Raw genomic sequence first — 144,179 nt, 5'->3', positions numbered from 1 at the left:
CGGTGTCTGCAGCTGTCCATGTACACATTTGTTCAGGAGTATAATGGAGCACTCAGTCGCTAACTTTGTCGGTCTGCTGTTTGCTGCTGGGCAGGGCAGGGGGTGTTTTAGAGCTTTTTTCGCTACAAACAGTTGCCTGTTCAAACCAAAATGAGGTTGATGACATTGGTAAGAGTGAACCAAAAGGGCAATACCACCCTACAGAGGCAGTATATTTAGACATATCCAACTGTTTGGAACATACTGAGCATGCATGTGAAGCAGTGGGATGTATTACTCTTCAGGAGAGGCGGAAACGTTGATACATTTTGTCGCCAGTTAAAACTGGTCACCATTGAAATCCATGATGACCTCCATGAGTCCACTCTCCACAAAGGACAGAAGTACAAACATTTCACATCCATCCCTCGAGTCTATAATGAGTGAGATTTTGATTAGAAGAAAAGAAGAAAAATTTTGGATGGATTCAATTAAAAAGACAACAGACCTTTCTCAAAAAAGAAAAGATGAATTCATATTCAATAAAACACTAACCTGACATGCTAGATGAAACTGTTTGGAAAAGGGCAGGCACTTTCAAAAAAACATTTGGCAGTTGATTGGATGAACCATCTGTCTATTACGTCTAGGGCTAACTTCAACCTATCAGATCAAACTCTGATAACTGATGCTGTCACAGTATCTATGCTAACTTCTTCAGAAGCCGCCATTGTTTGTTCAAGATGAGTTGAGTTGAGTTGTTTCCATGGACACTTCTGGCTGTTGTCACACCTAAAACCATACCCATAGCTGCCAGTAGACCCACCTAGGATGCTGATTCGCTGCACCACTTTTGGTGCGGACACAAGCGGATAACTTGAGGATGGATTCTCTCGTGATTGTGTGATCTCACAAATCCAGTTAGCTCACAAGGTAACATTTAAAGTACTTCATAGACAGTTGGGTAGTTTAATCAGTAATATATGATATTTTGTAAGGTTATCATATGTTTTTAGCGATGCTTTTTATGAGTTTGTGTCTGTGAATATTCTCAGTCATCCAGGTCATGGTATTTGTATCAAGGTTTGAAGTAGGCAACAGGACTTGATAGAGTTCTTTCGCCTCTCATCCAAGAGGCTTCTTCAGTTCTAACTGACTGGTTTGGGAGTTCAGGTATTAAACCTAATGGGGTCGTTTTTATGAGCTCAGAAAAACAGACCTGTTCTGCTTTGTGACAAATTGCATCTTCCAGATAAGATTTTTTTTTTCTCACTAGTTTATTTAGAAGTAATAAAACTTCCTCAACCCAAAATGAAACGCAGTAGTAATGACAGTAATAAGATAGAAGGTTTTCCTGGAAAGGAAGGGTGTGAAAAATTGTGATAGTATACAGTTCCATAAAATGGAAACACTCAAGTAATGTACAAGTACCTCAAATTCGTACTTAAAACAGTACTTCAGTTACATTCTACAACTGGGGTTTTTGTAAAACCAGTCCGTTAAATCAAAACAGAGACATTTTATGAGACATATATTAAGTATTTTAATCTATTATAGTGAAATGTTAAGGCATACATACAAATGTTTCCTTTACAAAAGTTCACAGCAACATCAAAATGGGTCAACCAGCTGAAGCAAGGCACCTTAACGGAACCTTTTGTATTTTGACATTGGTTATAACTTAAAAGTAGAGTACATCTTTGGCACCAGAAAACAAAACAAATAAAGAATATAAATGAAAAAAAAAAACTACAAAATATATTAACTTCTCTCACTTCAAATAGCCATTCATGTAAACACATTCCAAAAAAAGAGAAGGGCATTAATAACTCAAATGGGAACAATGCATTGACCAGCAAATACACTGTGACGGGACATATGATGTAAAAACTTGAGGGGGAATATCAATGTGGGAATTTCACATGGTGTTTGTGGGACTTCAAGCAGGACTCCTGTTGATAACGCAGAGATATTGAGGCCCCCAATAAATGAATTGCAGTACTAACAATTCAGAAGTGGAGAATATATTAGCCTCTTCACAAATCCATTGAATTTTAGCCGTATTCCCCACAGTAGAGCAAATCTTGTGGCACATTCCAGTTAAATACAAAAGTCTACATTCAGCAGTGTTCAGTGATCCTACACTCTGCAGGGAGAAATAAATAGAAGATTCCATGTTAAGGATAAAGTCCACTCAGAAATGTGAGATACTTGAGCAATGGGAAAAACACGGCTGAATATAACACATTGATGGGGACAACAAATAGAGTAGCAAATGCAGGCCAATTATAGTTGACCGTTTCTCTGCTCGCAGTAGAAACCAGCTACCACGGCTCAGAAGAAATAACCAGCCCCAGAAAAGGAATCATGTGGAGAATGCGTGCCATTTTAACAAGGGCGAGGGGTCAGACTTTAGATAGCCTTTTTCTTTAACGGGAGCATTCCCTCAGCGAGGGAATGTGAGAAGATTAGCTCCAGTGTGTCAGCGGAGGGGAGCAAAATGCTGGCAGTCGCCATCTGAGGCCCCCTGAACATTAACCCGGGATCTGGAAAATTAGACCCCCGTCAAACCCCGTCAATCCTCGCGGGCTTTTTTAAGAGAGAAGTGAGCAGACGTTCTGCAGGCTCCGCATTCAAAGGAAGTTTCCAAATCCTCTGCTGAGCTGTGAGCAGCCCTCCGAATGTATTTTAAAGAGAGGAGCAACTGCCAGTTCAGGCTTGAGTGGTTCTGTTAGACAGAATAATCCACAGAGGATGCTTATACTGAGTCATTTTATAAATATTCCCATTATTTTCAGAGAGGATGCTAATAGGCTCACTACTGCAAATTCAAAAATACACCAAACAAAACACAGATGTGTTGCGCACTTAATCCAGATAAGTGAGTACAATTGGATATAATTTAAGTGGAGCAGAGCAAGACGAGTGATCCTCGTTCGTCTCACCTCTCAGACATCACAATATGAGCAGCATTTACAAATATAAATACAATACATAACTAAAAAACAAGTTACATGCACAACACATGTATATGCACAATCAGCAGCCCAGTCCCTGTCGTGACACAAAATACTGTCCAGGTACCTTGAACAATTCTTACTCTTGAAGCAAATGTCAGTTGTTCAGTAGAAGGAAAGCTCAGCTCTCCGCTCCACACTGGGCTACATTTTGGACTCTGGACGCCCATTTAGATTCAGACGGTCAGCTTCTCTTCACTTGTGGTCAGACGTTGAGGAGGGCCTTTAACACCTCAGCCAAAAGTCTCTGTCATCATCGGCTGTCTCTGTTCAGTCAAACCAGCACTCAAATGAGGATTTCAACCACCTCTGCATCTGAGCTGTTGATGCTCTTGAATGTCTTGAGTGGAGCTTTTGGCTCCTCCAATGTGTCTACAGTGAAGATAAAATTAGCAGATTAGAAAAACAACTTTGGTATGCTGAAGTCAGTACAACTGCAATGTCTGGCTCGAAGCAAAGCTCAACATGATTTTGTTTAATTTTACCAGCAAAATTCTGACTTATTACTATCAACAGTAAGCTTTTGTCAAGTAGAATAAAGTTTAAATAAACACAATAGTAAAGCACTGTAAAAAATAAACTGAAATAAACTACAACAGTTTTGAAAACCTGCAATCACTTGATGAGATAATTTACTTTATTTTTTTTTTTTTTTTTTTTAAACTTGAATCTTGGGTTTTTAGAAACAAAAAAGTATATATTTCAAAAATTGCTGAGAAAACTCTTTAAAGTGAATAACTCAGACTGTCTCTGAATCTTTTTTTAAACATTGTTAATCTTATTTGGCTTATTGTATTCTGAGTTTTAAGTCAAATTCAAACTAACATGATCTTTTGCTGAGCTGATTTATTTTTCTTCTTTAAAAAAAACTTTTAGAAACAAAACGTTCTGTGTTTTAGAAATTGTTAGAGCTAGATGCTTGAAAATTATTACCTGTTATTCAATTAATGAGTTTTCCCAATCATTTTTTGAAATGCAGAATCATTTGTTTCCGAAACTCAAAGATTTGTGTTCTTCTAAAGAAGAAAAGTAAATTATCTCAACAAAAGATTATATGTTGGCATTTTTTGTTTGTTTGTTTGCTTGTTTCAAAACTGAGGAGTTTGAGTTAAACTAAAACATTTAGTTTAGTTATTTTCTCGTTTTTTTTTTTTTTTTACAGTGCAGTTTGTGTGATTTGAAATGCTTAACAAAACAATAAACCCACCGGTGGTAGCTGCTGAGGTTGCCTCAGATGTTTTAAGCGTGCTTGGCTCTGCTGCGAGCTCAGGCTCCTGCGGGGCCTCGTCGCTTTGGGTGCTGCAGTCTCGACTCGGGCCTTTGGGGACCACGCGGGGTCGTGGTTGCTGCGCGGCAGCACCTGTCTGGTCATCTGAGAGGCTCTTCCCTACAAATGCAGACAAAGAGAGGAGGCTGCTTAATTGCCCGCTTACATCCACATTTACACACTCCTGAACATCTGCCCTGCTGAGTTCTTCCCATGACTATTCTGGATGGGGCTATTCTGGAGTGAGAGATGATATGCATTCCAGTTTAAAAACATGTTGTCTATTTGAGGTACACCAAAGGGTTGTCTCCTACTGACTGCTTTTTTTTTAGGAAGTGTACATTCTGTCTGGCGACGCTGACCAGTCTGCCAGTTGTCGCTCAATAGCATGTGTCATTAAAGATTCAGAATTCCTCTGTGTTACATGAAGTGTCGGGGCAAACATCTTGTACTCACCTTTACACTCTGTGCTGCTGCTCACGGTGTTGATAGAGGGGACAGACCTCGCCAGGCGAAGCCCCTGTTTCTCCAGCTTGCCCTGCTCCCACCTGGAGCGCTGCTGGAGGACTTTGATCACAGCATCCTTCTCCAGGAGCTGAGCATGAAGTGCACGGATCCTTAACATAGAAGATGGAACACACCATTAGATCTCAAACCCCCAGGAAGCAGGATGAACTAGTATCTAACAAAGACATGGAAAGATGTTTACCTGTTCTCCATCTCCTGATGTCTATGACTTGCCAAAGGCAGGTCTTCATTGAAACTGTTGTTTGGTGAATGTCGAGGTGAATGATTGATGATGGTTGTGTCCCTGCAGAGAAAATAGAAGCTTGTTAAAAACCATCCCTACATTTCAATAAACTTGCCATTATTTGATGTTTGTATCTTTGCTATAACTCTCCATGCTTCATCGTACCTCTGCGCTGCTGCGGTGGCAGCTGCATCCATTGCAAACTGCCTCATGGTGCTCTCCTCCAGGTACTTTTGTTCCCACTTGGTGATGTCTGCCTCTAGGGCCAGAATACGCTCCTCTTTTTCCCTCAACTGCTGCTGCAATGTCGAGGAGCTCAGTTCTGAGGCTGTGGGGTCGACTGCCTGGCTCTGAGACTGAGATAACAGATCAACAGGCGTTAACATTTAGGCTTCCACTGAAACAACCACATTTTAATGAAGAGTTTGACATTTTGGGAAATACATTTAGTGGCTGTCTTGGCGAGAGTCAGATGAGAAGATCGATACCATGCTCATATTGGTACGCTAAACATGAAGCTACACAGCAGCAGCCATTTAGCTTAGCTTAGCATAAAGACTGCAAGTAGGGGGAAACTGCTAGCCTTGCTCTGTACCCCCCGCCCAGAAAAGTACGGATTCAAGATTTAACATGTAAATTAGTGACCTTCAGATGTGCCAATAGATTATTTTTTTTAATGTACAGAGAAAACCAGGCTAGCTTTGTCCCACAGTTTCCAGCCTTTATGCTAAGCTAAGCTAATAAACACCCAGCTTATGTTAATTCTTGACAAGAAAGCAAACACAAATCTATGCAATGACTTCTTCCCCCCGTTGTGCCCTAAGGCTCCTATTTGTACACTAAACATGAAGTTACATAGCAGCAGCCTGTTACCTTAGCTTAGCATAAAGACTGAAAGTAGGGGGAAACTGCTAGCTTGGCTCTGTCTACAGATGGACTGTATGGATTCAACCAACAATATTACATTTAGGTTCATTTTTTCACCTTCAGAGAAAACCAGGCTACCTGTTTCCCCGTGCTTTAATCATTTATGCTAAGTTAAGCTAATTAACACCAAGCTCTAGCTTCCTATTTAGTGTTCCAACCTTCTCATCTAACTCTTGACAAGTAAGCAAACACAAGTCTATGTAACAATTTCTTCCTCACCTGTTGTGCCCTGAGGCTTTTCAGCTCCTGCTCCAGCCGCGTGCGCAGCCGCAGCTCGAGCGTCTCCCTCTTCTCGCACGCCGCCTGCAGCTGAGCCAGTGCGCTCTGCAGCCGCTCCACCTTCTCCACGTAGGCCCTCTTCCTCTGCAGCTCTTCCTCCAGCTGCCGGTTGCGGGCCTGCGTGGAGGTCAGAGCCTGCTCGAGCATCTCCCGTCTCCGCTGGCACTCCTCCCCGGAGACGCGCAGGTGCTGTATCTGCCTCTCCAGTTGTTCACGTTCCCGCTGCTGCTCCTCATCTAAGGTACAGAAAAGGTGAAAAAAAGAGGTGAATGGTGGTAAGTTTCTCGTTAACAGCTTGCAAACAAAACTTCTGATGTGCAGAATAAATAAATTTGAGCTGATTCAAATTAAAGATGTAAGTTAATAGTTTTGTAAAACTAACTGATCATGAAAAATATGAAGTTCTGATTCATCAAATAATGACCAATTCTAATTGCCCCAGGACAAGAGGTCAAATGAATGCTAAAGAGGGGTATACTGTACATCATGACTATTCAGTAGCCACTGATGGGGTCAGTCAAGTGTCTGCGTAGGAGCAGGCAGTTACATTTTAAATGGAATGTGACCCAACAAGAGACGTTTACACACTGCCATCCAGGCATGTGCTTCAACGTCAGACCAGTTGACAAGTCCTCTAAACTAAATCAGTTACAACAATTTGCTGTGCCATGAACTTCCAAATTAAAATAAAATATTCCTCATTTACTGATTAAAAGCTGCACCATGATTCAGTGGAAACTTTCGGAAAGGAAAGCCAGTTTATCTGCTGTGCCACTTTAAAAAAGGGGGTTGATTACACAACACGAGTGCATGCCTGTGGAGGGAATGCAGACTTCCTCTTATCCACTTACGCACACAGGCATAGCTTTGTGCTGGGAAAAGCTCTGGAATGCTTCTAAGGACGTGAAGTAAACAAGCAGCTCAAAATATAATTCAAGTGGTCCTTGTAATAAAAAAAAAAAAGAAAAAACTACACATCCCCCTATTGTGATTCAAATGTGGTTTTGCTCCTGTGGCTCCAAGATAACTGTTCTCAGGAAAATGGACAACATTTCTGATCTTGTGCCTGAAGACAATCACGTGGCTCTTTGTAATAAACAGAAATATGCAATCATTCATCCACTCCAGCAGGGTAATGCAAAACAGGCTGATTATGTAACTACAGCTGATTCAGAAGATTTTTGAGAAACAAATCTAATCCTCAGATATGTCTGTGAGGGGTTAGTCGAGTTTACTCTGCAGCAGATCCCCGCACAGGGAGAAATATTCACAACTGGCCTGAAGGTGGTTAGACCATGAGGTAAAGAAATGCCCAAACAAGGAGAGGGAGCGAGCCAGAGGTCATGTTGAGTCGGGCCTGGACGCCCTGCAGTCCCAGACTTATTAGTTCCCCTTGAGGAGGGAAGTCAGCGGTGATGCAAAACTGAGCAGGAGGGGAGCGAGGGATGGGGGGAGGGAGGCATTCCTATTGCTGGAACAGCCTGAAATACCTAAAAAAAAATTCCTGGAATCCAGGCCACATTTACTACAGTGATGAAAATTGGCTGGCGTCTAAGTGCTAAGAGTAACTCTTAACATTAGAGATAGGGACATTTGTGTCGTGACACGCAGGGCCACAGCTTTTATGACTGAGGGAGGAAACCGATCCCTGCTCAACTATGTTCCTGCCATTGTTAAGTGCTCCATAGGCCAGTGTGATCTGTCAAATCAGATAAAAAAAAAAAAAACACCCTCAAACCTCCCTCCTCTTTTCTGACATTAAGAATGCTATTAGATGACAGGTCCTCTAATAAAACACTTACTTTGCTCCAGCAGTTTAACAAAGATATGCTGCCTCTGGTCGGTACACTCGGCTGCTCGCTGCTTGGTGGCTGTGTCAAGTTGGTCTATAGAGAGGATAACAGGAAACACACAACAGTTACACACACTGGTTTACACTTAACTGCACAATATGTAAATTCTCCCGCTAGATGTCTCTCTAATAATAACACAATAATAAAAGATGTAGTTTGATGACTTTGTGAAGTGGCGTGTGATGATGGGAGTTGTTGTCATCACCATAGCTGATGAAAATCAATGTATATTAATGTTTTATTCATGTTCGCTAACTTCCTTCCTCACTCTGATGTATCCAAGGTATTCCATGTTTTCACAGAGGGTATAGTAACTAGCAACTAGCTAGCAACAGCTAGAAGGAAATGCACTGTTAGCTTTAATAAATTAAGCATTTTCCTGTGCTTGAACACTGTTGGAAACATCAGGGATAACGAAAAAAATGTATAAAATATGTCTAGCCATTTCATGCTTTATACATAAGAAGGTTACATATTATAGCTTTAAATGAGCACATACCTCTCAGGTCTCTGTTAAAGTCGTGCATCCTCTTAATCTCAGCCTCGAGTTTATTCCTCATTGTTTTCTCCAGAGTTTCCCGCTTGGCCGAGCCTTTCATCAGAGTCTCATAAGCTTCAGATATCCTCTGAATCTCCAACTCCAGCTGGGAAGAAAATGTGAGAAGATGCTCAGTCTCCATTCACAGTCCATACTGTAGGTAATGTTTCAGTTGTTTAATATCAATGAGGCTAATTAGTCATCCCTACTGCCTGCAGGCAAATGGCTTTTTAACAACTGAAAAGCGGGAATCAACATTCCTGAGTGAACACTTGTGGGTCCCAGGTGTCGAGGCATTGATCTCTTTTTGTGGAAATATGCCAACATGTTTTGAAAGACAAAGAGGGGAGGATGTGTGGGACATTCCAGAGGCGGGAATGAGGAGAAAACTCTCGACACCTAACTTAATAGCAAACAAACCATGAAATAAATATGATAAAAACTCTAGCAGATTTGTCTACGAAAAAAGGTTTTCACAGAGTGGGGCCCAAACAGTTTGAAATGATTCAAATGTTATTAGATGTGTATATATGTATGTATAGTTAGAAGCTAATAAATCCCTTTGAAATGACATTTTTATGTATTTTGTTTAGTCTGAAGTTATGTAAAACAGCAATATTAGGCTCCCTTGGCTCAGGTTTTGAGTGTTTATGAGACCCAAAAACAGGATCAGGGAAATCTGAAATCTGGGGGTGGGGGGGCTTTTCACACACACACACACACACACACACACAGTCTCAGACTTGGTGAGATTAGTCTATGTCAGTCCATCACGCAGCCAACAAATCACTGAGCTCTGTCTCCTCTGCATATCCCGTAACTGCCAGACAGCTCATCACCCTGACATGTACTGGCACAAAACCATTGTATTTACGATTTCCACACCCTCTAGACTATTCACGGCACTGCCCTCTTCTCTCACCTTCTGCAGCCTGGCTGCCTTCTCGGCGCAGACCTCCAGCTCCTTCCTGAGCCGCTCGTTCTCCCGCATCAGCACGTCAGTCTGAGCCGCGTTGTTGCCGGAGGCTGAGGTGATGCTACTATGAGCCACCTGGGACTGAGCAGACACATACCTGCCGAGGAAAGACATGAGTGATTCATTACTACGCTGCTGAAAACCACAATGTGTCAGAATGACTGAATGAAAGCTTGTCTGAAGCTGTTAAATCTGGCCACAGTTGAGCTATTAAATCATCACTCCACAATGTCCTCCGTCTGTCTTTATTACCTGTGATGCTGTGAGTAGAAGGGTGGAGGTGGGTCTCTGCAGTACTGTCCATGCTCCTGTGAGTGGCTGATCATATATCCGGGAAGTCTGGCACAGATAGGATAGTCCGGTGGTGGCCCACGCTGGTCTACACACTGCTGGGGCCCTTGCTGGTCAGGGGCCACAGTGTTTGTGACATTGTTATTATTATACAGCTGTGGATAGCTGTGTGAAGAGCTCATAGCCAGGCTGTGTCTGGGTCCGTTCCTCTCCAGAGAGAGCTGCAGGAGCCTCTCACTGAGGGAGCGAGCGTGCTCCCTCTTCATATCCCACTGTCCCTCACTGCGACCCCCCATTAAGTCCACGCCGGGCCCTTCCTGCTCCACTTGCCCCTGGTGGGAGTTCAGGTACTGTGAGTGGACCTTGGCCTCCTCATACGTGGGCAGCTCCTCTCCGTGGAGTTGGTACAGATGGCACACCTGCTGGCTCTCGGAGTGCAGGCCGTCGCCCTGGTGCTCCTGGCCCTGGGGCTCCTGACGTTTCGACATCTGGATGTACTGGGGCTCGTCCTGGGTCAGGCTCTCCAGAGAGGAGCGAGGGCTGCCCGAGCCCCCGCCGCTGCCTCCACGCAGGGCCTGCTGCTGGATGGCGAGAAGCGTGCGAGTGTCTGTCAGATTCCCGTAGCGGAGCTGCTCCTGGATGAGACGGTGCAGGACCGTTCCAGATGAGTCTTCAGCGGTTCTCATTTCATTCAGTGGGAAATGAGCAGCAAAACAAAAACAGCCTCAAGGTGGCGGTTTGGGCACTTCACTAATCACAAATCTGAAAGAGAAACAGTAATCTTAATCAGACTCAGACTCACAACATATGTTTCAGGTTATTTAATGTGTTTTCATGCTTCCTCACCCCTAAAAAATATCATATTGTGGTTGCGATATGATTCACAATTAATGGGAATGATCCTTTTTGCATCACAATTTTTATTTTCACTGGAACAAAATTTTATGATCTTAGACTGTGGGGGCACTGTGACTCAGGTCTTACTCTAATGAGGCTGACATTTGTTGAGGTCTGTACCAAACAAATATGTTTTCTTCAGGACATCTCTGAAGCACCACAGCACTTCATTATAATGTGGATTTATCACACATTTTACCTTTGTCAGAAAATTGCAGCTTTGGATATTGCACTTGGCCATATTGCAATTTAGATAATATTTTTGATTAATTGCACAGCCCCACTTGTTATCATCACACTCATTCAATGATCAATGGTAGTATTTCACAAGCACAAGCACAAGCCAACACTGAGAATTCCTCATTTACAAATTCTTCTGTTGCACAATGACTTTTGCTGTGAGCTGTTGCTGGAAATACCCCTGTCAGTGATGTCAGTGCAGATCCAGTTTTATCGCCCACACACTCTAAAGCATAACTTTCCCCAGACAGACGGGCAGGCAGGCAGAAGTGTGATACTCAACAGTTGCTATAAACATCACAGACTTCCCACACAACAACAAATACACTGATTTCCCACAATATGACAGAAACTACAATGATGTGTAGCCCCCAAAATAGTGCTGCAACAATCAGTGGATTGCAACCTACTAAATTAATCTGCAACTATTTTGACCATCAATTAATTGTTTTTACATTATTTTTAAAATAAGTGCAAATTTCAGCTTCTGCGAATATGCTCTGGTTTTTGTACCCCTCTACGACAAATCTGAATATTTTTAGCATTTGAAGACATCAACTTTGGCTGTGGGAAACATATTTCAGCATTTTTCAACATTGTCTGGACCAAACAACTTATCGATTAATTGAGGAAATGATCGTCAGAGTCATCAATAATGAAAATAATCCTCAATTGCAGCCCTAACCCAAAACATGGTTCTGCACGAAACATATTGAAATGTACTAACTTAACTAAAACGCCTGTTCTCTAAGAGCTCTCTATGGGAATTACAATGATAAAATCCCAATGAGATGCTTTTAATCGACCAGAAACTCGACTTAATTCATTCTGATTGATTAAATTCCGACTTGCATCCTGTCCAGTAAAGGTGATCCTCTTCCCTAGATAAAAATATATACACACATATATAAATAATCTTTTCTATGTGGACATCAGGTTAAAACAAAAGCATGAAACTGACATTGACACTGAAAATCCACTTCACATTAATACTGCGCCATGCGCAAAATCCGTGCCAATGAGACTTGTAGTTATTAGGCATCCAAACACAATCCCGCTGAGAGATAAACTCGGAGAAAACAACACGGAAAACTTACCTAGTTAATTATAGTCTCATCACACACGGAGCAGTTCACGGTGGTGTAATCTCAACAGAATCCTGCGCTCAATTCAACACGAGTTTCCCGAGTTTCTCCCTCCTGTTTTCCTCCATGTAACGTTGGGTTTAGTGTGTGTGCGCCGACGGGCAGCAGCAGACTGAGCGGAGCGGAGCTGCGCGCTGCACCAATAAATAACTGAGGGCCGATTGTTCACTGAGGCTGGAATGACTGGAATGTAAAGGCTCCAAGTCCCTGTGGGATCAAAAGCAGAGCACAGGGGAGGAGGAGAGAGGAGGAGAGAGGAGGAGAGAGGAGGAGGAGGAGGAGCAGGAGGAGAGAGGGTGAGGGGTGTGAGGGGGTGAGGTGGGGGTGTGAGCAAAAATTGGATTCAGAGCAGCAGCACCATCTCAGCTGGCTGCTTGTGTCATGTAAAGGAGCTTGTTGTTGTTTTTGTTGTGCTGCGGTTTGAGGAATTTTAAGACCCTTCTGCTCCAACAGTCACAGGAGATTTAAGTCCTTACAGTTGTAGGAGAGACACAGCAGTGTTACTGTGAGACTGCAGGAGATAAAAAGGATCTTACATTACAACTTCACTGTCACAAAATCTTTAAGCCTTACTCTGGGAATGAAGTATCAAGACTTTTAAAGATTGCTGTGTTAAACTTATATGAGATAATATAATACAGTAATATAAAGAGCCTATCTGAGTCATTATTTTTGATAAAGTTTATTATTTTGAGACACTAATTCCTTATTTTGACATACTAAGTCATTATATTGAGATACTAAATTATTCTTTTGAGACATTAAGTTATTATTTGACATACTAAGTCATTATTTTGAGATACAGAAAGTTTCTCATTATTTTGAGACAAATTCACTATTTTTATATACTAAGTCATTATTTCAGGATACTGACTAACAATTATGAGATTCTAAGTTAATATTTTGAGAAAGTCATTATTTTGAGTAACTAAGTGTTCATTTTGACATACTAAGTCATTATATTGAGATGTTAAGTTATTATTTGGCATAGTAAGTCATTATTTTGAGAAATTAATTCATTATGTTGACACAATGGTATTATTTCAGCAATTTTTTCTACAAAAAAGTTTCTCACATCTGAGAGGCTTAAAACAAAGAATGTTTCACACTTTTGCTTGATAAATTGCCCTAAATTATTACTTGATTTTTAGAATTGTTGGTGATTCAACTTACCAAATAATCAACTTATAATCAGAACTAAAAATAATGAAATATTGACTTGAAAATTACCAGCTTTCCATGCTAGACAGAAACTACAGACTTAATAAGAGATCTTCCTATAACTAGTACAGTGAAGCAGCAATGAAAAAAGTGCTGTCATATAATTGAGACATGGATTAATCATTATTTTCTTGAGCAGCCTTTTGTTTGCATGTGCCTGGTAAATATTTAAGCCGTGGCCCGTGCCAGTTAATTGCAGAGTGTGTGTCTGTGTGTGTGGACAGGACACAGAGGGAGAGGGGTGGGTGCGAGGCACGCTGCCTGCCAGCTGTCTGTGGACCGAAATCCCCTTCCCCTCCTTTAATAAGAGCTCTGAGAGATGCATTGTTCTCCCCCAAAAAGCAGACATGACGGGGGCAGCCCTGCCATCTGCTGTTCTCCCCTCCACCACTAGCACCAGATATACGCTTCATTCACACACACACACACACACACACACACACACACACACACACACACACATATACACGCATGTAGATGGAGAGTCTGGGATCAGCTGGCAGTGGGGGTTGGGTTGTAGTATTGGATAGTATTGTCACTGAGTGCAGCTTTTTTGCATGAAAAGGATCATCCTAATGTGGTGGTGGAGGTTGTCGGGTGTAAACAAGTCTGCTCTTGTTAAAGCGGCGGTGCAGTCAATCAGCAGACAAACCGCAGGTTACTTTATCTCACTCACAGACAAACGTCCACCTGCTGATTTGCATGGCAGTTGAAGTTCAGCAGTTGCAAAAGAATGTCATTCACCTCAACAACTGATAAGAATCAGCAGGTTCTGCCATTTCTTTATTCTTCTGTGGCGACGGGATAAGCAAGAGGTTTATAACACGTCAGAGCTGTGATGCACTAAAGGATTAATTTGACATTTAGGAAAACATGCTCAACCACTTCCTTGCTGAAAGTTTAATGAGGAGCACAGTCTCACCTCACATCTGTCTGTCAAATATGAAAGCTACAGGCAGCAGCCAGCTAGCTTAACACAAAGAAACCCTCCTATAAAGCGCAGTAATTACACTCTGTTTCTTGTTAGTTTAATATATATAAAAACCACAAGCTGTGGTTTTACAGGTTATGTTATCCTTTGGCTGGGAACAGTCACTTTCTGGAGTCTTGTCATTGCCATGAGGTTGCCGGGCAACCAGCAAAGACCCCCAAAATCACTGCTCCAAACCAAGAGATAATTTCATGCACAAACCTCCATGAAAAAAACAATCTACTGTTTTTACACTGAGGCCAACCCAGTGTTCTGATGACCTGTTATCCAGAAACCCCAATAGTCCGAAAATTGCCTCATTCGACCAAAAACCCATTTGTCCCGCAGCCCTGAAGACAGACGGCCCTTGGCCCACTGCTCCGAATTCACAGGCAAAACTGAACTGATATAACTAATATAATTATTTTAATCTTTTTCCACACCAAAGGTATGTTTGGTGCCTCAACCTAACCAAACTGTGACCGTTTCACAACACTAATCACATGTTTATTATTGTTCTGACATCAAGGTCACCCGTCTATGACAACAAAAGGTCACCTGACTATTGTTACCATGACGACAAAGGTCACCTTATGTTTCCATGTCAAAATACACTAAGATATTAAGGGCAAATACTCCTGGGTCAGTATATTTTTGGAACAAAGGGCCCTTGGAGCAGTGGGCTTTTGTTTTGGGAATAACTGGCTGTTGACTTTCTGTCCAGTGGGACATTTTTTGGACTACTGGGGATTTGGAATGGGCTGTCAGAGAAATGGGCAATCCCAAGTCTTTGTACAGATTAAACAAACAAGATATAACATTTTAATAACTTAAATCTTTGGACAAAGCCATGCTAGCTAACTCCCTGTACTTCCAGTCTTTATGCTAAGCTAAGCTAACAGATATGACAGTGGTATCAATCTTCTTATCTAACGCTTGGCAAGATAGCATACATGTATTTCCCACAGTACTGCATGACAGGGAAGAATATTGCTTTTTTTTCCATCAAATACCCTTCGGTTTTAAATTGTTTTCCAGGTCAGAAAAGCATTCCAATAGTGCTGTCTCCAGATTGACCATCTATTTCTATCTTTAAGTTTTAAGAGCTTTGCTTGACTGCTAATTCCAACTTGTTAGAGACATTATTACACACTTGATACTGAAACAGGAACCTGTTCCTATTTAAATCGGACTAGATTTTGAGGCTAAGCTTACAATTACTACATGACTCACCTGTCATTTGTTACAGTGTAAAGCTATGCTGTTAAAACATCTGTATTTATGTGGAAGTCGTCAACAGGTAAGATAGTTAGTCGGATGATTATTAGCGTCATTAGCGTTATTACGTCACTTGAATACGTCAAGTGTCATGTTAATGGGATACTGTTTCTGAAACTCTGAAACACTTTTTCTGTCTCTTTGCACATAGACAGCAAAGCCTGCACACACACACACACACAAAATGAATCAGTGCTAAACTTGCTGGTACAAGTTGACATCTTATTTAAGATTCCGATCAACCACACCATGTTTTACAGTCACACCTGAAAGAGTGACTATGTTTCCATTCCCTGGAAATTATATTTCATTTAGTAAGAACCAGCATGACATTATTCCATTGTGGCTGCGCCAACCAAAATTGTTATGTAAATGCTATTATATTTCATGCTCTTCTGTCAAGACGTCATTGTAAATAAGAGTTGAATTGCATGTATGAAGACTTGAGAGTGAATCAGACCGTAACATCACACAACACAAAAAGAGTCACTTGCAAATACAATCCCTTAAGCTAGCAAACTAAGCAAGCACCGCTATCAGACCAACTATGATTCAGCTGTATCTCTGTGTATATTTGTTCATGTTTTTTAGGCCATTAAAAATATGCCACAATAGTAAGGTTTATTACTTGAAATTGGTCCTGGTCTTGAGAACGTTCTCAAGATCACTTTTTGAAGATCTCAGCCTTAGATCGAGGGAGGTTTTATTTCAAGACCGGTCAAGACAAACCTTACAAGGCAGATGGATTCATGGGATCATGTGGGAATCCATCTTGCCAGGCTACAAGTTAATCGTTTGTGTCCGCACCAAAAGTGGTGCAGCCAATAAGTGTCCTAGGAGGGACTACTCACAGCTACGGGTGTGTTTTTAGGTGTGACGACAGCGAGAAGCGTAAGATTAGCGTAGATAGTGCGATAGCATCAGTTACCTGGCGAGTATTTCTTTACTGAAAGAAGAAAAAAGAATGACACTGTAGGCTTTTCTCCATGGAAAAGATGTTTTCACTCTTCTCCCAACCAGCTTTGTCAAGAGTTTGATTTACCAATTGGCTTCGCTGGTAGTAACCTGACACACCGGATGGTTAGTTACACAGAACTGAAGGATTCCCGCATGAGCTTGTGAATCAATATGCCTAATAAGGTAATGCTCATACTATGTCATATGGTTCGTTGATCTGATTGGTTGAAGTTAGCCTGTGTAAGACATGATAGACAGATGGTTCATGCAATCACCTGCCAAGTGTTTTTTGAAAGTGCCTGCCCTTTCCCAAACTGTTTCTACAGACTATTTCCTAGATGGTTCTGTCTGGTGTGTCAGATTAGATCGAGACCACAACTGCAGGTACATCACTAAACGTCTTGCTTCAAATACAACCAATAACACGATTCATTTTAAATTGGAAATATTTGTTACAGTTGCCAGCTGTCACCTCCCCACCCTGCTTCACACACACTTCACAAAGTGAATGCAGGAGAGAAAAGTGTGTTTGTCTGTGGTAAGAGGTCAACCCAGTCTTCTTTAATAAAATTTGGCTGCCTAAACCCCCGAAGAATTCATCTGCAAAACAGCACCCAAAAGAAAACACACAGCAGTGTGTAAATCCTGCAATTCTGACACAGTTGGGACAACATCAAATTTATATTGGCCGTTACAATGAAAGCATAAATAAAGCTAAGATAATTGTAAGCGATACTAGCAAAGCTGGCTGGCTAAGATATGTTTCTGCTTCTTATAAACTATAATGAAACAGACCGCATATATAAGTTATATCAATGTTAGATAATGTCAGAGCTGACATACCTATCACTGTACTGTTCCCTCACTTCGGTGAGAGAGGTAGAGATGTGACAGCACTTAGTTTGGATGGTTTACAACACTGCAAATTAGTTGTTAGCAGTTCTTGTTTGCAGTGTTCTCCCAGATGTACAGAAAACTACAATGAAACTACTTTGATAGTGAAGACATTGTAAAAAACAGGTTAATTTTCAGGTTTCTGGAGTTAAAAAGAGTGTTGTTTTTCTGTGATTTCTAAGTGACTTTATTGACATTTGACACTGAGTCTAAAAACAAGTATATAATGTCCTCTCTCACTTGATCTGGCTGAGTTGTGACTCAGAGAAAGAGTAGGCTATGATTTTTGTCACAAATTGTGACATGAGCGGTGTGTCACATTCACAGAACCAGGACTAGCTACTTTCCCTTCCAAGTATTTAAAAGCTAAGCTAAGCTAATCGGTTAAAAAGTACAGGGTCTGTCTTGTTATGTCTTTTATGTTTCTTTTCATCATGCATCTTTTTATATTGCATCTTTTACATTGTTTTAGACTTTGACATATTTGTCGTTTGTCATCCTCTTATGTGTTTTTCATCATTTTCTTCTCATTACATCTTTTTCTTGTCACATTCTTTTTTACTGTTTTACATTGTTGGTCTTATTACATCTTTTTCGTCTTGTTGCCTTTTTTATCTTGTCATGTCTGTTGTGTGTGATATGCACTGATGGATACATTAAGGTGTTTTCTACTGTCCCACCCATTTAGTTTCAGATCATTCTTAATGTTGGGAAGATGGCAAACAGTGATGCAGAAATAAAAAAATATCAATAATTCACCTCAAATGCTTTAACACTAAAGAAACAAGCCTGTTTTGAAAATGTAAGGAGTAGAAAGTACAGATATTTGTGTCAAAATGTAGAGAAAACTAAAATGTTGTTAGAAAAATAAATACTCAAGAAAAGTATGGATACCTGAAGAATTATGTGCAGTAACAAAGTATATGTACTTAGTTACAGTACTTCCCACCTCTGGGAGGCAGATATGTGTTTTTAGCAGTTAGTCAATAAAGTACACGCTCTTCCCTGAGAAGAAAGTCAAAAAAGTCAAGACTCAAGCACCACATTTCAGCTTCAGCAAACAGACATCCTGTAAGACTTTCAGTCTTTTTTTTTCCCTCGGAATTCGAAACACATTGACCATCAGGAGTGACATTTAAGATCAGCCATTCAAACCTGTTAATGGTGAGGCCTGGGCTCACTGGGTTAACACAATACAGACTGTGATCTGGGAGCGGCAGCCTTGTTATGTGAGGTGGGACAAGCTAGGCGCTTCAGCAGCTCCTTTTGTTTTCCTGCAAAGGAGGAAATGGCCGCATTCCTCACATTACCATGTCCATGGGGTCTGACCGAGCCTCCAGTCTGCTGTTTTACTGGGGACGACAGGAGGGCAACCAGCAGCCACTGACATTTTTATTGTAAGGGGGGGGGGGGGGGTTCTCTAGTGAATAATACTGCTATCCTAAATCATAAGCACAACTTTTCTTGACTTGTGGCAATAAAGTGAGTTACATACGCAGAGGCTGTGTGTTGATGTGTGATTTTCTTTTGCTGATGTTATTAAAATGTCAATAAAGAACATGTTTCTGCAGGTCATAACATTTAAAAAGTCAATACACAGATCAAAATGTCACCCTAACATTGTGAGTAATTTCTAAAATGTCTTTCCTTGAAGCAGCAGACAGACATGCTTTGTTTGCTTCCCGTCACCGACTAAAACTTCTCAACAAACGTCAGCAGCCATATTTGGGGGCTGTCTGTGAAACAACTGGAGGTGAACAACATTGATACAAGTCTGACTTGTTGCAGGTCGACCAAGAAACGGTCCCTCGCACCTGGTGACACAAGAAATTCCTCACTTAACCATAAAAGTAAACAAATCACACTGGGCCAGAGGAACTCCAAACAGGACTACCCCTGTGGGTGATGCTATTTACAGATAAGACAAGGACACATATTTTCATGATTGCCTCGTGGGCTTATCACTCCAGCGGTTCTGCTGTGCTCCACTTTGGCTCAGTTCAGCTCAATATAACTGGATTTGATTAACCAGGTTTCAAGCTACAGCACAAAGACAAATAGGCAGTAATTTATTCACCCGTTTGCTGTATATAGTTTTCTTGGTTATGTTTTTTGTTTTGCGAGTACTAAAGGGAACTACCATATTTTATTGTACAACCTTTTGTTGTAAAGTGATTTATAAAGAAAATTAACCTTGTAAAAAATTAAAAGTAGGCTACATGCAAAAGAAAACAATACAGATTTATAAATTATCATCAAACTAAGGTCCAGCCTCTCACTGAACAGATATCCACTCATTCTTGAGGATAATGGGGTGGCACTTGGGGTGGTCATTGCCCCTCTTTAGAAACGCCCCTGCTGCTAGTACAATAGTGAAATATAATATCTTTTTGCAAATATGGACATAGAACAGCAAATGACATTTGGGATGGTGGTATTAGCAACAACTGCATTTTAAATCCCCCCTATTTAGCACTGTTAGCAATTTATAATGAATTTATAAATGGCTTATTAATAATGGTTTTCAACAAACTATACAGAAGACGTAAGACCATTTGACAGCCCATGCATTTGTATTTAGCATGTTGAGAACCAGGGTTGCTCCTGCTACTTCCCAGCAAAAATCCTGCAAAGTAATGATCTATGGTATTTATTCTCTGTATGTATTTTTTTCATGTTTTACAAAGGGTTTAACCAGAGACAGGCCATACAACAATGTAATCAAATAATATCAACTGATATGATATGATTCTCAGTCAAGGTATCGTCAGGGAAAAATCTGTCTAGATGTAGAAAAACAGACATTGTGGTATAACAAGCTGCCAGCCTACAGTTAGGAGGTAGTTTCTAGCTACCAACAGCTAACATTAGCTTAGCCTTGGGGACTGACAGTTAGTGGAGGCTAACTGCTTCTCCACACCTGCCTCTGCACCAACGCGTCCTGCAGCAGTCTGACCTCTGAATGCACAGATAAGACACTGGCAAACAGCTGTTACTGGCTTCAGTAACTGTAAGGTAATTACTGAATTTTGAATTGCAATCCCTTATCCTGCCCATTATTGAAAGAAGTAATCACATTACTAAGTAACAAATTACTTTTAAACAGTAGTTAAGTAGTTGAAGTTAAAGTTGTGGGAGTCAATGATTTGTACATGTGTATAAACAGTTAATAAATGTTTTATAACATATTGTAAGTGTTTGTTCATGTGTTTAATCATACATAATGATATCAAGTAATCAGACGTGGGAAGTAACTAAGTACAAATACTTTGTTATTGTACTTAGGTGGAGTTTTCAAGTATCTGTACTTTATTCAATATTTATTTCTCAGACAACTTTGTGTCATTTTGCGCTGCCTTCCTAACATCAAGACAAATTTCAACCTAACTGTATGGGACAGTAACATGTAGAAAATACATTTCCTTGATGTGTCCACCAGTGCATATCGCATACAATGTAATGAGGCAAAAATACATAACACAACAAAAGATGCAACAAAAAGAAATAAAAGAAACAATTAGATATAAAAGAGATAACAAGACAAGAAGACATATAAAACAACAAGATGAAAAAGATGTAACAAGACAAAAATGATGCAACAAAAGATGTAAAAGACATAATAAGCTGTGGCAAGACGTAAAAGTAGTAACAAGACAAAAAATGACACAACAAGACGTAAAATATCTAAAAGATGTAACAAGACAAAAATCATAAAACAAGACATAAAAGACAAAAAAACAATATTAAAATCGATGATATCACAGCAGAGAGTGAGACTCTGGTGAAGAAAAAGTAAGGAGTTGGCTTTGCTCAGATACAGTCGGTAGAAATGTCCTTCGCTACTTTTTATTTTATACTTTGAGTTCATTTCAGAGCCTGTACATCTTCATTTTTACTTCAGTAAAGAAGCGGAATCAGTACTTCTGCTTTTACCAGCTCTGCTAATAATAACCTCAGCAAAAAACGCCCTCATACTGTGTTCGCTCACAGCGACATTAGTGTGTTACAAATCATTCATTCAGTATTAACCTCCTGCTCATAAATGTTAAATAAAGCATGTTAAAATGAAGTGTACCACTGCATGTAAATCCAGCCCTGAAATGTTTGCTGCTGACCAGAGGTGGCTGGCCATTTGTCTTACCCAGAGGTCAGAGAGCAGCTGCTGTGGTGATAGTCATCTCTGCAGCTACACCAACATCCTGCTGCCTCATTTGCCTAAATAAATCTGTTCTAGCCAGAAACCAGTATTAATTAAGATGCTCTCCTGACGACCGCACCAACATACAACATACATGTAACCACGTGTCCTCGAGGTCACTTTAGTGGTTAATGTTGAAAAGACACTGAAACAAGATAATTTATGAACACACTCACTCACCTTAGAGTAAATGCGTCTATAAATATATAAAATTACACAGAAGTACCCAAAGGAAAGGAAAAGTTCAAAATAAAATCCTGTCTTTGTCTAGTCCTAGATACAACTGAGCTCAATTTAAGACCAATATGAGACAAAGAAAAGACGATTGTACAAACGATTGTGAGAAACAACATTTTCCTCTGGGTCTTCTGTAATCTCTGAAAATTAACTAATTCTGATAACCAGGTGTTCAAAACTTCAGAAAGACGATTACGACTGCCTGTTAAATTACTCCTTGTCATTGTGAACTCATTGAATATTTTACAGTAGCCAAATTGTCTTGACAGCCACCTTCAAAGACAGGTAAGGATTGTCTCTTGCTTTAACACAGTGGCAGCTTTCGAGTGCATTCCATCCACACACTGAACAAAGACTCACTCTGTTGAGGGGGTTTGAGCCAAATCATACGAGAAAATATTAAATATAACTCACGTTCACATTTACTCAGATCATTTTTAATTTTTTTCTTGTGACGTTTTTGGTTTGTGGAGCAAATTTAAACACAAAGGAAGGCGCCGACTGGGAAAACTGGATGTGTTACACAATGATACTGTGGGATTTGAGGATAATTTATAATTGAGAATTCTGTTGTAATAACACATTACAAGCCACAATAAGTTACGCAAGCCTTCTACATCCAAAAATCTTCATGTGATAAGGCTCATCACTGCTGTGTAAATACTCTGAACAGCTGATGCCCAAACATTCCTTTTTGTCACTGTTGCAGAAACCGTTGGTGTTAAGCTCAATTTAGCCGTTTCAGGAAAACAAGCAAACTTGTGTTTGGCTCACAACACAGATCTTGTGTCAACAGATAACACGAGCATTCTTCTGAATGCTTGAGCTGTCTGTTTGAATGCTGCCTAATGTTTATTGAAAAAATAACTTATCTCAGAGGAGGTTTGAGCAACAAGAAGGGGCATAAACAAAGTTAAAACCAATGAAGCATTTTACCCAACACAGCAAGCCTGGGAGCCATCATTATAGGTTTGTTCGTGAATATTTTGAAGAGCCTAACTGATAAGTTGCTCAACCGATATTATCAGCCTGATATTTTCCTATCACAGCTTTTTCAGTATCAACATATAGTTGTTTTTGAAACACTAGAACAACCAAGGTGGTCCTTTTGACTGCTTTCAAATTAATATGTGCAATAACTTTGTTGAATTAAAAAATTAATTGTCTAGTACCTAGACAATGCAGAAATTGCTGCTGTTATATTGTGTGTTCTCATGACATTAAAATAGAAATAATTAATTAATTAGACTCAATTAAAAATAAAGTAGGGGAGACCAGGGACGGTTTTAACACTTTTTGTCTCAGCATCTACAGTATAACTCACCTGATTTTTTGTATTCAAGCTCTCAAATTTTGAAACAAAGTACACACAGCAGTGTTTCCAGCTTTTTTGGTTTTATTTTTCTACTCGTTTCCAGCCTTTTCCCAGAGGCTTTGATTGTTTTTGTGATGGTTCTAGGTGGAAATGTATTATTATTAATGTTAAAATAAAAAAGTTTATAATCTTATAAAATAAATTTAACTGTTTCTTGCCCTGAATAATTCTAGATTAATCTAAGATCATTAGGGTTTAATTCAGGTTTAATATCTAATATCATATAATTGCTCTCTTTTTGTTGCTGTTATAGTTATTTATAAATATTAAAAATACTGGTGAAAATTAAGTGTTTCAGCACAGATATCATTTTGGACAAAAAACTGTAAAATATCCTGCCTCCATTATATATCTTTGTGTGTTCATGTATATATTCTATATTCTGTGTATTATAGTATATCTAAAGAGTATCAGCCAGTCTATCAATATCAGACTTTTCTTACTCCCTGTTATTGGTATTGACCCCAAAAATCAAGTATCATTGCCACTGATGATGAAGACTAACTTTCAAAATAAAAGAGGTGAGCGCAGTTTAAAATGTGCATTTTGTTAAAGTTTAAATGACTCCTTTACTTTTTAATGCAAAGGACAGCTTTTAGTGGAATACCATGCGTCCTCAGGCTAAAGGGCAGATGTTTAGTGGAAACAAAGCACAGCCCAGACTATCTCCTGCCCTCCAGCTCAGAGGCAGATGCACCTGTCAGCCCCCCACCATATGGGCTCTTGTGACAAGAATGCGGTGTATGCAAAACAGAGAGCAGAGCAGGCGTACAGTCAACAGCTCAAAAATACAAAGAAAGAGACTTCAGATATGTAGTTACATTCTGTAGGAAAGAAATCGACCACCTGCTTTCAGAACTGAGAGGACCTATTCAAGTGTAATCCTCCCATTTCTCTTGTTCACATTCTTAAAGCCTTTATGTTGAGAGCAGGTGGAAAAGCCATTTACTGTCACATCAGCTGCAGCTCACTTACAGCTGTGAACAAATGCACAGACTGTTTAACAGGCCGGCTGTTGTTGCTCATCTAAAAAACTCTTCATTTTAATCCACGCCATCATTTGTGGATCCAAAGTGACAGTCACAACAAGTCTGGACAATGAATCTCAGGTTACACGTGCGCTTGGAAGCGCTTGCGCATATAAGCTCGGCTGCCCCCTCCCCATCCAGGGTGCAGTCCCAGTGGAAGCAGATGGCTGGGTAAAGCCATTGCTTCCAGGCCAGATAAATATGTCTCCCAGGGCAGTGCTGAGTGCAGAGCCCCCCAATCTGCCCATCAGCCACTGAGCAGAGATGGATGCCTCTGTTGCTTGAAGCCTAGAAACGGCCGTACGTCAGAGAAAGAGCAGGTGGTGGACCTCTGCTACAGAGGCCAAATATCTCCCCAACCTGCTACTGCAGGCAAGGGTTAATTACTGGTAGAGAAGGGGGGACATTGACAAACGGGACAAAGAATGACCACAATGGAAGATGCATGTATCAGTTCAGAGAACAGTTAATAAACATATTGAAAGGGAACCACATTCAATCAATTTAAGTTTGAATTGGCAAGTGATGTTGCAATAAATGTTAATGTAAAATGCAAATGATAACACTTAATAGTTCAACCTGTATTGTTTTACCAAATAAATTACAAATACATTAATGTAAATAACTGGAGTTTGAAAATTTAGCGTTTGTGTATTTATCAGTTAAAATGTATTAATATTACTGACGTGAATAAAGCTCTAATATTTGGGTTTTCATCAGCGGTAACTAAACACAACTCTCATACAGCTGAAAGTGAACATTAAAAATAAGAAAGATACCAGGATGTAAAAACAGTGACACAGAGAGAAACTAAACATAAAGTAGGGTGTAATCACAGATTGGCCGTGGTACAAGAGATGTCAAGTCAAGCTTGCTTTGGCCCCACTCTGAAATGGAAATGCAAATCAGCACAACACTCGGCACAGCCAAAAGTGCTAAGGGAATCCCCACTGGACTTTAACACCAAGGACTTGTGACTACACTTGGACTTGAGCCTTTTGACTTGAAAATACTTGATACCCTCCAAGCCCAAAGATCAAAAAGTCTGTTATAAAAAGTGTGCCACGAATCAATTTGTTTCCCTTAATTTCCTGAATCAACTAACGTTAACGCTATTCTTTCCCAGCAACTCAACACATAATTCCCCAGATAAACTTTGTTTGTACCGAACCAACAGGATTCAGTCAAGTTGTAGGAGAGAACCATGAAGCACTAACGTAACGTTTCTGAGCGCAGTTGGTAAAAAGGACACCAGAGTGCAAAGTACAGAAACCATGAGGTGGTCAACAAAAATAAAAAATAAACTGCACTATGCAAAACTTTTAGCTTGAAAATTAGAGATGGAGACGCAACAATTTCCAGCTTCATTCAACATTTGAAGTTCACAAAGAACAGTAAATTTTGGCTAATATTAACATAATTAGCAAGCTAATGCTTAGCTAATGTTAGCTTAGAGTTAGGTAACTTTGTAAATCTGTAATGGGTGTGTTTACATACCAAGAGGAAAATTTGGTTTCTCAGAGTCATCTTATGAGAAATAAATGAGATTCTTATTTTGCGATCTCAGCTGTTTCTCCTTAAACACCCCTTTTGGAGAAAAAAGGAGCAAAATGAAAGAAAAGCAGGAGATCTTTTGCTGAGCTCATAGGTGTCTCAGAGGTTTCTCCTTGACACCCGCATGGTCTCACTTATTCAAGACAACTTCTTTTAGATCTCACTGTTATCTCAAGAGCTGATTATTTAAGACAAATTTAAGATCAGTGCAGCGAGACAAAAACAAAGAACATTTTAAGATCTTCAACTGGGCTCAAATTAGTCTCAGGCTGAGACAAGATAAAGGCGATTTCTCAAGAGCCGAATCTAAGAAGTATGGGAAAATGTTCAGTCCCATATTGATCTTAAATTGAACTCATTTATGTCTAGGAGACACAAGGCTAAACAAAAACAAAACCTTATTTTGAACTTTTCCTTGCCTCTGGGTACGCACTAGTATCCTGGTTTTGATCTTATTTGGGATACGCTGTTTACATGGACCACAAGAAACCTGGTTATCCACAACAGCATCCTGGTTTATGATCATCTGAGTGCATTATACCTTGACTTAAACCAGGACATGACGTTTACATGCCCCAAACATAACCAGGATACTCCAAAAACCTGATCATAACCAGGACACTCGTGCATGTAAACACACTCAGTGAGGCTGGAAACACACTGTTACATTATGACTTGTTAAGGACTAAAAACTCAAAGTTTAAGACTTGAGACTTGCAAAACAATGACTTGGTCTCACCTCCGATGACTGCTATTATACATATAATAACATAATAATTGTATTACAGCACAAAATAATCCTTTGCTTTCTAAAAATAAAATAATGTTTGCATGATTATAAACTCTCTACAAAACTTAATTATTATACATGCAAGAAATATTTTTCTGTGCTCAAAATGTCCCATCATATGCTCTGAATTGTGACACAAATATAATTGAGCTTACAGCTAAACCATACATTCATAGATTCATCACTTAATACTAGTGCAGAGACCTGTTTGCTTACTTTTGCACATTGTCTTAAATGTAAGTGTAGTAATGCAATTAATATCTCCAAAGCTGATGAGGCCATTCTAAATCGGGGTTCATCCCCAGAATATTTCACTATTTAGTTTATCCATGTATTTATTTATTGCTGAATGTGAATGTGGTAACACAGGTTTTTGTCTGCCTGACACAGTTTCCTCTGTCTGCCCCCACCTCTGTCCCAAATGTCTGACTTTGTGTTTCTGGCAATTTGCTCCCATTGTGCAGCACTTCCTGATAGGAGGCACTCTGGAAGACTGGGCTCAGTCAACTGCAAAGGAATGTGACATTCCTTTCTAAAATTACGGATGCTTCTTTGGATTTCTGGGGCCGATTTCTGCCATTTTCACTGTGGTGTCTGGAGAAAGTGTTTCCGGACAGACACGCAAGTGAACACAGTGGATGCATTCTAAACTTCATTCATGATTGACTGCGGCAGACTGCTGGACGCCGACAAAGTGTTTATTTTCACTGGTAACACACCAGTGCATATTGTTATTGTTCTTTTGTCCACATTTAACAACATTAAATACGTTGGGGTGGAACTGATTTACCATTAAAAGAATAAATAGATGTCAATAAAACAAGGAAGCACTGCAGTTTTCTATAACAGGATATTATGAATCAAATTTTAAATATGCTGCATTGTATATTATGGCTATATCCAATGCAATAATAAAGCTGCTGAACCTGGAGCAGAGAGTTGCAATAGAATATTCCTCTTCTTTCAATGTGACAAAAAAAGAAAAGTGGTTCTCAACCTTTTTGGCATGTGACTCCATAAAATTAAACACTACCTATCTTTGACTGAGTTGTGACAAAAGAATATTTTTTATTTCTATCTCAGATGAGTGTTTATCAGTCAGAAATCTTTTTAAAAGTAACCCTCTCAACCCTAATCTTTTCTATTTAATTGCCCTCTTATGAGAAAAATCTGTCTTTTAGACTTAGACTTAATAAATCATTAAATGCGAAAAATGGAAATGCTTTTATTTTGTAGCTGAATCCACTGTTAGTCATACCTGTTATTAAGGGCATCTACATGTGGACTTATAAATAAAACGTAACCTGTTGATATTTATTGACCAACACTGTGTCAGCAGCGAGCTTCAGTAAATACAGGTCTGCGTGAACAAACAGAAAGAGGCCACAGGCTAGCTGTGATAACCCTGATCTCCAGATGGTAGACTGGAGTTAAAGGGAAAGAGGAGACAGAGGGGTCAGACATCAGGAATGAGGAAATCCCACCCTGGCCCCAGCAGATAGAGGACAGGAAACTCTTCCATTTACATACAAATTCACCCAGTCAGTAATGCGGCATGTGCAGCTCGGGGTTAGTGTGTTAAAAGCGTGGGAGGAGACCTGCAGACCACTGATAGCGCCGTGTCAGGTGGCCATTACGTGCCTGATGACATCCACAGGCCAAGACTGGGGACAGACAGAGGAGAGGCGATAAAGGGGAACCACTTATGTCAAGTCCAGGAGTCCTATTCATCAAGAGAAGATCTGAACGAGTGAAAAGCTGAATGGACACTATTTTTATTTACAGAAAGTTACAGCTCAGTATCACGGCTGTTTGTGAAATAGTCACAAAATATAATCTATATTACTGTTCACAGGAAGAATTTGTGTCAGAACATCTCTAACACATGGTGATTATATATTTTTTTATCACAGTAAACCTTGACACTGTTAAAGCGCTTCAACCATGTTTATAATGAGACATTTATACCCACAGAGGACACGTCTTCTTCCATGCTGCACCACCATGTTTCTACACACTGTCAAACTGACTGCTCAAACTAGTTATTTGTAGTAAGTAGTGAAAACCTAAAATTTGTTTAGAAATTCTGCGAAGTTAAAAATGTTGAAAGCCAGTACAATTTTCTTTTTGTGTTTATTATGAGGGAAATATATTAATATTTTAATCTATAAAAAACTAGTTTATTTATTACTACACTGAGTTTACTGAACATGAAAAATGGGCTCTTATACTTAAAATTTGTTCAGTTAACTTATTGCAATGACGGGTGACAAATCTGAGTTACATTTACTGAAATATTTGAGTTTAATTAATTTAACAGTAATCAAAGTGGATATGTAGCAGTAACTCCTCTGGTAACTTCCAACTTTTGAGTTTTAGAGCTTTAAAAAAGAAAATTATGGCATCTGATTGAATAAATTTTTTTCAGTAGCCCAGAAAGAACAAACCAAACACTGGCTCTGGATTCGCCTTTTTGTATTTTTTGTGAGGTGCACAGCCATTGTCAGTTCTCTTACATGCTTGGAAGGGGAGGGTGAGCTGAAGTATTTGCAATCTGCACGCTCAGGACTAGATACCACTAAATCCTGCACACTTGTCATTTAAAGACAATAACTTTTGTTTCTTGACTTCTGAGTGGAAACTTTTGTAGGTGTTTGAAAAGACTTGTATAAATAAATGGATAATCCCTTATAACCCTTTGCATATTACTCTGACAGCAGTGTACACACCCTCATTAGATAAATCACATGAAAAAATGGCTCACAGTGAAGGACTTTAAACAGTCACACATCACAACTCAAATCATGTTTATGTAACGAATGGATGCCACACATTCTTGGCCTTTAGTTTGATATTTTAAAGCCCTGTCACTTCCTCTTAATAATTCCCAGTGTCTGACTAAAGCACATTTATCTCTGTGACACTGCAAATCTGTATTTAAAATCCTCCATATACATGAGGCTTTCAGAATTGCTGAATCAACACTGTGAGCAGCCGCGGGAGCCCATTGATTTATGACGTGCGATCACCCTGCAGAGTGATCCCCACAGGTGATGACAATTTTCTCTGTGATCTCCAGCAACACTGACAATTTTACAGCCTGTGTAATTAAACACTTAAACACGCAGAAGCACCAAAGTTGACTCAAGCATGAAAGGAAGGGAAGCTGTTAAGAGTCCATAATGTTTTAGTCTGACCGAGAAGGCATTTCAATTGGCCTTGGAGATTCCAGATAAGGCAGTGGCATTAGAAATATGCAACTGCGAGCCAGGGACCCCCCAATTTGTTAAATGTCTTTACATGTGAGGTTTCAGATGAGGAAAGGTGAAGTAAAAGATGTTACATAAGAAGATTAGTGAGTGGTATAGAAGATTAGGGTACAGTGTGATGATTTCACATGTCTGCATACTTCAGTGGAGACTGGAGGAGGTGAATGATAGATAAAAAATCAATTTGAGTGAAAATCATCATCAACACTGGCTACATTTACATGAACAGTAATTTTCAGAATATGGCAATATTATGAATTTAATACAGATGTGACAGACAAGACAAAAAAGGTGTAAAGTATATAACAAGACGAAAAACTATGTAACAAGATGAAAAATTAATTAAAAGATTTAACAAGACAAAGAAGGCATATCAGGACAAAGAATAATGGAAAAGACGTAACAAGACTAAAAAGATATAACAAGATGAAAAACGACATATAAGGCATAACAAGACATTAAAAACATTAAACATTACATTAAAACATTAACATTAAAAACAACGTAAATGACCGACCGATGAAAAAGATGTATTGAGCCAAAAAAGATCAAACAAGGTGAGATTGCAGGAGGCTGGACTGAAAAAAGGTGGAGTTCATTTAACTAGTATCTGTGCTTCTACTTTAGTACAGAATGTGTGTACTTTTGTGACCTCTGGCACACAAAAGAAAAACTCAAAATTTTTGGTCAAAGGGAGAAACAAACTTTTTTTCTCAACATTACTTGAAACTTTTGATATCAACAGATTTTTGCACAAATATCGCAGCGCTGACCTTGTCAGGGTGGTGATTACAGGAATGAAAGAGGGAGGCTGTGTTTGCACACTCAAACAAAACTGCCAACAGTGGAAACTTTTGAAAAAAATTCTATTTTGATGCAAAAAAGTCTCCATAATTGGAATATGCATGGCTGCTTGCAGGAATATTGGAGGAATATTTATTTACAGTAGCCATTTAAACAGCTCAGTGAGAATGTTGTCTTTTCAGAATAAGGGGAAAAAGAGAGAATATTGTGCACATGTAAGCATTATCTACCGCCAAATCTTTGTCAAGTGACGAGAGCTGCCTGAAAGTAATGAAGCATGAAAATGCTCCCTGTACATGTTTTTACACCATCCACTACACTATCTGATTTCTTGTCACCAAGTTTGGTTTATATGCAAACATTCTTGATGGTGCATGAGACAAATGGACATGATTAGATGGATAAAGACTGACGGAGGAACTTTCACCTTGTGTTTTGTTTAAGACACCCTATCACAATAGTACAACTTTGTCAGTCATCAGTGTTCACTTGAAATGATTGAACACTTCCCTGCATCACAGTAAAATAGCAGCTCTTTGCACCAAAGCCAGGAGGCAGGGCTGTAACTCGCGTTTTGTGGGGCCTATGTAAAATGTTGTTGGGGGGGGGGGGCAAAGTAGGTGGTCCAGATGCATACATTTATCATTTAAATGCACTTAGAAAAACACACCTACTTAAACCTGCTCAAAATGACAACGAATGGGAAACACTCAGGCTCCCCCTACATAAAAAAAAAATCCTGATAACTTACAGGACGTACAGGATCTCCATTAAGTATAGAAGCTTTATATTATACTTTCTGGTGCCTCTGTGTTGTTTTGTGAATTAAACACAGGAATGTAAGAAAGTGCAATATACTGTAATGTTAGTAATGGAAGTGGATATGAGAAATGGTACACTAATGAGCACATGTGCATGTACATGTGCATATGTGCATGCATAATACATAATTTTAATGAGATATGCAGCATTAATCAAGACCCAACTATTCTGTCATCTCTGCAAGATCCACAGTTAAAAGCCTACCAAGAGTTAAAAAAAAAAAAAGTCTAACCTAATATATGACAAAGCCAGAGGTTTATTTCAGGTCTTATTGCAGGTAAGTTTAGTCATGACATTTTTACTGTAACATGGAAAAATTAGGAAATCTTAGAAACTGGAAATGCGGAAAGGCGTCAACTTCCTCTGGCATTTCTCTTGAAAAGATGTACAAATCAAAACATGTTCAGCTGTTTATGTCACTACGCTTGAAAGAATGTAAACTGGCTCTTCCCCCCGCCGATTCATCAGCTTATCCCAGGATGCTTGTGTGGCGTAGATTATAATCAGTTGTACATTGGTTTTTTTTTTTTTTCCTGGAGTTTCTTTTTCAGGCAGAACCATATCAAGCATATCACAGCAACTTTCACAGACTGAATGGCACCCAACATTTTATCTCAAAGGGTCTTTTCATTTGGGATGTGACAGCTGTATAAAAACCTGTAAAGACATAGTTATAGCTGCAGGGAGGGTTCAAAATAACTCATCTCTGCAGCATACTTGCCAATCTGGAAACCATGAAAATAGGAAGGATTTTGAAACCAAAACGGGGATCTTACCCCAGAAAAAAACCTATGAAACTAAATTTCATAGACTTTGTTTCCTGCATTCTGGGGACTTTCAAAGATTGAAAATAACAAAGTAATAGACACATTTTTTGCAAACGGAAACCTGCAGATGACTTATAATTTATGAGCTGGAAAACACAATGATACCACAGCATTTAGCCTTACCTAGTGTAATTTGCATAGTACGTAACAACATTTGCGCTGTCGTCCGAGTGGAAACAGCCGACTTTTAGAGTCCTTTAAGGATCATACATGCTGTACTGTGCCAGACACAGGGTGTGATAATGAAAAGGAAAAAAGGTGTGAAAAGTTGTTATAAACTGTGAGAAATACAGGACTATTGTGACCCTGGGAGGAAACTGGGAGAGGGCAATGAAAAACGGGAGGGTTGGCAAGTACATGCTACAGTCAGAAGTGTTTAGTTCACATTGTTGTATACAGGGATGGCGGGGTTCAAAAAATGTAAAATGTATGCAAAAATGTATCCCAGTACAGTTACTAATTACCTGTTGAAAAATGTAGTCATTAACCCAAGTATCACAATAATAAAGCAATGTAATCTGATTACTATTAATCACTTTTGAATTACCTCAATATTAAATACAGTGAACTTGTTTAGCCTAATATAATGTTTTTAGGGCTGCAACTAACAATTATTTTCATCATTGATTAATCAGTTGATTAATTTCTTAATTAATCGATCAGTTCTTTGGTCCATGAAATGGTGATTAAGGCTCAAGACGACGTCCTCAAATGTCTTGTTTTGTCCACAACTCAGAAATATTCAGTTTACTGTCAGAGAGAAGTAAAGAAACAATGCTTTTTCATGCTTTTTCATTTTCACTTTTTTTTTTATTAAAAAATGACTCAAAACAATTACTCGGTCATTAAAATAGATGCAGATTAATGTTTGTTGTTAGGTTTATTAGTTTGTCCAGTTGTTCCTTCCGTTGTTTTGCACAATTTATTTATTGAATGATTGACTTAAAGACAGAGACAAGAAAAATGTTAAAATTTCCACCCACTGAAGCATAATAGACTATGATAATGAATGAAATTAATTTTACTGTATGTATCTGTAATCTGGTTACATCTTTTTTATCTGTAACTGCAATGGAATAAAGTTACCTTTTTTTGTATTTAGATTATGCAATCCCATTACATGTAATCTGTTACTCCCCAAGCCTGGTTGTTTATATATTTAATAATACGTCACAGCTCACACCTCAATCTTGAAGCACAAAACACGACACAGTGGTCACACTCAGTCAAACCTGTGCATGTCATTGCATAAGACACAGAGAGAGAGAGGAAATGAGGCTAGCCTGGGATGTTTGGGGTTGCAGGGGAAATCTGAAAACTAATTACACGAGACGATCCAAACGGATGCCCTCATTAACCATGAATGAACAAGGAATGCTCTAAATAGTTTTTACATAACCGACACCAACATCCAAGCACACACGCAGATACTGCATAGAAGAATTTCGGCTCTGGCAGCGCAGAATATCAACAAGATGATGCTCCATCACTGACAAAGCTATGGGTTAAATGGGAGTGAGGAGGGGATTTTAACTTTTTGCTCAGAGAGTTCATCCAATCTAATTAAAGGTACAGTCCATGATCATATTATAAACAAAGGGGCTGCCTGAGCACTAAAATTCAAAAAGTACAGTTTAAGTACAGACAGTAAAGTTTATTGTTAAACTGTAAAATATCCTGCCTCCATCATATATCTTTGTCAGTAAGTGTTTGTTAACTGAGGGATCAATGCAAAAAATTGTCTTTGCGTATATTCTATGTACTGTATACTATATTCTGTATGAATAACATTGGTTCATAAATACTCAACTCTGATTGGTCAATGACAGCATCCTAAGGTCTGTTACTTCTGCAAAACAGATCATTGTTATGAAGACTATACCGTTGCTATGGACACAGTTTGGATGATAGGCTCTAGGGGAACAATAAAATCACTGTCAAATCACTGAAATCGTTTAAAAATTAATATTTTGTGTCAAATAATTGATTTTTTGGCAAGTAAACGTAATAACTGGGGTAATGTACAGTGAGCAGGTCATTACTGTGAAATAAACTCCTTCAGGATGATTCAAGACAATTCCGTTTTATGTCAGGGTCTTGCATCATCATGTCATGTTATCCCTTACATAAATGCTGAACTTATAATGCCTTATATCCATGACTTATTCTACTTTATAAAAAGTTTTATGGAGTTTTATTAATGCATAATTAACATGCTTATAATGCACAGTAGACATAACCTTTGTGGAGTCTTACACAAATATATTTTGTACATTTTGGCCTCTATATGCAAATGTAGTTTTAGGTCACTAAAAGACAAGATTTTTGAAAACACCTTTTAAGGTGCAGATTTTCCATAGCTCCGGTTTCTGTGTATCAGTGTGGATGTGTAAAACTGAGCATTTGTAAAATGATGACATCATCATCTCAATTCCCACATTGTTGCTTTGTGTAATGAGCATGTAATGCGCCTGGAACAACAACAACAATGGCAGACTACTGGTTTGTTTGACCGCTGTGTAACCCCTTCACACTGACCAGTTTCTTTTTAACTCAAACCACCACTTATTACCATAAAACACCAGTGGTGAGGATCCTCCTGCACAGAGTTCAACATCTCATCAGTGAGGAGGAGGAGGAGGATAGAGAGAGGTGTGACAGATCCAGGGGGCACTGCAGGCCAGCGGGAACAAGAAAAGGATCATGGGAATTCCAACTCAACTTAAGGCGAGAAAGGACACTGCTAAATCCACAGAGACCACCAGGAGCATAAGTGACTGGATCATCCAGGACAAGAAGTCAGCACTTACCACCAACCATTCAACACTAGACTGCAACAAACAACTCTTTCAGTATCAATAAATCAGCTGACTATTCTCTAGATAAAATGATTAATTGTTTGGTCTATAAAATGTCAGAAAATAGAGAAAATGTCCATGAATTATTACATTTGAATGCCAAAGTAGCATTTTATGATGAATATACAACATCTCTAAACTGTACTGTATCTGTTAAGATCATCAGTTAAGAGCTTGTGGGAACAACAGGACAGGAATTTAAGCATACTCAAAGACAGCTGTGGCTATCAGCTTGTACTGTTGCTAAAAAGATGTCGACTGTCAGGTGGCAAGAAATATCATGACTGTATGATGGGATTTTGTGAGACCCATGGGGAAGGGATGGGTGTTAACGAGCAGTCAAAAGTTCAGAGGTATATTTTGTATAGCTGTACTGTATCCTGAACTGTCATATCAGCAGGACTGTAGTGTGATGAAGTATTAAGGTATGAATTTATTAAGAGAAGGAGGGAAAGTTCTTTACTTTGGTATGTGTTGGTGTGTTGTGTGACCGACAGAATTTAGTGGTTGATGTGAATCTGCAAACCTTTGAAAATATAATAAAAACTACATATTTGGAAGACTGGAAATAGAATATTCTGTCATTTTTGCATAAAAAAGTTATCAATTATCAAAATAGTTGGCAATTATTTATCTGTTAGTCTGCTTATTAGGTAAATTGTAGGTTTCCCACAGTTTACCCACCGTGTTTCTCCTCATTGTTTGAGCTGATCTGAAAACAGATGAGAGGTGGGTAAAACCACTATGTGAACATACCTGCCCTCTTGCATGAATTCACTTTAAGATTGCCTTCTGATTTCTATAAGGTGACAACAAAGCTGAACTGGACCTAAAACTAAGATACAGCCCACCTCTGATGTCCCTTTCTCTGACTCCAGAGAAAGGGACATATATCCACACACACAAACATGTGGATCAATTTGTGTATAAACCTATTATTGTTATTATTATTATTATTATTATTATTATTATTATTATTATTATTATTATCATTATTATTACATGACAGAATGAGTTAGCTTAGCCAGTGCCATAATAATACTTCCACCTAAAAATATATAGTAATAATAATAATATTTGAATCTTTATTTGCATTTTTTGTAATGTGTTCATATATATTTTATTAAAAATAATAATAATAATAATTTATTGGGAAGAAAATAAATAAAAATCACTTCTAATTTTATCAATTAGAATATTTCTATCTGCAGTAGAATGTCTGTTCAGGTCCACTGGCCTGACAGATTCCATGGTTGCTATGTTTGATGTCATTTTAGCATTTTTCATATTTCAAAAATAAATTCACTTTCAGAAGGTCAAGACAGCAGTTTTGTAGTATTTTACTCAATGATTTCTCAAGAAAGTAGATATCCTGCGACAATTTTCAACTGACTTCACTTCACGAACGACTTGGACAGACACTTAATCATGGAAAAAGTAAGAATTCTCTTTTTCTTTTTCTTTTTTCTTTGTCTGAACGGTATTTAGTATTGAGATTGTCAGAAGCCTTTAAATTCATGAATATACTTGAAATGTAAAAACTTTTGAGTGATATTTTGTGGTATTTATGAAGTTTGACCCGGGTTTTAAGGACACCTGTGTCACAGATAATCATAATCATCCCGACACGTAATGATCCCACGTGACCGACAGAGTAATTTAACAAGATTAAAATTTGTAATTTAGGGGAAACGAGGTCAACACCGTTGAAACGAGGTATGTTTGAGACCAGGGGTACTTAATTAAATTCCTCGAGGTTATTTTTCTGGAATATATGGCTAAAAATAATTATATTTTCATGATTAATAATAATAATAAAAAAATATATAATGTACAACTGTACGCCAACCATTTGTAGCCCATGTTTTCTGGTATTTGTCATTAGAACAACTTTGACGAACCAGATGCCTAAATAAATGCGTGACATAAAGTGTAAGGTTTAGCTTTCTTTTAATTGGATTTAATGTTTTTATTTAATTTAGTTTCATGCATAAGTTAAAAGAACTTATGCATGAAACTAATTAAATGACACAAAATACACATTTTAAAAAGCAACAAAAGCGCTGCTATGTGGGAAATTATCTCTGATATATTAACCACAAATAGCCTATGTCAGAATTTTTAAGCCATTTTAGCTATATTGTAGCTATGGCCTATATTATAAGGTCATTTTAATACATTTCTGAAGTACTTGCTCATAGTTATTTCCACAGCAATTGTTTGGTATTACATTTTCTTATAATGCTTTGCATAATACTCCAATACAATGTTTTTGGGGGTTTTTTTGGCTGTGGAAACTGCAGTCTGGGAACTAATCAGCTATTGTCTTAGACTATTTAGATACAGGCATACTCATCTGCAGATATCCGATTTATAGATTATTACTCTTACTGTGGTTTCTCTCCCTGCTTAATAGCCTACAACAGTCCTCAGTGGTATAAAGGCTGGATACCAAAGAATTAAACAGATTTTCCTCAAATTCCCAGACATAATCTACCCGCTAGAGCAGCCACTGGTGGAGAGTAACTGAATGCATTTACTCAAGTACTGTGCTTAAGTAACCTACAACTTTCTGTTTTACAATTCTTATGCTTCATGACATCTCAGAAGGAATGATTTAGCTTTTTATTTAATATAACAGTTTCATATTCTTTCTATTCTGTCTAAATATCATAACTTATGGGGGCCAATCTTAGTTGGGGGCCCAAGGAAGTTGGCTAACAGTAGTCCACTAGCAGTAGGCATACAGCCTCAATAAAAATAAAGTCACTTTTTTTTACAGAAATGTTTAATTCTTCTTCAAGGTCCATGACTACTGTAAGAAGAGGAAGAGGGCCTCCAGACAAGCTCAGGCCCATGGAGACCAGGTAAGCACTTAGATCAACTCTACACTTGCATCATATTCACTGTTTCTCACTATGTTAAAGGTCCAGTGTATTAAGATTTATGTTGATTCATTGATAATAATAATAATAATAATAATAATAATAATAATAATAATAATAATAATAATAATAACTTTATTTGTATAGCACTTTTCATACAAAAAGAATTATAGACATCATACAGTCATAGAAAAGAGAATAAGACAATTTGAGACCTTGATCTTAAGAGTTATATCTGAAAATTCCTGTAGAATGAAAACACATATGGGCTCTTTATATTTGACAAAGTAGTGTCCAGTTGTGTATTTGATGTACATGTTCAACTGTGTGCTGGTGAAGCTAAAACAGACCTTGCTGACTCTCTGCAGGTCCAGGGTGTCATCCCCCAGTCCCACCCTTCCATAATTTTTCCTGGCCTTCCTCCTGCTCCCAACATTCTTAAGGCCCCTGAGTTGATCCCTAGACTTGACCCTCCCTCCTCTAAGCTGAGCCCTAATGCCCAAGAGGACCCTATCCTACCAAGTGACGCACCACTGGAGATCCATGGTTACTTGGTTGAGGAGTACCAGAGGATTTACCACTCTGTGGTGGACGACATGATCAAGTACGTAAATTTAAACTGAAAATTTAAAAAGTCTGACAGTTCATTGGTTAACATGAATATATTGTTACCGTAATCTGACTGTGGTCACGTTTATATTTGTAAATGTAATGTATTTTTTGTGACTTCCCCTCAGATATAAAAGTGCCAAGTCTCGGCCATACAACCTTCAACTGGGGCGAAAGATCAAGCAGCGTCTCTGGGAGACACTGGGTCGTCCAAAGGTAGCCATGGTAGAAAAGTCTGAGGGGATCATGCAGGTCGAAGAGTCGATGGGGACAGAAGTCTACCCACCACTCATAGATGTCGATATCTCTTGTGAACCGCACCCTTAGAAGTGCATTAGAAAGAAAGCAAAACACTGAAACTAAAGAAAATGCAGCATTACTAGTGAACTGGATGAAATAATAGTTCACAATTCATTAACTATAAACATAAAAATTAACTTAAATTTAAAAAAAAGTTAAAACATTCTTCAAACAGAATTTTTTTGTTCCAACAATGACAGTCAAATGACTGCAAAGTAGCCTCAAACTCGATCTGAAAGGTTTTAACAACAGGCTACATCGTAACCTCCACCTCAGAGACAGTAAGGTCAGGAAGAACATCTCCAGCACCATCATCCTTCACCGAAGACTGTAACATCAAGTCTGCAGGGAAACATCTGCAATAACATCAACCTGCACCTCCCAGATAGTAACATCAAGTCTGCAGAAAAATATCTCCAACATCAGCCTGCGCCTCCCAGACTCTAACATCACATCTGCAGAAAAACATCTCCAACATCAGCCTCCGCCTCCCAGACTCTAACAGCAAGTCCGCAGAAAATCATCTCCAACACAGACAGCAACATCAAGTCTGCAGGAAAACATCTGCAACAACATCAGCCTGCACCTCCCAGACAGTGACATCACGTCTGCAGAAAAACATCTTCAGCAAGATCAGCCTCCGCCTCCCAGACTCTAACATCAAGCCTACAGAAAATCATCTCCAACAACATCAGCCTGCGCCTCGCAGACAGTAACATCAAGTCTACTGAAAAGTATCACCAACATCAGCCTCACCCTGACAGACAGTAACATCAAGTCTGCACGAAAACATCTGCAACAACATCAGCCTCCGCCTCCCAGACTCTAACATCAAGCCTACAGAAAATCATCTCCAACAACATCAGCCTGCGCCTCGCAGACAGTAACATCAAGTCTACTGAAAAGTATCACCAACATCAGCCTCACCCTGACAGACAGTAACATCAAGTCTGCAGAAAAACATCTCCAGCAACATCAGCTTCCACAAGATAAAAAAAGAGACTTCCAGAACCAACATCTTGTATCTTCCAGCAGCCAACCACAATCGATGTCTCTGCAGCTCCTGACACCCATTCAGCACCAACTCCAGCATCCACCTGCAGCTTTTTTCTTTCGCAAGACCAGATCTAGATCACTGCCTGTCATTTTCATCCGTGGTCTACAACCAGCTCCAGCCTCTCACTAAAGCCTCTTACCACCAGCTTGGCCAACAGCCTCAGCTTCCACCTGCAGCTATAGCTGTCTTTACAACAGTGAAAAAAGGTAAATGGATGTATATTTTTGCTTTTTTACCTTCTTGTCCTTTAACAATGCAGTAATCTTTAATAATGTGAACAATATGGTGACTTTTTTGTGTACAACTTCACCTTTCTCATCTACAGCCTCCAATAGCCTGCTACATCCATAACCACTGACTACAACCTTTGGCAGCCAGCATCAGCTTCCACAGTCTGCATTATAAGATGTGCATCTTTAAAAAAATGTAAATAGATAATAGACACAATTAATTTTTACTTGACTTAATTGGTCTTACGTACATACAGTTACATTACCTACATGTGACCACAGTGTCTACTTTTTCCTGCTAGCATTAGCCTCACCCCCCCACCTACACACAGTCTCTGACAGCCATCTGTAAGCCTAGCTTGGACAACCAGTACAACTCCAGTTTTCTCAGTATTAGTTTAGTTTCATCCATCTCCCTGCCAGCCAGCAACAACCACAGCCTCCTACCTCCTGCAAGTCATCTGGGATCCTTCCAGCCTTCACTTTCAGCTTCCATCTCCAAACCTCCACCCAGCTAGCTTCCACTGCAGCTACTTCCTGTAACCAGACATTCAGAAACAGCTAAAAGTAGGATATCTTATTATGGTATAATACAGCCTTTTTTACTTGTGATATTTGTTGTCACATAACAATTTCACCACATTGCTGATTTCTAATGCACGAACATCCTTACTGTTCTCAGAACCAGCATCCAGCAGCAGCCTCCACACAGCCCACTTCCACTTGCAGCCTCTGCCTGTAACCAGACATTCAGGGACAGTTGTTTATAACACAGCAAAAAGTAAGATATCTTATTGAAATATAATATTATAATACATTTTTTACTTGTGATACTTGTTGTCATTTTACAGTGGGCTGATTACGTCTAATGCATGCACAACCTTGCTTTTCTCAGAACCAGCAAACCAGCCAAAGACATCATCAGCAAGTCTCTGCCTACAGCCTTCAGCACCAGCCTTTTGTTTGCCTAAAATGTATTTTTAATGTACCTTCACTGTAGTGCACTGTGGTCAACATGTTATTGTAAATATGTTCTGTAAGTATACTGGCTTAAGCTGAACTGACCTGAGTAATGGTTTTTGGATTTTGAGTTTTTATTTTGCGATATAAAGAGACCCTCACTTCATCAGATTTGAAAGATTCAGAACTGTGCCTGTGTACATTTGATCACATATTCAATAGCTGAATCCAGTATACTCAAAGAACCATACAGAAATTTCACCAGGATAAAAACAAATATTTTACTTAATATCATGTTCTTTGGCAAATAGGAGTGTATTTAATAGATAAGCAAACAGGATTTCTTTTTGAAATGGTTAAATGCTGAGTTATAAATGCTCCCAGATGTGTTTGTCAAACATTAACTTCTCAAGGACAGTTAGGCATTCTTAAGATAGACAAAAAAGAAATCCTCTGCACTCAGAGCTGTGTAATGCAGTAGAGCAATGCTTTGAATTTGTTCTACACTGGTTTTCATAAAGTGAAAATACAACAGCTAAGACTTTTGCTTGTTCTCTGACTTGAGCGTCCACACAGTTTTTCCAGTTTTTCTTAATCTGTGTATATAAAAGTAAAGCAAAGCTACAGCAAGAACAGAGAAGTCGGACACATGACACAAGTCAAAAAAAACTTTGGGGACCTTTTAAAACATGATGTCGGTAATGTGATTGGACGTACATTAATGTTAGAGTGACCAAGAGATAGAGACCATAGAGTCAGGAGGAGTCAGAGGGTGTCTTATACGTGACTCAGTATAATCATACAGTGGGATCACTGTACACAGTACACAGAGCTTTTGACCTGTTAATTAGGAAAAATACCTGCACTCCAGTTGCGGAACTATTTGTTTTGGCGGAGCCAAATAAATGAATGAATAAACAAAGAAATCAGAATTTGTTGTCCATTTTTACTGTTACCTAATAAATAGTGTTTGTAAAACTGTTGTATAAAAGCAATAACACTCAAGGTCATGCTGTTATAGTGAATCACAGCTGTGCTGATATTCAGTACGACGACACTCCCTCATGTGATTTTGCTTTACTGTATAGAATATCATATGAGCACTATTTGAACCTGCATTAACTGTTTTTTGACACTTTGGGACAGTGGATACAAATTATGAAGCATAAGTAACATTTCATTGGGGCTGCAACTAACAATTATTTCCATTTTCGACTAACTGGTCAATCATTTTCTTGATTAATTGATTAATTAATCCGTAGTCCTTGTGCTCCACATGTGTGGACCCATTTTTCAAGTAGTATCTGTAAAGATTATTTTCATTATCAAACAATTTGTTGTTCATTCTCTCAGTAATCAATCCGTTGTTTGGTCTATAAAATGCTGATAAATATTGATCAGTGTTTTCCAAAGTCCGAGATGAAATCCCACAGATACCTCACAGATATTCAGTTTAGAGGAGTAAAGAAATCAGAAAATACTGGCATTTAAGAAGCTGAAATCAGAGAAATTTAACTTTCTTTTTTCTTAAAAATTACTCAAACTAATAACCAATTATCAAAATAATTGGCGATTAATTTAATTACTGACTCACTGATTAATCATTGCAGCTCTACATTTCATCAAACATAAAATAAGTTGATATATTGAACTTGTGAGCAAACAGTTCCTCTATACATCCAACAGATATGTAGCAAAATTAACATTCATTTGCAGTCATGTTTCTGACAATCAGGAAAATCTAAGTCCAGCATTCACTAAATCTGAAGCTTGATCTTGATCTGTCTCTTGAGGGAAATATCTGTCTGTATGGGCACAGCAGGTTTTTAGAACTTCTTTGCTTAAAACAGCAAAATTGTAATTTGATACACTGTTATAATAAAAATATTGATTACAGTTTAATTATTAATGCAATACATTTATTGTAGTGAAGTAAATTTTTTATAGAGAACTCACTCAAATATAGCTATACTTTAATTTTGACCCCTATCATCACTAACAACATAGAAGATCAGTGGTGAGGACCCTCCCACACAAAGTAGGACATCTTGTCAGTGAGGAGGAGGAGGGACAGAGGAAGGTGAGGCATGACTAAGGGACACTCAGGGCCAACAGGTACAAAGAGTGGATTATAAAAATCACCAAAAATCCTACAAAATTCAGAGAAAGATCAATGAGTCCATTCACATCTGGCTCCAGAGAACGTCCATGAACAGAGACAGAGGTTACAATGTACAGTTCTACATATAAGCAGATGAAGGTCATGAGATTTGGCTGAAATAGTCAAAAACACAAATTGTGTTGAGTCAAAAAGAGTATTTTTATGTTATGATATTTCTATTTTGTTAAACGCCACAGTATGGACACATACTGTAAGTAGGACATGAGTGTGTATGCACGCACTCATTGTGTGTTAGAGGAATGAGTCTTTTCCTCCTGGCCTCTCTGGCACAGCTCTCTTGGCACGGAGCCCTGAGCTGGCTGATAAGAACGCGCCCCTCTCTGTCTCTGCAGCATTCCAAGTATCCTGGGACGAACGTCCGGAGTCCCACTGCACGAGACGAGTCCGGCCACAACCTGCACCCACTCCCTCCACCCCACCCTCCCCGAGCGTGCTCACTCACACTCAAGAACAATGAGACGTTCCCATCACACAAGGGACATGTCTGGGGCTAGAAGTGGGACATGGACACACGCGAAGCACGACAGGCATGTTGTCTGTGGCCCCGCCATGGAATGTGCAACAAAAAAATGCATGCGGGCTGGTAACAATTCTAGGAAAAGTTTTCTTATCTTGTAAAGGAAGTTTGGCAATTCATAAAAAGACATGTTTATCTCATCCGCCAAGTTCTTCACCGAGGAGAAATATGAATCACATTGAAGAGACATTTCTCATTTACTGAGCCACTAATGAGAACTCTCTTTATACACAGAAACAAACTATGGGCAAAACATTTTAACCACTTGCTGATAAATGGTTTGAATCAATTATCACTCAGAGCATCAGATATTCTTCCCTCCCCATGCTCATCAATCTCCTGGCAGGCTCGGTTTAAGAAATCCCCGCCAACCTGCATTGCCTCTACAGAGATAAGTCAGGCCTCTACACAAACAATCCATCCTCATTCTTTATTCCCATGACAAGTTATGATCCCACAGATAAGGGAAATTCCTCAAACAAATACCTCAGATATCTCCCTTCTTTAAGATGGGTTGATAATATGAAGCAACTTTCCACTTGAGTTTTCACTAAGTTTGCCAAATTTACTGATTGACTTGTTGATTTGGCTTCATGTAACCTTTGAGATGCCTGGTTTGTGACCTAAGGCGTTCAGGACAGTGCTGGATAAGTAAAGACATTCCTGTTTTGTGACAGGAGTGGGGAGGGAAAGTATCTTCCAAACAGAAAACACAGACACAAGCCTCTGAATTACTGCTTGATAGAGTGTCTGACTTGGCAGATTCATTGCTGCTGACCGGACAACAGAGCATTTAAACTGCACCCCCTGCTGGTGGTTTGTGGTACAGCAAGAGGGGCAATGATGCTAATGCTTGAATGAGAAAGTTAAGTTAGTGGAATGGTCTTAATCTTCACTTGGGCCTGTACATTGCAGAATGTGTTCAGTCTGATACTTGAAAGCTGTTTTCATATGTATCTGCTGACATGTATCTGTGCCCACCTGAAAGCTGGGGTAGGCACTTTATTTCTGCAGCAACTGGGCAAGAGTTCAACAATAACCATTAAGCACAATGTAATTAAAACCATCTGAGAGAAAACTAGGCTTCTGCTCCTCTTCTTGGCTCGGTTTTCATAGAGTTTCATTGATTTTTCAGTCAGGCAGCTGATGTCATTTCAACATCGTCTCTTAGGCTGAGTCTGGTCCGTCCACCACTGCCTTTATTTTGCTGAAAATAGCCATTGAAATTTGGAACTTGTTTAGTCCTTCTAATCAGGTCCAAATGTTGACCAAAAATAGACATTTAAATTTGGGCTGTGTTTCGTTCATCTGTCTTTTCACTTTCAACTAAAATCAGATGTAGATGGACATTGTCTTTTCAATGACATGAAAAAGACAAAATCAAATGTTTCTTAGGTAATGGTAAAACTGTTTCTGAATGTCTTTTCAAACCTAAATTTTGCTGGGTGGGAAGTAGTTGCATTTTTGAGAATTTCTGACAAGGTAATTGTGGTTTTCTTTGTGAAGAAATTATATCAGACACAAGTTATTATTCGAGGCAAAGTATTTTACTTCTTCAAACACATCCGAAGGGGGCTTCTCATTTATTAATAATAATTGTCAGTTTTACCAAAAACATCTTATTGCACGGTCAACATACTTTTTTCAAATCTTTCAGTCACATCTCTTGCATTCCTCAGTGGTATTTGCTCTGTAGACTAACTCAGAGATTCTATTGTTGGGGGTGTCCTTGACTTTTTCATGTCAAGTACCCCAACAAAAGATGCACGTTAGACCACGGACCCTCAATCTGAGAGAGTTCTGTCTTAAGGAATTCCCGTTGGAGAATTTGTTTAAATTTTAGGCTTGAAGATCATAAAGGCTTCATAGTCAAAGTGTCAGATCAGGATCATTATAAATTACAAGCAATCAAAACAGCCAATTATTGCCTATTCATTACCTTGTTGTCCCAACTTCCAAAAAAATGTGATAAAAGTTAGTGTATACTATTCCTCCTTTCACTATGGACCCCCATACCACCCACTCAAGGATCTGCGTTCGTCACCGAACTCCAGTTTGAAAACCACTGGACTAACTAAGCAACTTATTGAACTAAATAACCCTAATTCCAACTGAACAAATTCCATCTGCATGAAGAAGACCAAACAGTGAGGCTGAAGGCTTCAAAAGACCCAAGTAAGTGGACTTGATTCTATTCTATAGTTCAACTATTTCTAAATGCCAAGAATGAACCTTCAAGCTCAGGAATTGTCAAGATTTTATATAGTACGGGGCCCAAAACAGGTTTAGGTTTTATGTTAACATTATACATGTTTAGTCTCCTTTTATCATTTTCGTTATGTAGATATATAGAAATATTGGCAACCTTATTCACGTTTGTGTGTGAGTGTTTTTTTTTTTTTTTTTGGTTGTATTTTTCTGTCCATTTTGCTATTCACTTTGGTTACAAGTCACAATGGTCTTGGCTCTGGAAGGAGTTTTCAACAATAACCCTGAAAATGTACTCAGAGTTGGCTTGAAGACTACAATTTTCTTGCAGAAAGCCTCTGTGTCAAACTAATACAAAAACAAGTTGCACTACAGGTAAACATAGGAATAAGTGTTTTGTTTCAGTGCTTAAACAATACTCAATTTTGGCCATTCCTTTTTAATATTACACCTCTTGCAAGTTAGCCAAAGTCATGGAAGAGCAATGCTTAATTGCTGGAATGCCCTTTTAAAAGCATAATATAGTCATTAGAAGCACAAAGTGATCATTTCCCAAAACTAACCAAGAGAATTCCTTTAGAAATAAGATGTCCATTTGTCCTGACAGGGTTGAGAGCCTAATGCAGACAATTCAATTCATTAACTAATCAATAAAGCATTTACTTAATCATCTTGTTGCCTAAAGCATTTTTTTTCTTGTGAATCACTATGTAAATAAGGCAGCCCAAACTCTCCCTGGACTTGAATCAGCCTCACTCCTCCTCCCTCTTACTAGGCCCCTTCAAAGAATCTCCACATATAAAAACCTTTTCACCTCCCTCCAGAGAGAGCCAGAGGAATGCCTGTCTTGCCAAATTCCTCTGTGCTGTTTGTTGGGGCTTACAGTGCTCCTAACACAGGCTACCACATACCAAAGTGAGAAGTCACTGGACTCTAGAGACTCCTGAGCAGAACTTCTGTACTGTTGTTGTGATAGTATGATAGCGAAAACAGAAAAACACATATTTCTTGAGGTTTTTCCACTTTATTTCAGTATGCGGTTCATTAGGAAAGCAGTAAAATATAAGTATTCCCCTCTGGCCTTTCAGTGTTTGTGAGGTTGCGCGCCCCACATGGTTGATATTAACATTCCATCAGCTTTCTAATGATGAGGACAAAGCAGGCCGCAGGGGAAGGTTCATGACAGCATTGGCATGGTGCACACATTCCTGCACTTGACTAGCCAGAGGGCCTCTGCAGGGTGGATGGATGGATGGTGGTGGTGCTGCTGGGGGGTTTGGGAGACTGCTAACTGGGGAAAATGAGGAGAGCTACAGTATAAGCAGGCTTCTCTCCCTCCCTACTGTCTGGGATGTTGGACAGACATGTACATATGTGGAATTTTCTCAGTTATGACAGACGTGCAAGGGAGGACGGACACCTCTTTGGCTCGCAGCAACATTCTTTTCTCTGGACGTAAATGCAAAGCTCTTATTAATGCTGCATTCCAGGCAACTTGAAAAATTAAAATATGCAGCGCCCTACGAGAAAAAGCGCAAAAGAGCCCCACTTAATGTCAGAACTCCGACAAGTAAATCAGGCGGAGGTCAGCAGCCAAAAGTCAGTTATTTGAGGTCACACAAACGACAGACTGCAGGGAAGAATACACCAAGAACGGTCAACTATTTCTTAAGGCCATATCAATCTATTAAAAGCATGATGGAAGCACATTTCATTCCTGGTCTGAGCAAGCATGTCTAGTTATCAAATGAAGTGAGCCAGAAAATACACTACAAAACATCTCTGCCATAAAACTTCAGATACTCAAATACTTTTGTTTTAGTTGTCGACCATCATGGGTCACATTTAAGGTGGTGTGTTTTGGGCCTTTCGCCTCTCCACCTGTTCTTCTTTTTCCACAAACTGACTACAGCTGAAACAATTAGTTGATTGACAAAAATTAAACTACAAGAGCCACTATTTTAATGAATGTTCATCATGCAGAATGTTTACATGTATATGAACATCCTCTACATTCTAGCTCTTGCTAAATGACTTCATGCATTGCTGATTAAGTCCTTGACCACCAGGTTAATGTCTCTGTGTTCTCAAAAAAGGTGAGGTCAGATCAGTCAGCATGAGCCAGTTCTTTAATCTTATCTGTTGAATAATATATTCAAACATGTGGAGCACACAGACGTACATCTTATTTTTAAATTTGTTTCTGTAACGATTATTTTCATTATCGATAAATCTGTTGATCATTCTCTCCATTAATAAATTAGATGTTTAGTCCATAAAATGGTGAAAGATATTGATCAGTGTTTCCCAAAATCCAAGATGACGTCCTCAAATGTTTTGTTTTGTCCCCAATCATATTCAATCTACTGTCAAAGACGAGTAAAGAAATCAGAAAATATTCACATTCACGAAGCTGTAATCAGAGAATCTGGACTTTCTTTTTTTCTTAAAAATGAGTCATCAATTAACTTATTAATTTATTACTTGAATTATTGTTGCAGCTCCAATTCGCTTGATGAGACGGGACAAAAAAAAAAAAGTACGTCCAATAAAAACGCATTCTGCCGCAATGCAGATAGAAAACTGTACACGTTGATGTTGTTCAGTGGAATAAAACGGGGGAACTCAAAGGTCGGTGCTGCCATACTGAACTTAAATGTGCAATATGGATAAAAATAGGAATACACACAAAATGCCCCACAACTGTCATTCTCCACTACGTACAGTCTAATAAAGTACAAGAACACAGTCCTTGGCACCACTGTTCAAGGCACTTTCATTTTTATTCCACCTTGCTCTGTAACTAACCCGTCTGTACTGAAGTCAGGGCTGAGTCGGGCCCTGAGCCACTCAGCAGGTACTTGGACACTGTGTTGTCGTTCTTCTCCACCATTCCCTGGATGTGGGTTTCTAATTTCTGGAGCAGCTCCGTGGACCGTAAGCTCTCTTCCTCCAGGAAACGAGACACCATGCCGTCTGCAGGTGACACTGACAAAGGCTCCTGGCAGCCAAGAAAAAAACACAAATTTAGGATTGTACCAAAATATTAGATTTACCACAAGTGTGGACTTGTTATTTGTGATGAGCCTCACCACTGGAGAAGGAGACGGTGTGAGTTTTTCTTCAGAGCTGAAGCTCTGTCCCTCAGCAGCAGGTTCGTTTGAGCTCGGGGTTGGCACTGAGTTTCTCCTGGTGAATCTCGTGCCACTGGCGGAGGATGAGGAGGAGGATGCTGATGAATGAGGCCTGCTGTTTTGGGCCTGGCTACAGGAGTGCTCTCCGGGGGAATGGGACAGGGTGTGCAGCTGTTTGAAGAGCCTCTGGATCTCGCCTTCAGAGTGAGTGGTGTCCTCCTGCAGCTTAGCTTTTGTTACCCGAACCTCTTCCCTGTTTTTGTGATGTCGGGTGTCATCGCTGCTACAGAGAGAACAAGAAGATGGATAAGGGTCCAGTTTCTTGATCTTATGTGTGTGTTCCTGTGTGTATGCCGGGTACCTGTGCTGAGCAGCCTGTGGTCGGTCAGTCATAGCGTGGCTGAGCATAGCTTGTTCATATTTGTTGGAGACCTCAAGTCGGGTGTGTGTTTCAGCGAGTGCCTGCCTCAGCTGCCGATTCTCTTGTTCCAGGGTGCTCAGAGATGACACATAACTCTCCCTCAGGGAGGCAAGTGAGGAATCCCCCCTCTGAGGAGAACAAAGTGATTCAGTGAGGAAAAAGCAAAAAAGAGCTGAGTCAGATTTAGAAACAAGCACTGAGGCCACATTAAGAAAAGAATGCTGTCCGCTGCGGTCTGTGAAACTGCGTAATGACGACATGACGACCGTGTCAAAGCAGACAAACCTTTGGTGACTGAGACTCCAGCCTCTGTAGCAGACCCCTCAGATGCTGAGTCTCAGTTTGTAGAGTCTCCAGCTGGGCCTGAGTCATCTGAGAAAGTTGGAGAAGAAAAATGTGACTTATTTTACTGAATTCTTGAACAGATACATTGGCTCCAGCATAATTCAGCTTTTTTCAAACCTGGCATCACCAGACAAATTCTCAAATGTGCATCTGCCAGAGCAAATGAAAACATAAGTTTGGCATATTGTTCTGGCTTCCAGACTAGAAAAGTTACTTAAACAATGACGAAACTACTCTAAGGAATTTCATCCTGTGGGAAAATCTCAACTTTAAAATGGTCTCTTACAGGATAACTACACTCCCTTTCAGACATCTCAATACATAAATGTAATGCCAATTTTTAACAGTGTTGTGTCTGAATATGTGCCAAAGTCACCTTTAAATAACAGTTACCATGGTAATGTAAAGGACTGGCCTAGTAACATTTCTGCAGCTCCTCTATTAAATAAATTTAGCAATCAATTAATATTTCCTATGCACACAGAAATAACTTAAGGTTTGGTAACTACCACCAAATCCAATTTGTCTGAACCGGTGGTTACGCTAAAGGAAAGGTTAATTCATTAGAATTTATCCTGTAGAACCATGGGTCGACACAATTGACTCTTCCTAAACTGCTAGCCAGTCTACATAATATGTTAACTAGGTCTAATAGCTAATGGTAGCAAAAATATTTTGCTATCATTACACATATATGTCGTTTGCACAGGTCCCCCAATGACATCATTTAACCATCTTAAAACTGTGGTTCTTTTCAGTGTAGTTGAGCGTTAGCATATCTACGTAGGCTAAAGGAAACGGAAAAGAAGGTTGACTGAGGTTCGACTAGCACGGAGCAAAAAGGGGTGGGATTTAAGATGATAATAATAATATATTGTACTTATATAGTGCTTTTCAGGATTCTCAAAGACGCTTTACAAAACAAAAAAGATAAATAAAAGAACAAATAAGGGATGAGGAAACAAAACTGTCTGTGATTAAAAGCAGTGTTGAAGAAGTGAGTCTTGAGTGATTTTTGGAGAGGGAGGTGGAGTGTCAGATGACTTTGGGGAGTGAGTTCCAGAGGGTGGGAGAAGCAATGGAGAAGGCCCTGTCCCCCCAGGATTTGTGCTTAGCTCGGACTGGGGGGTGACAGGAGGTTAGCGTCAGCGGAGTGGAGTGGACGGATGGGAGTGTGTCGATGAAGGAGCTCAGATGGGTCAACTGCAAAATAGGTTTTAAAATTCGTAATGCAGCCTGTGACAGACCTGCAAACACCCTTCTTCAATCATATCATTATGTTCCATTACATGTTGTTATGTTGTCTGTCCCCTAAATTATTATTAATGTTGTGTACTGCATGCCTGCTCTTCCAAAAGAGTTTGTTGTGATTACTGTGTGCTGATTTCAAAACCTGTAAGGAATAAAAAATTGTCACACTTTTAAAAAAGCTTTCAGCACTTGTCAAAGAACGCTGAAAACTGGACAGTTTGAGTTGACAAAACGCGCATTAAATATTTATTAAATCTCTGATTTTGATAAAAAAAGACCTACACCTGTTTATAATCTTACTTTAACCTCAGTTGCCTTCTGTTCTGCTCGCTCCACCTCACGGCGGAGCTGTTGCTTGATGCTGGATGAAGAGTTGTTCAGTGAGGCGATGGTGACGTCACGTTGGTGTAACTCAGCGGTCAGCTTCGACACCTCCTTCCTCATTCCCTCCACCTCACCGCTGTGAGTCTGCTTGGCCCTTTGAAGCTCTTCTCTGAGCTGAAGAATGAAGCCAGAGAAGTGACAATATCGCTGTTACACAGGTAAACATTACACAACAACAGTATGTACATCAGAAAATTCAGGTTTTCTGACCTTTTTCAGTTCAGCAACAGAGGAATCATATTCTGCTTTAATGCTCCACAGTTCTTCCATCTTGGATTGGTCAGCTCTCTGTCGGCTCACCCTCTCCACTCTGAGCAAGTCAAAAAACATTAATATCATGTTTTAATGTCACAAATTCAGGACTCACAGAAGCACAAATGACAAGTTCTTATGTCCAAAGTGGACATATAAAGAGGTATTTACCTCTCTTTCAAACATGCCAGTTCAGCCTTGAGATGAACCTCACATGCCTGGGCGCAGTGAAGCTTGGTTGCGGTCTTCTCCAGTTCTTGTCTGAGAGTTTCCACACCAACACAACCCTGAGCTGCCAGACAGTCCTCCAGAGAGCTGAGAAAACAACATATTGAGTTTTATTGACTTCCATAAAAGCTCTTTTCACACAACACACAAGTACTGAGCTTACTAAATTACAAATACGCAACAGTGCATCTTGCCTACAGCACCAGTAGAGCGCCCTCCTGTGTACAGTTGCTGTACTGCATCATGAATGAGTAGGGCTGCACAATATGGTCAAATTTAGTTTCATTGCAATTGCAATAAAATTAGTGGGAATGATCAATTTTGCAATACAAAAAAAACAAACAAACATTAATATCATGTTGATATGACACTTGTTGGGGTCTGCACCAAACAAATATGTTTTCTTTCATCTTTCATTTTTAAGTCAGGTCATCTATGCAGCACTACAGCACATTTTTCTTTTTTCAAAAAAAATGCAATTTGGTTCGGCACTTGGCCATATTGCAATTTCAATAATAATGCAATTGGTTGTACAGCCCTAATTTAAAGGTAGAAATGCACCCACCGTATGACCTGATCTTTAGCTTGCAGCACTTGGTTGAGTCTGGCAGCCTCATTACGAAGCCTTTGGCGTTCGAGACTGGCTCTTCGCACATATGTATCCTGGGAGTCCAGCGTGGCGTGGAGTTCCTGCCTTTCCTCTGTAAGGACCTGTAGAACAGCATAATAAAGTTATATTTTAACCTTCTGCACTGGATAACAAAACTGCTGTTTAACATGAGATCACCATTTGCCATTTATTTAAAATTATACTCCTGGAATCTGTTGCTTGTGTACTGGTGCAGATTAACACACTAAGTGGGGCCGGGCAATATCTCAATATTATGTTGATATCAATATATAAGACTAGATATCTTAAATTTTGGATATCATTATGTTGTGATAGTAGTAGTATAGTAATAGTATACCAGTAATAGTAACTGTGTCTTTAGCAGGCTAATTCACTGACACGTGTCTCTGAATTACTGACTTCTGTCTCTTTTTTGTAACATGGGATGGTAGGGAGGGACATAATCATCTTAAAGCGAGGACACACATTACAACAGTTAAGCCAACTATGAATATTATATGGGCGTGATGACTGATAGGACCAAGTTGGACCGAGTCTCTTCCACTCTGTCGGTGTTGACAGTCAGCAGATAAGGTCATATAGTATGTGACATGTAAAGATAAAATACAGAATACATTAAGATAATATTATATAAAGATATAAGGCAAAGATACGATAATCATTTTCCAGCTGTTTTCAGAAATATTATGTTAAACATGTTTGATATTTTTGACTGACATCAGCGATAGATGGAGTCACTTGTGTGTCGCATGACGGCAACATGCACAAACAAAAAGAAGGATGCTCCGCAAAAAAAAGTTCATAGTGTAAGAATGCACTGGAAAGCTGACTTACTCTTTACTTTACATGCAGGTTTGTCTGATCTTTGCAGGTGTCAGCTAACCGTCAACTTTGTCACAAGCTTTAATGTGCCCCTGTCTGTACACGTTCCTGACATTTTGCTAACCTGCTGTTCTCTCTGGTACTGTCCCAGCCACATCTCGAGGGGTCGGAGGCGTTCCAGTTCAAGATCCTGTGAGTGCAAGCTGCCCTGAGCCTTCTCCAGCTGAGTACACAGATGTTGCACCTTTAAGCAGCACTCCCTGTGCTCCTTCTCCTTCCGCAACGATGCCCACTGGGCCTGGAAACCAAATGAAAGAACATGTGTGCAAAAAAGCACCTGCCTCCATTTTGCTTCAGCATTAAACTGTCTGAATGATGTTACTGTGCTGTCATGACATAATAAAAGTTATAAATCTGCTTTTACTTTCACATGTGTGAGCTCATCAGTTAGACTTTTATTTTGGGCCTCCAGTGCTGTCAGTTGTTCTTGGCAGTGGTTGCGCTGCTGATCCCACTCTAAAGAGTGCCGCTGATATTCCTGCAAGGAGAGACAAGGATGACTGCACTACACATAGCCAGCAGATGGCAGTAAAAGTCAATCTATAAGTGGCTAGGGTAATAGTGTGAAAAAACAGGATATAGCAGCAAGTGGACAAAAATTGTTGTACCTCAATCTTTTCACTGAGTCGGTTCACCTCTGAACGGCTGGTCTCTTTAGTATTTGCTCCTCCACTGGTCTCCTTGAGCTGTTTGCGCTGAAGCTTCTGATAACTTCTCTTTAATTTCTCTAACTGCAGAGACAAGTGTTTGTGTGAATGTATTCTCAAATTCAAGTTTTAATCAGAGACTTTGGTAATAGTGTTGTCAAATACACGCACTGGACCACACTGCAGAATGTTCAGCATTACAATTCACAGTAATCAATGCTAATCTTTTGTCGTCTTATGATAATTAATTTGAATAGGATCTAAGACTGTCCAACTATAAAGACCCAAAATAGCGATTAAATCACATCACCCCTGTATGTCATTACTTTGACTTTCTATACATGCTATGCCTGAAGATTCTACATCTAAATTGGAAAATTTTACACAGACTTGTACCATCTTACCCATCAGCTCTAGTCACACCTCATATACCTGTTAGACCCATGCAATATATGCCAGCCTCATGACCACTCCAAAAATAAACAAAACATCAGTAGGTGGTAGAACCTTCTCTTACCAAGACCCTCTTCTTTGGAGTCGTCTTCCTACTCAAATCAGGGAGACTAGCTCAGACAACTCTTTCAAAAGCAAACTCACAACACATCTTTTTGCACCAGTTTTCAACCTCCTTTAGTCTGCCTTTCACACTGAGCTCTGGTGAGTCAACAAATACTATGAGCATGGTTATATATGTGTGTGTACTGTAAGTTAGATAATGTATAAATATCTGTGATGTCCTACTTCAGTGCGTTTTTAATTCTGTTCATTACTGTTCTTACTGTATCTGTCAGATATTGCATATTGTTTATCGTCTACATTTTTGTATGTTTATTTGATGTATTTTTGTATGTTTTTTATCTAATGCATTTTTTCATTTATTGTGCAGTTATTGCTGTTTCATTGTATGTACAGCCCTTTGTGGCATGTTTTGTGATATGACAAACTTTAACTTGACATGACTTGACTGACACTTTCTTAGGTTACACCGGTTTATAAGGATTAAAATCAAATAACACTGCTGATTGCTTTCAGTTATGTCTCACCTCTTCTCTGAGTTTCTGCAGTTGTTGCTCATACTTGGTAACTAACTCTTGTCGACCAGGCTGGGCTTCTTCCAGCTGCTTGCGGAGCAATCCGATCTACAGTCAGGGGTGATGACAGTAATGTTATTGTAAAAATCAATATGTTAACAGTATTTAGTAACATCATGCAGAGTCGTGCAGAGGATGTGGGGACAAACTGTCAAAACTGTGCAGAAAAACAACAAAACAGCACAATAAAACTTTATGAAGGATCTGCTACTGCACCTCCAGGTCTCTTCGTTCAATGAGATTCCTAGAAGCCAACAGCTCCTCTTCCCCACTCTTCAGCGTAAGCTTCATGGCCTGCATTTCATCCTCCCACTCCCTCCTCTGATGACTGATCATAATGTCAATCTGTCTCATCAGCTCCTGCAGCTCTGGCTCACATGATGAAAGGACAGAGCTGGAAAACAGATACAAAATATCAAAGCATGGTGATGTTTGCTGGAACAGTTAAAATACAACATAGCAAATGTCTTCTCTACAAGAGCTCATCATCAATGTTTTCCTGTGATATTAACAAAATAGCTCAAGTTATCTGGCTAGTCAACAGCTTTAGTCAGTTTACCTTATATCAGGATTCTGCAGAGATCCCAGAGAAGCCTCGATGTGGTTGGAAGTCATACTGTCAGTGTTTATCAGGCTTGGTAAATAACATACACCACAGTGGCTCTCTGGACATTTAAACTTCGTCTCAAGTTAACTACCCGCTGAGTTGACTCACCTAGCAACCCCTCAGACAGCATTACCATTAGCAGCTAGCTAACCATAACCAAAGTGAGCTGCAACGGCGCCAGTTAAGCTGCGTGAGTGGGCATGAAATGATTGAAAGGCTACGTTAAAATTAACTTAGTTTGGATTACAGCGAGGCGAAGTTAAGTAAAGCAGAGTATTAAAAGTTTCTAACATGGTTATCAGACGTTAGTAGCTAACGTTAGTTATTTTCAGTGTGGCTAGCTGCTTTTGTTTACATCGTTAACTGAACTATACAGCACAAAAAGTAACTTATTACAATGGATTTCCTGATGTAAGGCGGTAACTCCACCTCCAAACTGTGACCTCAGCACGCTGTACGTCCAGAGTGCTAGCTTAGACAGGGCTTTGTGAGCCGTGTCTAGAAGAGAACCCCAGACATGAGGAGAGAAGATCTCGTGAGAGTAATAATTTTAACCCAAACTACGACCCCTCCCTAACCCTATCTAACTATTTTTAACCACAAACTAGCCTAGATCTTAATCATAGCGTTGTCAAGTGATAAAACGTAATTAGTCTGTACAACATGCACGTTGAAAAAAAACAACACGTACAAATCACGCGAGAGTTCGCAAAACAATGGTTGCCTTCTAGACACGTCCGTCTGTCTGCATCCAGGTAACGTTATGGCTAAAATTCACCTCTTATAACACATCTGTTCTAATAAAAAACTAATTAGAATATAAATCCATACGTACAACGCTTAAGATGCAAGCTGACGCAGGGAAGCTCTTTCTACATGTTGCACACTTGGTAATGAAACTTGTTTCCAAAATCTTTATTTCAATTGTTGGTTGCCAAATGGCGGCACAGGGATTGCAATAAGCGATTTATAAAACAGAAGCATTAGTATATAATCATCAGTAACTTAAATCTACGATATATTTTCCTCTTATCTGTACTGGTGTTGATACATTAAATTCAGAGGTACCACTCCTCGTGAACACGTGGCTCGTTGGTCTAGGGGTATGATTCTCGCTTCGGGTGCGAGAGGTCCCGGGTTCAAATCCCGGACGAGCCCATTCTTTTGCGTTGTGGTGAAGGCTACTATGGAATAGCTAGTGTCAGCTATGTGTAAACATGAAGCTGCAATCGGTTGACAGAAGCGTTTACAGAAATTATATTATAAAATTTTAAAACATGGTCTGGGCTATAATTCGGTCATGTATCAGTCGCGGTGTGGGGCTCTCCCTCTAGCAGCGTGTTGACACGTTGTTGCGTGACTAACTGAATTTTGTTAGAGGCATACATTATACCCTCAGGGCTTTATCCCAATGGTATGGTTAACGTTAGCTACAGGGGAGCTAACCTTACAGCCCTTGAACGGTTGCGTTATCCTAAGAGAAATGTATTAGGGAGCTTTTAGTCGAATTAGAGTCTGGGAAAGACTCATTGCGGCGTCATATATTGTAAACATGAATAAAACAAACAGTGAATAAATAAATAAATGACAATAGGAAGTATCAGCTGGTTATATACTTAAATCCAATGAAAGGTATCGTGTAGCGTGGCTCGTTGGTCTAGGGGTATGATTCTCGCTTTGGGTGCGAGAGGTCCCGGGTTCAAATCCCGGACGAGCCCACGTTTTTCAAACACTTTAGTTTATCTGAAGGAGCTGTGAGCGTAGTAGAATTGTATTTCCGTTCACAGACAGAATGTGTATGTCGATCCATCTACAACTTAACTTCAACCAAAGTTGAAATGTGGTTCATGTTTTGAAAATGTGAACAGCCTATACACTGGGACCGTGTGCTTTCTCTCAGCCCTTCTTCCATGATGTTCCACACCCGTTCTTCCACCTGCCTTCCGTCAAACACTGAACAAAGAGCGTCTCCACCGCTCTGCTTCCCCAGCTGTTGTGTTGTGAGGGGGTTTGGGCCGTGAGAAGAGAGAAAGACGTTTCTGTCCCGCCCCCACAAATACACCAGACACTCCTAACAGGCGGCAGACGAGCTCTCCCTCCCCATTCACTGCAGTGTGCCTGTACTACACAAGAGCAAAGGGACATTACTCTTAGAGAGGCCTGAAGGAGCTCTTTCCTGGAAATAACATTAACAGGCTTCAAGTGTACTGTAAGTAGGCTTTTCGGATATATTTTTTTTTCATCACATATAATGTTAAGTGGTGGATACTTGTGTTACGGTTATGAATTTCAGTGTTATCAATTCCACTTTTCTTGAGAATTTATTGTCAGTACACACAATTGACTATGTGTAAAATTGACATCTGACTGTTATCTATTAAGCCTGAATCACAATATAGTTGAAATTTCATTTGGAGATTTATCTTTAAAAATTAGACTAAGAAAGATTAATAATGTACTTATGCACTAATTTAGCCAATACAGCTTGCTTTTCAAATTTTACTGGTGTGAAAAGGTTTATACTTGTCTCAGCAGCTCATCTAATAACCAAACCAATTTTTATTTAACAGAAAGAAGCACACTGGGTACTTGAGCCCTGCAGCAACCATCTACTTCATCAGTTCCTAGATAGTGAAGTGGTTTTCATCAGGACTTACAGAAAGACTCATTTAATCCTTCAGCAAAACTTGTGACATTCAGCTCGACCATGGTTCTGTGCGAGGACGGCGAGTGCAGCGTCTGCCTCTTGCCCTACTCCCGGATGGACAGGATCCCCCGAGTGCTCCACTGTAGGCACACCTTCTGCGACCTGTGCCTGGAGACCATGTCCCAGGCCCGGAGTGGGCTGCTCACCATTGGCTGCCCTCTGTGTCGTCGGGTGACCTGCATAGGACGCGGCCTGAGCCTGCAGGAGGCTCTGTGGGTCAACAGCAGGCTGTGGGAGCAGATACCGGAGGAGGAGGAGGAGGAGGAGGCCGAGCAGGAGGAGGGTGGACTGAAACGAGAATCCGAGGAGGAGAGGATGGAGACTAAACAACAGACAGAATGGTGGGTTTAACTGTGTAAACAGACTTCTGGTTTGCTGCAATTGTAGGCTCAGTTTTCTCCTTGTTTATGGACATTTTCATGACTATTTACAGAAGCAGACGACAACTACAAACAGAAACTTCCTGACCTTTGACCTCATGTTGTTTCCCATGTCACTTTTCTGTGGCTTCAGTATTGAATAGCTTACTGTATAATACAGCTGTTATGAGGTTAGGCCTATAAATGTTAAAAAACAAACAAAAAAGTTAGAAGAATAGGGGAGACGGGGGACAGTTGTAACAGGGGGTAGTTGTAAAACACTCAATTACTCCAGTCAGAAATAAGCAGGAATGATGACACTTACTCTACACATGCTCATTAGGATTATCTCTCTGCCTGTGAAAGAGAAGCAGAATTATTTCACCTCATCAGTTTTCAACAAAAAATTATTTTTAGTTAGAAAAGTTACTTTTTGGATATAAAGTATTTTTCTCCTGCTGTCCAAAGTTTAGATGCCAGCAAATTTAAATTTAAATCCATTTTATCTCAAGGTTATTGATTAACATGAACAAACTATTTGTTATTGTTGCTAGCTAGCATACAAGATTTTATCATAGCTGCAATCGTGGGCAATTGCGTAACACTGTGTTACAATGATCCACATGACTCAGTGTCAGCACCTTGTTTGTCTGTGTTGATATACTGTTCTGTTAGAAAATTAAGACATTTTACTAAATTTAAAACTGAAATTACTTTTAACTCAATTCAAATAATTAAAACCTAGTTATTACTAGAATAGTTGTCTAGTCCTCTGCAAAAATCAACACAAAAACAAAAATCTTACACTTCAGCAGTAATGTGATTACTTTCATGTGTGCATTTATTTGAGCGACAGTGGATTAATATGGCTTATGTTTCAGTTACAATTGCCCTCAACTACTGTTGCAACTGCCCCAACCAAGGGGCAATTGTAACACTTTGACAGCTTGCATTAACTTTAATGTTATAGTCATGTACTTATTAGTGAAAATGTATCAATTTTATTATTGATTAGTGTTTCTTATATCAAGAGATGACTTGTGTATTTCACTGTGAGGTATGAAGGAAAATGTGACAGACGTTACAATTGCCCCTGGTCTCCCCTATGTCTTTAAAAACCAGTGTTGAATTTGAAGAATTGGAACCTGGATCCAAAAAATTCCAGCCATACCTTCCTGTTCACACATCAACGTTAATCATTGCATTTGTCCACAGAGTTTCTCATTAGCACTTAAGCTCTGCAGTGCCACATTTTGTTGTGGGAGAAAAGTTCTGTCTAACGTGGGAACTTTTATCTTCCAGTGTTTCCTCCAGGTCTGCCAGAACAAAGCTCAAACTGCCTGCGTTCTTCAGAAGGTTCAGTTTGACAAAGCAATACCAAGAAAGAATTGTGCCTGGCAGTAATGTGTGAGTTCTCACTTTGAGATAAATGGCTGTAATAACAAGGAGAAATGCAGTGAAAGTGTGGACTAATGTGTGTCTTTTTTTTTTTTTTTAATTTGAAGGGAAATGAAAGCCTGGCGCAGGCTTTCAACTGAAGACACTATTTAAGGAGACGGATGATGGACGGTGTGGCAGGTGACTGTTCTCTCAGGATATTATAGACGCCACTAGAAGACTCGACTCAACCTTGTCAGGGGAGGGAAAGTTGAGGCCGTTAGGACCAAGAATCCATTTGTGTCCCTGTCAAGACATTGTTTTGTCCTGAGCCAAAGGTGCCCTGGCTGTCTCCCCATTATTTATTCGAGGCTTAATTCCCCCAGCTGGTGCTGTGGGATTTGGTTCAGCTGTCCCAGTGGGACTCACACCCAAAGACCCCCTCGTGACAGATGGTCTCCTGAGGACGTTTCCTTTTGCGTAGCCACTGCTGAACATCCAGCATCACTTTTCTTTTTTTTAATTTATGATAGCTAGGTGACAAAGTATTTAATAAAACTATTTTTTAAAGATTTTTTCTGTATCTGTGTTTTCATTTACTAATCGAATCTGAGTGGCTGTGAGAGATGAAAGAATCATGAGCTCTAAGCGAAGACAAGCTCCTACTTCACTGTGTACATCATTTATGACACATTAAGTATTCAAGTGACTGAAAATAAGTGAAGCCAGGAGATTTTCTGAACAGCATAATGTGAATATTACTTTTTTGTGGGCTTGATGCACAACAAAAACATGCCACAAAAGACTCATCCAACCATGAAAGCAGATTATAAACTCCATTCAATGAGCATCTGGCAAGTTTTCCATGTTTGAAGGTATTAGAGTACTGGATCATTTTATTCCTTTGTGTCACCTTATGTGCACATATCACTTCAGAAATATACCATTCTGACACGAAAAGAGAATTAAATCACTGTTAAGTAGCACAATGTTTGGCGTCTCAGTAATATTAAGGTCATTGTTATCAGTCTGTTTGAATGAAGCAAGAGATCCGTTACTTGTCAGGCTGGTTTGGTGGCCAACTGGTTCTAACAGGCCGTAACAACTGTAATACACTCAGTCATATTTTGATAGATGTGTCAGTTTGTGTTCCCACGGCGAAGTATTATCACAGTGACTGACATCATCTCCTCAATGATGCTAAACACGGAGCTGCATCCAAGTTCTAAATGAGCTGGCGATCAGCAGTGTTTGGCCGTCACAGCTGCAGTCTGGACTTTCAGCAGGATGGCAGCAGCCCTGCAGAGAACAAGACAAACACGACGGGATTGTGAAAGTGGCAGACGACCAGTTTCAGTTTCGCAATGTATTTACTGGCTCCCAGTGCGGCCCTGATAGTGTTGATCACCGGGATTAAGGCGGAACTGAACAGGAAGTGACTCCCGGTACAGGCTGGCTGTGGTGGAAATAGTACAGAATTATTTATAAATACAAAAACATTATCAGAGAAATTAATTGAAAGTAAAAGTATTCTATTACAATGCAGCACAATGGCTCCTGTATTATCGCTGTCATGTTTTGGACATAAAATAGTAATCTGCAAAGTAACTAGTCACTACTGCTGCCAGATAAATGGAGTGCAGTAAAAATGAAGAAGAAATTCTTCAACATTTTAACCTATGTAGTGAGTACTTAGTTACATTTTACCACTGCAGTCTGGCCTGGTCAGACTGACTAATGAGACAGTTAGAAGATCAGGTGCCACAACATACAAAACATACTTTGCGAGAGGAATTCCTGTGGGAAGTCCTTGCAACAAAAACATGGCGTAAGACCATTTCCACATTGCTGCCCGGTACACTGAGCAATAGTACATTCCTGTTTAAGTACGCGTATTCCAGTCAGTGAGTGTTTTGGGTGCTCAGAATAAACCCATGTAAAATGCCGATGTATTTTTGCAACGTCGAAATGAGAAAAACAGGAATCTAGGTCCAAGGTGGACAGAACGGGACAGAACTTTAATACAGCGCCAAACACAAAACTGGATTAAAGACTGAGGAAGGCAGGCATCTGCTCAGAAAAGTTAGCCAGCTCACTTTGTGAGAGTTATTCTGTAGTAAGCTGATTAAAATGTGTTGGTAAGGATCTTACAGAAACAACTTATCTTTTGCATTTACATGATAATGGTAAATGTTAAAGCATACTATAACAGTAACAAGCAGAGAAGAGTCACACAAGTTAAGAATGGTTATAAAGTCAGCAGACTGACTCAGTCTTTGGTAACACAGTAATATAATGTTAGCTAACATCAGCTAACATTAGCCTCTATAAGCTACTGTTCATCTACTGGCACCACAGGACGCCACAGGTCTTTTCTACCTGTGGACATCAAACTGTATAATTTAAATAAATATTATTTTCACTATAATTAACACCGTTAATTTCATTATTATTGAGTACAATTATGTTCAATATGTGTTATCTTTACATTCATTATCTGGTGATGTAGCTTTTTATTGCCTCTCAATATCACTGCCAATATTACTTTCAATGTAACATTATTACTTTGTCTGTTTGGCTTGTTTTTGTACTTAACTTGTCTTACTGCTGTTTGTTATTCTATTAGGTACTGTTTCTTTGCATTTCCTCCTGATACACTTAATATTTTACATTTTTGTTTCACACAAGAATTTCCTTCAGGATTTATAAAGATCTGTCTTATTTCATCTTACCTCATCATACTGGACCAAATAACACAGCAGCAGCAAAACCCATGGATATATTGAATTAAGCAAGTGCATTTTAATGTTTTTTTGTTTTTTGTTTTTTTCAGTTTCCCCCCCCCCCCCCGAGGTCCTGTCTAATAGAGGGCCCCTGTGTCACAATCTAGTTTTAAACATTAAATATTTCAGTTGATATTTTACTTAATTGGGGCCAATTGCTCATCTTTGTGCAAAGAGTCCATTGCAGGTTAATCCTGGCAAATACAGCAGGTAATTCTGATGACGAGTATGGCCTCAAGCCCCTGATGGAAACCGGGGATCTTTGTTGTTGTGTTAAACCAGAAACCACGCACGCCACAACATGTGCAAATACTGAACGTTGGCCCAATTATTACTTCATTACTGGTAACTTCACCTGTGGTTCCCAGCCTTTTTTGTCTCACGTACCGCCACATTCCTGTGAGATGAGCTCCAGTATCCCTTCATCAACTCCACCCTTCTCCCAAACGTGTTTAGTGTAATGGATTTTATAGGGGATCATAAGTAACACTACAAAAAGTAAATATTGTCATATTATTTTTTTCATGAAGACCTTTTTCACAGCAGCCATATTGCTATGAAACAGTCAGGTAAACACAGGTGTTACTAATCATACTGATGAAGGTCCTGTTGCATTTAGTGACGCAGAGCCTTTCCAGTGAGTCAACATACCCAACAGCAGCCTGACTCTGTTTGACCTGAATGGAACGGAGCTTTAATTAGTATCATTGGTAACACCTGTGTTTAACCTTTTATTTCATGTCATAATGGCTGCTGTGAAAGACGTCAATCATTAGTGTTCAGGTTGGTTTGCTACCACTTGGAGTCAATACTTTTAAATAAATATTTCAACTGTTATTTATTTTTGCCAATTATCTAACATTTGATTTTGAACTTTCCAACAACTTTTGTTGCTCCTGCATTTATTTTGTTTACTCAGTTATTGCTGTTAAATTATGGGTTGTTTCTGGGATGATTTTTTTATGCTTTCAAAAATGTTGATGTTGCATTCAAAATGAAATAAAGTTCAGAATATGCATATTTATTTTATAAAAGATAATGAAGTTGATGTTGAATTACAATATTACAATATTGAATGTTATGTATTTGTTTGGTTTTCAATTGAGTATATGTCAAAAAAAGATGATCACATTCTGTTTTATGTTTTACACATCATCCCAATGTTTTAGGAATCAAGGACATAGTATGAAAATAGATTACCTCATATTAGGTTTGCAAATTTTAATCACTTTTCTTAATTGATCATTGCATTAAATTTAGAAAGAAATCTGCTTATACCGATCGATACCAAATGCATCTTCTCCCCTCAATCAAAGCTTAATTTCCAAAGCAGCATATTACATATTTTCTGACAGCATTATGAAATATATAAAGATGTAAAGGCCTACATATTAAACACATACACTTATATATCGGATTGCATGTGGACCACACTCATAAAAATGTTATATTTCAGATCTTTATTTGATCAAATTCTTAACGACGATTAATTGATCATTGATTATTTATCATCATCCCTACCTCAGATGCATACCATCTTTAAGAACAGTTCAAGAAAAAAAGAACAGTGCATGACTTTGGTAATAAGACATCTTTATTAATCATTTGAAGAGACATGCTAGATCTCTGTACAGTGTGAATGGAGAGCCAGCTCTGGACTGATCAGGCACAGAGCTGGGACAGAACATACACCCCCCCATGCAAAGACACATGTTGCATTACTTGGTCCATTTCCAGGGAATGTTAAAATGGGTGACAAAGGTGGACTCTACTTGAATGTGTACGGGGAATAAATACAAAGGAACATCTACAGTAACTGATCAATCATTTGTCCTCTTTTAAAAATAAATACCCATTGAGTCTTTTCTCAAAGAGCGCTCTCCTTACAAAGGCTCTGTGGTCGGTAATGAGAGCAGTACATTCCTGTTGTGAAATAATAAATAGGCAGCAACACAGAGGGTTGACACATTATTACTTTTTTCATTTTGAGGGATTTTATCTTGAAATGCAACCTGTCTTTGTTATTCCCAAACCCACAGAAGAGTGTGTTCCAGCCGAGATCTCCTATGATATTTGATCCATCTCTGTCTCTTATAGTATTATTATTATTATCATTATTATTATTTGGCTCATTATGTGGGTTAGAAAGGCTCACTAGTTTTCACAAGAGTGCTCCCCTTTTTGGACACGTGTGAACAATTCATAAATGTTCAAGTCTACTCTAAGACACAGTACTCCATACGTTCTGGAGATAGAGATTTTTTTTTTTTTTTTTTTTTTTTTTTTTAACATTGTCACTCTAATTCTAAAACATATTTCTTAAAAAGTGCAGTAAGATTTCACTTCAAAGACGAGTCAAATCAAAGTAGTGTTCTCAACACTGGCTGACTTCACCACCAGAACGTTATGATACCTGGCTCTAAAAAAAAAAAAAAAAAGAAAGAAAGAAAAAAAATGAAACAACATTGCATAATGCCAACGTCAGTAGTCAGTTTAAACACAAGCAGCAAAGAAAGGAAAGCTCATCTCAGTGGGGACACGTTACGTGACAGTTTCTATGACAATCAGACAGGTCTTGAATTAAGTGACTGTACATTTACAATGAAGCTTTTCAGAACTTCATATTAACCTGAAAGGTCTACATGTGCAAATTAGTCTTTTGTCAGGAATGAAACAATGCACTGATTTACAATGTTAAAGGCCTGTTTTAATCACAGGGCCTGCGTTAACGTTAAAGATCACCACACAGGGAACTTCATGTTCCTCTGTGACACAAGGCGGCAAGGGCTTTGATTCTCCACTGCTCACTTACAGCATAATGTGCAGACTACCATAATCACAACTACAAGATATCACAGAATGCAACAGCAGACGTCATACCGCTGTGAGTGGAGGACATACCGCAAACAAATGGTGACCCAAACGGTGCCGTGATGTGGCGAGAATGACACGACCTGGCAGTGGCCCTCTATACATCTGCATTCTAACGTTGCCTATACAGAAAGCACACATTTACACACACGCACGACAAAAAGATAAGTCAAGTATACAAATCCAGTTCAACAGTTTCCAGAACCAAAAAAGACTTGGACTATCAGAGTGCAGTAAGTCACTGGTGTAATGTTACCATTTACATATTCAAACTTGTGTACACTGGTAGACAGTACCTATGCTGAAAAACTAGGCATGCATTAGATACTCAAGATGTTTCTGTTCAGTTTGTCTTGTAACATCTAGAACGCACAATTATGGATCCCACGGGGGTTATCGGCAGGAGCGCTATGATCGGCCCGCCAAAACGGAGGGTTTAGGTTTAAGGTTAAAAATGGTTATGCTTGGGTAACAAGCCTCGAGATGGTTAAGATTATGTAACACATTAGGTAAGAGTTTATAGGGAGAACCTCAGGAGTGGGACCCATAAAAATGTGTCTAAAACCATCTGTTCTTTTCGAGCTCTCAAACACAGAGCTTAGTTGTTTGCATCTTTTAAAAAAACAACCTTTCCAGAGAGATTTCCCTGAATATACAAAAATATACAAAAAAGAAACTGGGGAAACTTCCTTATCTACTTTAAAAAAACGTATCCACATATGCAACTCGGGGATCTTTTATCTTTTTTCGCATCTTTGTCTTCTCTCTTTTTTTTTTTCTTTTTTTTTGCAAGTTGTAAGACTTTTTGGCAGTTTCATTAACAAAGTAGGCTACACTACTTTAGAACCAAATTCACATATTGCTAGTTCCAACCGATGACCAGTAGTCAGGTGAGAGGAGGCCAGATTCTCGACGTGCAAAAGTCAACTGCAGGTTAACCAATAGGAAGCAACATAACAAGCATGTGGTGTAAATGATGTGTTGTTTTTTTTTCCAGAACGGTGCTGAGTATTAACAGGAACAGCCGCCTTCAGTGGTCTGGGGCTCCTGCGGTTTGTCCAACTTGATGTCGATCACTGGAGGAGAACGTTAAGGAAACATCTGGTATCCATCTTAATCAGTCACATGCACCTGAGTGGATCAATCAGCTGATACAGATATTTTCAAAGAGGAAATGTGGATGAACCAAGTGAGTATTCTGCCATTGAAGTTTAATAAACGACTATGGTCATCAGTAAAAAGATGCTCAGAATGAGTTCAAAACTGAGAGAGAAAATGTTTTTTAAGGTATCGACCGAACATTCAGTTTTAGACCATATTTCACCAGGATCTGCAACAGTGGCATTTTTTATCCTCTAAAATGTGCATTTAATAGACTATCATTACATTGCAGCCTAAAAAACTAGTGTTGTCGCAATAGTGGAATGTCTCATTTCGATACAAAAAAAAAAATCGACATTCGATAATGCCAATGCCACCGGGAAAAACTGACTCAACACTGAGGGCATAAAATTTTTGATTTTTAAGTAAAAGATAAATATAACAAGGCTGTGACATGAGAGCAGATATAGAAAATGAGACAAGTGATGAGAAGAAGAGGAGTAAGTGAAAGGAGACAGAACTGCAGCCTTGTGTGTCACTGAAAGAGCGAGTAAATGCAGCTGTTACTGGAGTATCGATACTGTGAAATATGAGTACTGAAAGCTTTACAAATATTCAGTAGAGGTATTTATCAATATATCAATATTTTTGACAACACTATAAGAAACTACATCCAAATTTCTCAGTTGAAACATAAGACTGTAACGCTGGTTACCTGGATGAAACTCCATGTTTAACCAATTCATCCACTGTGTCTTCATGTCTATTTGAACTTTGTCACACCAGCCTTTTTTAAATTACGTCTTCATATAGACTTTTTTTTTTTTTTTTTACCTCCCAAGGAAATCTGACTTTGGAGAATCAATTTCATCTTTCTGTCAACAAATTATCAGAGTGACGAAACAATATTTGTGTTTTGTGACACATTGATGTTGTAACTGCATTTTAGCTGGTTGAAAAGAAGGCAAAAAGAGACATTTAGACTTTTAGACTAAAATCAATGCTGCAATCCCGCTTGGTGCTGGGATGTTGAATCTTTTCATTTTCATTCACATTGTGTTCAGAGAGCCAGAACTATGCACTGTAGTTTTAATGAGGGGCTGCTGTACAACGACCACTAGATGTTGCTATTTCCCATGAATCCACTTCATCAACAAGGCATCAACAATTCAAACAGCCAAAACACTTCTGCAAGTCAATAATACATGACTAAATTATTCACCAAAGAAATCAATTTGAAAATATTCCTAAAATATCATCTGTAATCAATTTATTACAGTAGTTTTTGAACATGGTGGGAGAGAGTTTTCTGGGAGTTAAGTATCCTAAAAATCCTCCTCTGACAAGTTATCCAGCTCAACAGGGAACCCTCTCCTCTATTGTTAGTCGGGTAATAAACTGAGAATGATGTTGGCAAAAATCACTGGCACTGCTGTGCTACAATTAAAGCTGATGAACAATGGTGTGTGTTAATGAGTTGTTGCTGTATAAATCAGAATGATTCTGCTGTTTTTTTTTCTCAGTTTAGATTATTCCCAGTCAATCCTCCAGAGCATTTTTTTTATATTTAGCAGTGAGAATGAGGGGCAGACCTCCTGTTTTCGGGAGAAGAGAAGTGTATCATGACTGTATAAGACTGGTGGTGAGTGTGGCAGCACAGCAGCAGCAGGCTCTTACTTGTTATTCATTCTTCTGGTGAACATTATGCATGTATAAGGAGGGGGGCCTTCAAAAACTGTGGCCTACATATTGTATGCAAGTGAGTCTGGAAACTGTCCCACTGTGGCTTTCAAATGCCCATCCCTACACTGGCTGTTAAACACAGCAGTTGATGTGTGTGATTTCATATTTTTTTATGGTAGCATGTCATCACAATGTGAAGGACAGTCTTTAAATGCAAACATATACTCGAGTGTTCCCATTTGGATTGGTTCCCATCTGGGATCTGGAGGCCTCAATTCAGCAGCCAGCACATTACCAAACCAAATGAGCAGCAGCCTCAGTATCTTAGTCGTCTGATACCTAAAGTGTGCGTGTCGGTACAGTCTACAGCACCGCCTAAACAGTGAGTCCTGCTGCTGCACTATGAGTGTTTTGAAAAAGATAAAAAAAAAAAAAAAGTTTCATACTGTAGGGGTACAGCAAAGTTGTTCAGTTAAGTTCTTGTCAAGTTAAGGGCGTCTAAACAACAGATGAAACATCTTAGGAACATTGCCTGTTTCAAATAACAGTAATCATATTGCTGCTGTCCAATGAAAAACTCATCTTCAAAATGTCAACTTTTCAGGAAGAAAAACAGGAATGTTTTCAGCTTTGTGGCAATGCATCTTTCAGATGATCCAGTGGTTTTGAAAATGGTTTCTTTGGCTTAAGAAATAAGAGAAGTGTCTTAACTCATAAAAGAGCGTTCCCTCTTTCACCCTTAGAGAAAAATTCAAAATCAACAAATCTGGAGGTAAGTGTTTTTTTACAGAACAGTATTGATACGGTGAACATGTAAGCAGTTGCCTGGTGACGCATTCAGTAAATACAGAGAAATGTAAGTTTTAATCTGGAGTCTGCGTCTGTCCAACTAATGAATGCAAGTCTGATATTCACTAAGGATGACAGCTGTGCTTTGTAAAGCAATGACATCAAACTGATGAGTCTATGCTGAAAATCTGGAAAGAATGACTCATGACAGAGAGGAAGAAACAGTCTAAAACATGGCTTCATTTCACAAAGAAAGACAACACTGCTAGTTACAATGTCTGTAAAAAGATAAATTCAAGAAAGTGTTTAAACACCAGCAATATGTTGTGACATCTTTCTATGCAACATAAATTCCAGGAATGCTGTGTTTGACACTCCCAACCGAGCGGCACGTCCGTTACAAACAGTAAATATTGTATGTTCCTAAAACATTAGTGCCACGCAGGCAGGCTTAGCAGAATTTTTCTTTGACTAAGAAAACCAAATGCTGTACAAGTATTCTTTGATTTCATCCATTTTAGAAGATGACAGGCAGACTTTTACTACAGCTAACTCTCACGCTACAGCCAGTCTGGACGAATATTGATCATGAATCAATAAGTGAATCGATAATGGCACTGCTATCAATAAAATCTCATCAATTCCCATCCCCAATATTCATAATGTCAGTCGTTTTAGCTGTTTTGCTCTCCACTTACTCCTGAGGGAAATATCTGTCTCTTTCTTTAGCTGATGTTTCATGCTAGGCTACAGGTAGATCACAGTCGGGTTAAAAACAGCTGCCTGATGCTGCTGTAAACAATGTTGATGAGAGTGATGAGCCTGAACCAAAACAGTGAGGCTGCAGGCCATGAAATCACAATAACGAGCTGCAAGATGCTAAAATGCTCCGTAGAGCCAAAGGAAACTGCAGAATTGGGTGATAATGTCCTGTGGGTTCATCACTACGGGCAACTAATTCTCACCTTTCACTTTACACATGGTCATGTGGTCAACTGTTAAGATAAAAATACCAACAGGGCCAGCTTTAAAATACTATACTTTAAAGAGATAACACTAGACCAATAACAAAATACCTGAGTTTGGATCTATCCTCTACTGTATGTGGCTGTATTTTATGATTTATACTGAAAGCATATGTAATATTAACTTCTTCAGTTTAACGAAAGCTAGCATCAGTCTCGCTGAAAAGACATCTTAATCTAAACCACAAAGCTTTACCTGGCCTTTTCTCTGATCTACTTGAGTGTGGCGTGATTTATTTTGCGTTCTGAATCTCTCTTATTAACATGGACGACCCTGGCACTTAATCTGGGTCAAGTACCCTCTTCACTCTTTTTCTGCAGACCTGCAGTTGTTATAATACTCAGTGACTCTGTTGGAAATTGTCCTTGGAGAAAAAGCAGAAGACTGTGCCCCATACATGCTGATATTCACCATAAATCATAAAACTATCATTTAAAGGGAAAAGAGAGTACACCATGAAGGCTGTTTGAAAACCTACTGAACTTGACAAATCTAGGACTCGTTCTCTCAAAGAAATGCAAGTGCAGGCATAGTGAGAAAACATGTGACTGTAGCTGTTCCCTTCTTAAATTTTTGTTGCTAAATATGAATAAGAATGTACATATCCAGTGCATCACGCTTACGAAAGGGATAGTTGGGATTATTTGAAGTGGGGTTGTATGAGGTACTCATCAGCAGTCAGCGTTTTGAGAAGCAGGGAGGAGCACCAGCACAGAAGCTAAGCAATGACCTGCTGTGGACAGAGTCAGCAACAAAAGGTATTTTAGCCAATTAAAATTCACTTAAGATCCACCTCAATCAGTTTAAGTGCATGCTATATTTAGAAAACTTTCAGCACTTTACCTGCCTTTTCAGGCAGGAAGCCTCAGTTATATTAGCCAAATATCGCTCTCTCTAAACTCCACAGGCAAAATCAGTCATTTTACCTCACAGAACATGGGAGCTGCTGGTCTACTGCTGTCTTCATCCATTAGTTTGAGTGTGTTATTGTGTGGCTTTGGTGAATCCCTTTAAAACACCAAAGTCACACAACATAAAATATTCTTTTTTATATAACATATTTTTATTTGAGAAAAAAGGGCATTTCCTTCCAGCAACTGACAAGAAACATTTTTGTTTCATTCACCCGCCCATACTGCCTATACAAGATAACACATAAGAAACAGTTTCCAGGAGATTATAATGCCAAATTGAGAAGTAAAATAAACAGACAGATAGAAGAAATACAATCAAACACTTCACAGACAACAAAATACAAATACACACATATGAATAGAAACGTATTTGAGTTGTATTTACCTATAACTCTTATCACTACACCGGCATATTGAGAGCTCCATAAGTGGTCCCTGGAGAGGACCATTCACGAACAACAAAGATTACAGATCCTGCCTAGTCTTAAGTCTTTCAAAATAAAGTACCAAAAGGATCCCAATGTAGTATGGAATTTTTGGGCTGACCCTCTTATTATAGTTTGGTATTAGTATTAAAACTTTTCTAACTTGAGGAATAATATCAATTCATTTACCCAAGCAGAAACTTTGGGTGGATAGTCTGACTTCCACTCCAACAACTCTCTGTGCAAGGAGTGTAGCGAAGGCAACACATCTTTCATTTTATTTGTCATTAAAATACTCTCCTCAGGGACTAACATTGCCAAGTCAACACTGGGTTGAATGTCCTTGTGAAATGCTTCAGACAGAGTCTGAAAACAGCAGCCCAGTAGTTGTTCAGCTGACAACGATCACAATTTTCATCTACATCAGGGTACATCTTAGACAGTCTGGCCTTACTATAATGACTTTGATGAAGATCCTTAAACTGAATTAAGCCAAGCTGAGCACATGAGGTTGAGTCATTTACCCTTCCCAAAGCTCTATCCCATATTCCATCAGATATATCCATTCCAACTCTTTCACCCAGTCTGCTCGGATCTTATTAAGTTTTACTTTATTGAGTGACATAATAATATCTTAAATATTTGAGATAAGACCTTTAGGATGCGCAGGAGTTTGCAGGATATCATAAAATATTCTAAGTACAGCTCGTACTTAAAATGATGTTGATTTTTTTAGAAGGACCTTTTTTTAAGTTTCTAAAATACCTTGTGTTTCTGACCCTGTCCACAGAAGTACACTGCTTAGCTTCTGTGTGAGTACTAATATCTGCTTCTACAAACTGTGGGTGTGCCGACCATCATCTACTGTAGTTAATACACTGATTATGGATAAATACCTCATGCAACTCCACTTTAGCTGATTCAAACTATCCCTTCAAAAGTGCAGGAGCATTTTCAGGCTATATAACATGCATGTTTGTATCCTGGACAGAGCCTATGTGTGCCATTCTCTCAGTGAAATCAATACTATTCACAAGGCAATAACAACAGAGGAGCTGCTCCATTAAGTGACAATGTCAGCAGAGGCACTGAGCTGCTGAGAAACTGTCATCACCTGCCATCCATCACCACACCTCCACCTCACACAGCTCGCTCCCGCATCCATTATGCCTCATTAAGATAGAGATAAAATACAGGAAGGGAGATAAAGGTAATTGGCTGAATGTGAGTGATGCATTATAACCAGGAAATATGGCTGACTGCAATAAAGAGTAAAGAGGGGGATCTCAACGGGTCAGAGGGCTGTTTGTTCACTGAGTTTATTATTGAGGCCGCGTGGTCTGCAAAGGCTGGACGGCTCCCAGCAAATGATGAGTGAGCTATAATCAGAGATGCACAGGGAGACAAATGGAGGCATTCCTTCACCACACCAAGGTCAGCATCTGATTTACGTTTACGTTAGAGCAGATACATGCCGCAGCGTTCATGTGGACACCCTGTGAGATGGCCTCACACTGAAGGAGCAATGACAGAGCTATATGCACACGGTAAAAATCAAAGGCAATCTCATGATTCACCCAGTTACCATAGAGATGGCACCCTAGTTTGTGTAGTGAAGAGGATATGAAGGACTGCTGCTGTCAGTGGAGAAACAGTGACAATATTATTGCTGTTTTACTATATATGTAATAGAAACATGTCCATACACTTAGTTTTAGTTGTTTTAGTTGTCAGTCGCAAAATTCAGGGACAACTGCATTTGTAAGGAAGGATAATGCATTCGCTTTAGAAAAAATATTGACCCTGTTTTTTTAATTAACAAGATAATTATCTCACAATTCTTTGAGAAGTTTTCATGAGAAAAATCCTGCTGTTTTTCTGAACTGAGAAAATAGTCTTCGGCAAAAAAATCAGAAAAACAGCAGAATTTTTTCTCTATGAAAATTATCTTGTTAATTCAGAAAACTGAACAGATTGTATTACTCATGAAAACAGAATTTTGAGATACTTATCTCATTACTTCTGAAAAAAAGACTTTTTCCCCTGAAAAAATAGCAGATTCTTTTCCTGAAAAATAACTAATTAATACAATAACAATAACAATAACAATAATAAAGTTTTCATTTAAACTTTTCTCAGAATCTTGAGAAAAATGGAGTAGAGTATTTCCTACAGAAATATCTTGTTAATTCACATAAACAGTGAATCCATTATACTCCTGAATATTTTATATTGGATAACAACAATAGTATTGGATATGTCTCCATCCTGGTCCCTGATGTCTTGAATTGAGATTTTCATGGGAAAAATTCGATTCAGAAAAACAGAGCAGAATTTTAGAAAAGTAGGGTTATTTTTTTTTCTCAAGTGAATCCATTATGCTTCTGTGCATTTATACTAGACAACAGCAAAAGTACTGGACACGTCTTACGCAGTGGCAGCTGGTCAGTGGAGGACGCTAGGGCACCGCCCCACCTCTCCCCACATCCTAAAACTTAAGTGAAGAAGACTTAATTACTTTAAAATATATACTGTGTATTTCTTTAAAAGAGTAACGACAGTATTGTGTTGTTAGTGAGTAAAATGTATAATATGTTTCTGGCTTGGGGCACAATTTTAGCGGCCATTAACTCTCGCTATAAGTTGTACATGCGCAGTTGGATCCTCTCACTACAAGAGATAGGAGCTTGGTGGGGAGCACAGAACCTGCACCCTCAGCATTCATCTGAATGCTGCTGGTTTACACATCGTCAACCTCTGGGTGGCAGCAGAGAGCGACTGGCTCGATCTTTATCTGATAATTAATAAAGCAGAGGGAGACGTGTTGATGGTTGGAAGAGTTTAGTGCATTAGCTGCTAGAATGGAGACAAAAAATCTGTGAAGTCACTATAAACAACGTGTTTTGAGAGGAGAACGAAGAGAAGCTCAGAGTTAAAGAACCTGATCAGTCGACATCATAAAGCAACAACAATCAGAGGAAGATGATAAACTCTGAGGAGAACATAGTGACAGGGTAACTCAGCCTCACACTGAGACCAGGTGATCTTCAGACAGGTGAGCTGTGCTGGATAAAGTATTTATTCATATCATTTAGTTCAGTAAAAACACTAATACCACACTGTGAAAATACTCCACTAGAGGTAAAAGTCCTGCATTTAAAACTTTACTCCATTAAAAGTATGTAAACATTATCAGCTGTTCTGTAAAACAGTATGAAAAGTAAAAGTAGCCATTGTGCAGTAAAATATTCCCTGTCAGTAACGAGTAACTGTACCTGTCAGGTCAATGTAGTGGAGTAAAAAAGTTAAGTAGAACTGTAGAGTAATGTAATATGGATGTAAAGTACTTGAGTAAATGTAAATGTACATTCCCCTACATTCCCTCACTGGAGATGACAGAAGCTGAATGACTGGTTTTGGTCTTTTACAAACTTTTAAATAGTTGCAGTTTTATGCAGAAAAGTGGGTGACACACATTAAAGTAGGTACTTTATATAAACCTGTCAAAGACATTTAACCACAGAGTCACTGAGACATTTAAATCTCTCACGGAGAATTTATGGACAAAAAGTGAATTTTAAGCCACAAGATGGCAAATTTTAATTAATTAATCTATTAATTCTTAAATCTTGTTATTTTCTAATAGGCTTTATAATTTTTAAAAATAATTTTCCTCCATTGTCTGAAGGTTTGTGGTATCAAATTTCTTTCATACTTACTGAGGTACTTTTTGTCTACTTCAGTCTTTCAGCATAAATTGTAAATAAAATAATTATTATAAAGGATTTGCACAAATTGAAGTACCTTAACTTACCTTTACTAAGCAAATTCCATTAGGTTATAAAACATGTTCATTTAGTTCTGCAAGTACAAATAAAGGCCCTTTTCGTACATTAAAATACACTGGTGTGATACCTTACAATGTTTCTCTGATTTTTGCTATAGCCTCCCCTGAGAGAAAAAATTACCAGCTGCCACTGGTCTTACAGCAAGGTTAAAAAGAGAGGGTGATGTAAAATGCAGTTAAAAGACAACATATTGGCCATTAACAGATTCCTTCATGAGGCATTTTCAATGGGAGTGATGGGTTGAGTGAGTTGAAGGGGAGGTGAGATATAGTATGAGGTGAAAAGGACATGCTGCAAGTATCTGAGTCATAACTCAGTCAGATTGAAACACACACACACACACACACACACACAAACACACACAATACACATATCAAGTACAACTTATTCTTCCTGAGAAGATTAGTATTCCAGCTATCCTTGGCAAATAAATGTCGAGACAGCACAGTTGGGGGCCCACAGTGTCTGACTTTGAGAAAGTCTAATTTAAACTGATGACTGATAAGTCGAACAGCTGTAAAGCAACTCTGTGTTAAGATTTTTGCTCTTTTATTAAAGGAGAAAACTGAATAGATATTAAACCTGATCTATTGGGAATATAACTCAACAAAAATATAAAGGCGGCACTTTTGTTTTTGTGACCCATTTTTCATGAGTTGAAGTTAAAGACCTGAGATTTATTCTGTGCACAAAAAAACTTTTATTTCTCCCAAATTTTGTTCAGACGTTTGTTAAAATCTGTGTTAGTGAGCGCTTCTCCTTTGCCAAGATAATCCATCCACCTAACAGGTGTGGTATATAGAGATGCTGATTAAACAGCACAGGTGCACAAGTGCAAAAGTGTGTGTCAAAATAAAAAGCCACGCTATAATGATCGGTTTTATTCTTATTTTATTTTACGTCCTACTCTGCCTCTGATTGGCTAGTACTTATTGCCTGCGTTGGCTGGGTTGGTTAGATGTAGGCATGAGGAGTGACTGGTTAGGGTTAGGGTAAGAATGTCAGGGTGAGCCAGTCAGAGGCAGGGTGGGGTGGGTCATGACTTGGTCCTCCTGGGAAAAAATTGTTATCTGTAGCCCACTGTGAAGTAGCCATAGTTCACTGCCTTATAATTGTCTTTTTTAAAGATAAGACTGCACATTTTAGAGAGGCCTTTTATCAGTCCAAGGCACATCTGTGCAATAATCACGCTGTTTAATCAGCAGCTCTGTATGCCACATCTGTTAGGTGGATGGATTATTTTAGCAAAGGAGAAGTTGTCACTAACATGGATTTTAAGAGATTTGTGAACAAAATTTGAGAGAAATAAACCTTTTATGTGCAGAGAAAAAGTCTTAGATTTTTTTACCTCAACTCATGAAAAATGGGAGCAAAACATTATTTTTTTCAATGACAGTTTATATTTTTGTTGAGTGGTATATGTATATTTTTATGTAGATATAGTGACCCAAGTGGTCACACAGCTTATTGTATGTTGTATCATTTATTTTACAAGAATTTACTGTCATCATCCTCTCTGTATTGCAGATATAATATTAGTATGTAAGCGGTCTTTGTACCAGTGGGCTCTTGTTGCATTTACAGTGGAGTCATACTGCATTTACCCATCAAGAGTGACTCAGACTGGCGGGGTCATAATGGACTTAAAGCAGTGCTGGTGATGCACTGCTGTCATTTGGGTTGGTCTGTGCTCTCTTTTCATTATGTGCTTTATCTGTTATGCTTTTGTTTTTCAATCCTCCTTTCTTTAAAAAAATGGAAAAAAGTTAATAACACAAGAAGAAAACATGGTCTACGGAGCTAATAAGCTTTCTTTTACAATCAAACCAATCAAAGTTGAGTGCAGATACTGTATATTAAATTTTTCATTAACTGAAGTCTGTGAGAATCATCTAAAATAGAATGAGTGTGAAGTGTTGGATATATTTACAGATGTAAAAATCAATGCTGGAGCGTGAGAGGAGCCCAGACAGCCTGAGGGCTCTCTGTACTTACTGATGAAAATTACAGTTAAAATCTGTCTCAGCTGCTCTGGTTATCTCCTTTGACATCAGACATAAACACACACACATCTCTGTGTTGTGAATTATTCAAACAGAGGGCCAATTGAGTCAAATCACTCCTTAAATGTAATCAAAACAAATAAAGTTTACACCGTGTGTTTCTATAATTCATAAGACTGAAAAGATGCTCTCAATAATATGTGAGATTTTTTGCAGTATTAAATGCTGCTTCCTTAAGAATAAAGTATTAGTTTTGTTAAGGGCTGCAGCCCCTGACAAATCCTCCACAGGTGGAGCCACGACATGCTCAGTTGACAGCAGCAGATATGAGGTGCCAGTTAGCAGCATCACCACAGGCTGAGACTCCAGTCTCTGGTTTTAAATGAGCAAACCTGCCCACCCACTATAGACAAAACTGCAGGTGTCTACTGTCGGCCTGACCAGCCGCCCACTTCTGCTCTTGTCAGGCACCAAACAGTTAGTGAGAGTGTCGTGCTGAAAACACATTTAATTGGACAGGTGGCTGACACCTATTTAAATAGGTGTCAGGATGCAGAGTTCACTGGTGGAACTCCTTTCATTTAAGAGCGAGCGGTGCTATCACATTGAGATTCAAATGCGAAAATATTTCCGCTCGGCTTGTTAATATGCTGTTCACACCTTATTAAAATAGGTCTTTCATATCATGAAAAGGGGATTTTCATGATATGGAAATGGGTCAAAGGATACTCCCTTCTTTGCTTGGTTCTTGCATACTTTCCATCCCTGGAAGAGCAGCTGCCACACGCCGAAACAGCTGGAAAGAAAAGAAGAGAATGAGGACACTTTCTCTGTAGACCTTAACAGGGACACAACATGACACTTTCTGTCTAGACAGTCTCTGTCTAATCTGTCTAACAATTGACCTTTTGATACATCGTTAATCAATTAATCATTTAAGGGGAAAATAATATCAATTGATCAAACTAGTGTTTTTGTATATTTTTTATTTCTGCAGATGTGTCAAAGTATGTTTGTTTTGCTAGGATATTAACTAGGATATGAACATACAGACTTGCTTTAAACAGGTAAATTCCATAAATCTTATGTCTGTGTTTGTTGTTGTCAAAGTTAATTATTCTATGGTAATTCAGGAGTTAGAGCAGACTGATCTAATGGAATAATAAGGGATATCTAAAGGTACCTAAGGGATAAGCTGCAGTGAGCAGGTCATTATTGCAAAATAAACTCTGACAGGATGGTGCAACACTTGAATCACCCTGAAAGGGTTTATTTCATGCACTATATAACGTAAATTATTCTGTTTATTACATGGATAATTACTTAAAAAAAATAATAATAAAATACTACTTTAAAAATATTTTATTGATTTAAAATGTATTTTATTGTGCCTCCAGAGTCTATGATCAGAACTGCGTCCATGGCAATGGTCTGTTATTCATGCTGGTCTGCTATTCAGATATAACAGGAGTAACTTTTCAAACAAATATGTCAGCGTATGTGCCTGTCAGATAACTAAATTCAAATCAAAAGTTTCGCACATTTATTATCTGTACCTACAGGATGTTTTCAGGAAGAGCGTAGGTCATGTTTTTATAAAGCATGTGCCCATTTTCACCAAACTTTGTCAGAAGCATTTGCCCCTTTACTCTTTTGGGTGGTACTGTAAGCAGTAGTATTTGTAAAGAACTTAAAACAAACAAACAAACAAAAAGTTTCAATTTGTTAAAATTTTGGTGAAACAAATAACAAAAGAGTCATGTTTAGATGATGATATGACACATCTCTTAACATTAAAAAACATTTTTTACTTCAGCATATTGATACGAAATAGTGAATAAACACCGGTGTTACTAACGATACTAATTAAACTCCCGTTCCATTTAGTGTAGCACAGCCTTTCTAGTGAGCCAACATCCACAAGAGCATGACAGTGACTCAACATAACCTTAATTCGTATCATGGTAACACCTGTGTTTACTCAACTATTTCATATTAATATGCTGCTGTGAAGGTCTATCAGCGGTCTTTTTATATTACTTACAAGTTCTCACAAAAAAATGTGACACAGTGACGCCTAAAAGCTTAAATTTGCTGACACAACATCTCAGTTGGGGAGTGATGACACAGCCAAACAGTGTGAACAGTGCTGCCTTTGGAGGCGGCAGCACTGCGACCTTTGTTTTCCATCCCGTCCACAGTCCTGAGGTAAGGTGAAGAATGGCCGCCTCTGTCTGCGCTGCTACGGGCTGAGAGAGGCGCCTGTCAGCAACACCATTCACTGACAGACACAATGCAGCTTCCCTTCATCTCACTGCTTATTAACTTAACAGTCATTGTTTTCATTGACAAACATCTGTTCAGAGACAAATTACTATTTGTTGACCAGGCAGCCCTTCTTTTTGTATTTGCAACCCACAAACTTCTCTGAAACGTAGTTCCTCTGTTTTCATATATGTACTCCTACACTAATAGTTAGAGTTAATTAATTAATTAAATATCACTTAAAGGAATGAATACATACTCTATTCAATCTTGGTGAGACGTTGGTAGTGGCAACATGGATTTAAACAGCAAGAACTGCATTCTCATCTGTATACAAGTGGTCGACCAATATGGATATTTCAATTCAATTATCACTTGTATTTATCTGTGGATTTTTGTGACCACTAATACTGATATGGAGCAATGATTTTATGAGTGGGCCCCTGTTGTCTTTTTATCTTGATCATGCATACACGGATGCACACGCATGAGCACTTAAGGCGAAGAAGAACTGGGGGAAGCTTGGAAAGAACCAGTCATGTCAGAGGGCAAAAATGTTTATAGCTGTTCCACTTAAGGGCAGAGGGAAAGCTGGTTGAGTGAGGAGACGCAGAAATCATTAAAATATGCGGACAGTGGTGCTCATTTTCAGGCGGTCTCTCCTGGAAGGCATTAATGGTGTTGAACAAAAAACACTGACACGTGAGGGCTGCCACACGGATGTCTTCCCATATGTTTTATGAGGAAAGAAAATAATTCAACGTTTGTTAGTTATCGAGGATACGCACAATGCATTTTAGTGAGGAGTCACGGTGAATGTAAACATAAAGAAATACAAATTAAATCAAATAAAATAGAATTTAAATAAAATAACTGATCAATCCATACATTAAATATGCATTTAGTTCTTAACTAACTTACAGGGAATCACATTATCCAACCTGTAGGAGGAACCTGCGGTGTAAATATTCTGTCATGTTCTTGACACAAGAATATTTCTTCATAAACTATGATGTCAAAATCATGACAACAATATCTTGTGGGACTATAATAATCTGTTTGTATTTCCATAATTGTGAGTCAATCATGGGCAGAATGACCTGGAATTCTGAATTAAACCTTTAATACCTCTAAGCTTTAAACGTCCACTCACCTGTTTGACGTTATAACCTGTCTTGGCACTGGTCTCTATGAACATGACACTCAGCTCTTTAGCCCTCTGTTCACCTTCCTCAATTGTGATTTGCCTGTGAAAACAGAGGAATTATCATCAAAACACTGCAGATTAATGCATTAAAGATCGTGATTAACCGTTTACAGAATGTGGACACAAAGCAGAGGGTGATGTCCTCCTATTCAGTCCACTATTTGCAGCTGAAGCTCCTGTTATTCTGGGCTAGTGAGGATACATGAGACTTAATTAGCTAATGACTGAGAAGGATTAATTACATTGTCCAGCAACAAATTAATAACAGCCAATTTGCATTACATGTTAATGAATTTGGCAGTGATTGTTTGGCTCTCGCTGTGAAACGGAGACTGCGTTAGGTGTCCATTAACACACACAGAGAAATCGGTGCAGTCCTGCTGACTCCACAGCTCGCATAGCCAGGAGGTTCGTTAAGATGACTGGTTTAAATCAACCTGCCACCGGTCTTCTGGGAAAACCATGACGTAACTAGTCTGTCTTCTTTGTTCCTCTTCACACAAAGGGAATCTTAGCTGCATACTTTCTCAAAAATGCCACTTCCTTACTTCCAGCTAACCCTTAAGTGGTGTAACGCCTGTCTCAACACACTCAAGTCGACAAGTTATCCTGTTGTGAAAAGCATCAAACAGGGCAGCATTATATTTAACTGATCCTCCTCCCTTTAAATAACTCCTCCTTTGCATCTGAGCCCAGAACAAAGAGAAATTCAGTCTTTGTGAGGTAGGAAAAGAAGTTCCTGCAGTAAGAACAGAAAACACTGCACTGGAGATGTATTTACATAATAACACCACCTGACAGAGTTGCACCAGTGCCGCTGTGGCTATTTCTGGATGCATGCGTCTGAGTTCCAACTTAAACAACACCGAGGCTTATTCATCAGCAGACAGGCAGTTGGCAAGAAAATTGCATAACGGATGTGCAATATGTGGCATCCTAGCAACTTTCATGCACACTGGTGGGCATTTGGGGTTTCAGAGCAGTTCTGTCCTAAAATATGACGTCAGCTCTCACTGGTGATCACAGCTCTTCAACACTTTATGCAAATAAGGGGGCTGCATTACTACTATTTGTGGTCATTATGCAAATCAGGCAGAAAAAAGTTAACAAATCAATTTGATCTTTGCCGCCTTATTTTTTTATTAAGTGTAATCATTCACTCAACTAGATGGCATTAAAAAAACAACTTGAGTAGACCTGGTGATTCTCAACTTTTCTTGTTAAAGGAAAAATTCACCACTTTTCATTTGGATGTCCTCTCAGTGTTCCTAATTCCTCAGTGTGTGCTATATTGACCAAGAAAGCTGACATTCCCGCTTGCAGAGCTTTGCCAGCAGTGCCTACATGTACCAGGATGCATTGCTTGTGAACTTGACACACACACCTTGACACTGCCTTGTTTCACTAACTTAAGCTGTAGCTATTACTTTGTTGGACAAAACGTAGTGTTAGGTGACAAAAATACTAGGGCTGACTCCTAATATTTGACTAAACTGTTAGTCATTGTGAGGAGTCTTAGTTGACCAAGTTTTCATTTATTTGTCAGTTTCAGAAAACTTAACAAAACACCTAAAACTTCATTCGGGAGCTGCACGTTGCCGTTATGCCTGGCCAGAATGGGGACTGCTGCAATACTGATCTTTTGTTTCATCACACCGTAGTCACAAGCACATTGCTGCTAACTGTGCTGTAGCTGCTATGCGCTAGTTAGCTCACTTAGTCCTATTAGATTTAGGACACAGCCTTCAAGAGATGGTGGCTGGTTTGACAAAATGGAATACAGCACCTGAGGTGATTAACAGCAGCTCCAATCACAACCCTGACTCCAGGGAAGACACGATGGGATGGAAGGCGTGAAGCAGCTGAGGAGCAACTTGCAGGAACTTCATTTGTAAGTACAGAGCATTCAGCATCTAGATAAGTCTGCAAGTATTTGTTTTTGTGAAGCTGGAAGTTATTTATTCCAGTGTTTTGAAAAATGACATTACAGTCGTACTCTGTTAAAATAAACAAAATGTTCAGTCTCATTAGTGGTTATTTCAACACAATCAGAATCATTACTGCTTTTGTTTTTAGCATTTACCAGGCATCTTACTTTGTGCCCCAAAATATATATTTAAATAATTACATTAATATCATAAAGTTGCAACAACTATTCGATTAATGGCTTGAACTAACAAGTACTAGTATACTAAAATATTTACTCGGGAACAGCACGAAAAAAACACTCATTTAGCACGGACCCTGGCTGGTGGCTGACTAGATATCCATGCTAAAACAGCCTGTAGTTCTGCCTTAAGAACAACTACATCACTCAATGCAGGAAGATCTAAAACTTTTGCAGCTTTCACTGTCAATATAGCACACACTATGAAATGTATTGCTTTAACTGACTATATCTACTGATTGGATATCCACATAAAAAGTTGTGAATTTTCCCTTTAAGAAGCCTCCAAAATAAAGTGATACATAGTCACTGAGGCCTATTCAAATGCTTACCTTTGATTCTTCACTCAGATTTTTATTTGTAAGATATATTAGTTGACCATCAAAGATGTACTACTATTTCTTTTTAGATTAATAATGAATACAATTATTACATGTAATGCAAAAGCTGTTGCCCATGGTGATGAACCCACAGAGAATTATCACTCAACTCTGTAGTTCTTATCAGCGCTATAGAGCTTTATAGCGTCTTTAAGTTCATTATTTTGGGTTTTTGTCCCACAACTTCACTACTATTCAGCAGCACAGAGTTGTTTTCAGTGAAAACTAGGCTCTGTTAAACACACTGTACACGATCTGCTCCACATCAAACAGCACACAGACACAGTTAGTGGGTTAGCTGGTAAACATAGTGGAGCATTTATCTGGAAGAAGCCAGATATTTCTCTCAGGAATTAATACAGACCAAAACAGAGCTAAAAGAAGAGTGAGTATTGGACTTGCATTTGCTAAAAACACAAGTTAAAGTGAATGCAATGTTGCTGGTTCAGTGGAATGTGTAAACAGGCAACTGTTCACTAACACATAAACCATAACAACTTCACAGATAACATGTCAATCAAATCTGTTTTTGTAGGTTAAACATAAGTTTCAACAGATTGGTATTCATTGCATAGATATTGTATTATTTGTGTTATATGTTTGTCTACCTTGTGTACTGAAAGCACGAGCATAAATTTGTGGATTAAATATAATAATAAATTTGATATCAGGAAAACAACCTCAAGCCTGCATGAAGGCTCCAGATCACTGAGGATGATTTTCTTAAAGGAAAGTACATTAACTTTAACACTGACTTCACAAAAGAATTGTAGTAGCAGTGTAGAAGGAAATTAGAGAAATAACTGAACAAAAGACTTCATTTCTACACTCAGTTAAGCAGTACAGTTTTAAAACTCCCTGAGCTCCACCCTGTCAATATACAGCACAGCAGGCTGCACTTGGTTGATGCTGCCTGGTGCCTGGTGATGCACAATGGATTTCCCTTATGCAAGGCTCCGGTGACTCTGCAGCACCTAAACTGCATGTACTTAAACTCCCCTCAGGACTGAGCATTGTGAGAAGCTTCACCACGCATGAATGAACAAACCAGCAAACACAGAGAGAGACCAGCTCACAAAGGTGCTCCTCCCGAGCAGCTGATAATCAAATTGCACCATATCACAGTAATGCTTTACCCGTGAATCTCTGCTTCTTCTCAAGTACTGTCAAAGGCAGGGTTATATGTGTCAGTATTGATATAGTATAAGACAGTGCAGCTAAATTGCATCACTGACCTTATTTAAGATGTTTTTTAAAGGTCCAGCTACCAAAACAACCACCAAAAAACACATTTAAAATGTCACACTATATCGCTGCCAGGCGTTTGATGACTTTCAACTCATTTTTCAATGTCAGCCACATTATTTACTATGCTGTCAGATGATGTGCCAAGTCACTGACGCACAATGCACATGCGCAGCTTGTTCTTTTTCATTTGATTCATATTTCTAAATTGTCACAGAGTGAATCCAAATAAAATCATTATCACTTGAATTTGACAGTTGCTGCTTGAGGACAGCCTCGTGCAGCATCACTGGAGACACTGGAAACACGCAACAGTACCCGGAGTGACAGCAACATTTATCATCTCTTGCATGTGGAACAGTTGCTGGCATGCGCAACCACATTTCCAGCAGGAGTGTCACTATGATTAACCTCAACTTCCTTTGCAATAAAGGAAATAAAAAGGGAGAAATTATACATAAGATTCTGAATGACTGGTCAAGACAAGGCAGATGGAAACTTTGCAGTACTGTCATTTAAAAAAAATAGGAAACAGCCAATTTGACTTTTCTGCACTGATTTGTACAAAACCCCTCCAGGCTCATACACACAGCAATAAGGCTGATTTATCTCTAAGAAGAAGCAAATTAGGAGAGGATGCTGTGGTGATGTTAATGCAGTAAATAGCTTTCACTTCTTTACCATGGAACATTTACTGGAGCTTTAACTTCCAGACTCCATTAAAGACTAGACTACCAGATAAATTACAGTTAAAATAAATTACCCATAAATTAGGGAAAAGGTTCTGTAATGTTCACTTCACTGTTTTTCTAGAGGCCCAAAATTTCACAATAACACACTGCTGATTAATACAACAGGTCAGCTATAAAGATATATCTAAATATAATATTAGGTCAAACCTGAATTTTAGGCTTAGGTCTTTTTAGACTTGTTTTTAGGTCTTAATTTGGTAACATCTAAAATATGCTCCACGACACTGTAGAATCAGATGGGACACTCACACTCACAACTCTTGTCCAGTTTTACAATCTCAATCTGAAAAACCAAAGCTTTTGCCTTTGGTCAGTTGTTATAGCAGCCATTTTATTGATAGATCCAGTGAGATACGTCATGGAAAACTGCCACCAGCAGCAGTTTTCCTGCTACCCCTTCAATCTGAGACACAAGTATGCCAAAGGGAATTTCTTTCTGCAGCTCAAACTATTTCCTCGACATGCTAACGCTGTGAATGTTATTGTCACCGCATGTGCAAATAATGCTGACAACAACAGTTAAATTGTGCATATGTGTGCATGGTCTATGCACAGCTACTCATGATTTGTGAAAATGCTCATGAACGCTTTTACAAACCTGACATTCAGTATGGCTGCATACTGTATTTGATAGGTGCAGAAAGAAGAAAGGAAATGGAAAGTGTCAACATCACCTAGTGTTTTCTTAAAAGTACGCTAAGATCAGTCCAGACCAGACCAAAAAGTAGATGCTCAGCGGTTTCTTCGATGTGTTGACTTGGGAAGTGTATCCAGCAAAGAAACAGACTATAAACCTGAGCAGCTGTCTAAACCTAACGTAAAGGATGTCCCAGAGGACTGCCATTACTTAAGACAGCAGAACAGCAATAACACAGGAAGATAGATTAATGGACTACAAGAAGTGTTTGTCAGCCTCCAAACTGTAGCTCAGAAATACACTACTAATGGTAACTGATGAAGACTCTTGATGTATATTAAGAACTTAAGCATGCATGCTAAGATATGCATGCATTTTCCTCGCATACAAAACTTACAGCATATGTAAATACCTCGTATATTGTGGGAAAACACTGTTCTGCTCTGGTCTGTGATACTGTACTGAGGCACAGCAGTGATTTCAGATTAGTGTTAACATCAGCCCACTATATGCTGATGGTCAGCAGATATAATGTTTACATATTCAGGGTGTTAGCATGCTAACATTTGCTAATTAATGTTCTGTAATGTACAATATAGCAAAGAAAATAAACAGAAAATGTTTTTTGTTCGGTGCTTTAGCAGTAGCTTCCAGTTCAGGCACATATGCATGAATAAATGCATTAATTTGTCATGTCTTCTTTTGCCTGTGTGTTAATTACTCTATGCTTCCATTCTGGACACGTCTCTCTTGTAAAAGAGATAGTGCATCTCAAAAGACTTCTTGCCTTCCTAAAAAAAACACTGTATAGACTCATATTACAGAATCCCTTTCAATCATCACGTATGAACCAGTAGAAGTGTGTGATGGTGGCTGTATCTGCAGAGACCCTGCTCTCTGCCTGTATTTCCGTATTCTGTCTAATTATTTTCTAAAATCTGGGTATTTGACATCCTTGATACATTTAGGAACAGCATGGACAAATCCCACTGACTCTACCTTTAAGGTCTAACGGAAAAAAAGAAGAAGACATTACTGTTCCACAGATCCACATAATTTAGAGAATAACTGATTAGTCGTTAATTAATTTTCTACACATTTTAAAAAAGGGAACATAAACTGACAGCCAGGGAGTCATTTTTAATTCAATTATTTTTTCTAAGTTCCTCCATTCCAATTTAAACTACCCTTCACTTGAATACAATTAAAATCAAAACACAATTCCCACAATGCCCAGCTAGTCATTTTCATCAGGGGTATTAATGAACAATTCAAACTGAGGAAAAGAGTCGCTGAGTTTGTGTCTAATGCACAGATGTTTCTGGAAACAAAAGGAAACAAAAAAGTAAATTTTCATTAATATTGTGCTTTCTTGCAGTGCAGTGAAGTGAGATAAAGCATGTCAGGAATAGGACTTTTACATGAAAGGAGGCAACTTAGTTGAACATTTTTCTGATTACATTTCATCTGTTATCTATCTCAAACAAAGCTTTGGTGTGTACTGCACAGTACGCAACCTAAAAACATTTTGTCACAATGACACAAGCCATTTTATAGTTTGATTCACCCTTTAATTTTCTCACTATTTCTATACATTCCTGCTTTATGTCTTTTCATTTTGCCCCTGCTTCTCCAAGAATTCCCTTTTCAAATATTTTTTTCCTTCTCAGCTTTCTTAGATATCCTATTTCAGCCTTTCTCCTCACTATAGAATGATATCTGTAATATACGGACATATATGTATATATGAAAAATGAATTCCCTTGTGCACAACATGGGTTGAATCACTGAATAACTTCCCCGAGCTAGCAGTAAATTTCTCCTGTCAAAACCATTAATTAATTAATGTTCCACCATAATTACTACAACAACATAACATAACATAACTAGTTAGGCTAATGAGTCTATTCGTTTAGACATTTGATATATAACATAGCAAACATTAATTTCCCATACTTATCTTTATATAACATTAAGGTGGTATTAATATTAAATTCACATGGTAAAGTATTATGGAGTTCTATGGGTCTCAAGATGATCAGTTTTGTCTCATTAATATACAGATTTATTCAGCAAGCACTCCAACATCTAATCAAATCATCCACTCTACAGGGGAGCCTGATGATTTTATCGTGTTTTGTTCTTGAGGTATTGTGCTCAACTGAATGTTCCTGCAGAATGACTGACAGACAGACCGACACTCTGAACATCATGGTTGCCATGGCGTCCAAGCATAAAGGGAAATGCTGAGTAAAAAACACAATGTGATACAAGTACAGACGTCAGGAGGCAGGTCCAGTCGTGACTACATACCTCTTATCTGCCAGGTCTGTTTTATTGCCGACAAGCATAATGATGACATCACTTCCTCTCTCTGTTCTCACGTCCTCAATCCATTTTGACGTCTGCTGGAATGAATTAACATCTGTTTAAGAAAAAGGGGGAAGAAACAAAGCAGAGTCCAATTAAAGATGCTGTTTATGCTACTACAGTGACATTCAATACGATGACACCTCTCCAGCTGTTACCGCTCTAACCACAGCCATTAACATTTCAACTAAATTTTTACACAGTGACAGCTGGCAGGACATAATAAGAATTCTGATGATATAAAATGAATTGGACATTTTGCAGTACATGGTGCTGATTACTATTGATGTAAGAAGGAGATATGAATAAACCCCATGTGGCAGATCATGTTAAAAAGATATTAGCTGATAGATGATACCATATGATACGCAGTACTGGAATTACACAATAAATCCATGTTATGCATGTACATGCCCAGCTCTGTTGCATGTTAATAAAGCTCTTCCCTTTGACCTTGCCATGTCCATTGAGTATGCAGGCTTTGTGGCATGCAAACTAAAGGTTGTATGGTATTCTTGGACTGGGAATTTGATTGAAGCAGACCCCACTTCTTTTTCAAGGTGAAGAAAGCGAGACGGTAACCCACAATTTTTTTATAAAATCATGGTATAATAAATGTCTTGACTCTTTTACATGATTAAATAGAATCCATCGATGATGTGAGGGAGAATTATGTGACTTTCTGTCATGAGAAATAATAAATATTCCTCACAACACCAACCTGAAAAAAATACATAGTTTTACAGGATTTTAGCTGTATGGCTGAGCAAGAGCTATCTTCTACACACTACTGTTTCACCACAATACTGCTGTAGTGGAATGTAACGGCCAGGTGAAATATTCAGGAGAAACAGTTCTGTTTGAACGGAGGGAGCATCATGTTAGGCCCCTAGTTTTTCCCTTCAGAAGAAGTCACAGATTAAGATGCCTACATTTTATTTCAGTTATGGTTACTAGTTCTGAGGTCAGATTTAGTCATCCATTTGTGCAGTCAATTTGTTTTCAAATGTATTCTTAGTGGTTTATTATTAACAGGAAGGAATAAGGTCTTTGGGGAATTATGAAAAAATGCTCTTTTTCATCTCAGCTGCTTGGAGGGGCGTGTCTGTCTTTGTCTGACAGTAGGGAGCAGGCTTAGCTCCAGTACTAACCAAGAAAACAAACATGAGCAGGTAGTGTTTTGGGACTGGACTGACATTTGCAGGTATGTTGTATGTTGTTTAATGTGCAGCACCAGCTAATTGGCTATCTAGCTTGTAAACTGATGCCAGCAGTGTCTTTTCCTCTGAGAGTATGTGTTCATGTTTGTAAGTTAGATAAGGAGGCTTTAGCAGGAAAGCTAATGTAACTGTTGTTCAGAGTTTGTGGCTCGTGTGTTGTGTAGCTGCTGTCTGGCTCAGTGTGACCGTCTGCTCTGCGTCATACAGAACACTGACAGTACTGCAAGATTTGATTGGTTGTATCGAAATAAGGTTTTCTTCTACTTGCACAGATACCTAATGGTATTCTGACAAATTAATGAATGAGAATGATCATTTTGCATCACAATTTTCATTTGCAATGGAAAAAAAGAGCACACAAATTTCTTGAGGTCTGTACCAAACAAACATGTTTTCTTCCATCTGGAGAACAAGATTTGTAGGCCAGGGCATCTCTGTAGCACTACAGTACTTCATTATAACACTGTTTGGATACACATTTTCCTTTATCAAAAAATGATGGCCAGGTAGGTAATGGGTTTGACTCATGCATACAGCCATTTGCTGCATGTCATCCCCCGATTCTCTGTCCCCCTTTCCTGTCCTCACTTTAGCTAGTCCTATAAATTAAAGACATAAAAAAAGACCCCAAAAACATATCTATAAAAAATGCAGCTTCTCAGATTTGGATATTGCACTTGGCCATATTGCAATTTCAATAAAATCTCGATTACTGTGCAGCCCTAGCACATATGTATTTATTATGTAGCAGACAATTACATGTAAATGCAATTTTGTTTCAGTTGGACTTTGAAGAATTTGAGATAGTGGGAGGTTAATACAATGAGTCTCATCTCGTTGCACAGTAGATCCAACTTGCTTATGGAAAGTATCAAGCAGACATTTGATATTTGTGAAATCTCAACTTGGATTTTGCTACTCAGAGAACTCCATCTGCCATCCATTTCACAACTAAAGACAGTGAAGTTTTTGGCCAAGGATCTTTAAAGCGATATAACAGGTATAACAGAAACAATTAGTTGGACACTTCATGGGCCGCCAGCTTAGTGTAAATATACAATTCAAGTATTTGATGAGGGACACTAACTTGTAATGTCGTAGACCACCACAGCCACAGTGGAGTCCCGTATATAACTGGGAATGAGGCTCCTGAAGCGCTCCTGTCCTGCTGTGTCCCAGAGCTGCAACCTCACCTGGGGTTCAGAGAGACAAAGCTGAGGAGGCTGAGATTATTCAGAACGTCAGAGAGCCTGGAAACAGAAGGCTCCCTCTATACACACACACATACACACACACAGGCTTACACAACACCTATAGTGTCATGAACACAAACACAGTAAGATATATGTCTGAGGGTACACAGCGCAAGATTTACACTCAGGTGTCATTTATGAGCAAACTTCTCATAATGACACTTCCAAGGTGGTACTACTGTATGAAAGATTCCCAAAGACAAACAGACATGCACAAAGATTTGATTGTATTCATCTGCATAACACAAGCTACAAAGATGACATGCTGTTCATGAGTATAGCTGGTTAATGTTTCAGTGCATGCATTAGTGTAGTGATGAACACTTCTAGAGTATGTCTCTCTGAGAGAAGGAGTTACTGCAGCGCTGCCACTTTGCAAACATTTAACATCTTTGTCATGAGATTACAGAGCTGTAAGTGAGGTTCTTACCGTTCGATCTTCCAAGTACATGGTTTTCGACAGGAAGTCAATTCCAATTGTGGCCTAGTTTAGGGAAAGAAGATATCCATGGATCAACATCACTGTAAGCACTTGGAAAAACAAAGAGCACAGTATAAGAGTCCTGCACCAGGTCCCTGCAAAAAAGTTGTATAACGGGTTAAAAATATATCTACATAAATTCACGGGTACAGTTGATCATGGGTAAAAACTAAAAGCATATAGATAGTGGGAATTTTTTTTCTCAGAATCTAAATCAGAATCTGAATATCTAAAGCCTCAAGCCGACTGATGCCACCAGGACTTTTTTAATAATGACAGCCAACGACACAACTTTTGATCCCTAAATTCACATCCAGCCAAATAATGGGATGTCACTGATCCAACAGTGAGGTAGGCTAGCTCGTAGCTGGTACATCTTTGCTGCTTGTAAAAGGAGGAAACACATCAACAGCTGCAGGAGCACAGTGCTGCACCAACAGACCTTCTTCACAGCAGCCATACTGATATGAAATAGCAGAGTAAACACAGGTGTTTCCAATGATACTAATTGGTACAATTGATAGTCCCATTCCATTTAGTGTAGCAGAGCTTTTTCCAGTGAGCCCATTGCACAACAGCAGCACTCTGACTCTGTTTGACCTGAATGGAACAGAACCTTCATTAGTATCATTAGAAACACCTGTGTTTACTCTACTTACACAGGTGTCAAATATGCAGCCTGCGGGCCAATACCAGCCCACCAAAGGGTCCGATCTATTTGGAAAGTGTAAAAATTGCGGAGGAGTCATTCATTACAGATGAAAGCACAGTCCTCTGATAACAGTGATAAAACTAATACTAATAATAAAACATAATATTGGTCAAACGCTGTTGCTAAGGCTCTGCCAAAACTTTTGATTTGTAATGGTTTTAAGGCACGGGATAACCATCTTCCTCATTAGCTTCCACTTTGTCATGTGGTGATGGCAGCATTACAACAAAGGATCGGCAATGTATGTAAAATTATAAGAATTTATAGATCTCAAAAATTTGTTAGATACAAAAATGTTTTGTTTTTTTGAAGATCTTCTATGATATGTATATTGTAATTCATATGAAATAACAATAAATTGACTAAATGTTAAAAAATCTGAGACACTGTTATTTTTTTCTTACAGCATCTAAGACTATATGTAATCTGTTTTGTAAGTAGATGGTTCAACTGTGAATGTTTTCAGAATGGGCCTGTACTTTTCTGCACTAAAAAAAGAGGGAAAAAATGGTTTCCTGGTCCAGCCCACTTAAAAGCACCCCTGCTTTACTATTTCATGTCAAAATGGCTGCTGTGAAAAAGGTCTGTTGACAGATTTTTCCAAGAACACAATCTAGTTGACTGTATATGTGTGATTAATCACGATTGGTTTGCAGGACTTATATTAACAGGTCCGGATCTGACTTGAAATAATACTGAAATAATTGTGGGTAATGGTCCGTTTTTGGCAATGAGCTTCGTGGGCATGGGTTTGCAAAACAAAATCTGTGCAAGACTCTGCAGAGTATTTACTAAGGAAATGAATCATGCAAGTTAAAGATGCAAAGCGTGATGAGGATGATGGAGTACTGTAACATCTTTGGCTGATCCACAGTCCTCCTGATCACATCACATCACCCCATGTGTATGTACAATATATCCAATAAAAACACTGCAACAATTGAAGCCTTTGTAGAGCTTATGACATGCAATTTTAGTAGACTGTTGATTCAACTCTGTGATTATGTTTAAGTTTGTAATGTCTACTGACTGTTTATTGATCATCAAGGCAGTTTAAATTGGAGCAGGCTAAATGATTTCAGCTGTTATTATGGAAATATTACACTTCGATAATTAGAACAGCTGTATTCTTTCAGTACATTTTGTACTTTGTATGATTTAAATACTCAATTGGGCTCCCAAAAATCATGGCTCTTATCATCTCACATTATCCATTTATAATAGCAATCTAATCACTCTCTTATTGTGTCACAAGGCAGATGGTACTGTGTTCCCTCTTCAAAGGATGTTTACTTTCCGCAGCCAAGCCCACGGCTTTCTGCTTTGCTGCCTGCCATGATATCATCAGGTGCTCTGGCTTGAACAAATCAAAACCTAGAAATTAATGTTAAACTGCAGGGCTGGTTTTATTTTTTTTATGGATGCCAGAACTGTTCAGTTTTGGAAATGTGACAGTAAACTTTCAGATCTCACAATTACAAAGATGGCTTCTTTTCAAAATAAAAAATACAGTACAATCAAAACATTAATGTCATTAAAAATTCCAGTATTAGTAGTAACTACCAATATTATATTAGTCAGTATGCACCTTGAATGAAGAACAAAAGATGCTTAATGAGAGACAGAAGAGTTTGGAATGAGAGATTTTTAATGACAGCCGGTGAAGGCAGATGTGGCTTGTGACCCTTTCAGGCGGTGCAACCAGATGTTTGGTGTCTCGGTGAACACATGAGGGTGTAAAGGACAGTAGCTGCTGTAGGACTGACCCCAAATTATGCAGCAGTCCCCAGCTGCATGTTTAGAGCCTGTGTGACCCCAGCCTGCAAACTAAAGCACCAGCCAGTTGGAACAACAGGGACAACAGAGGATGCCGTTTCCTAACTTGGATTTAACAGTCAAGTTATTTGTACCAAGACACATTTTGATACTTTTGTACCCATCTGTGATTAAGCAGGTGGTTGTATCTGTTCTGTTTGTCTATGTTAGGCAGTCCAGCAGGGTGCCCACTGCCCGCTTTGACAGAACTGGGCATCAGCAGCTTGATCACGCACTCGTTTCCGTGGCGATGCCAGCTACCACAGTGGACTAACTCAGAGAGTCTGGCATGAGGACAGGACGTCATTTATACTCTTTTGCTGCACTCAGTCAGATCAAGCACTGCTTAAAATAAATAGCCTCAAAGAATTCAAATTATAAAGTACTTGATACAAGATTATAGTGAGTCAAATAAAACTTCTTTTGGCTGTATCAGACAGGTGGATTATATAAACTTCCAAAATAAATCCCCTATTAATTCTGGCAGAATATACTTTAAGTGTTTCACAACTTTATGTCCTTCTGTCACTGGTTGGCCGGCCCGATTAAATGACGCTGGTAAACATCTTCGGAAAAAATACTGAATGTAGAGTCAACATTGCACATTATCCTTCAAAACATGACAACAACTTATGAAAAGCTTCACCTTTTCAGACCGAAAAAGGATCACAGTGTCTGTGAGTAAACAACATCATTCACCTGGAGCTGACGTTAACCATCCTGCCACACAGCATGGCTAACATTAGCATTGCTAGCAGTAACAGCCTGCTCTAAGTGGAGGTTAATGTCTGTGTCTGTGCTGAATGTGGTTACACATTGCTCCAGTCGAGTGGTTAATACCAGTTTATTCTGACACAGCCTACATTCAACCTTAGGGTTATGCTCTAGATCAAAACACTGCCAAACCGCGCTGTTTACAAGCTGTCATCCATTCCACTTTGCTGATAACAACATCTGGGCCATTGGGGCATTCATGCTGGGTGAGAAGGGCTGCCGTCTGCTGGGGCTCCAGACCCAACTAGTGGCGGGCAGCTGCATAACATGTTAGAGGCAACAGTTAACTGACATTTTACATGAATAAAATTTTGTTAAATACTTTAACCGACAAGTATTTCTGGTGCCGACTAGCGAGGGTAGCAATGTTTAAGCGTACAGAGTGGCGCAAGAACATTTGCTAATTACACAACGTGGGCACTGGCCAAGAAAATGACTGATGCTGTGCTGATCAGAAAATAGTAATAGTTATTAGTAATAATTTGTATTTTTTTTCTTTTGGTAGAACATGACTTGTCCCCCATTATTTGATCTGATAGCAAGGCCATTCATATTGAACAGTTTTACAAAATTGACCCCAGATAGCATTTCTGGGCCAGAAATGGGGGCCATCTTGGAAAAGTGGCAGCCATATGGCCGCAAAATTCACAAAAAACACGGAAGGACCTCTCTGGCACAAGTGTTTGGTTTGTCTTATCTGGGCTACTGTAGAAACATGGCGGTTCAACATGGCAGCCTCGATGGAAGAGGACCTGCACCTTCTGTAGTTATAAATCGCTCATTCTAAGGTAATGGAAACAACATTCTTATTTTCAGGTGAGTCTAAACTAATGAAAACATACCTACAAGTATTATATTCCATTTCTGCCAATAAACCCTCCTAAATCTTACACACTAGACCTATCATGCAACAAAAAACATTAACCATTAGTCCATTGTACCCATTATGTTTTATATTATAATACTAGCACTTTTGTGTATCTTGCAAGTCCTCAGCCACAATAAATGCTATTTAATCAAAAAATCAAATCACTGAGAGGTTGGCCCATTAAAAAGTTTAAGCCAAGAATTTGATCTTTGACACATTTTCCCAGCATAAGTAAAGTATAAAACCCAAAAAACCCCTCAAAAATTTTGTCCCAATTCTCAATAATGAGTAAAAAAATGATGGCCCATAAAATCAATATCAGAATTTTTTTTAGCCCCTAATATCAGCTCTAAATACACAATATTGGTCAGGTTCTACAACAGACTGGAAAAGAAAATCACTGTGTGAAAGAGGTTGAAGGCACTAATTTTGTTAAAGTGGCCCACCACAGCAGCCCATAAAAATAACTTTGAAATTAAAGAACATTTTGAACATTCAGGTCAGCCCAGAAAACCATGAAATTGCTGATCTGTAGTGAAATTACTGACAGAATAGCTTGAATTAATGCAAAAGCATAGAGATGTTGCAGGGGTTTTTCTTCGGGGATGGCAGGCAGAGGTGCTGTGGGCTCTTTCCTGCCCCCAGTTTTAAATATAGACCCCCACACAGACAGCTATACATGAACAGATTAGATCACCAGAAATTATTAATATTCCTTTTAAATTTTTAACTAGCACACATTGCTAGAAGACAGAGCTCTCACAGCTCTCTGGCCCAGCCTGCCAGCGACTAGGGCAAAAAAAAATCTTTCAACAGATCCAATAGAGTTCATCCACATTTTATTTTTAATGTATTTTTTACATTTTATCTTGAATATGGCCTGAGGATATTGGTCTTAAGATGTTTTTCACATGCAAAATCAAAAAATTAAATAAATTGATTTTGACAGGAAATTTCTGATGTGTGAAGACATCAGGAGACAGTTTTCAAAATTCATTAGCATTTACTGCTGTTGCTAAAAGCTCCATCATCCAACAAAGTACAAACCAAACTGAAGGTGATGGGAAAATATGCAAATTCCAAATAATGTAAGCAACAGCACTATGATGAAATCAAAGTGAACTAACTGTATCTTACTAAAAAAAAAACATAAACAACCATATCAGATGACCAAAACTAGCATTTGCAGTACAGGAGTTTCCCTACCCTGGTCCTAACATATCAGGTGAGCTGGAAGAGGTAAACATGTAAAACATACAGGGCAGCGTGTCCACAGGACCCAGGGTTAGGAAACCCTGAAACAGAAAATTAATCTGCAAGTAGTTTAACTTCTAGTATTTTTTTCCAACCAAAAATGGCAAATTTTCACTGAGTGCCAGCTTTTCAAAAATAAGGATTTGATGCTCTTCACTGGCATATGTCACTGTAAAATTAAAAATGTTCGAGTTCTGGACTGGCAAGTTAGGGCAAAAAGATAATGTAACCTTGAGCTCTGGCATAATGTATCAGCATCTTTCACTATTTTTAGACATTTTATGGACAAAAGGATAATTCAAGAAATTAGATAATTTTAATTAATTAGATATAGGTATTTGTGACAATCACACTTATTCTCCTATAGACCAGTGGGTTTCAAACTTTTTGTGGCCAAGGTACACCAAAGAGCAAGCCAAAATCTCAAGGCACACCTTTATTCATATCCATGCAAAACAACCTCTTTAACACGTTATCACTCTTATCACTCTGTAAACAATTATTTTTTTGACCAATACCAAATACAAATTGACAAAATAATTACACTAGTCATCAAATATTTATTAAGAAAATATAAGAAAAATAATTCAAGAATTTAAGAATTCATTTGAAACTCTGAAACACACCCGTTTAAAGGCGACAAGTTACAAAATTACAAATGAGGTAATGGAACTGAGGGAGAGCAACAGCACAACCAGCATTAAAATGGCTGAGTTCCAGCAAAAGAAAAGGTTTCTTTTCATTTCTCTATTTTGTGCATCCTTTATCCTCTTGCCTGTGACCTGAAACTGATCTCGACATGTCATTTGAAGGACATCTGAATTCCTGTAATGTATCTCGAGGACATAGGAGCGAGGACAGGGGAAGCTTGTCAGAAGAACGAAGATGCTCAGGTGTATCCTTTGCGTCTTTTCAGTGGTTTTTTGAACTGTGACATACAAAAGAGCTCTGAAAATGACTCTACAAATGTGCTCCTTTTGTAGCTAGAAGATATATTAGTTATTTAAAATTATCAAATTCACAAACAAATTTCGTGCCCTTCATTGTTTGTGTTGCGCGGGGGTCTGCAATCCTTACTCTCAAAAGAGAACAAAATTTAGAGGAAAAGGCCCCGAGCCATAAACGTAGGCTGTGATGCACATTTAAAAAGACTAAATGTATCTTTGTTCAGTGTACAGGTTTCAATTGTTACAAACGGAGAATGGAAAAATAACTGTGCGGGTCAATGAGCCACATGTGGCTCCAGAGCAACAGGTTGCATTTTACAGGATCATTCTAACTACATTTCTTAATGACATTTCATCTTAATATATATATACTTTTTAATAGTTGAATGCAGGATACACCAAAGTAGGATGCTATAATCTTGCCATGATGTTTACAAGAGCAAACAGCTGCTTGTTGAATTATTATACTGACAAGAACATTATCTTGCGTTCAGCAGTGATTTGCTGAATGCAAGATAACTCCTTGCTCGTCTCTCTTTCTTTTCTCCTTCACTTGGATCTCAGTGGGAGGAAGTAAGACAAAAGGAGAGAAGTGAAGGAGTCAAGGAAGTACAAACTGAGAAATGAGAAGAGTGCAGGGTTACAGGCAACTGCTGGCTTGTTTATATTCATACACTTAGTTAGTGAACAGGTTAGGGTAACTTGCCATTTGCAGTGTAGCGTGTTGATTGCTAGCTCAGAGGCTGTTATTATCGCGACAGGGATTTTGTAAACGGTAACACACAGACAGCAGAAGGGGAGAAGAATGCTGCCAGAAATAAGCAGCCAAAGGAAGGCTTATACCCACAGTTTACATCCGGTGAGTCAGACTAATTTGGCTGTAACATTATCTCAAATCATTAAATATTTACATCCAGACAGTAAATGTAGTTCACTAGAACACAATTTATTCCAGTGACTTCTGAAAGAAAGTAATGGGATGATTAATGTGGAAAGTTTAACTAGTTGAAATAATCAGTAGTTCAGGATGTCTCCACAAAACAATCTTGTAATTCAGTGGGATTGTCTTCCGATCAGTCTCTGACACAACATAGTTTCTCTGGTTTTACTATTTATAGGTATGTGTTTCAGTAAAATGAACATTTTTGTTTTATTCTATAAACTGCTGACAACATTTCTCTCAAATTTGAAATTAAAATATTGTCATTTAGTGCATTTATTGGCAGAAACTGGTCAAAATAACAAAAGACCTCGAATAATGCAAAGAAAACACGTTCATATTCATTTTTAAACAACAAAACACTAATATTTTAACTTAGGAATTGTTTAGAAATCAATATTGGTGAGATAATCTCAATCTTTAATCACAGCAGTCTTTTTTGTAATCTTCCTCATAAAATAAGATTTGGTTCAGGTGATCATCTAATCAGTGTCTCATTAAGCAGAATGATGAGGCTTGTGTTGGAATCCAACAAACACTGGAATGGACTGGCTGCCACACATGTAGAGATGCTGATTTATGAAACATTTGTGAGAGTGGTCTCTTCGTTTTTTCCAGAGCTGTACATACTTCTGATTCCAGTGAGCAGAGGCCTCACAGTTTACTGTTTAGCTGTGAGGAGGTCATGGCGCGTGAGGCCTGCAGTATAATCTAAACTAAATAATATTTGAAGTGTTTGCACGGGCAAGATGTTGGACTTCTGACTAAAGAGAAATGCTGCATTTGGCTTTAATCACAGCATGTAAATTCATTAACAAATGCAAGATTTTGAGATTTTGGTATTTCTGCTTTTATGTAAGTAGAGAATCTGAACACTTCCTCCACCACTGCTGCTGCTTCCAGCAGGACTTTCAAGGTCCTCCATCTGGCAGGGACGCTGTTAAACCAACAGACCTTGAGTCACAGTAAGCATACTGGCATTTGCTTGCAGCATTGTATTTGACAGCAGTTTGTGAAAACACAAAAGTAGGATTAATTTGAAGTTTCCGGCCAGCACAAGAGGGATTAGATCAGTCTATGATCATGCCTTCTTTGTCAGACAGTAAGCTGTGGTTAGAATATATGTAGAGCATAACAATTACAACATGCTACATTTGTAATCACAGTAATGAAGATTGCTATTGTGGATTCATACTTAGTCTATCTGACTCACTTTACTTGTGTCACAAAGCATTAAGGGTAGATTTGTACCTGACTACAACATTCATTTAAGATTAAATCGATCTTAAATGAATGTTGTAACAGATTAAAAACTGACTGGGTTGTTGCAGCAGCTGAAACACAATTAAAAGACATTACAGAGGCTTAGGGCTGTAACCAACAATTGCTTTTATATGACTGATTATCTATCAAATGTTTTTTTCGCTTTACCAATTCATCATTTAGTCTTAAAGAGACAAGTTAAAACAGTCTCCATTCGTCCAAGCTGACATCTTCAAACTGTTTTATCAGAGCAACAATTCAACTGGTCCACAACTAGATTGTTCAGTTTACAATGCTCAGCACACATTTGAGAGGCTGAAACCAGAAAAACTGACTAAAACGGTTAATCAGTTATCAAAGTTGCTGCAGATTAATTTTCTCTTGATTGAGTAATTAATTGTTTGACTAATTGTTTCAGCTTTGCAAAGAATATAAAAGTATCTTACCTAAAACTGAAAATTATTCATCATAAATTACTCATTATATCATTGCTATACTGCATGTAAAAGTAGTTAAAATTATATATAGTTTTGAAGTTCTTCTCAGAAGCCTAAAACCATAAAAATAAGATGTTGGGCCAAAATTAATAGAGCCCCTGAAACCCACAAACAGCACAAATGTGAGCTTTTAAATTTACCTCCCTTACATAGGACACTGAACTTGAAAAGTGTCCTTTTAAAACCCTGGACTTGACTGAATATAAAGTGGTAAATAAAACCTATAAACACAATGAAAAAATGCACATTTTGAAGTAAAGTGCTAAATTTATCTGTTACTGCTCACCAAGTAGTGAAAAGTAAATAAAATACCCAATGTAAATATATGTGCTGCCCTCTCCTGGCATGCAATGTCTCTTCCAAGTGGTAGCTGAATTTTTTTTAACCTATTGGAAATTCTGCGTTTGAGATTTAACCCTTTGAGGTTACTGTAACGCTTCAGTGTGGACTGTTGAAGCCAGAGTAACATATTAACTTAGCAATGTGAAGTCAGCAGCTATTAGTTTGTTTCCACAAAGCACAGGAAATATATACATGTTATTACATGTTATATACATGTTAGTATGAGCACACATGCTGTTTTATGTTAAGCGTATGAAGTGAAAGGGATTCATGTATTAAAATAATATTTTAGCAATGCTAATTTCCATTAGTTTGTCAGTGGCTATTACCATTATGAGTTAGCATCAAGCTAACAGACTAACATAAGAAGCACTTAAGACAATCAATTTTTTTCTCCATCCCCAACTATAGATTGGTTGTTTAATCAAAATGCCTGTTTTGTTGAAAATCCGAACATTTTCAGTATACTAGGCTTTCACATAAGACAGAGAAAATACTTGATTTTTGGATGCACTGCAATACTGATGTGGAAGATTCTGAATTGATCCACGTATGTCAAAAATCGATTTTCTAAATTTTAACTGACAATGTTATGTTGATGGAACCAAAAAAGACAGTCTACAGGGTGCACATGTCAAGTTACTGCTGATGAAAAACAAAAGTTTCCTGGTTTTGCTGTTTAATAATAAAAGCTTTTGAAAAACACAGCAACTCTGGACTTTTGTTGTAAAGAAATTACAGGAAGTTCAGTGTTTGCCAGTTTACAGCTGCTCGACTAAAGCTAAGCTGCTCATCTTCAGTTTAACGACACATCTTCAAGCAGGTTGTAGTGGTAATGCAATTATCTGCTGCACTGGGTTGACGTGCAGAGTCAAACTGAGTAAAGCCAAGCCAGGGGTGTATGTGGAAAATGAAACTGAACCATTTTCAAATTTGGTGCAATGAAAATTTCAACTGAAACAGAATAATATTACTTAAAATCTTACACCTTTATTGTCTTATCATCCGCTTCAAATTGTCTGTCACTATAACATTTTTATAGAAGCTATTTTTGAAATGTCCAATAAATGAGATTCACTAGTTGCTACACTAAATCGTGGAGTATTTGGGCAGAGCAGACAGATGCAGTCACAGCCTGGTGGCCAGGGCTGACTGACAGCTCCACCACAGCTGACAAAAGCATTCTGCCTCCGGAGGGCTCTGAGCCCTTTAGCATGTGCTGCCAGGCATTGAGGACGCCTGCCGCTGTCTCCCTCGGCTGGGTGGGTGCTTGATGGGAGTCTGCTGCTTTAGAGGCAGCAAATCTGGCCTTAGTCATCGTCCCGCTGACTAAAGCCACTACCACACATGGTTTCATCTTTCCGATGGCCCTCAGTCTCTAAATATACTGCTGCTCCTCCTTCAAAGGACTGCACTGGATCTGCTCAAATCTAACAGCCTGACGTACGTGAAAACAAAAACATGCGGTGATTCAGTACGTAGGCCTGAAAACCGTGACTCCGTAAATCTTCTCATCAGGACAGATGTCTCCTGCAGGCTCACATTCAAAGCATCTTTTCACCCTCACTGGGCAAATCAAGCCTCCCCTCTGTGCAGCAGCATAAACACTCGAACGAAGCTAATGCATGCAGCATTTTAATTAATACTCAAAGGTCTCGGGAGATGAACCAGAAAAAAATGCAAAATCATTTACAGCCCTACCTGTCACTGAGCCAGAGAGGAAAAAGAGGAGGTATTAAGACACGGGGGAGACAGGGGCAGCATGCAAACACACACACAGAGGACAACACACATACATTTAGGAGAGACTGAGCTTTGGCTTTGATCTATGGCTACAAAGCAGAGGTTATGGCACCCATCACAAAATCATTAATCCACTATCTGAACAAAGAAAAAACCCAAGAAGGCGACTGTAAGAAGAGAATGAAGAGCATTAAGTGGTGAATTCAAATTGGAGCTGCAACAATTTATCGCTTATTAATCAACAATTAAATTAATCGCCAACTATTTAGATAATCGATTAATCATTTTGAGTCATTTCTTACGAAAAAAAAAATGTCCAAATTCAAACTGAATATCTTTGAGATGTGGACAAAACAAAGCATTTGAGAATGTCATCTTGGGCTTTGAGAAACACTGATCGATATTTTCCAACATTTTTATTTTTATGGACCAAACAACTAATTGATAAATAGAAAATAGGTAGTTTAATTGATAATGATAATAATCCTGAGTTGTAGCCCTAATTCAAATGGCTTCATTTTACACAAATAAAATAACAAAGTGATTTTTATATTCCTGCCTGGCCGATTTGATGTCCAGGCCATTACAATAGCAGGAGGCAGACACTGACATTAAACAGCATATGGATACATCATTAAATAAGCAGATGCTATCTGTCCGGCATCTGTCCGCCTAGTATGCTGCCTGCCCACTTACAATAGGAGGACACGGCTGAAAAAGAGAGGAGAGCTCGCTGTCCCTTCAGGCCTCATCACAATGAGGCCTGGTGCATGCGGCCATTTGTCTAGAAAGCCACGTTCCCCTGGTGCTCCTCGGAATGACTGCACTCAGTGCCGACTTTAACGGCTGTTGGATTTCAAAGTCGTAATTCATCCAGCTGTATTCAGGTTGTGAGTTACAGCAGCGGCCTTGAAGCGAGACAGACAGCAGGCAACAATAGACGCCTACATTCACTCCAGGTAATAGTGCTTAGGAGTGTGCTACTCACCGAAAATGATGCAGGAAATAATTGTGTCGCTTTTACTTCCCATGCTTTATAAACCTTACTTAGGTAGATATTAATCTCACTACAGTCATGACATATTGTATTATACTGAATCGAAATAGAGTATGGGTTTTAATGTCTGCCATTTAATAGTGGACAAAGCTTTGAACATGCATTCTAAACTAATTATCAATATTTTATCAATATTTCATTCATGCACAATGCCAGTTATCCGTTGCCTCTAAGATGTTATGCAGCTGCCTGCCACTAGTAGGGGCTGCAGCACCATCAGATGGCAGCCCCTCCCGCCGTACGCCGTAAGTGTGTATGCCCCGATGGCCCAGGCAACCTCGGATGTTTATATCAGCAAAGTCGGACAGATAACAGCTCGTAAAATCAGCCCGGTTTGGCAGTGTTGTAATTTAAAAAATGGAAATGGAAAGACCGTCACAAAATAAACTGGTATATAATCACTCGACTGGAGCAACATGTGACCACATTAAGCACAGACAGAGACATTAACTTGCAACCAGAGCAGCTGCTGTTAGCATTGCTAACATTAGCGACATTGTGTTGCTAACGTTAGCAACACAGGTGTCATTAGCCCACTGTCATTAGACACAGTGTGTCAGGCTGGCAGCTGATGTCAGCTACAGGTTGTTTACCCGCCTACACTGTGATCCTCTTCAGTCTGAAAGGTTGAAGCATTTAGTGAGTTGTTGTCATGTTTTGTAGATTGTATTGCACAGCACAAAGTAGCGCACATTTCAGTGGCATTTAAAGTACAATCTGGCAATTGTAGACTCTAATTAACGGCTTCAAATGGCTCTTAAAACGCACAGATTTTTTTTCAGACAGTGTTTCATGTTATAAATCAATAATTTCTGCTCAATTTTAACTGCTTTCTGAGTGTTTTCTCAGTGTTAGACTAGTCGACTAGTCTCAATAAAATTTTGCATTTAATCAACAGGGAAATTAGTCGCCAGGAACATCCGTACACAAAACCGCTGGTTACATTTTTTTTTTAGCCTATATTTATTTAAATGTTGGCTAAGTGGCAAAAGTATGCTGAATTGGTTATTAGGAACTTTTGTCTACAATGTTCCCATGAATGTTCAGACAACTTTCACTGGGTAACTTTGATACTGAAGAAAAATTGAAAACATGATGATTCTCAGGCAAGTACTGGAATTAGCAACATTTACTGATATTTATTCATAATGGACATTGCATAAAAGCGTAAGTTTCTTAAAGTAACATAAAATAAATACATCATGTCTCTGTGTTTAGATTTAGAGCAGTATGGTCTCTGATGCAAATTGCAGAAATTTCGCACTAAGGGTTTTAAAGGATCTTAATTGTCTCTGTGAACTGTGTGTCACAGCCACTGCTGCTGCTGTTGACTGTGTCAATAAGATGGCCAAATCAATGGGCTAAACTAATGTCCTGTTGTTTTTAGAACACCATGCACCGGTCCCTTTCACCTCACGCTTTGCTTCATGTCTCTCTTTCCACACCCCTGCTTCATCACGGAGGCACACCTCACAGTATGAAAAGCTCTGAAATACAATAACGAATTAAAACCAATTTTAATTGTCCTAACTCCACTCTATTAAGGGACAATTTGGGTCCAGAAAACCTGATAATGGACTACAGAGGAATACCTCCATTATACCAGCTAATCATCCAGCAAAAACTCTCCCCTTTTTAACAAGAATCAACAAACCGATTCATTTCTTTTCCCATCACTGAGACGCTGATAGGTTAAAATGCTGCATAAACAGCTGCTAAAAAGAGTCTGCTTCACCATGTTTGAGTCCACAGCCAACTGGGCCCAAATATAAGCCAACCCCGTTCCATAGCAATTTGTCACAAAGAGATGTTTAAAGAAACATCTATGCATTGTGGAGATCCAGCAGCTTAACAACACAAAGACATGAGCCCTAACAGTCAGTGTGAAATGTCTGGCTGTGTAGTCTTTCATGACTTAGGAATGTAGAAATATAAGAGGATACAGCAGCAACGGTGAAAGCACAGCATCACAGAGCTAACACAGACAATTTAATCCACACACAATGAGCCATCCAAATCTCATTACAGCACAGCACAGTACTTGTGCTAAAACTGAAGAATAGACTTTTTCCCCCCTTTTTGGGGGGTTAGTAGGATGCAATGAGGCCAAAGAAGACAGGTCTTAGTAGCAACACTGATGACAAAATAAAACCTAGCCGAGTACAAGCTTAACACTATTTTTTAGACATTCTTATGTTGATGTTGTGCTCTTTATGCTGTGCAGTTCCTCAAAGCAAAAGTTATATATTTTGGGAAATAATGCTTATTGGCTGTCTGACAGAGATGGAGAGGGAAACAGCTAACCTGGCTATGTCAAAAGGTGACCAGCATCTGCAACTAAAACATTATATCTTGTTTATGTCAACTGTATAAAAAACCAAAGCCAGAGCCAGGCTTTGTGCTACGCTAAGCTTACCAGCTGCTGGCAGTAGCCTTACACTGAACAGACAAATATGAGAGTGGTATCAATCTTCTCATTAAACTCTCCACTAGAAAGCAAATAAGCTTATTTCCCAAAATGTCAACCCATTCCTTTAATAAACCTTCATTCTTGGTGACATAGAGCCAGGTTTAATTATAAATGTTTATACAGGATGAGAAAGTCAAGTTAGGTGGAGGAGGTGAAGAAAAAGGACTTAGATCAAGAACTGAGGCAATCTTTAGAGGCGGCCACAGATGATTCAAAGGCAGTGCCAGATTAACACTTGGGCTTGTGGGATTGAAGCCGGATGTCTAAAGCTTTAGAAGGACCAGAAGGCTGCAGAACATTATTAACTTTACTGGCCTGATAGCAAGCCTTCAGGCCAATTTTATACCTGATGGAAATGTCTTTTCCAACTCACAGATGTTTTTAAATGAAGGCAACAACTCCTCAAAGTAAAACTGAGATGTATAGTCAGATAAAGTGAGGTTCTGGCCTCACCTCTCCTACTGTATACATTATCAATGTATACACTATGGTGAAAAATTAAAAAATAGTGGCATTTGAAATATCTCAGGGGCCACAGTAATGTTTTCAATTTGCTTGATTTGTTTGACAAACCTTAAGATATTCAATTTATGACAATTAAACAACTATTAATTAATACCAATAAACTACTAACTACAACTCATTTGTCACTTTTTGGTTGAGAAATGATAATTAGACTAACTGTTACACCTCTACACCCATCCATCAACCCAAATACAGATTGAGTACCTGAAATTTAATATCAAAGAAGAATGAGAAAGAATTTCACTTTTAAAACTTCAGCAATTAGTGTCCTCAGTTCCCAAACACTCACTGCGTGTCATTCAAAGAAAAGGTGATATATCACAGTGGTAAATATGCTCCTGCCACAAATTTTTTGGAATGTTTTGCTGGCATCAAATTTCAGAACGAGTATATATTTACAAAAACAATAAAGCTGATCAGTTTGAGCATTAAATATCATGTCTTTGCGCCATATTCATTTGAATATAGGTTGAAAAGCTTTTGCAAATCATCGTATTCTGTTTTTATTTACATTTTACATAATGTGCCAACTTCTTTTGAACTGGGGTTGTAGAAACATTCCCCCAACAAAGAGCACATGTGTAACAAGATTGTCTCTGAAAATTAAACAGTAGTGCAATAATAACTGGTAGTAATGAAATTTAAGTTAAAAAAAAAAAAAAGACAGCTAGAGCCTACAATTTGTTTGCAAGACAGAGATTCTTCCTTCGGGCAAGACAAACAAGACATAAAGTAGTTGCAATGAGTGATATCTTGGTAGTATTACCAGCAGATGATAAAAAAAAACATTCAGTGACAAATTAAAGGACTAGTGTGGATGATTTAGTGGCATCTGGCGCTGAGGTTGTGCTTAGCAACTAACTGAATTTCCCCAGCCTCACCCTCCCCTTCCAAATGTAAGGGAAACTATGGGAGGCTCTCCAGAGTCAGTGTGTGGTTTGTCTGTCCTGGACTACTGTTAAAAATAAATAAATAAATAAAAAAATAAAAAATAAAAGGCACCATTGTGGTCCCATGGAAGAGGACCAATGGCCTCTGTAGATATAAATGTCTCATTCTAAGGTAACAAAACAAAACAATTCTTATTTTCAGGTGATTATACACTAATAAAAAACACTTAAGAATATAATATTCCATTCCTACCATACTCTGCCAGTAGATCCCCATAAATCTTACACACTGTAAGTTTAATTTCTTACTTTAAGTTAGCAAAACAAACATTACCTCTTAAATTTTTTTCATGCTGCGTGTTCTCATATAGATGGTATTTCAGGGTATTACAGTGCAGCTAATCTACTTATGCTTTTTCACACATTGCACAGGCTCATAACACTGTACATTTCTTCAATAAAGAGCCAGCGTGAGCTGAAAGCTACACACACACACACACACACACACACACACACATACACACATACACATACACACACACACACACACACACTCAAAACTATATTAGAAGGAGGGTGGAATAGCTTTGTGAGATTTATTTTTAATTCTTTTTTTATTACTACATAAGTAGATACTTTTTGCTTATAAAGCAATAATACTGCAGGTTGGTTTTATTTAGGGGCCCTTTGCGTGTCTGCAGACACTTGCAAAGATCTCTATAAGAGCTTTAGCTGCATAAGCAATTTTCTGTTTTTCGGATGACGACTGAGATTAGGCTGCTTTGGAGAACAGGGTTAGAAATAGTGATCGCCTGAGGGCACACAGTTCTCTTGATGTTGTTCAGTTCAAAGGTGTCTGTTTTAACTTCCATGTTGGCTATCACTTCTACATCTCACACAAAAATACAAAAATAGTTATTTCTGGTGAACTTGTTTCCTTGATTATTATGTCTTTGATCCATGTCCCTAATTCATGTACAGCTTCACTACCAAAAGAGAACACATGCAGCACAGTGTAACTAATCAATAGAGACAAAACTGATCATTAGAGACAAAATATTCACTTTCAGTGCCTGCTGTAGCACCTACCTGATATGTGTTGTCAAAGCTGTCATACATGAATCGTGTGATCAGAGACGTCTTTCCAACTGCAAAAGAAGAAAAAGACATAATGTGTTAAATGAGAGACAAGAGACTTTGTCCTCTTCTATTCAGACGCTCAATAAATGGAACAGCAGGACTGGTGGTTATGGTTTCTGCCAAGGCTGTCACTGCTGCCCAGGGAGCTCATTACTGAGCGTGGGGGTGACCAGGAGGTCAGCAGTGGCATCAGGTCCAGATGTAATTACAGTGCTGCTGCCGCTACTGGCATTATGTGTGTTCCCAACACACGTAAATTTCCCATATAATATATTTAATGAAGAGAACACGGTGATGAGATGCAAAGAGGCAATGTAATTTTTACAGAACAGCTGGAAACCTGAGGGAAAAGACCGTTATCTGAGGGCTTCAACAGCCTTTGCTGACATTTACAATTGTCCATCATCTGCATATCATTGAAACTGAATGCCAAACCACACACTGATTAACTGAGTCTAATAAAATGACCGCTGGTTAGTTTTAAAAACCCTGAAAACATATATTCTCTGTCATCTTCTGGGTTTCTATCAGTCACAGTGTAACAACACTTGAATCAAACTCGTTTATGTTTCAAGGCCACCTTGAAACATCAAATCTCATCAAATCACACTAATACAGTCCTGGTGAAGCAAATAAACAGATTTTTTGTGCATTACACTCATAGAAAATAATACCTAAGAACTGTATTGCACCTTCAAGCAACTAATATTCTTTATCATATTAAAAAAATATTTCTAGTATTGAAAAAAGCAAACATATATTGCATTAAATCATAACATCGAATCGGGATACTTGTAGAACTGCAATACATGTCGAATTGACACCCAAGTATCATGTTAGCACTGAATAAGGAGATAAATGTATTGCCCCAGTCTAAAGAAAAATATGAGAAAATATGAAAATACAGGCAGAAGGCAGGGTCTCTGCACACACAGACACCACCACACACCTCTAGTGGGTCATAAGTGATGGTTTGGACAAAGAGCTGTAGGCGACAGGCTGCACACCTCTAACTTCTCAGCAAAGTGACCAACTTTTTTCACTGTCATTGCTGTTCCCAGACTCATGCTGTGTGCAGCATACAATCAGATCACAGTTGCTCACAGAATAATGGGAAATAGCCAGTTATTATACAGTTAATTATTCATTTGAGTGCCGAATACTGCATACACCAGTTACTCTGACATTGGAGTTATTTCAAAGTGACAAAGTAGCATTTCTATAATTCAGGCATTTTAATAATGATTTTCAAGACATCAAGAGCCATCAATACTGAGACCCAATTTAGGTTCAGATATAATCTCTATTTCAGAATGGAGGCCATGCATGGTAAAAGAAAACAAATTGGACAGAGAAAGAAAAACTTCCTCAATTCCCTGAAAGTAAGTAAGTGTTGAGCTGAGGGACAGCAAAGCCATGCTTACCCCTAAGTAGATCAGAGGGTTAAGTTATCTTGGAAATCCAAGGGGAATTGGTGGCTGTTTTATTAGATAAGGTCTGAGGAAAGAAAGGTGGAAGGCAGAGAAAGAGATGATGTTGAGAAAGATTAGTAATGTGAAATCTCAGCTGGAGGCCAAACGTCAAGAGGCCTGCTCTTCAAAGAAGACTAACAAGAATCTAAACATCACAGCTGCAAAAGACTGGCAGGGAAATGGTTTGCCATCCAGACCAGCGAGAGGAACACAGGGCCAGGACCAGAAAGACTGCATCTGCCCTGAAAAAAGCAGTGGGCATTTTGGATACTGAGCATTTCCACTGGCAGGAGAAAACCTCCTTGCTCAAGGAGACAGAGAAATCCACAGGTTTATATGTGACTCAGTTGGACAAGCAGCAACAGGAGAGAAACACCCTCATGGCTGCTCTGAACAAGGCTGAGCAGCAGTTGGAGAGTCATCGTATCAAGTGGCATTCAGTTCACAGAATGCCTAAAAAAAGACTCTTCAAGACAAGGAGCAGGAGGCAAAGAAGACCACTGATAAATCCTTGTCCTCCCAAGATCAGCGTGATGCTGCAGAAAGCTCAGAGTCACCTGAAGCAAGAAACTTCCAACAGCAAGGATCTTGAAGACAAATTAGAGAAGATGAAGGGAGAGAATAAAACCTTCAAAACTAAAGTCAAGGCAATGAAGTTAGATGCCCGTGCTGAAAAGCAGCTCCCCATGCAGACTAGAAATATTCCTGGCTTCCCAGCAAGCTCAGATGGAGGAACACAGCAAAGACCAGGAAGACTGCATCTACCCTTAAAAAGGCAGAGGATCTTTTGGAAACTGAGCAACTCTGTCAGCAGCAGGAGAAAACCTCCCTGCTTGAAGAGACAGAGAAATCCATTCCTTTAATATGTGGCTCAGCTGGACGAGCAGCAAGAGGAGGAAAACACCCTCATGGCTGGTCTGAACAAGGCTGAGAAGTAGCTGGAGAGTCATCCAATCAAATGGCAAAAGAAGAAGAAGAAGAAGAAGAAGAAGTGGTGCCTCATTCAGGCCACAGAAGGCCTAAAAAAAAAGACTCTTCAAAACAAGAAGCAGGTGGCAAAGAAACCCACTGAATTCCCTGGCTTCCTATTGAATCCAACTAGAGGAACACGGAGCATACACCAAGATGGTAGCAGGAGATATCCTCTCTGCTCACAGAGACAATAGAATCCACAGCGTTCTAGAGAAAGAGAGATTTATGAAGTTCCAGCTGGAACCTCATGAGAGTCAGATCAGCTAAAAAAGAAGAAAAAGCAGAAGTAGTACTTAAAACTCTTCTGAAGCAACTTTGTTGAACAGTCCACCTGTTCCTGACCTGGGTCTATAAGGCCAATTTTCATTACTTCTACCCTGGCACAGGCAGGGCCCCTCTGCGTGCAATTTGCACATTCTCCCCATGTTCGTGTGGGTTTACTCCAAGTTCACCAGTTTACTCTCACCATCAAAAAACATGTATGTTAGGAAAATTTCTCCTGTGCCATTGACCAAAGCAATGGCTTACTGGGCCACTGCTTGTAATACTTAGGATGGGTCAAATGCAAATGCCTTTCACCACATGCCACTGTGTATGTGATAAATAGCCGATTTACCTTCATTGAAACTCAAATCATGTGTAATATTAAATTCTTTGTTTGATGTATTATACTGCATAAAAACTGTTCCCAGTTGATGAGGCTACTAAAGTGCATGGATAAACTTACAACTAAAAAGAAAAAGAAAACATGATTTCCTACATAAGCCTGGCAAAGCTAAAAACTGTTAACACTGTGGTACCAAAAACATTTACAGACAGAGGTGGACTGGTGGAGGTGGCAACTGAATACTGAATACATCTATTCATGTACTGTACTTAGTTACACAACTCTTTTAACTGTTAGCAGTTCCATCAAAAAAAAGATTTCTCCTCTAACTTTCTCAGATGGTTTAATTTAAAATGAGGGTTTTGAGGTAAAATTATCCAATAACTAGAGAGAAGTGCAAAATATGAATCCAAAGCAGTGTGGGAGGAGTTGTGTTTTTCTTCTTTTTTACACCTCCAATCAACTCACAACCCCGCAGATTAATCTTATGACCAGGGCTCTTTTTCAGAGAGCAGGTTTACTCTCTGAGCCTAATCCTGAACTCTGAGTTGACTGAGCCTGAGTCAGCTCTATAACAGTTCCTCAGTTCGATGAACTCTGAGTATGTTACCTCTGAGTTAAACTCACACATGAAAGCCATAATCCATGGATCTCTAATACTATGATTCACCATGGCAACGGGAAAATAAAAGGCTGAGCATCCATTTAAATCCAGTGGAGGTAGAAATATGAATGTGTGCCAATGCAGACCGTGACATTTATCACAAAAAACAGGAGTGGAGAACATTAACACTAATCCATTCACATCATTTACCCAGCAAAATTAGTGAATGATAAAGTGCTGGAATTTGATTACATGTTACATTTGATTTTTAAATATATTATTTACCAGCTGTGACAGAGACAAAATGCCGGTGGCGGCAACTGACGATGAAAATCACACATGTAAGACTTGGTTTACTTATTGACCTCTGATGGTAAAGTTAAGAGTCCGACACAGTAATAATGATTCTGCAGGTGTCTCAGTTCAAACTGACTGTAATTTTTTTTCTCAACATTATTCTATATTTCAACATGTGTAAATATTTCAACATGAAATGCAGTCAGAACACATTTAGACTATATGTAGCCTATACTCAAAAACTCACTTTTAAACTACATTTAGTCCAGTTTTACAACCCTAAAGAGGTTTCAGCTCCATCACAGTCATCCTCACCCAGAAATATTCACATTATCTTCATCATGATATGGTAACTATGATAGGAATGTTCCATCAGTGCGACCAATCACAACATAACAAATTATTGTTCAGTTATCTTATTAATGAGTCTTAAGTTTCAGACATCTTTAAACTAAACAGTTATTACTAGGGCTGGGTATCGACTGAGATTTACCAAATCAATTTGATTTACAAGGTCCCGAATTGATTTGATATTGACTGAGTTAGAGATATTTCATTTTAAAAATGCAAGCCAATGGCTCTATTCCGTTTAGCTTGAAATGTATTTTTATTTTCTAATGGCACTAGCTTGCTGAGCAGGAACAGGAAAATGTTGCACTTTTACTTTAAAAAGTATTTTATATACCACTTTTACATGTAGTACAGCAATGATGCTGCTGACATAAAACTCAGGCAGACAGACTGACTGACAGCAGCAGCCATGGGTTCATTTCCAGCCTGTGGCCGTTTGCTGCATGCATTCCCTCTTCTCTCTCCTCCAGTGCTTGTCTATCTACAAGTTGACCTCTCACGTAAAGGCTAAAACCCTAAAAAACATCTTGAAAAAAATAAAATAAAATGGAACACTTATATAATGGGCACCAAATACTGTGATAATATCAAATCTGGAGATAACAGGATAGCATTTTTAGACATTTTAATGCAGATATATGACAGAGTTTTGCTCAGCTTCAACCATATTGATTCCCTTGATCAATGTCAGGTTAACTTACAGTAAACCTGGACAGGATACTCTCTAATTTGTTTACAAAGGACTTTAGCGATCAGAGATAGGAAAATGCATTCTAACATTTATTCCCACCAACACTGGCATTACTATCAATATCAAGGACAACCAATTCATTGTGCTTCTTAATGTCTGCGCTGGAAAATCAATTTTGGACAAGCTGTTGTTACAGTGGATACACAAGAAGACATATTCTTATTATGTACCTAAATGTAGCTAACTATTATGTCTGATGCTTTGCTCTGCACAAAAATTATACTTAACTAAGCTGCCAGGAATCATTATGAAGGCGTGTCATGGTATGTGACTGATAAATGACAGGAAAACTGCCAACTAATTTCATATCAATTCAATAATGAATTCATCATTTTCATCATATACCAGAATTAATCACTTATAAAAGAAGAAGGCTGGTGAGACATGGTTGACTCACTGATAGATGGTGTAAATGGTTTTCTGATTTCTTATCCTCAGTGGTTTTACTAATGAGGGGACTGGAGCAGAGCAAATGGGGAAGCCAGCAGGAATCAATCACATCCTCTTCTTATATCCATTTAGCAGCAGTGTAGAAGGTTGGCTCTATCTTATATTCCTTTAACTCCAGTGGAACAGATCCAAAGTGCTACAGTTATATCTAATCTGCCAGTAAACACACTGACCCGCCTCTGGATAGTGCTGACCACCATACAGTTTTACTGACTTTTCATCTTATTGGCTGATGACTAATAGACCAAAATCTACTCAACCACTTATATTCCCAGAGCAACAGCTGCCATTACAGATTTGTTCTTATTAAATACCTGTGAAATTTAAATTAATTATTCATGTGAAAGAAATGTACTGTAACTCAGTCCTCAAAATTTCCAAGCAGAGGCTCACTCAGTAAGCATAATCTGTCTCTATTTCACAGTTCATCCAATGGGCAACCAGTTCCAATTGTTTACAGAAAGAGTTTTAATCAGGCAGACTAATTACATGTGTCTGTGCCCTCGCTTGGTTTCCATATCTGCAAGGCAGGATCTGAGTGCAGCTCCTGATTATGCTAATGATCTCATGCTAATTTATCAACACATCATCTAGCTTACTTAGCTCCAGAGCTGTCCTACTTTAGATGGATACCAGCTAATTTAACACGTTCTACTAACTCAGTCATGGTCTAATTGAAAATTCCATCATGACTTGTCTAGTAAAGTCTAATTTTGCATGACGGGAGCTGTAGTAAAAGCAGTACTAGGAGTATGAAGGGTGGTGTCACTTTTCCAACATCAAAAACTAGTGCCTGACCAACACTGGAGTTTTAGGCCTGCTGCCAATAACAATATTAGGGAATAAAAAGACTGATATCTGTATGTCGACCGATGCTCTTTATTAATGTACAGTAATTACAGTATTTTCCCTGCAGTTTTCATGTATTATGTGGCATTCAAGTTACACTGGAAAGTTGGAATTTTGAGTTCCTAGATGGAAATTTCAACAGTATGTTGGTGATGAAGTTTGCTATAGCGTAAAATGTTCTCAGATTGTTGTGAATTGTTATCCCTTACTATAGATATTAGTAATCCTGGGATATGAATATCAGGCACCACTTAGAACGACATCATTATAAAGACTCTGGCATTCCTGGTCATTTTTGGAACTGTGAACTTAGTTAAAAATTCAAAATTGTGAACTATGAACGTGAACTAGTTCATTTTAATCTCTTTGAACTGAACTCTCAGCAAGCTCTTTTTATGTGTGAACTTGCACAACACTGTAGTTAGCTAGTTAGCTAATACAGCTAACACCGCTGACTCAAAATGAGAAGTGTTTTGTCTACATATGTTCTAAATTTCATAAAAAGGTTGTTTTTTGAGGCCTCTGTCAACTGTGAAACACCTAAACAACATTAAAACAGAGAAATCCTTTTATTTGCTCTCTTTTCAGCTGGTAAATATCAAAATTAGTTAAACATTAGTTAGTATTTTTTTTATCCTGAATATTTCTTTGCACTGAATGCCTTCACATCAGTGGTTATGAGAGAGCAGAACATTAGGATGGAGAGTCTGATCCAACGTCCTCACTGCTGACTCATCCTCCTCGACCACTAAGCAACATGAGACAGCACTCTCTGTGCCTCTCAGTCACTGCTGAAAGCTTCAAAACTCAGGAACAGACAGCACGTCCTTATTTCTTCCTCTCACTCAAGTCTGGGAGAGTGCACTATGAACAAAATCTGAAGAGACACCAAAATCATTTCCCAAGAGAGACACTCGCTCACTTTGATTTTGCTTAGATGTATGTATAAAACAGTATAATTATGCACACTGAATTACATCACTGCACTATAAGGAAACGTTAACATGTCCCTTAATGTCCTGATCCAACCTGCAGTGTCCTCATAGTCTCAAAAGGCTTAACTGAGTGTGGTATTCAATTTTTGTCAATATCTTGTGATATAACTCCAGGTCTGTTTGTGTGAATTTAATTACTGAGGTGGAAGCAGGAAGCTTAGTTACGCTCATGGCTGCAATAATTTAGTAAATTTTCTGTTAGGCTAAAAAGAAATGATTAACAAGGCAGATTTTTGATTACATTTCAGAATTAGCTCTGCATTTCTGAACATTTCCCCCTCATAAGCTTTTCATCCTCTTTGCCATTGATGCTGAACACTATTTTAGAGATTATGATAGGATTCAAATCATTAGTAGCTTCAGTCGACATAAAAGTAAAACCCAAAGCAAAGGGAGAGATAACAGCGAAAATCTCTTTTCATTCAGGTGGTAATAGAGGTGCGTTCTCACAGGGCAGACTAGTTACAGGGACCACTGTAGCTTATTAAATTTAAAAGGATGGACTAAAAGAAGTTACGCTATAATTTACACTGCCTGACTACCAACAAACCTTAAGAAAAGCTAATTATGTAATAAGAAACAAGTGATGAAACTAACTAATGCCATCTCTTTGATGAAACACAAAACTGCATCCTATAATGCACAAGGTGGTTCAGTGAGTACTTATCACAAAAATGATAAAGGTTAAGTAGAAAAGGTTGAGAACATACAGGATGGTACATATTCCCTTCGGTGTGAAAGCAATGATGCAACAGTTATGTGCTTGATGTATTCTCCCACGGCTTCCAGGCCGTCTGTGCAAATGTCTCATCTTGACATTTAGGCTATTCAACGTAGCTTTTTCTTCAGTGTCTGGCACCTATTGATTACCGTCATGCTCTAATTAAAGTGTAGAACATGTACAAGCTCCTTTAGTCCAAATGGCCACCTTAATAACAGAAGGAAGCCGTCCACCATTCACAACATGTAGCAGCCTAATTTACCCGAGCCGCCTCAGTGTGGCTCTCACCAGCCGGGCCAACTTGCCCCCTACTAATAAAGGCTCCCGTGGGCTGTTTTAAGAATGGCTTATTCAAGTCCTGGTCTGCTCCTGGACTCAAAGGGGGACCACAAAATGAATATGCTAACGTGATCCTGTGTTACCTTAATGACTGAGTCTCTGGACTGAGGATGAACAGGACGCTGTTGTGATGTCTATAATCAAGCGATTAAGAGCCCTTGATCAATTTTCAGTTTGGAAAATATGTTGTTGTGACTTTTGGTTACCGTGGTTACATATAGCTTTACTCTAATGGCTGTGGTAATTTTAGAGGAGCTATTTTTTCTTGTTATGTAGCTGCAGTAGGGGTTAGAGAGGATGAATTCATGAGGTTACATAAGGCATTTAAATCTTTAACATCCTGGTGCAGCATTGTATGTGAACTTGATGACTTCATCTTCCATTTAGACGTGCAGTGAGTCCACATGCTGGCACAAGAAAAACAGCACCATCTGATGTAGGGCTGAACAATTAATCAAAATAGAAACTGCAATATGGCCAAGTGCAACATCCAAATCACAGGAGCAGCAAGGTAAAATGTGTCACAACATATCGCTATAAATGAAGCATTGTGGTACTACAGAGATGCCCTAGCCTACAAATCATATTCTCCAGATGTAATGGAACGTGCTTGTTTGGTAAAGACCCAAGCAAAAATGACATCATCATCAATTTTATATTTTTCAGTAAAAAATAAAATGCATCGTTCAGTCCTAATCTAATGGGTCCGTTTAATGTAAGCAGACATCGGTTCACGACTTGTACAACTTATACGGTTTGTGTTATATGCAGATGTAGGTGCACTGGAAATGGAAGCAAAATTAATCATGATACAGGGGGTTATGATTCAATACTGTATACTGTGATTTAACACAATACTTTAAACAAGGTGACATAGAGCTATTTCTAATATATTTTTTGGAAAACTGTCATGTGTGAAGAACACAACACCATGTGCATAAAGTTTAAAAGGTTTACTTTTTTATGCAATCAAAACAGCGATAGAAAGACAGATGAAAACACTCCTATCTGGGATTCGGAGGTTCAAATACAGCACAAAATGAATGACTGCCATGAATCTTTGCATGTATCACAATTTTGCGATACAGTTTGAGAATTAATACAGTATCACAAAACATAATATTGCAATCACAATCAATCAGTCAACTAGACCTGCAGTTATTTTGCAAATGCTACTTAAGCCCTATTCGCATGGGACTAGTATTAACACAGTGAATTTTACTCAAATGTATTGAAATTCTTTCCCACATACGATTGCAAGGTTTTACATTACAGCACTGTTTCAGAAGTGGAGTATGTGTTCTTCAGTAGCCACAGTAAAAATATCGTTGTTTTGCCCACTTTCTGCGTGTGTGTTCAGCTCATTTGGATGAAGTAACAGATGTTTGGCGGCTATACTTGAATGTGACAGCCTTTTGTTGCTCCTAAATGTCATCATCACTCATTTTAAACTTGAATATAGCCGACCGCACAGCACAGCTGTTGACTTCTGTTTAGCATATTATGAGCTACAGTCAAATTTCAGAATTGTTCAGTTGTCTGACAACAAAACAGATGCTGAAAAAAAATACACAGCTGAGATGCCGATTCACACAGGACTATCATTACACAACCTGTGCATTTGGTGAAATACGGTTGGTAATTTGCAGTGGAATTTTTACTTAACACATTGCAGACATGGAAGATTCGCATGAGATGAAGGTCACAGACAATCTCCACAATTATTACAAATTGCTAGAGGTCCTCGCTAGGTAATACTGGTCCTCTGCAGGCTTTACTTTACTATGTTCTTAAACTCAACTGTTCACTGACAACTATTCATATCATTCAGACCTTCAATGCACATCACGGTGCAGGAATTCAACAACCACCACACTCAGGGGTGGAAGTAACTAATTATAAATGCTAAAATTACTGCATTTAAGTTGTTTTTTGGGTACTTGTACTTTTTTTTCTTTTGGTCATTTAAGTTTTTTATTGATTTTAAAGATGCCTCTAAAAATGTATCCATTAAAAATGTTTTAATCGATATTGAAGCTATAGCCTTGAAATGGCAGTAATGTCTGTACATCTGTACTTTTACTTGTAATTGAGTAATATTTTAGCAATGTAGCATAACTTGTACTTGAGTACAGATTTTCAGTACTCTTTCAACAATTGATCACACTATCCCTGTTGATGATACACAACCACACTGAGTAAGCTATCAATTATGTAGTTGCCGTATAGACAGCTTAATAAATAGTAACACAGACAGGGGAATCCTGCATAGTGGGTTTCCAATTATATCCTTGGTTTTAATGAAGTCTCTACTTGGTGTGATGCTTCAAAGACTTAGTTAGCAACATGAGGGCCAATTAACAGAGAGAACTGAGCACCTGCTGCTGCACAACCTGCACTTCCACCACCAGGACTCCGCTGAGCACAGTCAGCAGACACCTCATCAAGGCATCTCTTAAGAGCTCAAAATGCAATTTTACGGCACATTAAAGGCCCAACACACTTGTGCTCACATTAGGCTCTGCCTCCCTCCTGCCATTTGTGAACTGTGCATCCATAAAATGAGTTAGTTAAGGATTCTCTGAGCTCTACATCTAAGCAATCAGAGACTAAAAACCTAATGTGTGACAAATATGCTTGCAAGAACCTGATAAATCCCTAACAGATATCACAAGAACTGTAAATAATTGTACTGAGTGGATGTAATTGAAATGGGTGTCCTGTAAAATAGAACATCCCACTCCCTTTTAATAACAAAATCAGGACAGCATAATAAGAATATTTATAAAGCATATGTCTGCAAATGTATTTTCAGCAGCAGAAAGTGGAATAAACAACTCTACAAACAAAAACTTTTTCAGTAAAGTTTCTTTCCAATTAAAAAGTGTTACGCAAACATTTGCAGTTTTACATTTGCAAGGATTTAAAAAGCTATTATGGCTGATGCTGTAAATAAAGAATTCATATCATTCATAAGTTAATTCTATGGGCCAGACAATGACCGCACACACATTCTAAACTTCCAACTACCATTTCTTGCTGAGCTCTGTAAAACCGAATAATAAACTAAGTTGTCCATCCAGCCCTGAAGCTGTGTGCCGAGCAGCCAGGTAAATCCACTGCTGGTCACTTGGCGGCAGGCATCATGGAATACCCTTGAGGGCTTGGCAGCCAATCAGAGCATGGCAGTGCTTTCTGCATGGGCCCGACTCCCACTCACAAGGAGATGGATAAAAATAAAACCGTGCGTGTCATGCCTTGCCTTCGCACGACACCGGGATGAGAGCTCAGCACGCCGGAGAGAGGCAGATATCTAATATTTAACAATGAATGAAGGAACAGAGAAAAATAAGTGCTTATTTATGATTGTCCTTGCTGAGGGAGGAGACCTGGAGAAGATACAGAACAGTGGGAGAGATATGGACTCTTGCATCTGTGTACTTGTTTATTCATAGTCACAGCAGCTGGCATACAGAACCCGACAGGAGAAAGCCAAACAGCAGATGGGCTCCAAATGAATTTCCTTCAGTCTAAGTTAACGAATTACACACACATTAACAAATCAAAAGGAAATGCCACCCTAAGAGCAGTGAAAAATATATCTGCAGTGAAACTTTCTTGTTTCAATCCCACCTGCAGACACAACTGCACATGGACACAAACACTGACTAGATGCATCAGAGTTAAAACATTTGGCTGAATATTGTGTTTAAAAAACCAAAACAATTCTAGCTGTCACAAATTTGAGGGTCAGGTGCTTTGCTCAAAGGCAGATATAATCAGCATCAAAGCCATGCCCCTCATTTGAAGCTGCTTATGTAAAAGATGTAAAAAAAAAAAAAAAAATTGTGTCTCAGGAAGTACTTCCAATGAGAGGGAAAATCAAGATCTTGCATTTTTTATATTGGCAAATCCCTAAACTAAGCCATGATGAGCTCTCTGGATTCAGCCATTAGATGTGAGGCTGCCTCAGGCAAAACCACAAGACCCTCCTTCATCATCACATAACTAGAATTAGTGTATGTGTGAAGCAAACACATATCTGGTTAGAATAAGTGTGTTACTGTTATGCGTTTACTGTCTTTGTGAATAGAAAGCAAAACTGCAGAGCATGCATCTTATCTATCTGGAAGTAAACCACGACATCCTGCTTCTTTGCTAGTAACCTCCATGTTTCATGACATTGTAAAATTAGATTTAGCAAAATGAAATTGCAGTGGCCAGGTTTTGTTAAAATAGTCAGTAATGCATGACGGAAAGGGCTTGATTTTTAAGTGTGCTGTAAATGCATACTCTTGTCCCACAACGCAATGCACAAAAGAAATGGATGAGCTGTTCATAAATTAAAAATGGTGGTGAGACAACAACAGACAGATCTTGAAAAACAAACAAACAAGTGTAATTGGCAGTGACATCTGACAGTGTAGGTACTGGTTCATTTCCTGTTCCTGACTGTAGTTGATTTTTTGTATGCACTACCAGCTAAAGCTGTATACCCTTGAAAGATTAGTGTATACAGATGTACTCCTGCTGTATACTGTATGCAGAAAGTTTGCAGTATGAAATTGGGACAGAGAGTAACATTTCTCCATGTTAAACCCCAGCCGGTACTATTTTAATAAACGCTGTTAAGGTGATTTATAGATGAAACAATATCTTTATGTTTAAGCAAAAAACAGGCTACATTTGTTTAATAAGGCAAATTTTTAAACCATCTATGGCTATATTACAGCACATACAAACAGTGTAACAACTGTTTCAAAAGGATTTCAGCATATTTTCATCTGTCAAGTTTAATAAAGGAGATTATAACTCATTTAAATTATAAAGCCCCAGTTCATCCACACAGGTGTTTCCAGTTAGTTTGTCTGATTAAACCTCGCCTCAGGACTGTGTGAGTGTGCAGAATATACACAATGAGCATGACTGACATCTCCTTGCACCTGTTAGGACATACACCTGTTATTCTTGTTGGCATAGGAAGTTGAACTTCTAGCATAACACCACTCAAATGTAACATGAAAAAGTTCATTTCTTTGTCCTTTCCTCATCCAGAAACACCATGGATATGAACAAAATAAACGTTAAATGCTAATTTAACATGGCAGAATTAAATCCCCCAATACTTCTTTCAGTACTGTGGATAACATCACTTAGCCAGCCACACCAATTTATGTCGTTCTTGTAAGTCACTGTTAAATTCAGCTCTATGTGCAGCATGCAGTAAGGCTGATATGTTATATATGTACACATATATATTAGTCCCCTGCTCTAACCTCCCACCTCCTCCAGAGTCTCAGCTGGGAGATGCATACAAGTTTGCTATGTTATGAAAACTACGTACATCTGCTGTACATCCAATAAAAACAAAACAAAAACGCTCTGAAAAAACACACACAAAGTGTCAGAAACAAAATAATACAACTGTACACCCTGAATCCAAGTTCCTCCCCTATACTGAATGAAGACCCCTCATTTACTAATTGTAAAACACACTTAGACAGTTTGGGTAAGTTTTATGGTTTAGGTGAGTTCTATTTTGTTTTTCTGTTGAGCTTGAATGAATTAAGTCTTTCAACTCTTCCATCAATCACCAACTCCAGTTTGGTAATGATACTTAATTCACCATGTCAGGTGTGAAATATTCTGGCTCTTGAGGCTGTTTTCATCTCACTCGTCTTCCAGCTAAGTGGGTGTGTACTGTGCCACTGCACCACCGTATGAGACTGCATCGCTGGGCAGCATCTCTCACTCTGCAGACCATTAAGCTGGCAAAATATACTGCCTGGCCAAAAAAAAAAAAAGTCACACTTATAATTCCAGTGTTTCCTCTACATTTATTTAGGAGTGGCGGCCCGCCACTCCTAAATCCTAGCCGCCACTCCTTCAAATTTTGTTGGTTTTTTTTTTTTTTTTTTTTTATTGTTGACGCAAATACACCACCGCCACATCTCTCCACCTTCAAAACAGACTCCTGTCGGGTACTTGCGAGCACTAAGGTAAACTGCAGATAACTATCTTGCTCAGTATGGAAATATACTTGCGCGTGCTCATTTGCATGATGCCAGCGTTGTTTGGGGGGCGCGGTCGTCAAGCACGTCAAGCACCTAGGCGACAGGGCAGAGTCAGAGGAGCGAATTCCCGAATTACAAATAAACAATTAAGCAGCGAATTACCGGCCGGAGAAGAGGTAGACGTAAGTTATTAGCTTGAGATAACTCGACATAGATTTTACAAGTTAAACAGACGTTCACAATATGTTGATGACCAGCTAACGTTACGTAACTTATTGGTAGTTTAAGTTAATTTGGCCCGGTGCCAACTCAGTGTCGCTAACGTGAGTAAACTAATTGATAGTTTTAGGCTAACGTTAATATCTACACGCCATTATGTAACAACTGACTGCATTTTTCAGATGAGTTTATTGAAATATTTCTCTAAGAAGAGAAACGGAACGCCTGCCCCCGCTGCTGAAAAAAATCCTAGAGGAAACACTGAATTCATTGGACCACCTTTAGCTTTGATTACAGCACATATTTGCCATTGCATCGTTTTGATAAGCTTAAGCAATGTCACATTTTATTTTATCCAGAGTTACATTAATTTTTTGCCAAGATCTTGTATTAATGATGGGAGAGTCAGACCGCTGTGTAAAGTCTTCTCCAGCACATCCCTAAGATTCTCAGTGCGGTTAAGGTCTGGACATTTTGAGCCCACTGAATCCTGTCATTGTCATCTTGGAATACGCTCATGCCATCAGGGAAGAAAAAATCCACAGATGTAAAAACCTGCTCATTCAGTATATTCAGTTGGTGAGCTGACCTCATTTTTTGGCCATTTAATTTCGACCTAACCAACTGAAGCAAACACAGATCATAACACTGCCCCCACAGGCTTTTACAATAGGCACTAGGCATGATGGGAACATCAGTTCATCTGCTTCACTTCTTACCCTGATGTACCCATCACTCTGGAACAGGGTAAATCTGGACTCATCAGACCACATGACCTTTTTCCATCACTCCAGAGTCCAATCTTTATGCTCCCCAGCAAATTGAACCCTTTTTTCTAGTTAGCCTCACTGATAAATGGTTTTCTTAAGGCTAAACAGCTATTTACTCCCAATCCTTCAGTTCTCTTCACATTGTACGTGTGGAAATGCTCTTACTTTCACTATTAAGCAGAGCAGTGAGTTCTAATCTTATTTTTTACAATCTGATTTTAACAAACGTTTAAGTGATATCCGTGGATGATGGTTCACCACTATCCTTCCGGGTTTTAATAATGAATTGGACAGTTCTTACCCAATTTTAGTAGTTTCATCAATCTCCTGAGTTGTTTTCTTTGCTTGATGCAGGACAATAATTTGACCCTTCTGAAACAGAGCAACATCTTTTCCACAACCACAGGATATGTCTTCTGACTAAGACATGAGAAGCTACTCACTACATCAGGGTTAAATGACTTGTTGTCAGCTGAAACATATTAATCACAGCAGTAATTATCCAATGGAAGGCTCTTACCTATCTGCTTATGTAAATTCTCTTTTTTTGGCCAGGCAGTGTAAATTGGCAAAAGTTGACATTAAAAAATCTGCTGGCAATTTGCAGAGTCCATCGTCCGGTTTATTTTTTATGCCAATTTTTGCCAATATAGTTGTCCAATCACCCAATACTTAATCGTAAAGAATTACAAGTATATTCACTTAGATGACAGTATTTTTAAATTTGCCATTTTTATTTTAGATCTTTCAAATTTTATATGGTCTATTTGGTATTTACGTTTTGGCCGTGAATATTTTCATCTGCTGGACAACTACCGGTAGAAGGCTGGCAAATGTTGGCTAAACTTAACATTGCCACCATTAGGTTAACATTTATGGTTATTAGTGACATTTTACAATATTGTTTGCTGGATTGGCATGAAATCTGGTGTATATATTCATGACGAATCGTAATAACTTTAAGGATCCCTGACTTTTCATCAGCATGAAGTAAAAATTTTAATTTGTCCAATGCTTTGATTTCCCAACAGCCTCAGCTATACTTAGTGTTAAGTGTTAATGCTGCTGACTTCAGCATCTTGCTGTACCAAAGTACAGCCTTACAGAGCTGCTAGCATGACTAAACTATTAGCAACTAATGAATGATCCAAGAGGTTACAGATTTCAAAGGATTTATCTCTTCATTTGTAAGTATATGTATAAGTCATTGAGGCTGGCCACATGACAGAATCTTTGCAGCATTAATTGGTTTTAAAATGTGTGTCACATGGACTGCACCTATTGCAATATGAACTCTTACCAGGACACGTCCATTTACCAATACCTCTGAATAATGGATGAACATGCTTTCAAACTCAACAAAGGCCGAGTCTCCCGTGCACACATAAAGCACTCAGAAAGCCATTTCAGCTCTTATGCAGCCTAATGAGGCATTTCACGTTACTAAAAGCAATAACAATACACGTACACAGAGCAGTCAAGATCACAATGACATATACACCACAATGTGACACCAGTTTTGAGATATATGACTCTTGCGGTGTTTGTGATTGCCCTGGGGAAGGAGATAGAAGTCATGTGTCTCCTGTTGGAGGCCAGAGGGCTTGAGACAGGCCAACTTGATGTTTTAATGTTTAAATTTGATTCCATTCTCACCAGGCAGAGGGCAGCTGGAGGCTGGACAAATGAAAACAGCATATTCTCAGATAAAGAGGACACATCCAGACATACAGTATGTTGTACTACTTCTACTATTATCAGATATACTTGTGTTCTTAGTTTTGAATACAGCATATAAAAATCCTTATCACATTATACACCGAGTTCAAATTAGCAGTAGAAGAGTTAACAAAGCAAATTTATAAACCTGACTGCAAAATATGCAGTGTCTCTGAGTAAATCTCATTACTGAAATTACAAACAGGTGTTGGAAGTGTTTACTGTTGAATATGTTGCACCCAAACCAAACCAATCTCTCATTAATGCATCAGGGAAAAGGTCAGAGATGCTACTTCACACAGCAAGTACAAAATACATAAATGTGATTATTGTTTTGGCTCCCATTCACCAATTTAATTGATCATGGGATGGTTTTAGTCTGTATCTGGGTGTTCTGCCAACTTCACTAAGTTTCCCTGTGATCAGTACCTTATTTCTTATTTCTCCTACCTCCAGACCAACTGCTTACAAATTCATATGAAATAACAACACGGCTTCTACCCGACATCCCAAGATGGCCAAACAGCAGAGACTTTACAGAGTCCCACAAGACTTTTCACACGCGTCCAACGATGAGAACTTAACACTGTAGCTGGGCTGTAAGCCAACACAATGCTACTGGAAATCTCTACTGTGAGACAATATCCAAATAATGAAAATAACGATTACCATGTAAAAAATACCCTAGTGTTATTTCAGAGTGTCCTACATTCTTCATGCGCTGCTTATTAAATGCTGATAAATTAAATTTGTGTAATTTCTGTTGCAACAACATACATGATAAGACTATATTCTATATTACACATATGAAAAATATGACGTTTTTGTGTTGCATCTATGGAACACTAACTACATGTGCATCAATAATGCACCCTGCAATAGTATAGAGAGTTGCTTGAAATGTTCAGAAGCTCAATATGCAGCAAGACAGTAAGATGAAAAAGACAGTGAATTTTCATTAAACAATGTAAACCCTACGTTTAAGACGTCAAAGGAAAAAAGTCACAGAATACAGTGTAGACGAAAGAGACCACTGCACAACTAAAACAGACTCCAAGGCAGTACAGGATGAACCATTTAAACACCATGTAAAGCAATAAAAATGTGTGTTCTGAGTTTGTGGCACTACAGAAGCATGAGTTAGTAATAACCTAGCCATTGAATTATTTAAAAAAATGGGAGGGGGGACAGTATCGTTTGTGTGTAGATTCGTAAGGCTTAGGAGGACCATGGCTTTGGCATGTCAAGAGTCATGTTTCAGGTCTGCCCAAAAATTCTGAACATAGAAACTGTCAACAACAGTTTACTGACCAAACTCCATAATTCAGTACAACATAGTTCTCAATCTTTTCACGCTTTCAGCAACTGTTCTGCAACATATATACTGTGTTTAGAAGAAAAACTTCTTCTTTTATACATACACTTATCTGGGGCTTTATTTGATAGGACTGCTGAAGTCAGGACAGGAAAGGGGTAGGGAGAGTGACATGAAGCAAAGGGCTGCAGGTGGGAGTCGAACCTATGGCCACTGCAGAGGACTCACAGCCTCAGTTATATGGGGAACATGCTCTACCAACTAAGTTACCAGTAGGGCTGCACAAATAATTTCAATCACAATAAAATTGCAATGTGGACAAGTGCAATATCCAAATTGCAGAACCAGAACCAAATCACTATTTTTTTTTAAGAAAGGAAAAACGTAGGACAAAACAGCAATATAAGTACTGCAGTGCTGCTGAGATGCCCTGGCCTAAAAACTTTGTTCGCCAGATGAAAGAAAACATGTTTGTTTGGTTCAGACCTCAAATAATATCACATCATCACCATTTTAATATATTTTTTCCAGTGAGCATGAAAATTGTAATGCAAAACTGATCTTTTCCACTAATTGCATCACATATCACAATTCACACTAATGGCAATTTCACCAAATAGTGCAGCCCTGGTTACCAGGCCACCATTTACACAATCTTTAAAACAAAAGTAACCTGTCACCTTGTCTGGGAGTGTGAGTAAATTGTCTTCAGACTTGATAGTGAATGTCCCAACAAATTTGTGTAGTTTGGTTAGTCTAACACAATAACAGGAAAATAACGGACAGCTCTAAAGTTGCTGGTACATTGTTCAGTGACAAACACTGTTCAGACTGGACTGTGATAAATGTAATCAACTGCGATAATATTCACCCTTTCTCTAATGCTATTACTGAAATTTCATTAACCATGTGCCCACAAGGTGCAGCTTCATTTGCTGTTAAAACAATGACAAGGGGCAGCAGAGGAAAGTGTTGGGCTAATATTAACCAGAGTGCAGTGGTTGTTGTAATGCTGTTAAATTCAGTTTATGGTATGATCAAGATGATCTCACCAGGGCATTCACATCACTCCTATGGCCGTGGGTTTTGACTGACATTTTGGGTGGAAGTAACAGAAGCTGTTTGCTACAGTTGAGTATTGTGCATTAAGAATGGTGCACTATGGTAGACAGTTACAAGCTTATCAAATCAATTGACAATTAGCCACTCTATTTTTCAATTTATCACTTTCATTATTAATTCATATGCATTTTCACTTCAATTTTTCCACACTTTTTTTCTGTTACTCGTACCCTTAAGGTAACTTTCCTTAAATGATCCCTAAATGGCAATTTTGTGTTGTAGATGATGAATGTAGGACAGGGGGTATGATGAAGCATGGCTCTGTTTTCATCATATCACAATTTCATTTAATCACATTGGCTTTCAATTATCAAATCACTTGATAATTATTACTCCATTTTTCATTTCACATCAATTTTGGCCTCTCTGTTTGTCAATTCACATGCATTCTTTTTTTTGTTGTTGTTGTTAATTTTGCTACTTCCACCCCTCATACTTAACCCTTTGAGCCATCTAATCAATTTATCATCAAATGATTTCTGCCTAATTTATATGTAAATCAAGCTCATTAAAAACAATACTGGTTGTTTCAGTTAATGGTATAATGGTATAACAGAGTCCATATGTAGGACAGTACATTTAATGCTGTAGTTGGAACACTTAGCACATTTGCTTTTTATGATGTGTCACCAAACGCTTTCCACCATGACACATCTGAAACTGGCACATCAAATACACTGTCCATGATAGGAGTACATTTATTTGGACATTGGCCCACTGACTGATGTAACTTTCAAGAAGCCATTTTTTGAACACAAGAGGGCTACAAGATTTAATAATAAACCCAGTAAAAGAACCTTTAGGCTTGCAAGTTCTCATGGCTTACAGAGGCACGACAACCTGGCCATCCCAATGGAATATTCAAGCCTGTTCTCTTGACCCTGGAAAACAGCCCAAGCCGATAAATATTTTGCTTCCGAGTAAAATGTGAATCCAGCGGGTCAGACTGACTTTGGTTCAGCTTTTGCTCTCATTAACCTCATAGACAAGAACACTTACTTTCAGCCAATTCTAATTCATAAAACAACTTCATCAAATTTAAGAGCCCTTAATCCAACAGGATCTGGCTTCTTCATAAAACAAAACAAAAGTGTCTCTACGCTACTAAATAAGTGTAACTGCTACCATTACACTAAAGCTGGCACTCAAGAATTCATACAACAAATAAATCTCATTAATGTTCTTAAAGACTTGTTGCAACAGCCCTACACTCCTAATTATGACCAGCTGAGTTCATTTATTAGTCAAACAATTCAATTACACATGGCCCTGTAATTAAAATGATAATTTATATGCAGAAAAGCTGCAACACATTTGTAAATTGGAACCAGTAGTCTACAACAGCATATAACCTTTATATTTAGGTCGATTCAGTCATGATGGGCCCATCAAAGAAATGCTGACTCAAGGCTGATCTGACACTATGAGATTCTAACTTGTTTACCTTTAGATCTTTGTTCCAGAGCAGAAACAAAACAAGCATTGTAACCATTGTGTTTGGGATCAAGGCTTCCCTTTGCTCCAAGGCTGAACTAACCCACAGCTTCAGGGGTGTATGTGGGACAAAGTGCTCCTCTAAACAGGCATCGGCTTCTAAAGGATCAGTCAGGTTCCAGGAAGAAAAATAGACAAAATAATTCAAAAAGGGCCTGGAGATGCCTTCCTGTCCATCAAAGGATGCCGACAGAAAAAGCACTATAAAGGGCTGTGGGAAGACAGAAATACTTAGCATGTGATTATAAGAACAAAAATGGATTTAACAATTCAAAAATAGCCAAACATCATGAGTGGTCCTACACTGCTGCAGCCCCACGGCATCTCTACCACCTGTTTCTCTGCAAGTCGTGTGGTGGTGATTCATTTCTTTGTCCACTGAGTTAGATAAAACACTCCCTACTATGTTAAACTGGAGTGATGAATGTTCAGCTTGCCTCCACTCCATAAATCCCTGCAGGACCTTCTGCATGGTGCTCATACTGGCATCTCAATGAGACAATATATTCTTACAGTCTTGTCTATTGAACAGTGCTGATTAAAAACATTAACACCAATAAATAAAAACCCACTGAACATTGTTCCATTGTACAACGGGGCTGCACTCAGGCTAAAGCCGCCCCATGATGATGGCTCATCAGGGGAGCTGGGGAAAGGGTAAACACTGATGGAGACCTGCTGAACTCAGTGAAGTGTCACATCCCATGCTGGGTAAATGACAGCCTTCCACCACAGCGGGGATTTTATTCACAGAGCCGTTCTGTTTGAGCAACCGGGATTATGTTTAAATGCTATTCTCTGTCCCTCTCCTTCAAAAGATCCCACATTAAGCAAGGGCCCAATCTGTTTCTGAGACACACAATTTAGAGAGAATGGTCTGCAAATCGTCTCTCCAGCTGAATGATGTGAGGTACTTTAAAAGTTCCTGAATCTATTCCTGAAGTTTCTATTCTAACAAAACAGGGTAAGAAGTTACATTTGTAATAAGACTGGCACCAACTCTTTTATTCTTGCTCTTTATAAAACTGTGTCGTTAGATATTGCTTCCAAAATCTTTTTGCTGGCACACAGGCGGGCGGAACTGAATCAGACAGTTTCTCTACATCACTGCATGGGCAGCAGACAGATTTGCAATCCTGTTTTATTCTGGGCAGAGTGTATAAGTGAGGCTGTGCTTTCCCATGGGCCATTGGGAACACGCCCACTCAGCTGTGCAGCATATGTATAGAGCTACCGTCGCTCTGCTTGGTATTCCTTGGCTGCAGACCAGGTCCTGCTGGACTGAAAGCACCTCTTAATAAGTCAGAAAATGTTAGTTTATTTTAAAAAATACAAAAAACAAACCTACAGTCACAAATATTATTTTTATGGCCCTCAATTTTTCTAAGCATCCTCAGCAATGTGCAGTATACACTGTGAAATGTGTTGCAGCAGAAACATGCACCTTAGGAGATGAAAATTGAGGTTCTAGTCTCATTCCAAGTTAAAGCTAGAATATGAAACATTTCTTTGTTGTTTCTTTTCTTTTTTGTTAGTGTTTTTAGATAGATAGATAGATAGATAGATAGATAGATAGATAGATAGATAGATAGATAGATAGATAGATAGATAGATAGATCGATCAACGATCAATATCGATCTATCGATCGATCGATCGATAGATCCTGTGTTGGAAGTAGAAAGAAGACCAAGATCAAACAGCCATGCCAGGTTCAGTGTTTAACATGATCACAAGCAAAGTTTGATATTTAGCAATAAATTTCAACTAATTTTACAAATTTAAGAGCTGACAATGGAACTACAGGAAAAGTCAGGGAATCACCAAAATCTTTAAAATTCATCTTCTGTTGACCATAATTGGCTATGATTGCCCAAAATCTAATGGCAATCCATCCAATAGTAAGTAAGATATTTCAGTCTGGACCAAAGTGGTGCACCAAACATCTAAACAACATTGCCATCCCTAGAGCCATGCTTGTTCTGACCATGACTGCACTATTTCATATATAAAAATGTCCAGTCTATTGCACTATGAAAAGAACACACGTGTTCTTGCCCAAAAGCCATGGACAGAAGGACTAGCCTGGCACGTTGCTGGGATTGATGCCTTTTGATCAATTACGCCCATTAATGTGCAGCTGAGCCGATCAATACCAGATCAAAGCTGTCAGGGAGTTGTTTCCCCCAATCCATCAGGGAAGAAGAACACTTGCCGGGAAGATGCAATGGGATGTGAAATGAAAGAGATGACCAGTTATCTTTAGACGAAGCTAGATTATCAAATGTTCCAGCAGCAGAGCTGCCACTCAGGGGATATAGGCTGGACTCCCAGAGACTTCAGTCCCCAAGACATCAAGTCAATATTGACAGCCTGTTCTCAATGCCTCATTCAAGGAAAACCCTACAAGATGAAAGTCTGGTGACTGTCTACACCGCAGTTTACTGGCACACTACAGGACTCAGTTTGAGAGGAATGTGAGGATGTTGAGACAGCTATACCCTCAAAAGAGCTGAAATGGGGCTGATGAGGTTCAGCAGAAGAGAGAGTTCAACAGCACTGGAGAGCTCACCAGTCAAGTTGGGGCTGCACAACAATGGCCAAAATGACAGTCACATCTATTTTGATCAATACTGAGATCATGATTATCATGACTATTCATTTATCTTTAGGGTCATTTTTTGTTATACTTTCACATGGAAATAAACAGAGCTTTGTTTTCACTTCCATGTTGTGCTACATTTCTGCTAATGCACTAATCTGTGAATCAAAATAAGACTGGTCCTTATTCACAGTACACTTCCTAGAAACAAAATATAGCCTAAATAAAATTGTAGCAAAACCTTTTGCCCAAAATTAAAGTAACAGAGCTCTCTCATGTTTTGATACATTCATGCAATGACATGTTTTGTTATGGATGTCTCATTTGACACTGGACAAGGATGGGGATTCAGTGCGGTAACAGAGACATTATTCTTCTTGGCCTTCATGTATTCTTTGAATTGCAGTTTATGGTGTTTCCTCAGGTGAGCAAGTTAGTTGTGCTACTTTGCAGTGCACCAATTTCAATTTTCTTGACAGATTCTGATTCCAATTTTGTCAGGGTCTAACCTGCAAATTACAATTTTGCTCAATTTTGATTTTCAGTCTTTTTAAGAACCGTAATTGACAGCATTCACAAACATTTTTGCAACTTTTCTTCTAAAATTAAATTGGATGATCATAATAAAACACTGACTATTAAATAACTCATAGATTTTCTCAAAAAGCGCTCCAGATTACAGCCAGGACGTATCATATTATTATATTAATAATAGAATTAACAGATGAGCCAGGCTTGTGTAGAATCAATCACAGGGAATCACTGCACAATGCATGCCTGTTAAATTTGTGTGCGACTTGATCCCGACTTGCTCTGACGTCATGCACATGTGGGCAACGACAACCTCATGAGATCAAGGCAGCTGCAGTTTTCTGAGCCAGGTACCACAGTTGCTCTCCACCGAGTGCGAGCACCTGGCTGTCACCTGATCGGTGAGCTGACAGGATCCAACTAGCTCTTTATTTTGACAACAAACACCACATGTTATATCAAACACAAATTTTCTGCGCAATTATAATATTTTACACATATATTAGACTTATGTTGTGCAATGATGTTTTAATCTGTCGACAAGCATATATTTTGTGGCTGATAATAATTATAAAGGTTATATTTATATATATAACTTATCAAACAGTTACAGTGCTTTACAAGGCAAATAAAAGAACAGAGGTTCCATGTAACAGAGGGTGGATCGCTTCTATTTCAACTTCAATCTGCAATCGAACACACTTAATTTCTTCAGCTATGAATGTGGTCTTCAGACTATAGGTGGCCTGCAGGTAATCAAACAGGATGTTAGTATTTCTTCCTGTATATTCTGTTAAGTCTCTTCAAAACTGTCCGATTTGACTGCAGCTTTTTGTCACCACTTCCTGCTACAGCCGCCAGATCTTGTCTAATATCCGGGGCGAAGCACAGTTCATCTTGAATGAGCCTAATATTATGTACTAGAGGGAACATGATCTCACAAGATTTTGTGGAATCTTGCGGGATCTGACGGGACACAATTTCACGTGGAAGCAAATGTAAAACAAAAACGGTGACTGACATGGTGCAACCAGTTGCTATAGCAAACCTTTGCAGTGACAAAACCAGAAGCAGAGGTTAAACAAGTCTGGATGAGAAAATGTTTGAGGGGGCGTATCAACACAGGTTGTTTATTCTTCAGCCAGAACAGGAGGAGAGATTTCAACTGTCAGTCTGTGAACAGCAGTCTGCTGCTGGCTAACATTAGCCTGAAGAGCTAGAAAGCTTACTGCTGTTTGGTGATACCGTCAGCTGCTCTGTCTCATTGTAGACTCCGTCTACTCCTTATCTTGTTCTTGGAATCTATCGCTAACACCAGCTGGTCACCAGTCAGGGCTGGTCTCAGGACAGTCGATTGGTGCATCCCAACCTTGCAAAATATTAGACTTGCACCGATTTCAACTTTCTTAGCCGATTCCGATTTCCGATTTTTGAGGGGTCTGACCTACCGATTCTGATTTTGGCTGGTTCTAATTTTCAGTCTTTCTAAGAACTGTAATTGACAGCATTCACAAACATTTTTGCAACTTTTCTTGTAAATATGTTCATAATAAGACACTGACTATTAAATATTAATTTAATACTTTCTCCAAAATCATCCAGATTACAACCAGGCCTTATTATAATTTTATATTAAGATTATGAATTGGGTGAACGTGATCTCACGAGATCATCTCGCGGGATTTCGTGGGACGCGATTTCACGTGATCTTTTGTGGAAGCGGATATAAACAAACCGGAGACTAACGCGGTGCAACAGTTTGAAGTAAAACTTTGCTGTGAGAAAAACAAACACAGAAGTTAAAGGAGTCTGGATGAGAAAATGTTTGAGGAGACACATCAACACAGGTTGTTTATTCTTCAGCCAGAACAGGAGGTGAGATTTTAACTGTCCCTCTGTGAACAGCAGTCTGCTGTTAGCTTGCTAGCATTAGCCTGAAGTGCGAGAGAGGCTGTTTTGCGACATTGTCAGCTGCTCTGTCTCGTTGTAGACTGTCTGGCTTCTCTTTATCCAGTTCTTGGAATCTGTCTCTGACACCAGCTTCAAGCAGACGTGTGTCAGAGTGTGTAGCTGTTATCAGCGCTGTGTTGACATCACGGTCAGTTTGTCTGCTGCGCGCACGTGACCATCATGCAGAACATGTGTGTGACAATGACGGGCACAGAACCGGATTTGTGACACTGACCGGCCGGTCACCGGTCAAGGCCAGTCACGTGAAAACTGGCCCGATTCCGAGCACAACCGATTAATCGGTGCAAGTCTACAAAATATGGATGATTATCTGTTTCTAGTTCTTCATCTTCTGCTCCAGACATTAGATTTTTGTTATGTTCAGAATCAGAATCAGTCAGAATTGGTTTTATTGCCTAGCAAGTTTTCACATACAAAGAACGCGCTGTGTTAGCAACATAGTACTAAAAACATAAATAAGATTAAGAAAAATACTGTCAGTTAAAACCAGTATAAATAAAAGAATGTTAGGTACTCTCCTACTCTGGACTGCAGCCACAACACAGAGGAAATTTTGCACAGGAAGTTTAGGAAGCACTTGATTTACCCAAATTTCTACCCATCAATATCGCAGGCAATCATGTTTATTTAATTGTAGGGAGACAAAATTGTTAATATTGAGCTAATTGTGCAGCCATGAGTCAAATCCAGTGACCTTCCCCAGTCCGTTCTAACCCACTATCTGAACTCACCTGTCTTCACACCTGACACTGCATAAAATTACATGGTCTTGCACAACAAAGAAAGCTTTTGTTTTGTCTAAATTTGAGAATTCTGTGGTTTTGGTGTTTTTTCTAAAACTTCCAAAACTCACCCCCACGGTAATTCAGTTGATATGCGTTGTTTCTTGGGTGTGGCATCATATTAGCTTGGTTCACTAATTAATGGCCTGTGTAATAATGAAATGATTCTTTTGTCATTTTCTGCATAGAGTTTCAAGGAGCTCAAACAAAAGAGACAAGAAAAAAACAAAAAAACAAAAGCAAACCAACCTACATGAAAATCACAGCAGTGCTGTCAACCCGTTTCATCTGCAACCTCCTCTGATTCTCACCAGCAAGATACTGTCACCGTTGAATGTTAGTCTCAGTTTCCGTGAGGAAGTGGGTGCACGTACATGCTCTACATACATTATCTACACATCCAGTGCAGGAAGCAGTTTTCAGTAGTCAGTTTCAAATCAAACTTGCCTATGCTGTGCTAAAGCCTCGCATATAACCAGATAGATATACAGTATGTGAACTGAAAGTTGACCTCTGCTGCATTAACTACTACTACTACGACTGTATACAAAAAGATTGGAAAGTTCCAGTCTTTAGTGGTGTATAACAATCCAGACAGAATTACGAGTTGGCCTCTGTTTGCTACAGTATTTCTAAACTTCCTACTGCTTATCAATGTACAATTACTGTATAAAAACCTGCATGTTATTGATGTGTGCATGTGTGTGTAAATATGTAATATCTGTGTCTGTGTCTGTGGTTTCACAGCCTCAGTGAGGAAATGTGCTGGTTGCTCCCTGCCCGGGCAAGCCAAAACTCAGAGTTTCATTTGCCCAGAAAGCTGTTCCCTGGAGCCACGGTGATTGATGCATTAGACAACCAACTAAACTCTACTTTGAAGCGTATTGGTCCGGTGATTCAGCAGTATTTTGAAGCCAGCTCTCGTTTGCGCAATGACAATCTCTGTGCAGTGAAAGATGGAAGATGGCAGTTTGATTCAGTGAGCAAAATCTCATGGCAGCCATGCGGATGCACCTACCAAATGTATTCCCATCTGTTTGTCTGAGGTGAAATGAAGCATGCAGCAGGGGGATTACCTCCAAACAATTAGCTTGTACAAAGTACCATGCAGCATTGCTCCTTTGAAAACGTGCCTATGGCAAAACATCTATGACCCAATAATGCCGAGCAGTAATCTGAGGTGTTCTAACAGTGACCTGGTAAGATTGCTCCGAGGCTGGAAGTTGCAAAACGCTGTTTCTGCCAGGAGCGTGGGCACACAGACTTGGAAACAGCTGATTGGCCTGCTTAAAGCCTTCAGCTTTGTCAAGGAAATCTTTAGCCAGCCTCCTTTGTACAGGCAGTGTAGAAAACACCCAAAGAAGTATGCAGGAGGAGAGACTTCCTGACAGCTCATTTAACATTCTGCCTGCTTCCACCCACTTAATCTGGAGCCCCCACCTCTCTGACGTTAGCTGATTCTTTTATGAAAAACAGAACATCATGCCATCTTTCCCTTTATAGACACATTTTTCACACACTTCCACCATTATGGGCCTTCACCATACACAGGAACTATTAACTGAGAAAGAACAAATGGTCCTTTCACTGCATGCCCCTGTTCCTGACATACTTGAGTCCAGTCGTGTACATTAATAAATGATAGTGGCAGAGCTGACGGGATTCACGCCCGCCTGGGCACCAGCTGCAATTATAGCAGACATGTCAGAGAGACACAGCTCCACCAGAGACGACCCAATCAAACACGAGGCTGGCACTGCCGCTGTCTGGATGAGCCCTGGTTGACAAATAAAGTCCCCTCACTCGCACTGATAACAGGCACAGACTTCACTCCTCCACACTGGCCGCGACCCCTCACTTAAGACTTGCGGGGTCTCCAGTGGCTTACAAGTTCAAGGACCCCAGCCATTTTATCAAAGACTGAGGCCAGCCACAGCCAGCATGTTACTTTCTAAAATTCCTACAAACCTCCAAGACTATATTGGGCCAAAGGTTTATATGGCTGATAAAACTTTACAGCAGTTATAGTAATTACCATGCAGCTGTGATGTCAGCAGTAATTATGGGAAATATGCTGAGTCTGTGATCCTGTGTGAAATATCATTAGAGCAACACACAAAGGCGCTGCAATTCTATAGTATGAGTGGCATAAAATATGTCTCAACAGAACAAACAGACACTTATTAATACATATCCTCATTAATTTTTTTGGCCAGCGAAAAAACACACCCCACAAACACCATTTGTTCAGGGACAGTTCACCTCAAAATCGTATTTTTCCACAATACAATTTCAAATTCAGAGGAGTGCAATTGATATCAGAAGATATCATATGTCCATTTAACACATTCAGTAATATTTATGTCAACTCACAAAATGTAACTAAATTATGATTTAACTATTTTATGACTGAGCTTCCAGACATTTGTGACACACACACGCCATGGGAAATTCAGAATAAACACATATCTTAAAGACACTGATATAGATCAATATTTTCATTTAGCATCCATCACACTGGATCTTTCAACACTGAATCAATATGTCGATCCAAAACAATGCATCATTACACCACTACCTCTTACCTGCTATTTGTCCATTTTAATAGTTTTAGTGAGGGTTGCTAAATTTTGGAGATATTGGCCATAAAGATGTCTGCTTTCTCTTGAATATAATGGAACTAGATGGAGGAACTATTTTCATTCTACCTAACTACACCTTCCAACAGGATCACAAAGCAGAAGGAAGTGTGCATCTACTCATGGATAAAAGGTTTGTGCTGGTGGTGCGGGATGTAAACATTACTGGCATCCAGTAATGAGCTGAGCTGTAACGTTAGCACTGCTGAGCTAGCTGCTCACAACAAGGTCTGTTGATTATCTTGAATAACCAGGTCATGGTTTCTGGAAAGAGACTTTGCTGATGAGTTTTTCTTTTTTTCTTTTTTTTCTCTTTTTCCTCCTACCTGTATTTTGGGTTGAACTACCTTTAATAAGAAATGAGTGCAAGCTATATCAAAAAAAGGGAAGTTGTGCCATTATGGAATTTAATTACTAAGTAGCACACATTCATTATGTTGAGAAACGATTCACTGATGAGAAATGCTCATTAATAATCCAGGCCTGTCAGTTGCAACCAATTTATGTTCATATATGACACACAAATGTCTGTTAATTATATAATATTACAGACCACAGAGTTCTGCAGCAAACCCTAAAAAGCACCATAACCCTTTGTCTAAGCTGAAGGCCTGAAGCCTCTGGTTTTATATTACAACCAGTTGCTCATTCAGCATCTAAATGATAATAAAGAGAGATGACTCTTGGTATTTTAAGCATTAATCAATAAGGCTTACAAAAATAAAGCAAAATGAGACTTTACATAGCACACACTCAAAAATAGTTAAACAATCAGATCAATTTATTCTCCTGTGCTGGAGTTGTCCTCTGTGACACTCAATTCTAAAAACCTATAAATCCTTTTAAACATTTACATATCACTGAATAAGAAAGCTTGGCCATTATTCATAATGTCACAACATTCAGCCAGGTTCATTATCTGGTAAATACAGCACACTCCCTGATATTATGTTTGTGCAGCCAAATCCCCTTTGGCTTGTTGCTTGGCACTTAATATTATAAAACTGCCCAAGAGTAAAGCCAACCAACAGGCCTATGTTTGTATATGCCTATATATACTGTATCTAATTTACTTCAGATGAAAATACTTTGAAAAGATAGAGGGGAAATTGCTGTTTTATGTAATCTGAAGCATCACATTTAATAATGTTTTAATGGAAAACAAACATTTCAATGCACTAAAATCCATCTTAACTGGGGATGCAACTAATGATTGTTTTCCTCATTCATTACTGGAATATTTTTATTTTTTTTAATTAATAGACCTTTATCATGACAGCCATTTTGGCATGAATTACAAAACACAGGTGTTACCAGTGATACTAAGTGTTGTGCATGTTGGCTCACTAGAAATGCCCCGCTACATTAAATGGAACAGAACCTTAATTAGTATCATTGGTTAAACCTGTGTTTACCCTATTATTTCGTATCAACATGGCTGCTGTGAAAAAGGTCTAATAATATAGCTTAATCTAGAACATTTTAGAAAATAGTAAAAAATTACCACCATATCTTCCCAGAGTAGGGATGGGTGGTATGGCCTCATTTTTTTGTCACAGTATACTTTGAAACACAAACAGTATATATCACAGTATATTAGTTTTTCTTAAAATTTCAAGTCCTTCTGAACAACACTGGTGTGTAAACTACTGTTCTCTTATTATGAGGACATAGTAAATTAACATGGACAGCCTATATTTTAAGAGTATTTTATGTACAAAATTGGAATAATAAATAGGAAAAAAAAACATTCTCTCAAGTATATCAAGTATTGCCACCCCTGGTTATCACTGTCTACATAATTTGCAGATTACTGTTTTCTGCTCGTTGTATTATTTTACCGTTTTATTGGTTAAGCAAAGTGAGCGCCCTACTGATCAGCACAGTATAATGGCGTGGACAAAATTTATGCTGTAGGGCAAATTCATACCGGTCAGCTTTCTATACCGTTTATACTATCCACCCCAATCCCAGAACCCCACTTCATGTCTTCAAATGTCTTGTTTTTTCTGACCAGCAGTTCAAACTTCAGAGACATTTGATTTGAAATTAAATTAAATGAAATTTGAAGCAGCAAATCCTCTCATTAGAGAAGCCGGAACCAGAGAATAGACATTTTTTCACTTAGGTGGTGATTAATCGGTTATAAAAGTAGCTGCCTATTGATTTACTGTTGATCAGTTAATTGATTGATTGACTAGAGCTAGAATGATTAATCTATTAGTTGTCAGCTATTAGCTATTATTAGCTATAACTGCCAACTATGTTGACAATCAATTCATCTGAATATCTTTGTATTGTGGACAAAACAAGACATTTGAGAATTTCATGTTAGGCTCTGGGAAACACTGATTGACATTTTTAACATTTTCTGGCATAGAATAGATCAAATAATTAATCGATTAATTGAGAAAATAATCAACAATGAAAATAATGTTTATTTGCAGCACTATAATCAACTAATTGTTTCAGCACTAGTCTTACCCATGAGCACTGCAGGACATCATCAGTTGTCAATACGCATTTTCAGGATTCCTTTAAGTTCAGCTAAGGCATCTCAGTGCTCAGCAATAATCCCACATTGAATATAGAGCCAATGCTTGGTTGTACAAATAGACAACATACTCACTATTATTTAGATAATATGTATGCTGCACTGTTGTAACTGGAACAATATACAATGTAATGCATGACCCCACTATACTGGAAGATCAATAGGGCCTACTGAAGGACCGAACCATGACTAATGTGATTCATTTGGCTGCTCAAGACCTTTGAATTAGACCATAAACAGACCTGCGCTGTTCAAAAGACAAAGTAAACCTAAAGATGCAAATCATGTCTCAGCCACCTCAGGGTAATCTACTGGAAAACAATTGTGTTGCCACACTGAAGCCTCAGAATAGGAGGTGCTTTTGAACGTCTGAGGGTGTGGGTGAGTAAAGCTTAGGATGGAGGAGGCACTGATAAAAACAGATTATAGATCAAACATCAGTCTCCACAAGGAACAGTCATTAATAGACCAAGTCATCATGCAAAATCACTAACTTGCTCAACCTCAGTCAGCAGGGAGACTGGAACAACTCCAGGGCTGTAGAGACTGCAGCCAGCCACATAAGTTATCTCATCGCCACTGACAACCTGGGTGTGTCTCCACAGACACACAGGAATATTTACCAACTTGGATCATCCACAGCATCACACCCGAGGCTGCTGCACACACGCAGATATTCAGTGTTATTTACCGAGTCTTACTCATTTGCAACTGATGCTGTATTTAAATCATTTAGCTATGTTTCAAACTAACAGCCGGCTTATACGCTTTACAAGGCGGACATAAAAGCATTATTAGAGCCTCTGTAATTTTACTGTTAAACTTAGAGACTGCAAGCTACAATTCACACACTCCAGTCCATTGTGTGAAGCCTTACAGGCTGGTAATTTGATTAAAATAATGCCCTCTCCTCCCTGCTTTCACTCTCACAAACTGAAAGCACACATTTCACCGGTGAGGACATTTTTTCTTCAGTTTAATTAGACCCTACAACTCCAAAACAGACGCATTTCTAACCGTGACACTAGCTAGCTAAATGTTCACCGACATAAACTTGCTGACTGGCCGGCAGGTGCAGCGGGTTCACTTGACACGCGACCAACAGAAATGAACTTCTCGTGAGAATTAATTAAACATGTCTTCTTACCACTTTGCTCCCCCAGAAAGACGAGTTTGAATTTTCTTAAAGGGTTCCCAAAGTCACTGCCCACGGACATGTTGAGGAGGAGGAGGGGGACTTTGTGTGTGTACTTGTATGCTCCCGCTCGAGTTTCGGTGCTGGTTGGCGGAGATGCTGGATTGAAAAGGCGGTGATGTTGCTTCCCGTTCAGCCCCGGTCTCTCTCTCTCTCTTCGTGATGGGAACACTCTGCTGCTGCTGCACCGGTCCGTGACGCCAGGGGTGCTTTTTTTCTTTTTTCAACCAACTGAGTTCTGCGCATGCGCGACCTCTCCTCGTTCTTCGCTGAACTGACAGCCGTGATATAAAATGACGTCATGTGGGTCTGAAGAGAGACAGGGAGGGAGAGGCAGACATATCAAGTGTGCTGATGGGCTTCAATATGAAAAAAACTTCTCTTTGTTTAACATACATGATCGAAACATCGGCTCACATTTCTCTACCCACCAAACATACTGGTGTGTGACAAAAACAATCAAGCTAATATTTTACATTGTCCTTTAAAGGGATGTTCCAGAGATTTAGCATTGCACTCCCTTAAGTTAGTGAAGAAGAATCACGTTAGACCTACAACAGCAACAAAAATCAAAATTAAAATATTAGAATGAGTCGTTTTTCATTTATTTTTTCAAAGCCACAGGGATCAACTAGAAAGGGGCAACAGAGACGCATGTGGCTCCGGAGCCATGGGTTGAACAACTTAGTTAGTCAGAGAGAGATTTTAAAGGGATCAGTCATTATCTATGCACCATCTATGCACCTATGCTGACTGAAGGTTTGGTTTAGTTTTTTAATCCACAAAACACTGCTGGAGTTTCACAGGAAAAACAGCATTGGAGAATCTCCCAAATGATTGAAGTGAATTGTGACCAGTTTTCAAATGGAGCTTCCATACTGCTCATCTGGTGTAATCCAAGTCTCCTAAAGCCCTGACATGACAGATAGAGAGACTTGGATTACACCAGGTGAGCAGTATGGAGGCATTTTGTGTTTTTTGGGGTGTTGTTTTTTCCATTTGAATATTGGTCACCATTCCCTTAAATTGTGGATTTGACTCTGCAGCACTGTTGCCTTGTGGAACTCATGCAGTGTTTTGTGGACTAAAAAACTAAACCCAGCCTTCAATCTTAGATTCCAGTATGGGTAACCCTAATTAAGACATTGGATTCTACAATTCCCACAACTGCAACTTTCGATTACTCCCATTGCCTCAAACTCCATGCCTCAGGTTCCTAACACAGGCCTTCTATGAAAGGTTTATGGGGATTTTATGGCAGAAATTTAATATAATGCTTAGAAATATGTTTTCATTAGTGTATAATCACCTGAAAATAAGAATTGTTGTTTCCATGGAGGCCGTCGTGTTGAACCATCATGTTTCTACAGAAGCCCATAATGAACAAACTGGCTGTGTGACCTTTTGTATTTTGCACAAATTGCCCAGCCAGCGTAGTTTCTTCTATATACTTGCAAGCTCACCACTAATTGTCACTAAATCCTACACACTGGTCCTTTAAAAAGAAAGATCAAAACTGTTGCAAGCAGAGATCCTATATGGTCGCTGCAAAACACTAAAGGCCCTATCTAGAGCCAGTGTCTGGTTTGTCCCTTCTGGGCTACTGTAGAAACATGGCAGCACCATGGCAAACTCCAGGAAAGAAGACCTGTGCCCTCTATAGATATAAACGGCTCATTCTAG

At 38.8% G+C, this 144,179-nt stretch overlaps 5 protein-coding genes and 2 non-coding genes across 10 annotated transcripts; 4 read left to right on the top strand and 3 right to left on the bottom strand.

Annotated features, from left to right (window-relative positions):
- Positions 1 to 2,046: 2,046 nt before the first annotated feature.
- Positions 2,047 to 12,356, bottom strand: amotl2a (angiomotin like 2a). 2 transcript variants are annotated; one of them, XM_084722559.1, is made up of 11 exons: positions 12,113 to 12,356; positions 9,840 to 10,640; positions 9,534 to 9,684; positions 8,573 to 8,717; positions 8,023 to 8,106; positions 6,161 to 6,456; positions 5,180 to 5,370; positions 4,973 to 5,074; positions 4,720 to 4,880; positions 4,204 to 4,383; positions 2,047 to 3,368 (listed from the first exon to the last, which is right to left on the bottom strand). In XM_084722559.1, the coding sequence occupies exons 2-11, from the start codon at positions 10,562 to 10,564 to the stop codon at positions 3,283 to 3,285; spliced, it is 2,121 nt and encodes a 706-aa protein (XP_084578685.1). In that variant the 5' UTR covers positions 10,565 to 10,640; positions 12,113 to 12,356; the 3' UTR covers positions 2,047 to 3,282. The 2 variants fall into 2 exon arrangements, with proteins under 2 accessions (XP_084578685.1, XP_084578684.1); XM_084722558.1 differs by having other exon boundaries at positions 9,534 to 9,688; positions 9,841 to 10,640.
- Positions 12,357 to 36,670: 24,314 nt separating this feature from the next.
- On the top strand, positions 36,671 to 39,063 carry LOC146323550 (uncharacterized). Its single transcript, XM_084723153.1, has 4 exons — positions 36,671 to 36,679; positions 38,047 to 38,109; positions 38,379 to 38,731; positions 38,865 to 39,063. Exons 1-4 carry the CDS (start codon positions 36,671 to 36,673, stop codon positions 39,061 to 39,063), a joined length of 624 nt encoding a protein of 207 aa, XP_084579279.1.
- Positions 39,064 to 48,949: 9,886 nt separating this feature from the next.
- On the bottom strand, positions 48,950 to 56,491 carry cep63 (centrosomal protein 63). Of its 2 annotated transcripts, none has more exons than XM_084722133.1 (14): positions 56,016 to 56,491; positions 55,673 to 55,850; positions 55,409 to 55,504; positions 54,327 to 54,449; positions 54,083 to 54,196; positions 53,783 to 53,956; positions 52,771 to 52,916; positions 52,149 to 52,292; positions 51,936 to 52,035; positions 51,642 to 51,839; positions 50,031 to 50,117; positions 49,686 to 49,873; positions 49,283 to 49,604; positions 48,950 to 49,191 (listed from the first exon to the last, which is right to left on the bottom strand). In XM_084722133.1, exons 1-14 carry the CDS (start codon positions 56,069 to 56,071, stop codon positions 48,994 to 48,996), a joined length of 2,124 nt encoding a protein of 707 aa, XP_084578259.1. In that variant the 5' UTR covers positions 56,072 to 56,491; the 3' UTR covers positions 48,950 to 48,993. The 2 variants fall into 2 exon arrangements, with proteins under 2 accessions (XP_084578259.1, XP_084578258.1); XM_084722132.1 differs by having other exon boundaries at positions 49,283 to 49,607; positions 56,016 to 56,490.
- Positions 56,492 to 57,149: 658 nt separating this feature from the next.
- Positions 57,150 to 57,221, top strand: trnap-cgg (transfer RNA proline (anticodon CGG)). Its single transcript has one exon. It is a non-coding gene; the product is annotated as a tRNA-Pro (tRNA).
- A 488-nt stretch (positions 57,222 to 57,709) lies between these two features.
- trnap-ugg (transfer RNA proline (anticodon UGG)) lies at positions 57,710 to 57,781 on the top strand. Its single transcript has one exon. It is a non-coding gene; the product is annotated as a tRNA-Pro (tRNA).
- Positions 57,782 to 58,002: 221 nt separating this feature from the next.
- On the top strand, positions 58,003 to 61,062 carry LOC146323546 (uncharacterized). The gene is made up of 4 exons (XM_084722131.1): positions 58,003 to 58,272; positions 58,634 to 59,111; positions 60,432 to 60,536; positions 60,635 to 61,062. The coding sequence occupies exons 2-4, from the start codon at positions 58,771 to 58,773 to the stop codon at positions 60,678 to 60,680; spliced, it is 492 nt and encodes a 163-aa protein (XP_084578257.1). The 5' UTR covers positions 58,003 to 58,272; positions 58,634 to 58,770; the 3' UTR covers positions 60,681 to 61,062.
- Positions 61,063 to 64,861: 3,799 nt separating this feature from the next.
- rab6ba (RAB6B, member RAS oncogene family a) lies at positions 64,862 to 142,670 on the bottom strand. 2 transcript variants are annotated; one of them, XM_084722555.1, is made up of 8 exons: positions 142,449 to 142,670; positions 109,113 to 109,171; positions 91,876 to 91,929; positions 91,280 to 91,406; positions 88,916 to 89,027; positions 81,368 to 81,461; positions 78,679 to 78,745; positions 64,862 to 67,236 (listed from the first exon to the last, which is right to left on the bottom strand). In XM_084722555.1, the coding sequence occupies exons 1-8, from the start codon at positions 142,516 to 142,518 to the stop codon at positions 67,172 to 67,174; spliced, it is 648 nt and encodes a 215-aa protein (XP_084578681.1). In that variant the 5' UTR covers positions 142,519 to 142,670; the 3' UTR covers positions 64,862 to 67,171. The 2 variants fall into 2 exon arrangements, with proteins under 2 accessions (XP_084578681.1, XP_084578682.1); XM_084722556.1 differs by having other exon boundaries at positions 91,280 to 91,385.
- Between the last annotated feature and the right edge of the window lie 1,509 nt (positions 142,671 to 144,179).

Source organism: Lutjanus erythropterus, chromosome 7 (genome assembly GCF_056507025.1).
Source record: "Lutjanus erythropterus isolate fLutEry1 chromosome 7, fLutEry1.hap2, whole genome shotgun sequence".
Taxonomy (NCBI): domain Eukaryota; kingdom Metazoa; phylum Chordata; class Actinopteri; order Lutjaniformes; family Lutjanidae; genus Lutjanus; species Lutjanus erythropterus.
This window is presented reverse-complemented; position numbering and strand designations above follow the sequence as displayed.

Coding starts and splice junctions, on each gene's coding strand:
- amotl2a (XM_084722558.1), bottom strand. CDS start 10,564: ATGAGAACCGCTGAAGACTCATCTGGAACGGTCCTGCACCGTCTCATC. Junction 6,457..8,022: donor TGTTAAACTGCTGGAGCAAA/GTAAGTGTTTTA, acceptor TCTGTACCTTAG/ATGAGGAGCAGCAGCGGGAA. Junction 4,881..4,972: donor CATCAGGAGATGGAGAACAG/GTAAACATCTTT, acceptor TTCTATGTTAAG/GATCCGTGCACTTCATGCTC.
- LOC146323550 (XM_084723153.1), top strand. Junction 38,110..38,378: donor CTCAGGCCCATGGAGACCAG/GTAAGCACTTAG, acceptor AAATTCCTGTAG/AATGAAAACACATATGGGCT. Junction 38,732..38,864: donor GTGGTGGACGACATGATCAA/GTACGTAAATTT, acceptor ACTTCCCCTCAG/ATATAAAAGTGCCAAGTCTC.
- cep63 (XM_084722132.1), bottom strand. CDS start 56,071: ATGACTTCCAACCACATCGAGGCTTCTCTGGGATCTCTGCAGAATCCT. Junction 55,505..55,672: donor TTGAACGAAGAGACCTGGAG/GTGCAGTAGCAG, acceptor CCCTGACTGTAG/ATCGGATTGCTCCGCAAGCA. Junction 50,118..51,641: donor AGAAGGCAACTGAGGTTAAA/GTAAGATTATAA, acceptor CAACTTTCTCAG/ATGACTCAGGCCCAGCTGGA.
- LOC146323546 (XM_084722131.1), top strand. CDS start 58,771: ATGGTTCTGTGCGAGGACGGCGAGTGCAGCGTCTGCCTCTTGCCCTAC. Junction 59,112..60,431: donor ACTAAACAACAGACAGAATG/GTGGGTTTAACT, acceptor TTTATCTTCCAG/TGTTTCCTCCAGGTCTGCCA. Junction 60,537..60,634: donor ATTGTGCCTGGCAGTAATGT/GTGAGTTCTCAC, acceptor TTTAATTTGAAG/GGAAATGAAAGCCTGGCGCA.
- rab6ba (XM_084722555.1), bottom strand. CDS start 142,518: ATGTCCGTGGGCAGTGACTTTGGGAACCCTTTAAGAAAATTCAAACTC. Junction 91,407..91,875: donor TGTACTTGGAAGATCGAACG/GTAAGAACCTCA, acceptor CAGCCTCCTCAG/CTTTGTCTCTCTGAACCCCA. Junction 78,746..81,367: donor CAGGTTATAACGTCAAACAG/GTGAGTGGACGT, acceptor TTTTCTTTCCAG/CTGTTTCGGCGTGTGGCAGC.